The following is a 144179-nucleotide window of genomic DNA, read 5'->3' as shown; positions in this document are numbered from 1 at the left end:
GCAGTTTACTGTTAATTGTATCTTAATAAAGCTGTTTTTAATAGCTCAAGCCTAATTTTTAAAAATAGTGTGTATAGTCAATGATGCCCCAAATTTGAAAATAAGCCATACCATTAATTAATAAATATCTATGGCAGATACATGCAATAGAATATGTGCAGTTGCAGAAAGAGGAGGAGGAGGAGGAAAAGGAGGAGAAGAAGGAGAAGGAGGAGGAGAAGGAAGGATGTTTAAGTGTACTGAAGTGGAAAGTTCTCCAAGATGCTCTCATAAGGGAAAAAAATAATAATAAGTGCAGAGTACTCTCCTGGAGCCCTGCCCTTGAGGACTATTCAACCTCACTTGCATGAGTACAAAATGAGAAGTCTGGAGGCTCCAGAAAATTGTAGAACTGTATTCAAGTGTTTATTTAAAGATACCAGTTGTTTTGGATCCTGAGTCTTGTCCCCTGAAATTTAAATTAAAATTTAATTTTTGCATTTGTGTGTTCAAATGTGAGGTGGGGAGATGAGAATCTGTAATCACATTTGTTCATATGCATAAAGACATTCTGGAAGGACACAGAAAAATGAAAAACAGTGGAAGAGAAATGGGCAGATGGGGGAAGAAGAGCAAGCTTTTAAAAATCAATTAAAAATATACATCAAAATCTATCTTCATCTTTAAGAAAAGTTGAAAAATCTGCCTGAGGGCTGAGAGAAAAGAGAATTTCTGCTGATAACTAAGAAGGTGTATTTATTCAGAAATCTGGAACTAAGAGTATATGTCAAACCTAGCAGCTTTCTCAATCAACAACAAAAAAGCAAGTTAAAAAACTAAACTTCTTTCTTGGACCTCTTGCTGGATTTCACAACGTTTATTTCAGTTCTAGTTTTCCAAAGTATGCTGCGGAGTTTTTTGTCTTCTAATACCTTAATAATATATCTTAAAGCTAATAATAATGTTATAATGCAAATTAAAATTCTTTTTATTGCTATATTCCCAACAGATAATGATCAACTTTTAAGACATTTGTGAGACATTTATTTGTTCTTCTCTTTCTCTGCTTTTCTCCCTTTTCCCAGCCTCTGTTCTTTCTTTTTCTAGAAGAAACATTAAACAGTAAATGTCAAAAGTCACTGGCAGGCAAATACAGAAATAAAATCATTGTTAGTTTTTTCAAACAAGGATTATTTCATCCATGTGAAAATGAGCAGTTAACTGTGCTTCATTTTATTATGTGAAAAAAGAAAAGATATTGAAAGCATCACACACAAAGAAATAAAGGAAATATTAAATCTCACTTACAGTATAGTGAAATCTACACAATCAAGCTGAAAAACATTTTCCCCTAGATGGCTGCTCCCCTGTGAGCAGATGTTGCCTTCGAAGAATTTTAGACAACAGTGGATGAAAAACTTCTAAATATAATTTTTCAAAATATTGTGCTTGTATTTAAATATGTACACATCTTTATATACATTTGTATTCATATGTTTCCCAATACTCCAGGGGCATAGACCCATTTTTTTATGGGGGATTCAATTTTTTCTAAATTGCCTTGATCTTTCTAATAAGTTTCAAATAATCATGGCCTTTATTATATCCTAAAACTTAATGAATTTGGCAAGAAATAAATAGAACTTTGATTTCCTCTTTAGCGACTCATCAAAGTTATTATTTGTTATTTATTTGGTTTTTCTTATTCCTCTGGCTCAAAATCTATTTTATTGGAAAGCCATGCAATGATATAGAGAAAGTCAAGCCAGGATTATCTCCCAACAATCAGGAAGCAAAAGTAAAAGCCGAATTTGTCCGTTGTTTTTGCCTTAATGAGATTTTTGGGAAAAGAGCACTACTTTGTCTCAATTTCATTTGCAATGGAAAAATCAAACCTTGAACCTGGAAGAATCATCTCTTTATTAACATTTATGTTGTTATTTTCTCTGTAGGTCTAGTGGACATTGCCACATTTCAGCTAGATGCCCAAAAACAATTCTGAGTTTATTTTCTTAGATGAGTTTATTATTCATAAATATTCCTAATCCTAAGCTTTTATTTTGGACAGGCCGGAGTGCAGCTCAAGCAATCCTTTGCCTCAGCCTCCCTAGTAGCCGGGACTACAGGCCCATGCCACCACACCCCACTAATTTTTGTACTTTTTGCAAAGATGGGGTTTCACCACATTCCCCAGGCTGGTCTTGAACTCCTGTGCTCAGCAATCTGTCCACCTCAACCTCCCAAAATGCTGGGATTACAGGCGTGAGCCACCGCATTCAGCCTGCTCTCCCTTTTTAAGCAAATAAATTTCACTGGCTTCTTCTGATGTGAGAAATTGTACCAATTGCTTTTGTATATGCATTCTTCCTAAAACCTTCTAGTTTCTATAACTCAGTTCCAGGGCCAGCTTCCTGGGTGTGTGACCTATTAGTGGCACAGGGACCCCACTCCCACTCCAACTTTAAGATACTCTGTTGTTGCCATATTACATTTCTTTTTTTTTTTTTATTATACTTTGGGTTTTAGGGTACATGTGCACAATGTGCAGGTTTGTTACATATGTATCCATGTGCCATGTTGTTTTGCTGCACCCATTAACTCGTCATTTAGCATTAGGTATATCTCCTAATGCTGTCCCTTCCCCCTACCCCCACCCCACAACAGTCCCCGGAGTGTGATGTCCCCCTTCCTGTGTCCATGAGTTCTCATTGTTCAGTTCCCACCTATGAGTGAGAACATGCGGTGTTTGGTTTTTTGTCCTTGTGATAGTTTACTGAGAATGATGGTTTCCAGCTTCATCCATGTCCCTACAAAGGACATGAACTCATCATTTTTTATGGCTGCATAGTATTCCATGGTGTATATGTGCCACATTTTCTTAATCCAGTCTATCGTTGGACATTTGGGTTGGTTCCAACTCTTTGCTATTGTGAATAGTGCCTCAATAAACATACGTGTGCATGTGTCTTTATAGCAGCATGATTTATAGTCCTTTGGGTATATACCCAGTAATGGGATGGCTGGGTCAAATGGTATTTCTAGTTCTAGATCCCTGAGGAATCGCCACACTGACTTCCACGATGGTTGAACTTGTTTACAGTCCCACCAACAGTGTAAAAGTGTTCCGATTTCTCCACATCCTCTCCAGCACCTGTTGTTTCCTGACTTTTTAATGATCGCCATTCTAACTGGTGTGAGATGGTATCTCACTGTGGTTTTGATTTGCATTTCTCTGATGGCCAGTGATGATGAGCATTTTTTCATATGTTTTTTGGCTGCATAAATGTCTTCTTTTGAGAAGTGTCTGTTCATATCCTTCACCCACTTTTTGATGGGGTTGTTTGTTTTTTTCTTGTAAATTTGTTTAAGTTCATTGTAGATTCTGGATATTAGCCTTTTGTCAGATAAGTAGGTTGCAAAGATTTTCTCCCATTCTGTAGATTGTCTGTTCACTCTGACGGTAGTTTCTTTTGCTGTGCAGAAGCTCTTCAGTTTAATTAGATCCCATTTGCCAATTTTGGCTTTTGTTGCCATTGCTTTTGCTGTTTCAGACATGAAGTCCTTGCCCACGCCTATGTCCTGAATGGTATTGCCTAGATTTTCTTGTAGGATTTTAATGGTTTTAGGTCTAACATTTAAGTCTTTAATCCATCTTGAATTAATTTTTGGATAAGGTGTAAGGAAGGGATCCAGTTTCAGCTTTCTACATATGGCTAGCCAGTTTTCCCAGCACCATTTATTAAATAGGGAATCCTTTTCCCATTGCTTGTTTTTGTCAGGTTTGTCAAAGACCAGATAGTTGTAGATATGCAGCATTATTTCTGAGGGCTCTGTTCTGTTCCATTGATCTATGTCTCTGTTGTGGTACCAGTACCATGCTGTTTTGGTTACTGTAGCCTTGTAGTATAGTTTGAAGTCAGGTAGCGTGATACCTCCAGCTTTGTTCTTTTGGCTTAGGATTGACTTGGCAATGCGGGCTCTTTTTTGGTTCCATATGAACTTTAAAGTAGTTTTTTCCAATTCTGTGAAGAAAGTCATTGGTAGCTTGATGGGGATGGCATTGAATCTATAAATTACCTTGGGCAGTATGGCCATTTTCACGATATTGATTCTTCCACCCATGAGCATGGAATGTTCTTCCATTTGTTTGTATCCTCTTTGATTTCATTGAGCAGTGGTTTGTAGTTCTCCTTGAAGAGGTCCTTCACATCCCTTGTAAGTTGGATTCCTAGGTATTTTTTTCTCTTTGAAGCAATTGTGAATGGGAGTTCATTCATGACTTGGCTCTCTGTTTGTCTGTGATTGGTGTACAAGAATGCTTGTGATTTTTGTACATTGATTTTCTATCCTGAGACTTTGCTGAAGTTGCTAATCAGCTTAAGGAGATTATATTTCTTCATGATTATTGAATGAGGGAACATTTTCATTTTGTACTGAGTCCCCCAAATTATGTAGCAGGTCCTGTGCAATTCATGTAATCAATTACCAGAGCTTAAACGAAAGAGTATCATGAGCCCTATGTGGTATAATAATAGTAACAGAGAAGAACTTTATGGGTATTAACTTGTTTGAGCCTTGAAAAACATCACTACAAGATAAGTATTATCATTAGCTCCATTTTATAGATGGAGAAATTAAAACACCAAGAGGATAATAAAATTGCCCAAAATCACTGGTAATTTTGGGGCCAGAATTAGATCACAGACAATTTGACTCCAGAGACCATTATGCTAAAAACAGTGAATACTGTTTAAAGGGAACTTCAGAATCACCTGGCTTCCATAACACAGCTCTACCCCCAAGAACTTACAAAGCTAAACCTGTTTTGCATCTCTGTCTCTTCTGTTTGTCCCTAAGTTTTGGACTTGATTGAGTAACAGGTACACTGTGGATGTTTTAATTAGCAGAATTTATAGGATTAGTCATTTCTTTGATCCACAAAATATCTCACCTGCAGTATATCCGCAGACCAAAGGGTCATATTTTAATTCTTCTGGGAGCATCCACATTACCATCAGTGCATCTGGGAGGTGTAATGTTGATTTTTTAGTTCATGTATTTGCTAACCCAGGAAACACTCTTACTTTTTACTTCTTATTCAAGATGGGTTCACTTCCTTGGCTAAACTAAAAAAGCATTTTCCCCATAAAACTTGCTCCACCAGACTTCTAATTAGTTTGCCTTCTGTCAGGAATGGAGAAACCAGCTTCTGGACACTAGTATTTTTCAGGCAAGAAAGGTAGTAAAATCTGGCAGTCAGCATCCATGAATAAAAACAAAGAAAGCAGAAAGGAATTTCCATTTTGTAAGACATTGTAATAACTCAAGGCCAAATGTCTATGTGGTAAGTGATTTACTTAAAGTGTTTTTAAAGTTAAGAAGGTGTAGCATAAATACTCACTGGAGAGAATATAACTGAAGGTGCTGGATGGGATTGCCAATATATGTCCAGTAAAGGCTGGTGGCTACAAACTCTGTATCCTGCAGACCTGGCTTTAAATCCTGGCTCTACTACTTACTAGAAAGTGAAATATTAGACAAAGTTTTCTCCATATGTAAAACAAACACTTGCTACATGCCAAGTGTTGTGCTAGATTCTGGATACCTAGAAGTGCCTGCTGAGGGGAGAAAAAACTAGATGCCTGCCTTTAAGGTGCTTACAGTCTAGTGGGATACTACTATTCTACTTATAGACAACAAGTATAGAAGAGATACAGTGGATTCTAGCATCATTCTATATTTCCACCTCTCTGAGGAATTGTTATATCCCTTAACCAAGGACTAACAAAATGATCTGGTTCAATCTGGACTATCTCCTGTGGATCCCAAGATGACTGTACTGAAATATCCATTTCTGGCTTCTTAATCCTTTTTTCCAATGACAGACAGATCTGACTCTGTACTTAGGTGCTCATCAAGAAGAAAGTCTTTACTTCCTTCCAAAATCCTCCAGAGAGAGGTTCAGAAAAAAAAAAACTGTTGGGTACTATGCCTAGTACTAGGGTGACAAAGGAATCTGTACACCAAACCTCCAAGTCATAAGTTTACCTATATAACAAACCTGCACAAGTACCCCTGAACCTATAATAAAAGTTAAAAAATTAAGTAAATTTCATTTTATTAACTAAAAAAATGCATTTAAAAAATTATGTGGAGGCCAGGCATGGTAGTTCATGCCTGTAATCCCAGCACTTTGGGAGGCCAAGGTGGGCAGATCACTTGAGTTCAGGAGTTTGACACCAGCCTGGGCAACACGGCGAAACCCCATCGCTACAAAAAAAAAAAAAAAAAATTAGCCAGATGTGGTGGCATGTACCTGTAGTCCCAGCTACCTGGGAGGCTGAAGTGGGAGGATGGCTTGAGCCCAGGAGGCAGAGGCTGCAGTGAGCTAAGATCAAGGCACTGTACTCTAGCCTGGGCGACAGAGTGAGATCCTGTTTCAAAAAAAACAAAAAACAAAAAACAAAACAAAACAAAAAAACAAGTATGTGGTACTTGATAGAAAAGTAATAAATATAATCCCAGTTCCTTGAAATTCCACATTTCAGATTTTATAACTTGTGCTGTTTTCAATGTGTAATTTTGTCTAGTTACTATGCTATATGTACATGTATGCTAATTGAAGCTCTATATTACACTCAAAATAGATACTTAATCCTTGTAAAGCACACAAATACTTAGAATATATGCATGATAGAGCTTTTCTTTATTTTGACAAGTGTTACAAATCTTTTTAGAGAAACATTGTATTTTCCAAATATTTTTCATAAGATGCAATAATATACACTGCTTAAAATGCAATTCTTCAGTTTTATAAAATATCAGTGTTTTAATTCCATCTGCAGCCCATTTTTGTAAATGTGTCAATCTGCTCATCAGACAATATATGAATATGGTGTAGTAGAATCTCTTTTATATTTAATAATAAAATTCAATCCAGATTGGTTTAAGTAAAAATGTCCTCTAAAATATTGACAGCAGTGTCATGATGCTGCAACCCGCTGTGCCTCTACTCTGAGCATTATTGTGTCTGGGTTCCCTCTGGCTGCTTTCTCTCTTGGGTACAGCATTTCCAGAGTCCTACACAAATGTGGATGTACATTTAAATACCTTCATCGACAGGAGTCAGTCTCCACTGAGAGTCCAAGCTAAAAATGATGCTGCCTGTAAAAACACACAGCACTTCTGGTCAATGCCATGAAACACTCCCTTCCTATAACCACAATATCCCTTAGCAGTTGTGTGTTTCATATAGTATTGAATCACTTTATGCCCAATATCAGGTAGATGCATACTCCCCATGAACTGAAGATATACTATGAGTACATGAAGCCTCAGGAAGACATCTCCTCAAAGCATTGATTCATTCAGAGATGTGGGAGGAAAACACAGATTGGTCATATTTATCTTCTCTTGTATATGAATCTGGATTATCTAAATCTGACATCAAGAAAGTAGAAAAACCAGACTGGGCTCAGTGCCTTGCACCTGTAATCCCAGCACTTTGGAAGGCGATGGCAGGCAGATCGCTTGAGCCTAGGAGTTCAAAACCAGTCTGGACAACATGGCAAAACTCCATCTCTACAAAATATACAAAAAATAGCTGGGCATGGTGGTGTGCACCTGTAGCCCCAGCTATTTGAGAGGCTGAGGTGGGAGGATTGCTTGAGCCCAGAGGGTCGAGGCTGCAGTGAGCCGAGATGGCATCACTACACTGTAGCCTGGGCACCAGAGGGAGACTCTGTCTCAAAAAAAAAAAAAGAAAGAAAAGAAAAAGAAAAAGAAAGAAAGGAAGTAGAAAAACCACCTGATGCCGACTTGCTAGGCAGTGTCAGTTCTCTTCAATTCAACCCAGTTCCCCGCATTTATACACTTAGTATAACAGCTCCTCCACTGACCAGTAGGGCAAGTAGGAATTGCTTTTTGGTTTTTAAGATAAAGGAGGAGCTGTGAAAGTTTCATGCTTTAAAACTATGCTTTCAGCTACCCTCCCAGGCTACGCAATCATAATGTAGCAGGATTGCATGTTAATTCTTTCCTATGTTATTAGATAAAGTAGGCAAAGGACATGAACAGACACTTCTCAAAAGAAGACATTTATGCAGCCAACAGACACATGAAGAAATGCTCATCATCACTGGCCATCAGAGAAATGCAAATCAAAACCACAGTGAGATACCATCTCACACCAGTTAGAATGGCCATCATTAAAAAAGCAGGAAACAACAGGTGCTGGAGAGGATGTGGAGAAATAGGAACACTTTTACACTGTTGGTGGGACTGTAAACAAGTTCAACCATTGTGGAAGTCAGTGTGGCGATTCCTCAGGGATCTAGAACTAGAAATACCATTTGACCCAGCCATCCCATTACTGGGTATATACCCAAAGGACTATAAATCATGCTGCTATAAAGACACATGCACATGTATGTTTATTGCAGCACTATTCACAATAGCAAAGACTTGGAACCAACCCAAATGTCCAACAACGATAGACTGGATTAAGAAAATGTGGCACGTATACACCATGGAATACTATGCAGCCATAAAAAATGATGAGTTCGTGTCCTTTGTAGGGACATGGATGAAACTGGAAAACATCATTCTCAGTAAACTATCGCAAGGACAAAAAACCAAACACCGCATGTTCTCACTCATAGGTGGGAATTGAACAATGAGAACTCATGGACTCAGGAAGGGGAACATCACACTCCAGGGACTGTTGTGGGGTGGGGGGAGGGGGGACGGACAGCATTAGGAGATATACCTAATGCTAAGTGACGAGTTAATGGGTGCAGGAAATCAACACAGCACATGGATACATATGTAACAAACCTGCTCATTGTGCACATGTACCGTAAAAGCTAAAGTATAATAAAATAAATAAATAAATAAATAAATAAAAGAAGATATTTCCATGAAAATATGAGAAAAATACTGATCAGGTTATTGTTGCACACTTTAGAGATTATTTATTCTCACACCACCAAAGGGATTAAAAACTAGAATATTCACTCTACAAGAAACCCTAGAAATCATCTCATCTGGGATTCTTCAAACTGTACTTTGAGAAGCCCCCTCGGGGTCACTGCAAAGGTCAGGTAAGGGCAAGAGGGAACTTGGCCTCCCCCATCTCAACCCCTCTGCCAACCCCATTGTCTCTTTCCTGTGTCAACCAAATAGGATCTGCTTTGATCCTATTTTTTATTTGTCTAGGATTTTCAAGTAAGGCTTATTTAAGGAAAATATTGTAAGGGAGGAGAAAAAAGTGTTTGAAAATGTCTGATCTAGTCCAATTCTCTTATTTTTTATATGTTACCAAAGCCACATTATGCCCCAACTCAGTCCCATACAAAATTCCACCCACCTCGACCCAAAGCTACAGGGACCTCAATCCTAGCTACAGGGACCCAGTGGAAGCCCCGCTTTAGAGTGGCCGGACAACAACCTCTACTTTCATTTGTGTAGCTGTCACCAGGATTCTTTGACAAAGTAATATGGCTAATGGGCAAATTGAGTGAATTTAAGAAACCAATTGCATGTTGTTTGTTGTGTGCATGTGTTGGCATGTGTGTTTGGTTTTGTTGTTTTGTGTTTTAATCATAACATGTTACTATCATTCATAGCAAAGAGTTATTGGCATTAGAGACTCCTGCCTGAAGTGAGAAGGCATTACGCCCTCTGAAAACACCTTTTTGAGGAAAGGGGATGCCCACACCTTCATGAGACAGGAATATAAGTGGCCAAAACACCTCTCACGAGCCCCATTTTGATGTATAACAGTATTTCTCAAACTGTTCAGAGTCATTATTATTATTCTTAAAAAGATTTCCTGGGAAAACAAGTGGGTAACCCTGGATTATAAAAGAAACACTTAAATGTATCTTTACTGAAAAACTTCTCACAGCTTTTATTTGCTAATACTCATTGCAGCTTTCCAAGAAAGAAATATGGCTTGCATTGTTTCTCAAAGCTATCCTATGGAACCCTTTTTTAAGAAGCGTATCATGGAACTTGTGTGTCATGGAATACACTTTGGGAAACATTCTGGAATCATCCTGCAATGTAATATCAGCCAAGATTGAAAGCTCCCGGAGGAGAGAGACAGCACCTTTGGTACTTCTTCCTTTGCCCTAGACCCTGGCTGGCAGAAAATCTGCCTACAATTGGCTACTGAGTATTGGAGAGATGAGACTTTGTGGAAAATTAGCAATTCTCTGGCAGAAGTTAAGAACTAAGAGAAGATAAGGAGAGAAATGCTAGAGTATATAGCATTTACTCTGTATGACTTACACTACACTCAGAGCCTCCCAGGAGACAGAAAGAGCTTCAACTCACTCAGAGTCCTAGAGACTGGGGTTGAGAGCAGGCAGCAGCATGTGGTATGTTGGCTGCACACTGGGGCAGAGGTGGGCTCGACACTTGCATTCAACAACTAATGATGTTTAGAGTTCTTCCCTTGGGACATTTCAAGTCTCACATTGAGCCAATGAAGATAATTTTGAATATTTTCTTAGGGCTAAGAACATAAATTTTACTATAAAACTGGAAATTTTTCAATGCTATTTCCCCATAATGTGGGTATTTGGGTTTTTCTTTTTAAATATTTTTCCAGTAAAATTGCACACTGCTCGTCCACAGACATAAACAGCAGCCTAAGGGCAGATGGTGAAAACTATGGCTCTCCGAGCATGAGTTGTAAGAACATTTCTTCTTCAAATGTCACTGAATTTCTGAAGCCAAGTTAAGCACAGTGTGTGTGCCATATTTATTCCCAGGGAAGCTTTTATTCTTATTCCCACCAGCAAAGGTCATGAGTCATGTTTGGGTGTCTTGAGGCTTTATAAACTGTGGTAAATAGAGTCAAATTTTCTTTTTGCAATGTTATTGAGCAACAAACCCACTGCATTTGATACAACAAAATTAGAGTTGTTGACATGTGCCTAAAGGGCTTGTGACACCCCATATTTTAAGGCCCATGTTTTTCCAGGACAGATTTGTATGTCAACTTGAATGATATTTTTTAATGTTCTTGGTCTTGCTGGATTAAAATCCTATGCTCTGGCCAAATGCAATTCTCTAATTCAAACCTTTAACTAGATAAAAGAAAAGGTGCTAGTGATTATGCTCTGAAAAAAGAGCCCACAGGCCCTAATTAACCTCACAGGGATGGGTAAGAAGAAAACTTTCATTATCATCAGTTTGGTAGATTGTCTGAGTGAAAATGGCAGCAATTATTCCCCTCCTTGCATCCAAGCCCTTTGTAATGCAATGTTGCAGCTCCTATCATCAGGAGGCATGGTCTGTTACCCCAGTCCTTGGACCTGGGCTGGGCTTGTAACTTGTTTGGCCAATAGAATATGGAAGAAGCAACAATGTGTTAGGCCTTGTATGCTTGTCCTTTCTTTGACCCTTGTGAACAACCCAGGCTAGCTGCTGGAGAATGACAGAACAAGGGTTCCAGGGTCAGCCAGCCCCATTGTACCACTAAGGCCTGAGCTGGTACATGCAGGACATGTGGTACATGGTACAAGAGCCCCATGTGACAAAGTCTACCAAGATGAGCTTGTTGATCTGCACCTGACGGCCGACACATGTGCAGCCCAGCTGAGATCAGCCAAACCTGGCTCAAATTATCAGAATACCCAGTTGACTGGCCCCATTGACTTGTGAGTAGTAATATTTATTGTCTTAAACCACTAAAGTTTAGGGTGCCTTGATAGGCAGCAATAACTAACTAGTACAAACATAATCATCATAACCATCTTCATCATCAATAACTATCAATCATTTTCACATTTTCCCCATATATTCCCTCTCTCTTAAGTTTCTCCCTTTATTAATATGTTGCATTAGTGTGGTACATTTGTTAGAAGTGATGAGCTAATATTGATACATTATTATTAAATGAAGTCCATAGTTACAATAGGATTCACCATGTTGTATATTCTATGAGTTTTGACAAATGTATAATGACGTGTATTCATGTTATAGAATCATAAGAATAGTATCACTACCCTAAAAAATTCCCTGGTGCTCCACCTATTCATCCTTCTTTCCTGTCCCCATGAATCCCTGACAACCACTGACCTTTTTAGTACCTCCACAGCTTTGCCTTTTCCAGAACTTCATATAGTTGGAATAATATGGTATATAGCTTTTGCAGATTGGCTCATTTTAGCATGTTCTATGTGTCTAGCACTGTGCTACGTTTCCTAAATTATCTCCTTTAACCCAGTAGGATGCTACTACTATGCTCACTATATGGCATATAGCTACTTGAAAGGCTGAGACAGGAGAATTGCTTGAACCCAGGAGGCAGAGATTGCAGTGAGCTGAGATTACACCACTACACTCCAGCCTAGGAAAAACAGCGAGACGCCATCTTGAAAAAAATAAAAAATAAAAAGTCTCTTCTTTTTAAAAGCTTCTGGGGAGCAATTTTCTTAGCTTTGTTTGAGAACATACTCCAATATTCAAGAGTTCCATCAGTTTATCACTTCTTCTGCCATTTCTGGTATTCAGTGATCAGGTCCCTTGTACCTTTGTTGGCTTCCTAAGAAAGTGACCCATCAGCTTCTAGTTGCTGTTGGTTTTGAACATGAAAACACTAACTGGCTTCATTCCCAGTTTTTTGAGGAATGGCTTTCAACTGTGACTTCTTAGGTACACCTGAAGGAAGAAATGCTTTGAAAAATACCTCCCCTGCCTTGTAAGGACGATGGTCCAGTGAAAGGAATGACACTTTTATTCAACCAAACACTATGTGAAATTTGGACATGAAAACGTAGGCCTGGATCTAAGTTGGGAATAAGGATTGGAGAGAACTGAGTTAGAGAAATATAGAATCCCTGGAAGCAATCTGGGAGATAAGTGGAAATTAAGGAAAAAGGAAATGAAGAAGATAAATTAAAATTGGAAGAAGAGCTAGCAAAGTGGCAAGAAGCATAGGAATTATGCAGAGCCCATGGTGGTGGCAGAGCTAGTGAGACATCATGGTGGTGCTGGATGTCTTAAAACAACATTTAAATATAAGACTACAGTTAACTCGAACAACAGGAGAGTTAGGGATGCTCACCTCCTGCACAGTTGAAAATCCATATATAACTTTTAACTCCCCAAAAACTTAACTGCTAAAAGCCTACCATTGATCGGAAGCCTTACCAATAACATGAACAGTAAATTAACACATAATTTGTATGTTATGTGTACTACATGCTTATTCTTACAATAAAGTAAGCTAGAGAAAATAAAACATTATTAAGAAAATAATAAGGAAGAGAAAATACATTTACTATTCATTAAGTGGAAGAGGATCATCTAACTATCTTCTTTATCCTCCTCGTCTTCATGTTGAGTAGGCTAAGGAGGAGGAAGAGGAGAGGTTGGTCTTGCTGTCTAAGGAGTGGCAAAGGTGGAAGACTATCCATGTATAAGTGAACTCATGCAGTTCAAATCCACAGTGTTCAAGGGTCAGCTGTATTTAATATATAATTTTATGCTGATTCCCATGCAGTGTGGTGATACAAAGCTCCCTCCTAGTAACATGAAGAACGTTGGTAAAAGTCCTGCTACAGTCTACAGCCATGTACTTAACAATTGTTTGGAGGAGAAAAATCAAGAAGACCTCAAGTTTGGGGTAATATGGGAAAGAAAAATTGAAACAGCTTTAAGATGCAAAGTATAAAACAAAACTTCAGAAGACACAGGAACTCAGAGCCAGAGGTGACAGTGAATTTCAGAATTTTGGCTTGGCTGGGCATTGAACTTTCCTGGTCCTTATTTGGTGGCTTGGGCCATTCTTATCTAGATTATAAAGGTCCAGGGAACTCCAGATGAGATGTGAGTTCCACAGCCATTGTGTTTAATCCAGAATTTCCTATCAAAACCTCCCAGCTGGTTCCATTCACCCTGCTCCCAGATGAATACAAACCACAGGTATTTGACCCTATCAGAGGGAACTTGTGTCCAGACAGAATGAATGTGTGGGCTACAGTGTGTGTATTTTCCCAGCAGCCTCTGCAATTTAGAGAAGTTTGCAATTCAAGATTTGTAAAGTAGTGGAATGAAAAAAAAAAAATAGAATCCATCTAAGGTTTCTAGACGACGTATGAATAACACAAATTCTTTTTTTTTTTTTTTTTTTTTTTTTTGAGACGGAGTCTCGCTCTGTCGCCCAGGCTGGAGTGCAGTGGCGCAATCTCGGCTCACTGCAAGCTCCGCCTCCCGGGTTCACGCCATTCTCCTGCCTCAGCCTCTCCGAGTAGCTGGGACTACAGGCGCCTGCCACCACGCCCGGCTAATTTTTTGTATTTTTTAGTAGAGACGGGGTTTCACCGTGGTCTCGATCTCCTGACCTCGTGATCCACCCGCCTCGGCCTCCCAAAGTGCTGGGATTACAAGCGTGAGCCACCGCGCCCGGCCTGAATAACACAAATTCTTAACTGGCACTGAGCTGTTTACTTTCAAAAGCATGTCTTCCAAATAAGAGACTTTCTGTCATCTTGACCTGGTGGAAATTTCAATCCCAAGTTCTTGACACTAAAGACTATTTCACTACATATTTTAATCCGAATAATATCTACATTGATGAGTCTCCATAAACCATTTTCCAGGGCAAACCTATTTACTGGAAAAGCATGCGTAAACCCCATTGCAACCTATTGATTGCAAACCCAAACTTATGATCCTCCAAAAAGTCTCTGACTTCCTGAAATGGCTATGTAGCCAGGTTCCAGTTCACAAGAAGCCCAAAGATCTTATGCAACTTTTTAGGGTTCAAAAATTTGAGCTGTGTTCCCTTTAAGATGGACCGGAAATCTAGAATTGAAATGTTTCTAAATCAGCTTCCCCTGGGCTGTGTGCTCCAGAGGCTCGAGTTTCATTGGGATGACTTCTCGGGGCCTTCAGATCTTATTTCATATCAGGCTAAGTCTGGTCTTGATTAAAGTCACTGTGAGGAAAGCATATGGCAGGCACAGAGACGGAGGCTGGGTAACAAGCCCCTGCAGGTTCATGTTGAAAAAAAGGCAGAGCCCATAAACTGTCTGCTGTTCCTTCAGTTTGGGCTCCAAATGAAATCTGAGCTTGCACACTGCCTGTGCTTATATATTTGAGTTAATCGAGTTTTTAATCACTAAAAGTGAGTCCAGTCAGGCAAGGGATTTAGCAAACTAAGTATTAAAATAGCACATGACTGAGGCAAATTTTTTCTAAAGTTTCCCCAAACACAATTAGTGTGGGACTCTTTGCTGTCAGATGTTTTAATAGCAAAGGAGGGGTGAAGCTGTGACCATTCTCATTTTGTTAAGCTTTTGCATCTGCAGAGTGGGAAGGATAATGCCTTTAGCTTTTGAATTCCGTTAGGACCAGACAAAACACTTCTCCTAGGAAACACTTTCATTTGATGCAAGAACTAGCCACACAAAGAGGAAATGGAGCTTCTCTTCCTGTCATCAGTGCTCCAGGCCAGACCAGACCAGAAATTATTCTGGTTACTTCTACAGATATAGGAGGAGCCTTTGCAGAGAAGTCTCATTACAGGATGAATTGGTGCACGGATTTTTGTCTTAAATGGTCATGAATTCTTTATGTTGTAGGAGAAAAAAAGCTTTAGAGGTACAGTTTCCTTCACACACTTTTGCTTGTCTCTTATAATCATGTGAAATATTTCAAAGTAGAAAGAGTATTACAGCAGCGTACTCTGTTTTTTAGAGCTATCTGCTGCCCTTCCTGTTAAAACAATTTTACTTCTTTCTCTTATGCATAGCTCTTAATTAGTTCCTTTCAAAAACGTTAACACTTTCAAAAGAAACAGCAATGATGTGATTTCACCATAACTGGTATGAGAACCAGGTCTGCCCTGGTAACCTGTACACTCTTCATGATTTTCCTTGGCTAAGATAGTGTCCTGCCTTCACTGGCAGCTTCTCCCAGGTAAAGTCCCAGGATTCTTGGAAATGCCCATGATGGCCCATGCCCAGGAACTGAAGGCTGGAGGCCCAGGGAACTCAAAGAAATGAGCAGTGTCTACAAGGGAAAAAGGGATTGGGTTTGGGGAGGGTAGGTACACAGGGCGGTGAAATGCTCAGCAACTCCAGCAAGAAACAACTTGTCACTTTATAGCTGCTTCTTTGATGTTCTATAGAAATTTGGGTTCTCAGCCTGCTTATTTAACACATCTTCTGTATTGTTTCAAATTCAGTTCCCACAAATGTTCCATTTTGTTCATCCAGAAAGTGAGTCTCTGGGAAGTTAAGTGACTTGCATAAGTTCACAAAGGAAGTCATGGGCAGAGCAGAAGTTCTCACCTCAATATCCGGAATCCAAGGCTTGGGCACTAGTTCCACAGAACAAACAGCCTGACCATGCGGCTCAGCGGGTCAGGAGTTGGTTCTCCCTGAGTAATAGAGCTATGCAGGGCTCAGCAATTCTGGAGAATGGGGATGGGATAACCCAGTTATCTGCCATCCTTCTAATCTACCTGTATTTACTCCAGTATCTTTCCCTCTCCCCTGTGTCTCTCCACTTCAAATACGCCCCTCATACTGACTCATCTACAGCCTCCTTTCTTGCCCACACAAATCACTCTCTGCTTCCTTCCAGGGCCCAAAGAGAATTCTCACCTCTGGTAGGAAAGTCTGGTTGCAGTGAGAGATTTTTCCCAGTTAGGGCAAAATCCAAGTAGAGAGGAAAGGAGAAGAGAGAGAAGGTAAAGAACACAGATCAACACCCTATATCTGCAAGATGGCACCTTAACAGGGGTCAACCTCAGGAAGTCATTTCTGGTCTTCTTTCTACACCCTTTTACTCCTGACACAAGTCTCCCTACAGGCCCTACATCCCTCTACAGAAATAAGATCTCCAGGGTCCTTCTTCTGAAGTTTCTGGCCTGAGGGTTATTTTAGAGTTGGCATCAACTCAACTCAGACACTACTCTAAGAGGGGAAGATATTTTACTTCACGAGGCATGAGTGATTTTTTTCTTTTAAGACTCATGGTGTGAGTAGCTTCTCTCTTTGAACCCTCCCTCTCAAAAAAAAACAAAAAACAAACAAAAAAGAAAAAACAGGCTTTCTAGCTGGAATATTTTACATATTCAAAGTAAAACTGCCCACAGCCACATCTTGGGCCTTTATCAGCTTATCAGTATCTGTGGTAATGTGTGTGTGTGTGTGTGCGCGCGCTCACGTCTGTGTGTTCGTGCAGAATGGACTGAATCCTACACTCTTTAAACCAGTCCTGGAAGCTCTGTTGGTCTAAACCTGAGGGGAACCAGCCCAGTGAAAACGCAGTACCTTTGGCTCAGCCATACCTTGCAGACTTCATTACCTGGAGCCCTGAACTTTGCACAGAGCATCCACAATCTGCTGCCCTCAAAGCATGGCTAGAGAAATAATAAAGTAGATATCACACTCACTACTCTCAATAAAACCCACATAGAGTTGAAATATTTCTTTCAGCAGAGACTTTTTTTAAAAAAATAATTATTATTAACTCTGTAATTTTTTTGCCTTCATACAGAATTGTGCCTCTTTCAAGTACCCTAGGAATTTCACTCTGGTGAGTTCCTACAATTTCTTTGAGAGTTGCTTAGCAATATTATTCCGTCTTTTAGGGGAAAACTAAAACACTTACTTGAAATAACCCTAAGAGTTTCTGAAACTGAGTTTGGGCCATGTAAAATATTAATCATTTGAAAATCTTGGAAATCATAGAGGATCATGAAAGATACCATTATTTTCTCCTTTTTTCCATGTTTAAGAGCAAAGACCTACATCCAAAACATTTGTTAACAAACTGCCATAAGAACTCTAAAGTTGTCAAGATGATGGTATTGGGTTGCATAAGGGGATTTTTTTTAAGTACCAAAAAAAATTGTTCTAGCAGAAAAGTTGCTTCCTGAGCCTTAATGGGAACAAATGCATAAATTCTTTACTACATATACAGTTATTTAACTCTGTATTTTACTGTATTTAACACTGTATTTAAATATTTTCTTTTTTTTCACTTTTTTATTTTTATTTTTATTTTTTTCTCTTTTTATTGCCTTAATGGGATCAAATTCATAAATCCTTTATTACATATATAGTTATTTAACACTCCACATTTTCTATCACACTTTTTATTTTATCCCTGGCCACCCTCCAACAATTTATTATCCAAATTCATGGAGAGCAGTAAGACCAGTAATTAAGTTATAAATTTTATCTGGGGAGTTGCCATTTATTTCCCAATTTGAATCTTATTACTAACTGCTGGTATCCTCTCATTTCCTAAGCAACATTGCCATCTCGTGGCTAACTCCATACATTTCCCAGGGAAACGCCAGGCCTAGGTGAACTAGAGAGACCCTAATAGGATCAATGATGGGAACTGATTTATGTCCCTAGAATTTCCTCCAACTGTGGATCAAGTTTGGTTACAGATGGAGAGCTCATCCCAGGAAATTGTACAACTTTGGTTTCCAGTAATCAGTGTCATTTTATCTTACATTATCACCTTTGGCTATTTGATGAAGAAAAGTTTAATTCAGTCAAGGAAAACACAAAGAGGAAAATCTGTCATTGCCACCAAGGCATCTCTTAGATCTATTAGCCCCTGTATTTGAAATGCTGGCACACTTCAAGTGGAGTTACTTTTGGCCCTTTCCTGGAGATTTTCAGAACCTACTTGTCAACATTAAGATACTGTAATGATAAGAAATTATACCCAGATTTGAAAAGAAGAAAAATGCTTCAATTTTCATGAATGGAAATTGCAACAAGTTCAATTCAAGTATTATCTTTGGAACATTTGCCAAGTAAACAGAAAAAGCCAAATTTTTCTATTCAGTGTTTGGGAAAATTTTAGTTGAGGTAGGCCACCTGTGAGATCTAATATTTGAATGTCAGTTTCACTCCATTTTAGATTTTTCTCTAGAGACTCATATGAATAACTATAAAGATGTTCCCAAATCTGAATCATCCAAGTGACATCTAGCTCTATGTGGCAGATGACCATGACTAATCAAACGATGACCAATAGGGACTCATTATTCTAAGTCTATGACTGCAAATCTCAATTACACACAGTGAACACAGACTTGTAAGATGGAAGGAAATGACTTACAAGTTTAATAAGAAAACATATTCTGTCAGTTCAACAAAGAAGCTGTCCAAATATAAACCACAAAATAAGGAAATTTTTACCTCTAAGGAAGAAAGAATTACTATACTTTCTCATCCTTCTCCTTTTATTGAAAATTTAATTGCATAGCCCATAATTAGCCATTTACATATGAATTTTCAGTAAATTATCTATTTCTGGATTGTAGCAAATAACTAACATTCTCAGAGTCTTTTAAGTGGAGACATCATTTTCCGTTTAGAAATTTCCATCTATTGCATGTATGATGCTGCCCCATCATATATGCAGTAATTTATTTTTGCAATATTCTCCTTGTTGGGCATTAAGGATGGTCCAGACCAGTGTTTTTCAAACTTGGCTACTGATGTTGAAAATACAGATATCCCTGGAGATTTTGATCCAGGGAGCTTGAGGTGGGATCCAAGAGTTTACCTCTAATAATCAAGCCAAGTGATTTTCATCATCAAACAAACTTTGAAAATACTAGTCAACATTTCCATTGAAGTTACTCAAGATCTAAGTATATTCAAAGCTCAGACTTATTGGAAGTGTAATTCATCTTAAAACTTGTCACTTTTTAATAACTCATATATTTTTTAAATGTGAAACATAATTTGAAATGTTCATAAAATGCATTAATGAATTATGATATAAATGAATCTTCATATGAAATGTTATTGTGTCCTAATTTTGAATAATATGTATTTGTCTCTTTCATTGGTTCATAATTCCATTTAAGATTAGGTGCCTGTATTTTTTCGTAAATTTTTTGATGCCTAATATTTCTACATATTTATGAGGTACATATCACATTTTGTTACATGCATAGAATGTGTAACAATCAAGTCATGGTATTTAGGATCTCCATCACCTCGAGCATTTATCATTTTCTTGTGTTGGGAACATTGCAAACCCTCTCTTCTAGCTATTTTGAAATATATATTGTTATTAACTGTAGTCACTCTAATGTGCTACTGAACATTAGAACTTATTCAATCTGCATGTATGTTTGTACCCATTAACTCACCTCTATCTCCCCACAATCCCCCCAAAACACACACACCCACCTCAGCCACTAGTAACTATCATTCTACTTTCTACCTCCATGAGATCAACTACTTTTAGCTCCCCATGAGTGAGAACATGTGATATTTTTGTCTTTCTGTGCCTGGCTTATGGGTGCCCGTATTTAAGAGGCATAAATGGATTTGCATCAGGGAGATTAACTAGGAAAACTGAAACCACGAGAAAGAAAGAAATTATAAGAGAAGCAGGGAGAAAAAATAGAAGTGAAGATGAAAAGGTATAACAGGGTAAGGGACTTAAGGAAAAATAGAAACACAGGGAAAACAATACTGACATAAATATTAGGGCTCAAGTGAGTTTTATTTTATGATACAGTTGATAGAAGGGTGTAGAAAATAGATGAAAGGAAAAGACAGAATAGACGAAAGGAAAACATAGATATAAAGAAGAGATTTCTGTAAAAGGTTTTGGCCTTTTACTTAGTAGATAATTTGTTAGGTGAAAACTCTGTTTATCTGGTGATAAAACATAACTCCAAATGGTCAGCAACATCTTTAATTCGAAGGAAACAGGTCCCAAGGAAGCATTTTCTTTTCTTTTTTTTTTTTTAATTAAACTTTAGGGTTTTAGGGTACATGTGCACAATGTGCAGGTTTGTTACATATGTATCCATGTGCCATGTTGATTTCCTGCACCCATTAACTCGTCATTTAGCATTAGGTGTATCTCCTAATGCTGTCCCTCCCCCCTCCCCCCACCCCACAACAGTCCCCGGAGTGTGATGTTCCCCTTCCTGTGTCCATGAGTTCTCATTGTTCAATTCCCACCTATGAGTGAGAACATGCGGTGTTTGGTTTTTTGTCCTTGCGATAGTTTACTGAGAATGATGTTTTCCAGTTTCATCCATGTCCCTACAAAGGACACGAACTCATCATTTTTTATGGCTGCATAGTATTCCATGGTGTATATGTGCCACATTTTCTTAATCCAGTCTATCGTTGTTGGACATTTGGGTTGGTTCCAACTCTTTGCTATTGTGAATAGTGCTGCAATAAACATATGTGTGCATGTGTCTTTATAGCAGCATGATTTATAGTCCTTTGGGTATATACCCAGTAATGGGATGGCTGGGTCAAATGGTATTTCTAGTTCGAGATCCCTGAGGAATCGCCACACTAAGCATTTTCTAAAACAGATCTTCTGGCACAATACAGTGGCAAGAGCTTCATGAAGAAAGGGGTTCCTTGGTGAAATCAGTTTGGAGAATGCTGCATATTACATTCTTCTTCTTAAAGATTCTCATGCACAGTAGAGGATTAGGAGCAGACCTGTTAAACTCACTCTTACCTCAGTGTTTTCCAGGCCTGTCTGACCATAGGACTCATTTCACTCTAAATCTTACTAACATCCTATAGAGTTATTGACAAGAGGGTGGGTTCAATATCAGAAAACCTGGGTTTGAGCCTTCACTCCAATGTTTTACTAGCTATGTGACCTGGGGCAGATTACTTAATAATAACCTTAAGCCTCAGCTTCTCCCTGTGTGAAATGGTTTTAATAATGTAAAGTTTTGGCACAGTGTCGGGTACATGGTAAATGCTGGATTAAGTACCAGTTATTAGTATCTTTCAGAAAATATTTTGGGAAACCTATGAACATCCTAAGCTTTCTGCCAAATTATCAATAAAAAGTATTAAATTATGCCATCATTCTTAGAACATCTAGAAGAAAAATATTTTTCCAATCAAAGAAAATTAGGAAGTTTTTCTATTTTTCCTTCCCTGCCTCCTCCCCAAACTTTTTTTTCCAGTTAGGAAATTTCAAATCAAACTAAGAAAAAACATAAATTAGTCACATCACAACAAGTCAATGATTTGCAGCAAAGAGGTGTAACAAGCAACAGTCTATAGTATAGACATAAATAGATCTTGGATCAAAGATAACCATTTCTAAGGTGAAGCTGCCTTAGAAAACCACAACTCTCTCACAGGCCAGTAAGACTGTGTTCATGGCAAACACAACAGTGGAATAGGCGAAACCTGGTTTCCTGCCCTTGACTATCCAACTCAGAGAAAAAAAAAGCCTTCCTTACACAACCTGCCAACCCAGATCATGTACTAAGGGCCCTACGAGTCTGCATTGCTCCCTCTACCCATATGACTTTCAGGAAGAATCTAAAACCTCATTCATGCTATGGGGTTACTGCTCTGAATTATGTGCATTTGCATTCTAACATCCTCCAACTTCAGTAATTTCAGGAATTTGCTAATAAAGTGTGGGGTGGGGAGGCCTTCCTAGGGAGGGCTCCTACAAGCGCTTCTGTGGAAAGTAGATTCTCCAACCTCTGTGTCTTCTCTGGTTCTAAAGCCTTATTTCTAAGGGTGCATGCAAGGTCCTTTGGGCCCTGCTTGGCATTTTCAGCACTTTACCTAGGCAGCATCTGGATTTTCTCAGACCCATTTTCACTATATGTTACACCAGGCAGGGAAACCTTCTGTTTGAAGCCTGAATGAGATATTACACATTGCTAAGTCTGGGCTTCCAGGTGACAGTGCCAGGAAAGATTGATTCAACCCTCTATCAACATCATGGACTTACTATTATCTCCCAAACAAGATGTCATTAACAGCCACTGCCCCATCTTTCAGAAAGATCACAGATCTATCCCATAGGTACACACTGCCAAGGAGTGCTGAGAGCACTCTCTCCATAACTGAAAATCTTGCTCACCACTGTGTCCCCAGGGTCTAATGCAGTGCCTGGAACACTACTTAACAAAGCATCAGCAAGTGCTTCTTAAATGAATTAATGATGAACGAACAAATAACTTTTTTCCATTTCAACTTCAAACTTGTGACCCACAGAGCTGGGCCAATCCTAAGTCTATTATTCTAAAGACATGGTTCTGAAACCTGTTCCCTGGCCTAAGAAAACAGAAATAAATAGGAGGAAAATGTCATGATCAATCCTCAGCATCCCAGTCCCAGAAATCAATTGTTGAAGTGTCTGATTCATCAAATGACACTCAAGGTCTTCAGACAGTTGTCCAATTACTAAACAGTTTTGTAAGACATATTTTATCCCATATTTTAATACACTTATTTCCACTGTATCTCCAAAATTATGGCTTAAACTACATTGAAATAAACCTGTAACATAACCATTTATTACATTCATTTGTTGCTTACCCAGCAAAGAATAGAGATAGCTGCTTGGTGTTGATAGGCAGTTGTCAATGATACTACAGAAAGTACGATGTTCATGCTGACACCCAGTAGGCAGTTTTTTAAGAGTAAAATTGTCCCATTGCATTTCATTTTGAAATAAGAAAATTAGTTTCTATTTTATTTGTAAGGCCTCTGCCCACACTGTATTAAGTAAGGCCAATGCACTTCATTGCTTTGGTATTTCAGTGGCATATACTGAATGTCACTTACCTATAGGGCTCCTGGGCTCATGTTTCAGTGACCTCATGTGGTGTGTAACATTAGTTTCTTAAAAGCTCCATAGCATCTTGCCTTTAATTATATGTATGAAATTATTCAAAGCAATACTACTAAGAAATCTTCCACTCAACCCAAATGTTATAGAATGCTATTGGCAGCAATCCACCTCATGAAGGATTTGTGGGGTACTTAAAAGGAAATTAGAATGGCCTGCAAATTGCCTTTACTTAGGAATACAGCAGGTGGAGCACCCAGCTATGGTCATGGGAGGTGCAAGAATTGATCTTATGAGCCCATCCTTCTCCCCACACTCATTTTATTATTAATGATCCTAGGATTATAGGCTTAATAAATCTTTGTTAAAGAACTGAGTAATTCACCTGTGGCTGACATAATTGAGTTACACTCTATTTTGTACTTCACCATACTACTTTTCTACTATTACCTTTCAAAGTTTTTTGCTCCATAAATTCATGTATTTAAATCCTTCAACTGATATATAACATTTTCTCTTTTAATTTTGCTGTACTCTTATTTTATTTATTTCTTCCATCATATCTGCTCTCTATGACACAAAAATCACCAAGGAATGCAACTGGACATGACATAAAGCTCATAAAAACCAGAGCCTTGTCCACCACTATATCCCTAGAAGTGTATATTATGGGTAGCACAGAGGAGGTATTCAATAAGACTATGAATGAATAAATGAACAATCAATAAACAGGAAAACTGATACTGTATGTCATGAAGAAACAAAAAGAACAGGATAGAATCTTACTCTGAAATAAAAGTCAGTCTTGGAACAAGACTGAATAGTGTATCGGATGAACAGATTCCTTACATATAAAGTTGACACATCTTGATTGCTGTGGTAGGTGAAATAATGTAAGTGAAAGCTCCACAAAAATGGTAAAGCACTACTCAGACAGAGTGTCTTGAACATGACAATGAGCTGTGAATAAAATAAAGCTAGCAATTAAGGCTACAATATGGAATTGTGGCAATCTCATGGTCTTCCTCAGAGCAGGGTGCAGTAAGTATTTCTGAATGAATTTATGGTCCTGGTTTGGACCACAGACATTGATATGGTTTGGTTCTGTGTCCCCATCCAAATCTCATCTCAAATTGTAATCTCCATGTGTCGAGGGAGGGACCTGGTGGGAGGTGACTGGGTCATGGGCATAGTTCCCCCCATGCTATTCTTGTGATAGTGAGTTCTCACAAGATCTGATGGTTTAAAAGTGCTTGGCAGTTCCCTCCTTGCGCTGTCTCTGCTGCCACCTTATGAAGAAGGCACTTGGTTCTCCTTTACCTTCTGCCATGACTGTAAGTTTCCTGAGGGTTCTCAGCCATGCAGAACTATGAGTCAATTAAAAAACCTCTTTCGTTATAAACTACCCAGTCTCAAGTAGTTCTTTATAGTAGTGTGAAAATGGACTAATACAGAGATTATAGATGGGTAAAGGACATCATTGAACTTGGGACTGTGGAAGGAAAGCATTTTATTGCAAATAACTAATAGTTACAAAAGCACTTTTTAAATGTTATTATTAGATGTTAAGTCGAAAATTTAGAAACTAACATTTACCCAGGTTACAAAATAAGAACTTTTCATTTTTCAAAGTTTCTAAGGGTAAGGTCCATCCCCAGATAAAATGAGTATAGGCCAGTCTCCTTTGGCTTTGTGGATTCTTTCCAAAAATTTTCCAGACTATTTAGCTTTCCTTGTGTAGTTACAGCTCAAATTAGAAACTTAAGAAACAGCAAGTGGCCAGGCAGGGTAGAAAGCAAATAAACTGAGCTACCTGTGCCTTTTTCCAAATCAGTATATGTGCTTGGCTCCTGAAAAAAAAATTCTGATATGTAGGCATTCTTACTACTTAGTGAGATATTAATGAAGACCTTTCAACGTATAACACACAGTAACTGTTGCATGGTTTTAATAAACACTTGAATTTTCCAGGAATGCGACTGCTGTGTAAATCAGGGCAAGACTGTAAGGTTTTTTTGTTTAAAACATTGAGAGTTGCCCACCACTTCAGAAAGTCACATCCAATGATAACACCATGATTTTCTGTTGCCAGTACACACATTGATTTTCATTTGTAGCTGGTGGCTCTACATGCAGGTTCAGCCATCTAATGACTTAATTTTATCTTCTAGGGTGGTTATACCCAAGCTTTTTTATTGAAATAAATTTTATTTTATTAAAAGTTGCCTTTTTTTCTGCTTTATATTATAGTTAGGGTACTATGTTCACTGCTTAAAATTGTATGTGCACATAGGTGATTATATTAACTTTAATTTTCATTTCATATTCAGAATAAAATACTTGTTATAAAAGGGAACATTGAGTCTGCAGGGTTAAGAGGGGCACTAATTGTATCCAACCTCCTCACCCTATGATAAAACCGAGGCTCAGAGAAGTGAAATAACTTGCTCAATGCCACAAAGCAAGCTGATGACCAACATGACTAGCAGTTACCTAGGCAGACAGTGCTCCTTCCAGCACACTGCATTGCTTCAAAGTGATGACTATGTAAATATGCAAAGAGGGCAAAAAATTCAACTCATACTTCAGAATGAGGTGGTGACCATTAGACCCAAGGGGCAGGCACTGAAGAGGTCCCCCAAACCTCCAGCACAGGGGTAAGATGCTTTAGAGAAGCTGTTTGTTTTATTTTCACCTGAAAAGTATCAGGTGCTGGTTCTGGCACTGAGCTTATGCAAAACTGAGCTGAGGCCAATTCAGTGTCTCTCTCAAAGGTATATGGAGAAAGTAGATATTTGTGAGGCGTGTGATTAAGGCTGACTTAAGAGTGCAAAAAAGGCAGAAAGAAATTACTTATTGCAAGAAAGCAACATTCCATTCTTATCTTGAACGTGAAGTTTCAAAAATATTTGACAGTGAAGAAGTCAAGGGATATATACTCAATTTAAAATCAGTAAATGGTGCCCCTACTTTTGGGCCTTGAGTTTAAGGAGTTTTGGTCAGACAGAGTTCAATAGAAGGTCTGAATTTGCAAATAACTAGGTAGAACAGGTGAAGAGCATGTCCCAAGAAACTTTTATATATAAAACATGCATTAAAACAGTTTGAAATATTCCCAGGAGATATGCATGAGGTAATTAACATTTATCTCAAAGCTGGCTTCTAATCAAATCACTGCTCTACATTTATGGAACAAGGAAATTCTCTAAACTAAGTAGCTTTGACATTCATCACTCAACTAAACCAAACTGGGCACTCTCAAAATCAGAACAGAAAAGCAAGCCAACCAATAAATATGATTTGTTGGCTAATATATAAAGAAAATATATCTTAAATTATCTTCTACACTTAGCCTTAAGTCACTGCTACTAACATGAGCTCCCCAACCTGAGATGAGGGCTGTCTTCCAAACCTTAAAAGGAAATTAAAACACCTAATATTGGTTTTGAGCTAAAGCTGATACCAACAATTATATTTACGATCCATCTGCAAACTAAAATGATTCATCTTTTCTTTTAGCCTCAGCATGGTAAATGCCTTCCACTTCAGTTCACATAGTTCCCATAAAAGAGCCTAGTGTTTTGAGATGGAAATACTGAACCTTTGTAACGGACTTTACTTCGAATGAATATGATCCTAAATGCCTATACAATCATTTTTATGAAATTAATGGAATTAGTATCTATAAAATAAAATAGAATGCAATATATCTAAAGTTACAAATGCGCCAAGCCAAAACATTTAACTCTCTGTGTGGGGTGATACACAGAATTGCCTTTTGACATTATCTTAAGTGAGGTCTGAGGCAGACACAGAAGGCAGATGGAGGCACTGGAGAAGGCAGCTGTTTCCACGCACTGGGGCAAAGGAGCAGGTCTGGTGGTTTTAAAATCCTAGGGAGAAAAATAGTTCATTATTATAGTCACTTTCTTCGATTTCCTTTTGGAAGCACCTAAATGAAAGAGGCGGTTAATCTAGGTTTATGGCAATGAAGCCTCTTGGTTGGAAGCTCCTTCTACATGACCCATGGGACCTGCCAGGGTACCATCAGCCGGAGGCCCAGACATGAATGGTGTGAGGAGTAAGAAAAAGATGCTCTCTAGGAAGCAAAGCATTTATTTTGCTGCAAAATGCAAGGTACTAGAAGGAGTATTAAAAAGCAGAAAATTTGATCCATCTGAACTAATCCCACTTACTTGGCAATCCACATCTTATTGGAGAAGGACTCCGACTTCGAGACATCTGGAAAATATAAAGGAATAATGTGAATTACACAGTAGATGGAACTCAAAGGATGAATTCTTTTGACATATTTTTTTTTCCCTAAAACCAACCAAATAGCTTGCTCTGAGGCACTTTAGCACTATGATTTTTCGCCCTAAGGTTGACTATTGTGATTCTTTTTAGACTTCTGAAGTATTGGTTTAAATTATATTATTAGTTAAAAGCTGGGTTCAGTGGCCTAAGAGCAGCCATACTGAATTCAGTGCTTTCCAGAAAATAAAAATATTTATTAAAACTCACAAATTAAAGCTAAAATGATGAAATAATCTCTGGAAGATCCTTTATAAAAATTATAAGTCATAAACTCTGCTCTATTAAGAAGGGTCACCAGGCAACCAGAAAATCTTCATCTTTCAAATCTCACCTTTACTTTCACTAAGTAGAAGGTACTGCATTAGAACCACAAGTCTGTGACATAGCTGGTCAGGTGTAACTGGCTACAAGCATCATCCTTGCTCTGAGCTTTCAAACACTCTAGATAAGTAGTTGCTGATAAAGACAGAATCCATTCTGGATGAATCAAGACCCCACATAAACAAAAATAAACCCGACTAACCAAAAATATTTGTATTTTATTTTGCAGGTATACCCAGTTTTATTGTGGCAAGAGGATGATGGAAACAGACAGAAAGTTGGCTGCAGTCGTACCTTTGAGATTAGATTTTATTCTCATCTAAAGTTTAAATTAATGTGTTCTTTCTGAGCACAACATGAGAAAGAAAGAGAAGGTATAGGGGATTCTCACAGAGGACATTGCCCATGAATAAGCCTTTCAATGGGAGTCCGGAGTTACAATTTGCCATGGCTGTTGCACAGTAAGTGTCTAATAGTATTTTCTTCTGATATGCCATTTCCTTTTAGAATGAGGAATTGTGGTTCTCTCAGTATCATGCTCCCAATGTTTCCTTTTTATTTACCAGTCCACTAAGTGCACTATTGTTTTGCTTTTACTTACCATAAATACTTATTCATGAAAAAAGATAATGAAGCTATATGAAAATCTCTAAGAGCAAAAGGATTGTGTCAGATGCATGACTTTTCCATTTCCCTATCATTTTTTAGGTCATTTTCTTCACCTGAATATTCCTTCCCAATTTCCTAGCCCATTGAAATTCCACCCATTCTAAAACATCATATTAAATACTACCTCCCAGATGAATGCCTTCCTCATGACCAAATCTGGGAGGAATCTCTATCTCACCTGATGACTCTAGCCCTTTCTGCTTCTTTTATTGTATCATATTATGGATGTATTGGTTTGTTGACTATATCACATTCAGCTAATCTGTTTAAATCATAATAATCTTTCTCTTTCCTATATTTTATTTTTCTTTTTAAGTTTAGGAGTACATCTGCAGGTTTGTTATATTGGTAAAATCTTGTCATGGGGGATTTCTGGACAGATTTTCATCACCCAGGTATTAAGCCTAGTACCGATTAGTTATTTTTCCCAATCCTCTCCCTCCTCCCACCATCCACTCTCTGGTGGGCCCCAGTGTCTGCTGTTCCCTCTTTGTGTCCATGTGTTCTCATCATTTAGTTCCAACTTATAAGTGAGAAAGGTATTTGGTTTTCTGTTCCTGTGTTAGTTTGCTAAAGATAATGACCTTCAGCTCCATCCATGTTCCTGCAAAGGACATGATCTCGTGATCTTCCTATATTAAGATCTATTCCGAGAAGATAACTTGTTTTTGTCATTTTTGTGTCCCTCCCAAATCTAGCATCCATCAGATCCAGAAAGAATGTACGATAAGGAGCATGCAGGAGTCACAATAGATGCTCATTAAAGTCAGTAAGGGGGAGGAGATTCAAGATGGCCGAATAGGAACAGCACTGGTCTGCAGCCCCCAGCGAGATCAACGCAGAAGGCAAGTGATTTCTCCATTTCCAACTGAGGAACCCAGTTCATCTCATTGGGACTGGTTGGACAGAAGGTGTAGCCCATGGAGGGCGAGCTGAAGTATGGTGGGGCATCACCTCACCTGGGAAGTGCAAAAGGCCAGAGAATTTTCCCCCCTACCCAAGGGAAGCCGTGAGGGTCTGAGCCTGAGGAACTCTGGCACAGATATTGCGCTTGTCCCATGGTCTTTGCAACCTGCAAACCAGGAGATGCCCTCCAGTGACTACCTCACCAGGGCCCTGGGTTTCAAGCACAAAACTGGGCAGCCAATTGGGCAGACACCAAACTAGCAGCAGGGGCTTTTTTTTTTTTTCCATATCCCAGTGGCGCCTGGAACACCAGCAAAACAGAACTGTTCACTCCCCTGGAAAGGGGGCGATGAAGCCAGGGAGCCAAGAGTTCTGGCTCAGTGGGTCCCACCCCCACAGAGCCCAGGAAACTAAGATCCACTGGCTTGAAATTCTCACTGCCAGCACAGCAGCAATCTGAGATCTACCTGGGATGGTCAAGCTTGGTGGGGGAGGGGTGTCTGCCATTGCTGAGGCTTGAGTAGGTGGTTTTAGGGCCACAGTGTAAACAAAGCTGCTAAGAAGTTCAAACTGGGTGGAGCACACTGCAGCTCAGCAAGGCTGCTGTGGCCAGACTGGCAGATTGCTCCTCTTTGGACAGCGCATCTCTGTAAAAAAGGCAGCAGCCCCAGTCAGGGGCTTATAGCAGACTTAAACGTCCCAGCCTGATGGCTCTGAAGAGAGCAGCAAACCTCCCAGCACAGCATTTGAGCTCTGCTAAGGGTCAGTCTGCCTTCTCAAGTGGATCCCTGACTCCTGTGTATACTGACTGGGAGACACCTCCCAACTGGGGCCAACAGACACCTCATACAGGAGAGCTCTGGCTGGCATCTGGCAGGTGCCCCTCTGGGTCAAAGCTTCCAGAGGAAAGAACAGGCAGCAATCTTTGCTGCTCTGCAGCCTCCGCTGGTGATACCCAGGCAAACAGAGTTGGGAGTGGACTTCCAGCAAACTCCAGCAGGCTGACAGCAGAGGGGCCTGACTGCTAAAAGGAAAAGAAACAAACAGAAAGGATTAGCATGTCCACTCAAAGACCCCATCCAAAGGTCACCAACATCAAAGACCAAAGATAGATAATTCCACAAAGATGGGGAAAAACCAGCACAAAAACGCTGAAAATTCCAAAAACCAGAACACCTTTCCACCTCCAAAGGATCACAACTCATAGCCAGCAAGGGAACAAAACTGGATGGAGAATAAGTTTGATGAGCTCACAGAAGTAGGCTTCAGAACGTGGGTAATAACAACTCCAAGTAAAGGAGCATGTTCTAACCCAATGCAAGGAAGCTAAGAACCTTGAAAAAAGGTTAGTTGAATTGCTAACTAGAATAACCAATGTAGAGAAGAACATAAATGACCTGATGGGGCTGAACACAGCACAAGAACTTCATGAAGAATACACAAGTATCAATAGCCGAATCGATCAGGCAGAAGAAAGGATATCAGTGATTGAAGATTAACTTAATGAAATCAAGAGAGAAGACAAGATTAGAGAAAAAAAGAATAAAAAGGAACAAACAAAGCCTCCAAGAAATATGGGATTATGTTAAAAGACCAAATCTACATTTGACTGAAAATGTACTTGAAAGTGATGGGGAGAATGGAACCAAGTTGGAAAACACTCTTCAGGATATTATCCAGGAGATATTCCCCAACCTAGCAAGACAGGCCAACATCCAAATTCAGGAAATACAGAGAACTCCACAAAGATGCTCCTCAAGAAGAGCAATCCCAAGACACATAATCATCAGATTCACTAAGGTTGAAATGAAGGAAAAAATGCTAAGGGCAGCCGAAGAGAAAGGTTGGGTTAACCACAAAGGGAAGCCTATCATACTAACAGTGAATCTCTCTGCAGAAAACCTACAAGCCAGAAGAGAGTGAGGGCCAATATTCAACGTTCATTAAAGAAAAGAATTTTTAACACAGAATTTCATATCCAGCCAAACTAAGCTTCATCGGCAAAGGAGAAATAAAATTCTTTACAGACAAGCAAATGCTGAGGGATTTTGCCACCAACCAGACCTGCCTTACAAGAGCTCCTGAAAGAAGCACTAAACATGAAAAGGAAAAACCGGTACCAGCCACTGCAAAAACAAACCAAAATGTAAAGACCACCGACACTATGTAGGAACTGCATTAACTAATGGGCATAACAACCAGCTAGCATCATAATGACAGGATCAAATTCACACATAACAATATTAACCTTAAATGTAAACGGACTAAATGCCCCATTTAAAAGACACAGACTGGCAAATTGGATAAAGAGTCAAGACACATCAGTGTGCTGTATTCAGGAGACCCATCTCACTTGCAAAGACACACATAGGCTCAAAATAAAGGGATGGAGGAATATTTACCAAGCAAATGGAAAGCAAAAAAAAGCAGGAGTTGCAATCCTAATCTTTGATAAAACAGACTTTAAACCAACAAAGATCAAAAGAGGCAAAGAAGGGCATTACATAATGGTAAAGGGAACAATGCAGCAAGAACTAACCATCCTAAATATATATGCACCCAATACATAAAGATTCATAAAGCAAATTCTTAGAGACCTACGAAGAGACTTATACTCCCACACAATAATAGTGAGAGACTTTAACACTCCACTGTCAATATTAGACAGATCAATGAGACAGAAAATTAACAAGGATATTCAGGACTTGAACTCAGCTCTAGACCAAGTGGACCTAATAGACCTCGACAAAACTCTCCACCCCAAATCAACAGAATATACATTCTTCTCAGCACCAGATAGCACTTATTCTAAAATTGACCACATAATTGGAAATAAAACACTCTTCAGCAAATGCAAAAGTATGGAAATCATAACAAACAGTCTCTCAGATCACAGAGCAATCAAATTAGAACTCAGGTCTAAGAAACTCACTCAAAAGCACACAAATACACAGAAACTGAACAACCTGCTCCTGAATGACTACTGGGTAAATAACGAAATGAAGGCAGAAATAAAGATGCTCTTTGAAACCAATGAGAACGAAGACAACGTACCAGAATCTGTGGGACACATTTAAAGCAGTGTTTAGAGAGAAATTTATAGCATTAAATGCCCACAAGACAAAGCAGGAAAGATCTAAAATTGACACCCTAACATCAAAATTAAAAGAACTAGAGAAGCAACAGCAAACAAATTCAAAAGCTAGCAGAAGACATGAAATAACTGAGATCAGAGTAGAACTGAAGGAGATAGAGACATGAAAAACCCTTCAAAAAATCAATGAATCCCGGAGCTGGTGTTTTAAAAAAGATCAACAAAATAGACATACTGCTAGCCAGACTAATAAGGAATAAAAGACAGAAGAATCAAATAGACACAATAAAAAATAATAAGAGGGGTATCATCACTGATCCCACAGAAATACAAACTACCATCAGAGAATACTATAAACACCTCTTCACAAATAAACTAGAAAATCTAGAAGAAATACATAAATTACAGGACACATACATCCTCCCAAGTCTAAGCCAGAAAGAAGTCAAATCCCTGAATAGAATAATAACAAGTTCTGAAATTGAGGCAGTAATTAATAGCCTACCAACCAAAAAAAGTCCAGGACCAGTCGGATTCACAGCCGAATTCTACCAGAGGTACAAAGAGTTGCTGGTACCATTCGTTCTGAAACTATTCCAAACAATAGAAAAAGAGGGAATCCTCCCTAACTCATTTTAAGAGGCCAGCATCATCCTGATACCAAAACCTGGCAGAGACACAACAAAAAAAGAAAATTTCAGGCCAATATCCCTGATGAACATCGGTGCAAAAATCCTCAATAAAATACTGGCAAACTGAATCCAGCAGCACATCAAAAAGCTTATCCACCATGAACAAGTTGGCTTCATTCCTGGGATGCAAGGCTGGTTCAACATATGCAAATCAATAAACGTAATCCATCACATAAACAGAACCAATGACAAAAACCACATGATTATCTCAATAGATGCAGAAAAACTCAACAAATTCAACAAAATTCAACACCCCTTCATTATAAAAACTCTCAATAAGCTAGGTATCAATGGAACGTATCTCAAAATAATAAGAGCTATTTATGACAAACCCACAGCCAGTATCATACTTGCTGAATGATAAAAACTGGAAGCATTCCCTTTGAAAACCAGTACAAGACAAGGATGCCCTCTCTCACTACTCCTATTCAACATAGTATTGGAAGTTCTGGCCAGGGCAATCAGGCAAGAGAAAAAAATAAAGGGAATTCAAATAGGAAGAGAGGAAGTCAAATTGTCTATGTTTGCAGATGACATGATTGTATATTTAGAAAACCCCGTCGTCTCAGCCCAAAACCTCCTTAAGCTGATAAGCAACTTTAGCAAAGTCTCAGGATACAAAATCAACGTGCAAAAATCACAAGCACTCCTATACACCAATAACAGACAAACAGAGAGCCAAGTCATGAGTGAACTCACATTCACAATTGCCACTAAGAGAATAAAATACCGAGGAATACAACTTACAAGGGATGTGAAGGACCTCTTCAAGGAGAACTCCAAACCACTGCTCAAGGAAATCAGAGAAGACACAAACAAATGGAAATACATTCCATGCTCATAGACAGGAAGAGTTAATATTGTGAAAATGGCCATACTGTCCAAAGTAATTTATAGATTCAATGCTATCCCCATCAAGCTACCACTGACTTTCTTCACAGAATTGGAAAAAACCACTTTAAAATTCATATGGAACCAAAAAAGAGCCCTCCTAGCCAAGACAACCCTGGGCAAGAACAAAGCTAGAGGCATCATGCTACCTGACTTCAAACTATACTACAAGGCTAGAGTAACCAAAACAGCATGGTACTTGTACAAAAACAGATATATAGATCAATGGAACAGAACGGAGGCCTCAGAAATAAAACCACACAGCTACAAACCATCTGATCTTTGACAAACTTGACAAAAACAAGCAATGAGGAAAAGATTCCCTATTTAATAAATGGTGTTGTGAAAACTGGCTAGCCATATGCAGAAAACTGAAACTGGACCCCTTCCTTACACCTTTTACAAAAATCAACTCAAGATGGACCAAAGACTTAAGTGTAAGACCTAGGACCATAAAAATCCTAGAAGAAAACCTGGACAATACCATTCAGGACATAGGCATGGGCAAAGGCTTCATGTCTAAAACACCAAAAGCAATGGCAACAAAAGCCAAAATTGACAAATGGGATCTAATAAACTAAAGAGCTTTTGCACAGCAAAAGAAACTATCATTAGAGTGAACAGGCAACCTACAGAATGGGAGAAAATGTTTGCAGTCTCTCCATCTGACAAAGGGCTAATATCCAGAATCTACAAAGAACTTAAACAAATTTACAAGAAAAAAACAACAACCCCATCAAAAAGTGGACAAAGGATATGAACAGATGCTTCTCCAAAGAAGACATTTATGCAGCCAAAAAACACATAAAAAAATGCTCATCATCACTGGTAATTAGAGAAATGCACATCAAAACCACAATGAGATACCATCTCACACCAGTTAGAATGGTAATCATTAAAAAGTCAGGAAACAACACATCCTGGAGAGGTTGTGGAAAAATAGGAATGCTTTTACACTGTTGGTGGGAGTGTAAATTAGTTCAACCATTGTGGAAGAGAGTGTGGCGATTCCTCAAGGATCTAGAACTGGAAATACCATTTGACCCAGCAATGCCATTACTGGGCATATACCCAAATGATTATAAATCATTCTATGATAAAGACACATGCAGACATATGCTTATTGCGGCACTACTCACAAAAGCAAAGACTTGAAACCAAGCCAAATGCCCATCAATGATAGAATGGATTAAGAAAATGTGGCACATATACACCATGGAATACTATGCAGCCATAAAAAAGGATGAGTTTATGTCCTTTGCAGGGACATTGATGAAGCTGGAAACCATCATTCTCAGCAAACTATCACAAGATCAGAAAGTCATAAGTGGGAGTTGACCAATGAGAACACATGGATACAGGGAGGGGAACATCACACACTGGGGCCTGTCGGGGGGTGAGGGTCTAGGCGAAGGATAACATTAGGAGAAATACCTAATGTAGGCAATGGGTTGATGGGTGCATCAAACCACCAGGGCACGTGTATACCTATGTAACAAAAGTGCGTGTTCTACACATGTAACCCAGAACTTAAAGTATATATAAAAAAAGAAAAAAGTCAGTAAGGAAGCTGGGTCTCATCAACCGCCGGAGTTTTTGGTTTTGTTTTTGTTTTGCTGAGGAAGTTTTGCAACTTTGGGGCTACAGCTGCATGCTAGAGGCAATTTCAGAAAAGCGTGTAGGGTTGCCGGATGTGATTCTCCTTCTCTACCACTCTCTCTAAACAAGGTTGAACAAATATTTAATTATTATTTGGAGGAACAGCACATTGTTAGCCTATTTGGTGTCCACATGTGTTGGTCTAGCCCTGTATTCAAAAGGCACTGACTAAATATGTGTTGAATAAATGTATAGTGGTGAATCATAATTTTTTGACTGTTTTAGGGAGTTTTGTTTTGTTCAAGACAGGGTCTCACTCTCTCACCCAGGCTAGAGTGCAGTGTGGTACAATCACGGCTAACTGCAGCCTCGACCTCCCTGGGCTCAGGTGATCCTCCCAGCTCAGCCTCCTAAGTAGCTGGGACTACAGGCACATGCCACCATGCCTGGCTAATTTGGGGGGGAATTCTTTGTTATGCCCAGCTAATTTTGGGGAGGATTTTTGTTTTGTTTTGTAGGGACAATGTTTCCCCATGTTGCCATAGCTGGTCTCAAACTCCTGGGCTCAAGAAATCCTCCCACCTCAGCCTCTGAAAGTGCTAGAGTTACAGGTGTGAGCCACCCTACCCAGCCCATAATAATGTTTTTAGGGATGTTATCTTCATAGCTTTCATGATGTTTTTGCTGCTATTTTTTTCTTTAACAGAAGTATTAGCAATTTTTCCAAAAACTAATACACACAAAAAAACCTTATTTTTTCTAATTTGAAGTTGAGGACACATTAATACCTGCAATGTCCTTTATAAGGTATTGAAATCCAGACCATTTGAGCAATTTCTCTAAACTCACACACAGATTTCTAGAGGAACCAGGGACTTGTGCCAAGATCAGTTGACTATGGTATCCCATTCACTCTTCAGTCCACTATCTGATCTCTAATAGCCCATTTCATCCAAAGATAAAAATAAAACTATGAAATACATAAAATCTACTATTCTTTGAACTAAGAAAGAAAGATAAAACTACCTCTACCCCTTTCTAGAATAATAAAATATTTAGCCCACAGTAGTATAAAAATCAATTTGGAGCTAGCATTATTGCAACAGGTTCTCTTTCCACCTGTAGACTTATAATCACGTCTTCTGTACTGCTGAAGCAAAAAAAAAAAATGCCAACCATAGATGAATTTTGTGTAAAAATGATTAGATAGATATGTACCATGTTTAAACCAATTTGGCTACGGGGGCAAATGGGACTTAAACTCCTGCTTCGACATCGACTTAGAGATCGCACGGAATTCCACTTAAAAAAGAGAGAGAAGGAGAGAGACATAGTCAGGAGTTTGTTAAAACTGTCATGGCTCAAAACAACATGCATATCTCACAAAATAAGAATTTTACTTATACGATTACACTTGCCCATTACTGATCATCTGCACAAGCTACACTCCTTTCACCTCCTATAGCTGCCCAATATTTGGCAATAACTTCAGGTACTTTTTAAATAGAATCCCATTACAATGAACCTTGGAATATTCTGGTGTTTGATGCCAGTAGAATGTTTTTATGAGTAAGCTATTGGAAATTACATAGGAGTTTGTTAGTGCTGGAGAATGTAAGCTCCATGTGGGTAGAGATTTGTATCTGTTTTATTTATTGCTAAATCTCTAGCACATAAATACAGTGTTTGGGTCATAAATAACTATTGAATAAATAAATATCATTGGATGAATGAATGGAACACCACTACTGCCTATCTGTTTTGTAACTAAATGAATAAGAAGAAAGCTATATTCACTAAAGTGAGATTTTACTGGTAAAATCCTTGAAATTTCCCAATTCAACTCCTTTCTTTTCCAAGTTCTTTCTTTTAGGAAGAACTTCCTATTATTTTGTTTTAGGATTTAAGCTTGGACAAATGTTCGTGATATGCTTGATGGGAGAGAAGAAGGAAGTTAAAAGGCAGTTGCTATTTGATGTAAAACGTAAGAATAATGGGTATTTCTTCTCCCTCCTTCCCAAACTGCACAGCAGATAAGATCTTCTTAACAGAGTGTGACTGCTGTAGGAGCAAGAAGTATGTTTTATTGTAGAACATGTGTAGCTGTTGGATCAATAAAACCCAATTTCTATTTCTATGGACTCAACATTTTTTTTTTTTTGACAGGATCTCAGGCTGGGTATGGTGGCTCACGCCTGTAATCACAGCACTTCGGGAGGCTGAGGTGGGTGGATCATGAGGTAAGGAGTTTGAGACCAGCCTGACCAACATGGTGAAACCTCATCTCTACTAAAAATATGAAAATTAGCTGGGCGTGATGGCATGCACCTGTAATCCCAGCTACTTAGGAGGCTGAGGCAGGAGAATCGCTTGAACCCGGGAGGCAGAGGTTGCAGTGAGCCAAGATTGTGCCACTGCACTCCAGCCTGGGCGACAGAACGAGACTCCATCTCAAAAAAAAAAAAAAAAAAAAAAAGACAGGATCTCACTCTGTCACCCAGGCTGGAGTGCAGTGGCACAATCATGGCTCACACAGCCTCAACCTCTCCAGCTCAAGCAATCCTCCCTCCTCAGCCTCCCAAGTAGCTGGTACTACAGGTATGCACCACGATGCCCAGCTAATTTGTTTATTTTTTGTAGAGATGAGGTCTCGCTGTGTTGCCCAGGCTCATCTCAAACTCCTCAAACAATCCTCCTGTCTTGGCTTCCCAAAGTGCTAGGATTACAGGTGTGGGCCACCATGCCCAGCTAAGGGCTCAACATTTATGGAACAAAATATTTTAAGATAGTATTCACTGTAATGGGATTTTTAAGCTACAAAAACCCTTTTCTTAAGTTCTTTTAAAATAAAATATTCCCCTTCTCCACTGTATGTATGAAAGCTGCCATAAAGCACTTCCCCTATTCTTCAGTTCAAGGAGAACAGGAACAGAGATCAGCCAGCTGTGGGCATCATCCTGGACTAAGGGGCTTCACTTAACTCTTTCTAGGAAAGGCAGGGGTAAAAACTACATAACATAAACTATGCAGAATATCCAAGCACTACCAGTTCCATCACCCAATCCCCACCACAAACACGTACACACCCACATGCTCACATACAGTACCTAAGACTCCATTTTAAAGGCTGTTCAAGTATTTAACATTCTGTAGGTTCAAAACATTCTATAACCAATGGATATAGGAAGCAACCTTCCCAAACTGATTGGTTCCTCTCTCCCACCTCCTCTGCCCTCTTTGTCTCCATCCCTCCCCTCCATACACATCATACCAAGGAGAGAAAAACAGGGCACATTCACAGTTTCCCAAAATAGAGAATTGTCAGTAAAAATTTGGCAAATCGTTTCCTGAAAGTTAATTGATTTTAAGTGCTTAGGATTACGGAAATCCTCCTACAAGATAACTTCAAAGGGCTTTGTTTTTAAAATATCATAATAATTCTAAGATGGAGGAGGTAAATATGACTGATTCCATCTTCTAAATAAAGCAAGATGTAAAGAAATTATTGCCAGGAAATTATGCAGAATTATGGAAGAATCAAAGAAAAGAATCAGTTCTTTTCAAGATCATATCCGATCTCTCCTTTGTATGAAATCTTATCAACTCTTTATAAACTTCTTTTATAGAATCTCTGGGTTTATAAATGTTCTCGAACTTGTGAATCAAACACTTGGGATGAATTGTCACTATGCAAGGCCACCGTACAAAAGCCCCTCTCCTGGTGACAGCTTCTCCCTTCATAATGACACAGTCATTCTCCATGAGAGCAGGCCACACGTGATAGAGGACTAAGGGAGCAGTGAAATCCGAGTCGTAGCTGCGGCGGTATCTGTTTTCAATATACAAAACAAGAAAGAGAAGTTAAGCAATTATGGAGCATATCTAGGGGAAAACATCAGTGTGAATTTTCTTTTTGTATTATGCTCAGATCTGAGTAAATATAGATCAAATTCTGTTATTAAAGAATGTTTGTGGCCTCTTAGAATAGGAACTAATGACAACTGGGACCCAGCATGGATGTGCTGAGACCAAATCATGTCAAACTAATTATATTCCTTCTCTTCTCAGGATTACAAGAGTTGCAATTCAGGGGAATTCTAAAGACATAGACTAGCTATCTGAAGTCCCATCAGGCTTCCCATAGAATTTTTCATGCTGTCTTTGTGGACAAAATAAAAGAAATATAGGAGGATGATTAACTTAAGTAGGTGGATTGGAAACTAATTAAATGATCATATCCAAAAAGGGATAATTAATGGATCAACAGAAACCTGAAGGAAGATGCTGAGGGCTCTCTCTTAATCCCGTGGTAAGTTATCATGTTTATGAATGAGTTGTATGAAATATAGAAAACATGCTCAAAGATGCAGGTGGTTAGCAAAAAAAAAAAAAAAAAAAGATGACATTAATTAAAAACAGCTCAACAGGCTGGAACAATAAGCTGAATTTAATAAGATAAAATAAAATGTGAATACATATGAGGTCCTATAATTGAGTCTAAAAAGCATTTGCACAAATAGAGGAGATATATGGTTTAGTCACAGTACAAGTAAAAATACAGCAGGTTTCAGTTGTACTCAAACTGAATAAACACTGTTAGAAGGCTAAAAAAGAAAGAAAAACTGTAAGTTAGCTGAATTAATGGAGAATAAGAATAAAAAGGTTGTTAGTCCCTCTAGGCTGGTCAGTTCACTTTCTTTAAAAGGTGCACAGATCAAGACCCAGACAATGAATCTATTTGTCAGGAAGTCCCAAATCTACTTCATATGAAGAAATTCTGAAGCCCTGAGGCCAGAAGGAGGAGGATTTGAGTAATTGCTTTCAAATGTACAAAAGGCTGCCAGGGTGAAAAAGGGTTAGCCTTGTTCTGTGAAGTTCTAGAAGTAGAACTAAATCCAATCACGGTTAGAAAATCCAATTCCAGCTGCACAGATGTCCAGGCACACAGGCCAGAGAATGCCCTAGAAGCTGCACATTCCCTCTGGTTAAAGGCATGTCAGCAAGAGGCCCTACAGAAGTCTTTGACATGTGCAGATTCCATAAACTAAAACGGTGAATGGTTCTGAGTGGTACTCTCCATCCTCTAAAGGAGAAAGGAATAAAGGGAGACAAATGAAGATAATGTGCTCTGTAAGGGAACCAAAAAGACGCAACTGCATTGTAATGTCCTAGTATCAGCTGTTCCATGAATTGATCCATGTTGGAGAAACTAGAAGCAGGACAATGGCAAGAAAATATGACATGCTATAAGGCAATTGGAAAGTTCATTATTGTTGTGATTTGCGTAAGTGAAAGAAAGTGAATGATTCTGAGTGGTACTATCCGTCCTCCCTCATCAACAAGCTTTCAGGAATGCTGGGCATAACTTTACAACTTGAACAAAAACCCAGAGTGAATATTTCCTGGGCACCCACTTCATGCTGGGCAGCATCCTAAGTGCTTTGTCTGAATTATCTCAACTAACCTTCTATGACCCTAGGAAGTAGGCATTATTATTTCCCCCATTGGATAGAGAAGAAACTAAGAAATAGAAAAATTAAGTGGCATGCCTAACATTATAAGCTAATAGGTGTTGGAGCTGAAATTTGAACCTGAGCAGCTTGAAGCCAGAGCCTGTGTTCTTAACCAGTAGCTTGATTTCTTCCCAGATAATCTCCAGCTATATCCTGTGATCTCAAGAAATCACAATACAATGTTTTAAATTAGTTTAATGTATTTTAATTTATAAGGGGAATATTTATCCTGTAAAAGTTGGTAGCAATCTATTGGTCCTAGACAAAAGAGTCAAGAGCACTAATTTTCAAACATTAGTGTGCATAAGGAACACCTGGGTGCTTGTTAAATTGCAGATTCCTGAGCCCTGTCTTAGACCTACTGCATAAAATGTCAGGAAATGTAATCCAGGAATGTGTACTTTTAACAAGTACCTTGAGTAATTCTGATGCAGGTGATCCACACATCATACTTTGAGAAGCCTGACCTGAGTAATGCAATAAAAACCAATAGAAAGTAATGCACATTTGTATTTATAGAGCATCTTTAAAAAAGTATTCTAGAGGGCTCCAAGTCCTCATTAGTTCTCTCCCAAAGACCAATATGTTCAATGGAAAATAACTCTAGGAGTGGGTCCTGCCCTGGAGTACTGAGAAGTATATGGTAGGGCCTGAAAATCAGGTAGTGTCTGTTAATTTCCCCACCCAGAGTTCTTTTCCTTAAATTGTTTTCAGGAAACAGACAAGACAATGTATTCATGATGAATCCCTTAGCTTCTGCTCCTGTGTCTCTTACTTGCAATCATTAAAAACTTCTCCATCTGCCCCATATGCAATATCTAGGGGTGGTTCTAAGGCCTGCATTGCAAAGGCAATGCAACATATCTCCTGGATGAAGTCACTGAGAAGGCAAAAGTCAACGACAGGAGGGAATGAAATCTTGGGATTGACATTCATGGCTCGGATCACATCCTGAAAAACAAAAGATGGCATCACTTTGTTACCAGCCTGTGACAAAAACACTCTGACATCCTAAGAATATTAGGACTCATGGGAGGTGGGAAAAGAGAATGTGAGCCAAAACAAGTTAAAGCAGAAAAACAGTGCATGTGTTAAAAGGAGAAAGATGTCGCCACGCATTCACAGGGAAGAAGGAAAAAGTAGAAATGACACAGCAAAAGCCAAGAGAGTCCTAAAAAAGCAAGGAAAAAAACCTTCTGTGGCTTTTATTTATCATTTCCTTATTTTTCTATTCTGGGCAAGGGTATGATGTGCCAACACAGAACTCTGAATGGTTCATAATCCATAACAGTCATTACAATAGTTTGCTTTTATTGATTGTTAACTATGTGCCATGTCTTGTGCTAAGCAAATTGCCTACTTTCTTTCATTTAATGATCTCAATGACTCTATGGAGTAATGAACATTGTTACTCCCACTTAAGGATTAGAAAACTAAAGCATACAGAGATTAAGTAAATGTGTAAGATCACACAGCTAGTAAGTGTCAGAGTCAGGAAGCAAACCCATACTTACTTTTCCCAAAATCCTTGCTCTTAAGAACTATGATATTCCATCTCCTGATCATAACAGCCTATCTAAAGAAACTCAGACAATTTTTCCCCATAATATGTTAAAGGAAGAAACAGTCAATAATGGCAGGTGCTACCAAGTAAATTGAATGCTGTTCCTTTCTTCTTTTTCATTACATAGAATTAATACTAAATACTGGATGGATTTCTGAGTTATTAGTACTCAATATAAACAGCAGCAGCAGCAGCAAACCAGTCCTAATAAGAGACTCAACACTTACATTGACACTGCTTTGAGAATCATATAGATCAAGATGACAAATGACATAATCCGAGACAGCATTCTCAAAGTCATTCGACCCCACGTAAGATGGTGTCAATGATTTTCTCACACGGATCTTGAAGTGTCTGAATGCCATTTTTGCTACATGGAATGCCTCCTGCACATAAAAATGCAGCAAATTTATTTGGTGAAAAGAGGTGGGTGAAGAGATCCAAAACAAGGAATTAGAAAGAATCCGAGCTTCAACATCATATTGGTCTTCTGATAACTAAATACAGTTGATCAAAAACATTTTTAATCTGGAAGAAAATACATCTCTAATTTTGAAAAATACATAAACATATAATAATCCATGCTCACTAACATCAAGACAGTTGACTATTGTTCTAGAAATTCTGAGTGCAGGAAGCAGAACAGTGCAGAAATTGAAGGAAATAAATCCCCTGCTATGAGCCCATAGCAATATCACATTACTGGTCAAGAAATAAGAGAAAATTATCAGTCTAGTGTTTATGTTATAAAGACATATCCAGACTCAGACATGTGTCCTGGCATATGTTAATTCAACAAATATTTATTAAATGCTTATGGTGTGGTAAGCATTGGGAAAACTCAGTTATGCAAGGAAGATGTGGCCTGTACATTGACAGAGCTTTAACTAACTCAGTAAGTGGTTCTTAATTATATAAACCAGGGGATGGCAAACGTTTTTCAATCAGGAGTCACATAGCAAATATTGTATGCATGTTGAGCTACATACAGTTTCCGCCTTTTTTTTTTTTTTTACAACCCTTTAAAAATCTAAAAACATTCTTACATTCTTAGCTTTCAGACAGTAGTATTTCTCTTAGAAATATGAGCCAGGTCCAGATATGGTCCATAGATCATGGTTTGCTAACCCTGATTTAAATGAATAAATACAGGATAAAGTTCAGTATTTCTGATAATTCTGCTCTCATACCAATGTTTTGTTTTGTTTCTAAATATTTGACAATTCTCTTCATGAACTCTCAGTATCTTAGTATGGCACTAACCCATAGAACAAACATATTTGTTTTGGAAATTAAGGATACATATGTGCACTTTTAAAATTTGCCGTACTCAAATAGCTGATATGTAAGCAGTTTTAATAACTACTCTTAATTAAATAAACAGAAGCATTAACACAATCACAACCTTCTCATTTTTTTAAGAGCTAAAGTAAACCAAATGACAGCCATTAGCAATAATATATCCACTGTGTGTGCATATGCCCATATTAGACAAAAGGTACAGTGCAAATCTACTTTGTATAAACCCATTTGAGACAGTCCTGCGTTTATGGATACTTCTTAAACAAATGCCTGGTCAATATAACTAACTAAATAAATAATATTATATAACTATTCATCTATATAGATATATATATATAACTATTCAACTATATAGATGAATAGTTATCGATTGTGAAAATGATTCATCCCCCAAATATTTGTAATGAAAGGGAAGGAAGGAAGGAGAGAGAGAGAGGAAGGAAAAAATGGTGGAAGAAGGGAGAAAGGAAGGAAAGAAGGAGGAAGAGATGGAGAGAGGGAGGGAAAGAGAAAGGAAGGGAGGGAGGGAGGGAAGGAAGGAGACCAAGAGGCGGATTAAAACTGAATTGCCCACTGCACTCACCTGGAAAACACAAGACCGCAGAAAGAAAGAGGGAGGAGGGAGGGATGAGGAAGAAAAAAAAGAAGAAGGAAGGAAGGAAGGAAGGAAATAGGAAAGGAGGAAGAAAGGGAAGGAGGAAGAAAGAGAAGGAAGGAGACAGATGGGGAGACTGGAATCTCCCCCACTTCAGTGACCTCAGGATCCACCAGTCTTTGTAAGTTGTTCCATTCACGTTACCAAACTTGTCTCCCAGCTGCCCTAAGGAGCCGGGAGTCCCGCAGGCGTCACATACCACTGTGGCGATGTAGATGATTCGCTGAACGGTCTCAGCCTTTTCGATGCAGCGCCGCAGCAGGCACTGCGCGTCCAGGCGGGCCTGGGAATAGGAATCGCTGAACCGGGACAAGAGGGCAGCCTTGCGCGCCACATTGGACAGCTTGGAGCGGTTTGGGGACGGGCTCCTGACCTTGACAGCGGTGGAGGGGCTGGCAGATCTGCTGCGGCTGCAGCTACGGCTGCGAGGGGCAGGGCTGGGAGACCGGCTCCTGGAGGACCTGTTGGTGAGAGAGAATCAGTCAGGGAAATCCTTTGATTTGCTTCTTGAGTAAAGCAAAGATCACCTGGTGGCCAATGAATCCGACCATCCGGATGCAAAACTCCTTATCTGAGGAATTCAGAAGTAATTAGACTTCCCTATTATCTGACTCCAGCATCTGGTACCAGACTTCTTTCCCAAAAATTTATAAGCAACTAGAATCTCTATACATCTCCAGAATGCATGCGTTCTTAAAAATCGGTTCCATTTTGACCCATAAATGCTAAAAAAGAAGCATATAATTTTCTTTTGTAATCCCTAATACATCAAATTGGCCTATTAATGGAACTTCGCATCACAATATTATTTTACAAGTAGACGCATTTTACCAGACCCTCAAAAAGGGTATGTTCTGGTCTTTTTGTCTTTATCCCATATGTTCAGGTCTTTTTGGCTTTATCCCAAAATTCAAAATAACATAAAAATTTTCATGTATCCTTCCAAGAAACTTCCTCCCTCCTCGATTCTGGTGTCTTAGATGACCCTTTTGCCTATCACACTGTCCTCAGCCTGCTCCTGCTTCACCTACACTCTCCCCATCTGCTCCATCCCCTAATCAACCACCCCCATATCCAGATACTTTATCCCTCTCAGATACTTTCACAGGAGTTACATATGCCACTAGTACAGAGTCCTCGGAAAATCCCCAAATGTTTTGCCTCTCTGTGAGGTAGCTAATGGAGATTTAGGAGCAATCCAAGTTCATGTCCCTTTTCCAGTGTCTGATTTTTCACAAATTTAATCCAAGTCTGGGTTCATTTAGCCAGGATCCCTCTAAGTTCATTCAAGAATTTTGGGCTTTAACTATTGCCTTTGATTGAACCTAGCAAGACATATTTGTGGTATTAACTACTTGCTGTTCCCATGAAGAAAGGTTACGCATATGGTCAAGCTTGGGCAGATGAAGCTCATGTTCATAATCCTAACAATGATAAAGCCAGGGCAGAAGCTGTCCCTGACACAGAACCCAATTGGCAATACCAGGCCACTGATGCCGGCCCAAAGAGAGGCAGGGGCAGATGAGATGATATGATCTCTTGTTTGTTGGAAGAAATGAAAAAGGCAGTAATAAAACCTGTTAATTTTTCTAAATTACAAGAAATCACTCAGGAGCCATCTGAGAGCCCCATCCTTTTCTATGCTACACTGGTAGAGGATGTGCACAAGTTTTGACCCCTAAATCCCTAAGAACCTATCCATTCTGGCCATACATTTTATAAGTCAGACTTCCCCGGACATCAGACAAAAACTCCAAAAATTAGAGCAAGGCCCACAAACTCCCTTTCTTACTTTATTAAATGTAGGCTTTAAGATTTTCAATAATCAGGAGGAAATATCCAAAATAAAAACAGTTCCATTGGAGGAGGAAAAATGTCAGCACCACACTAATTGCATGGTGACAGCATTGGCACATTCTTTTTCATTAGCCAATAACCCCAAGGCTCATCCCCATAACACTAACAGAACAGGGGCCTATCATGGCTGCAGAAATCCAAGACACTAGAGTAGAAAATGTCCAAAACCTCCAGGTTACAAGCCACCCCCAGGACCCTGTTCTCATTGCAAACAAGAGCATCATTAGAAAAATGAGTGCCCCTCCCTCCCTTGTGACAGAGGGGCAATTCTTTCTCCTAAGCCATCACAGCCACAACCTCACCAACATACCTGATGAGGGGCTTCTGCAGAACAAGGACAAGGGGAAGGACATGCACCTCTAACTCTGTTCCTGGATTATAACCAAGCCTCTGAAAGTCATCCTCTAGATGACTGGTGGGGCCTTGAGTCCTTCCAGGCCCCTGTCTTTTCCTTTTCTATGGATGAGCCTTGGGTAAATCTAATTGCGGCTGAGCAAGTCTTCTTATCACACTTTCCTACCCCAACCATTTCTCTCCATGCTGGTAAAATGGGAAATATCTCCACCTTTGTGTAATCTTAGTACTCCTCCCACCATCCATACTTATAATATCATTGGAACTTCTTTAATTTGTAATGTGACTTTAGGATGTACACCCTGTTATAATGGTACTCCTGTGGGTAACATTAACCCATTTGAGGCCTTAGGCTCTTACAACAAAACTCTGAATCTATCTCATCACTGCCAATTTTTAAGCCTTTCAAACAAACCAGTATAGTAAGGCCTCCAGTATACACCACCCCTTGCACTCCTAATACCACTCATGTATGTTACTAGAATGATATAACCAACGTCGGAAATAACCATCATGCCACTTATATCCTATCCATTGCACATACACTTCCCTGGTTTTGAACACCACCGCCGCGCCCCCTACTCACCCAACCAGTTGGGACATTAACATGACTTTTCCTCTCATATGTTGCCTCTCAAAAACTGTCAAGAGGGCCCTTTCCTTTGTTTCCAACATTTTAATCAAACCAATCAACACCATATTACCTGGCTGCCCCTCCTGGGCTCTTATGGCTTTGCGGCACTGCTAAAAGTTATTTAAACTCCTTTCAAGCTTTGGCTTTATTCTATCTTCATAATTCTCTTCATTATGGTGTTTGTACTCCGGGTACAATAGTTCCCACCCAAATCACTGTCCTGAACATAACTTCCAATCTAGAATCCCATTCTAGAAGAAAAAGGACCCTAGGATTTATTGTGGCCAGACTTGTGGGAACTATCGCAATCACTATAGGAACTTACCACCTCCCTTGAAATACTGGCTTAGCAAATACTGGTGCAAGTCTATTGTTGCTAGAAAAGTCTTTAGGCTCACTAGCAGAAATGGTTTTTGAAATAGACGAGCTCTAGATTATCTCCTAGCTGAACAAGTTGCTGTCATCAGTAAAACCTGTTGATCTACATTAATGTGCCTGGAAAAGTGGAAACTCACGTCCAAGAAATTTTCAAACAAGCCAAATGGCTAAACACACTCTCCCAAAGTAACAAAAACTGGGCCAGAACCTTTACTGACTGGTTTCCAAAAATCCCTTGGCTCAATCATAGCTCACGGCAGCTTCAAACACCTGGTCTAAAAAGTTCCTCCTGCCTCAGCCTCCAGAGGATCTAGGACCACAGGCATACCCAGCTAATTTATTCATTTTTTTTAACTTTTTTTAGAGATGAGTTCTTGCCATGTTGCCCAGGCTTGTCTAGAACTCCTGGGCTCAAGCAGTCTTCCCCACCACAACCTCCTAAGTAGCTGGAATTCCCAGTTTTCACATACATAACTTTTGCCCTATTTTAGGGTGGAGGTGGGGATTGGAAGGTCAGATGAGCAAATACATGTGGAAGTACTGGGTATATTGTAAACTACTGTATCAGTAAAAAGTTATATTGTCCTCAAGTACGAAGTAAATTATCAGACTAGCTAGCCTGAAGTAAATGGGTCTCCATAAAGGGAGGTTTTACAGAAGAAACTACCTGGCAAAAGGTAATGCAAAACTGAGTACAACAGCCAGGGAGGTTGGGTTGGGTAGGGCAAGACTTATTTATGGTGTTTGCCAATTCCCGTGGTGTAAATACTACCACCATGTCAAACAGGCACAGAATAGGTTCTTGGAAGCCAATACAAGTTGGCACAAACAAAACACTGACAGAATGATTCCCCAAAATTAAAGACTGTGGTGACATTTAGAGAATGGGAATGGGGGCTCTCATAGCCTGGAGCAGAACACATTAGGGGCTTGAGGGGGGTTGTTAAAAAGAATAAGGGAAATGCAGAGACTCCAGAGAAACATCTACTTTGTCCTTACTTAACACTGTCTGGATGACCTGTTTTAAAATCTGTCCATAAGTAGAAAGGGATTTCACAAGAACTCTTCACCTACACGTGCCATCAAAGTCAGATATAAAAGGGAAATACCCTGCAGTGAAATGGACAGTATCCCTGGAGAGAGGACTCCCAGGCCTCAGAGAAAATGACCCTCATATTACAGAACATTTTTTCCATGAGGGTACCACCTCTTGCACCATAGGCCCGCACAAATCTGGTTTCAGGCCAAAGAACTTTCCTTATAGCTGGGCATGGTGGCTCATGCCTGTAATCCCAGCACTTTGGGAGGTGGAGGCAGGCAGATAACCTGAGGTCAAGAGTTCGAGACCAGCCTGGCCAACATGGTAAATCCCCATCTCTACTAAAAGTAAAAACAAAATTAACTGAGCATGGTGGTGTATGCCTGTAATCCCAGCTACTTGGGAGGCTGAGGCAGGAGAATCACTTGAACCCGTGAGGCAGAGGTTGCAGTAAGCCAAGATCATGCCATTGCACTCCAGCCTGGGCGACAGAGCAGGACTCTGTCTCAAAAAAAAAAGAACTTTCCTTCTACATATCTCTCAGCCCAAAGTTAATCAGTGTCCAAGTGCTGGCAACGCAGGAGGTATTTTCTCTCTCTGGAAGGGGTGCAGTTAAGAAAACAGTCCCTTTACAATTCAAAGCTTGGCAGATTGCTAAGGTTTTGGTTCAGGGTATCATTTTATCATTTTACTTATTTCCCCATCCCCGACCCCTTAACTCAGCAAAAAGAGCCTAAATGAGAAGATCTTTGAGAGTTTGTCTGACCTTCCTTGGAGTGCACATTTCTCAGCAGACAGAACAGCTATCTCCTCCTTCAGGTTTCGGAGCTGTTTCTTATAATCGGACATGGCTTCTGTGTCCCGCTGGTCGGCATTCCGCTTGAGTGAGTTCCACTGCTCAAAGTTCCGCTCCTCCGAGCTCTGAGGCTCTGACTGCCTGTTCTCTGAGCTCCTCTGATCTGTGTTTCTGTGGCGGGCATCCTCCTGAGCTTGAAGCGATTTAAGCCTGAACAGCAAAGAGAGAGGGCAGAGGACGGGAAGAGAGGAGAGGGGAGGGAGTGAAGGAAGGAAGGAAAGGTCATAAGCAGCAATTGGCATGCTTAACAACAGAGGCTACTCAGCCTGCCATTATTGCATTGGAAAACTCTCATGGAAATACACGTGAATGAACAAATTAGCAAGGAGCAGAACTGCCAGGGTCAGGGTGCCACTCCATGTCCGCAGCTTGCATGGGGAAAAGTTCCTAAAGAAAGGACACTCATGCAGATCCTCTAGCAAAAACACCGGACCCATAGTCATACTGTCCCATGTTGGACAGATCTTAACTGCATGCTCATTTGACCTCCGAAAGCTATTCAGGAAGCTGGTCTAAAATATAATCTCCTACCCTCATTAGTTCTTTGATTCTCTCAATAGTCTCAACTCTATTTTTAACATATTAATTGGAATATTTAATATTACTTAGAATCTTTGATTCTCTGAACAGTTGGAATATGAGAGAAAACTACAATGGAAATTGAATAACATCCACAAAACTAGCTAGAAGTGTGAACTTATGAAAATAATGTAGCAAACAAAAAAAATCTTTAGAAATAAAATTGGCATCCTTATCAAGATACAAAGAATCATGGCCACCATAAAACAAGAGCAAAAGCCGGGAGAAGAGAATATGCTGTGATGAAAATGACAAGGGTATAAGATGAAAAGGTAAGATTAAGAAGATAAGAAAGTTAATAAGATTAAGAAGGATGCAAAGAAGCTAAAGATATAATAGAATGAAAAGCTGCACCACAAGCAGTAAAGAACAGAATTGATGCTATAGGTAATTGATGAGTAATATGACTGATGGATTTGAGAAGGTATACCAAATAGGAAATTAGAGATTAAAATGATGAGGAAGGGGAAGACAGAAGCAGAAAATAGAACAGTGTTCCTAGCTAAGATTTCTGGGTGTTCCTGACGAAATCAGAACCATCGGAACTCGTGCGAAGATAATCAAAAGCGGTGTGTGTGTGTGTGTGTGTGTGTGTGTAAAACACATCCCCCACTTACTCTTTTGGGATGGGGAGATCAAAATTAAGATCCAGGAAGGTATAACCTTAAAAGATCAATGTTTATTTTCCCCTTCTAGAAGTTTATCTTTAAGGAATAATCTGACAGTTCAATTGAGATTTTTCCACAAAAATTATCTCAATATTATTTCCCATGTTGAAAATCAGTATACAAGTAAATATTCAATATGAGGGAAATCTCCAAATGATGGAACATAATGAACCTATTTAAAACCAACTTCTGCAGTATTTTTTCTTAGTGATAGAGAAAACAGTGTCAGGTGAAAAGTTAGGATCCAAAATTGTGTACTTACATATTTTATTCTGTAGTATCAACTCTATTTTTAATATATTAATTGGAAAGAATGTAAAATGGTAACAGTCACTGGCTCTGCAATTATGAAAGGGTTTTTATATGCCTTTATAGTATGTTGTACTTTGAAAGTTTTCTATAGTAGACAAGTAATATTTTTGTAGTAAATATATATATATAATTAATAAAAATATTTCTGCATTTTCTCTCTGATGGTGAACAGATTCTTTCATGTTGTAATGGAGCACCAAAAAAAGCTCAATTCAATGATTTAAGCTATAATAATCCTGTAATTTTTTTCTTACTGCTTTTTTAGCTGATTTATTTCCTCCTCTGCAGCCAAAAGGGATATGGCCGATCTGTTCTTGGTTTCTTCAAGATTCTTTTCAGTTTCAGCCAGACTGTAAGATAAATCAGTAACTGAAGATAGATTTTTCAAAATTGGCAGACTTTCTAAATCAAGGCGGAGGCTCACTTAGGAACTTCTGGTATATGACACAGTTCTACATAAACAAGATCAAGTTAAAAGACATCTGCATTCAATCAGGTAATATTGCAAATATTGTGGTGGACTTGTATGTTAAACATGCTACCAACTTTTGCTCAATGTCAAACACTAGGAAATTATAGAGCTACTACCCCCAAAAGACTATTAGCATTAGAATATAAAGGACAAAGAAACTTGTTCAATTTCTCCTTCTCACCCACCTAATTCATCTGCTCTAATTACATCAAAGCCCCAAGTTGGCTTTCTCTACAAAATCTCCATTTTTCTATAATATACCAACATTGATTTTTATTGCTTTGGACTGTGGGGCTGCAGACTTCTTCAATATTTAAAAAAATTTTGTGCCCACCTATAAAGTCCTCACAATCAATCTTGACAATCAAGTACTTCATGTCTTCCTGCCTCTGACTTCTACTACTTATTGAGCACAAATTCTCTGAGTTTTCACTGTATCTCTGTCATAGTTAGTTTCAAATCCTCTTCATGGTAGACAAATCATAATAAATCGTATTAGTTAGGTCTATCTAGTTTAAAAAATAAGTGGGGCTGGGTGCAATGGCTCATGTCTGTAATTCCAACGCTTTGGGAAGCCAAGGCAGGAGAATCTTTTGAGCTCAGGAGTTCAAGACAAGCCTGTGCAACATAGCGAGATCCTGTCTCTATAAAAAACAAATAAATAAAATTAGCCAGGTGTGGTGGTGTGTGCCTATAGTCCCAGCTAGTCAGGAGGCTGAGGTGGGAGAATCTCTTCAGACTAGGAGTTTGAAGCTGCAGTGAGTTATCACTGTGCCACTGCACTTCAGTCTGGGTGACAAAGTAAGAGCATGTCTCCAAAAAAAAAAAAAAAAAAGGAAGTGAGATAGATGATATTGAATGAAGACCAATGGTCCTCAATGAAGTTGCCCCAGAACAGTGAGACTTGAATTGACAAAGTCTTCTTGACTTCTCTGACCCTGCCAGGTATCATAGCACTTGTCCTGAGGCTAAGATAGTGCAATTGCCTTCCAAACTCACAGCAGCCTTTATCCTTCCCTCTAGGTGGAAGAACAGTGGAAGGCAAAACGCTGGGATTTTCAGTTAGAGAGTGAAGCAGCCTGAGAAATAATGTGCTAACAGCATCCCTGTCAATCCTACAGATCCTAACCAGACACCGAAAATTCCATCCCCCACCTGCTTCCTCCTCTAATAAATGCCCACTTGGCAAGGGCCTTCCACATAGTATCCCCAATTCTCTCAAGCAAAGTTTGTTTCCCCTTCTCAGCGCTCCATTCACATTTACCTCATTGCATTCACACTATAAACTATTAGAGGGCAATAATTTTATTTTGTTCATCTCTATCCCCAGTACCTAAACAGTTCCTATCACATGGTATATTTTTTAAATGAGAAATGAATGAATGAAATGTCTAAAGATGAAAAGAAAGCACAAAATAGTATTAACTGCATAATATGGCTATTGGAGATTGAAAGGAAACTAATATATTTAATTCAAATATAAAGATGTAACAAGTTCTTAAAAGTAAATATGTGAAAATGAACATTTTTATCAAGAGAAAATGAACTGTAGAAAATGGATCAAGAAAAGGAGGAAGATGCAAGCAGGAATGAAGAACTTGGGTATTTTTCTCCTAACACATACAAGCGGATGCACATACAAGCAAACATACATGCTAATTTCACGTGCTTGGATGACATACAGAGAGAAGAAAAGTATATTCATATGCTAACAATTGTTTTAATCAGGCTGACATTCTATTTAAATGTTTTGTTGCATATCTATTCATTCATTGAGCAGATTATTGAGGACTTACTATGAGCCAGGCATGATGCTCAGTACTGGGGATACAACAGTGTCAATTCAGCAATGCAAGACAGTAACCCTTTGGATCTTCCAGGCTAGTTGGGGAGATAGATCATAAATATGCAAGCAAGTTTATTTATTTATTTTTTTAAGTTCCCAGTTGTGACTTCACTCTCTAACTTTTCTCATAAGTGCTATTATGAGAAAAGCAGATCACTGTGAAAGAGAATTAAAGGAGAGAAGAAAGACCTTTCAACGTATGGTGGTCACAGAAGGACTCTGAGAAAGGCACATTTAAGCTGAGACTTGGAGGATAATAAAGAGGCAGGCATGCAAAGAGCCAGTGGAAGACTGGAAAGTTCTTTCAGACAATGGAAGAGCACAGGCAAAAGCCTCAAGGCGAGAAAGTAGACAGTAGACTGGGTCAGGGGAAAGTGACAGGAGATAACACTGGAGCAGAAATACAGCCAGATCAGGAAGGGTGCTATGAGAGCCCTGGTGAGAAATTTAGAATTTTTTTCTAAGTATAAAGGGAAGAGAATAGTTAAACAAACTTATAAGAAAAAAACAAACAACCCCATCAAAAAATGGGCAAAGAACATGAACAGACACTTCTCAAGAGAAGACATTTATGCGACCAACAAACATATAAAAACAAGCTCAACATCACTGATTACTAGAGAAATGCAAATAAAAACCACAATGAGATATCATCTCATGCCAGTCAGAATGGCAATTATTAAAAAGTCAAGAAACAACAGATGCTGGTGAGGCTGCAGAGAAATAGGAAATTTTTCACACTGTTAGTGGAAATATAAATTAGTTCAACCATTGTGAAAGACAGTGTGGTGATTCCTCAAGGATCTAGAACCAAAATACCATTTGACCCAGCAATCCCATTACTGGGTATATACCCAAAGGAATATAAATAATTCTATTATAGATACATGCACATGTATGTTTATTGTAGCACTATTCACAATAGCAAAGACATGGAATCAGCCCAAATGCCCATCAATGATGGACTGAATAAAGAAAATGTGGTACATATGCACCATGGAATGCTATGCAGCCAAAAAAGGAATAAGATTATTTCCTTTGCATGGAAATGGATGAAGCTAGAAGCCATTATCTTCAGCAAACTAACGCAGGAACAGAAAACCAAACACCACATGTTCTCACTCATAAGTGGGAGCTGAACAATGGGAACACAGGGACACAGGGAGGGGAACAATACACACTGGGCCCTGTTGGGGGTTGGGGGAAGGGAGAGCATCAGGATAAATAGCTAATGCATGTGGGGCTTAATACCTAGGTCATGAGTTAATCTGTGCAGCAAACCACCATGGTACACATTTACCTATATAACAAACCTGCACATCCTGCACATGTATCCTGGAATTAAAATAAAATATAATATTTTAAAAAGGAGGAGACTAACAGCTTTTAATCAGAAGGATGATTTGATATGGCCAGGAACCGTGGTTCACGCCTGTAATCCCAGCACTTTGGGAGGCTGAGGTGGGCGGATCATGAGGTCAGCAGATCGAGACCATCCTGGATAACACGGTGAAACACCGTCTCTACTAAAATTACAAAAAATTAGCCGGGCATGGTGGCGGGTGCCTGTAGTCCCAGCTATTCAGGAGGCTGAGGCAGGAGAATGGCATGAACCCGGGAGGCAGAGCTTGCAGTGAGCCGAGATCGCGCCACTGCACCTCAGCCTGGGTGACAGAGCAAGACTCTGTCTCAAAACAAAAACAAAAACAAAAAAGAAGGATGACTTGATACAATAAAAAATATACATATTTGCTAAGTGGAAAATGGACGGTGGTTGACCAAGAATAGAAGTGGGGAAGCCAGTTAGAAGGAAGGCAATTGGTTCAGGAAAGAGATAACAGAGGATTGAACCAGGGCAGGGGTGGCGGAATAGAAAGAAAGGAGCTAGTGTGAAAGTTTAGGCGATAGATTCAATTGGACATTCTGATAGATTTGATATAGGAGAGGAGGAAAAGCAAGATTCATAACCAGAATCCAGGGATAAAATCTAGAAGTCTTCCCTTGCTTGGGGGTTCATCAAATCTGTGCAGTCTTGTGGCCATTTGCCCATAATTATCGGAATTTGCATTTTGGAACTAAGTCAGAACCAAACCAGTCTCTACAAGGTTAGACATAGGGAACCTCCTTGGGTGGCCCATTCATTCCATAGTGGGCAGCACCCTGGCTTAAGAGACAAGTAGGCAAAGCAAGGGAGGGAAGAGAGAGCTGGCTATCATAGAATGGGGAGAACAAATTCTTTTAGTGATACCTTAAATTTAAAAACAGAATAAGAACCACAGGTGGGTTAAAACTAAACAAAGTGGATAAAAGACACCCTATTCAACAAACGGTGTTGGGAAAACTGGCAAACCACATGTAGAAGAATGAAACTGGATCCTCACCTCTCACCTTATGCAAAAATCAACTCAAGATGGATCAAAGATTTATATCTAAGAGCTGAAACCACAAACAGTCTAGAAGATAACACTGGAAACTCTTTTAGACATTGGTTTAGGCAAAGAATTCATGCCTAAGAACCCAAAAGCAAATGCAACAAAAACCAAAATAAATAAAATGGGACCTAATTAAACTAAGAAGCTTCTGCACAGCAGAAGAAACAATGAAACAAAAACAAACTTCTGCTCAGCAGAGTAAACAGACAACCCACAGAATGGGAGAAAATATACACAAACTATGCATTTGACAAAGAACTAATATCCAGAATCTACAAAGAACACAAAAAAAATCAGCAAGAAAAAAAACAATCCCATTAAAAAGTGGGCAAAGGACATGAATAGACAATTCTCAAAAGAAGATATACAAACAGCCAATATACATATAAAAAATGCTCAGCATCAGTAATTATCAGGGAAATGCAATTTAAAATCACAATGCAATACTATCTTACTCCTGCAAGAATTGTCATAATTAAAATATCAAAAAACAATAGATGTTGGAGTAAATGTGGAGAAAAGGGAATACTTTGATGCAGCTGGTAGGAATGTAAACTAGTACAATCACTATTGAAAACAATGTGGATTCCTTAACTAAAAGCAGAACTACAATTTGATCCAGCAATCCCACTACTGCATACCTACCCAAAGAAAAAGAAGCCATCTTATGAAAAAGACACATGCACGTGTATGTTTATAGCAGTACAATTTGCAATTGCAGAGATATGGAAACAACCTAAGTGCCCATCAACCAACGAGTGGATAAAGAAAATGTGGTATATATACACCATGGAATACTACTCAGCCATACAATGAAATGAAATAATGGCCTTTGCAGCAACTTGGATGGAGCTGGAGGCCATTATTCTAAGTGAAGTAACTCAGGAATGGAAAACCAAATATCATATGGTTCTCACTTATAAGTGGAAGTTAAGCTATGAGGATGCAAAGGCATAAGAATGATATAATGGACTTTGGGGACTTGGAGTGAAAGGAAGGAGGAGGGTGAGGGATAAAAGACTACACATTGGCTATAGTGTATACCGCTCAGGTGACAGTGCACCAAAATCTCAGAAATCACCACCAAAGAATTTATCCATGTAACCAAATACCACTTGTTCTCCAAAATCTATTGAAATAACATAAAAATAAAAACTAAGAAATCCAGGGAAAAGCAGCAAGCATCTTCATGTATGCAACTTCCAAATGGTTGGTGGGGAGAATATATATATATATAGAAAGAGAAGGAACACATACGTGATAGAGCATGTAGGGCAAAAGGCATATGAAAGGGCATATGGAAATGTTTAGGGCTATTCTAGCAGATTTGCTGTGTTTGAAATTATTTTAAATGAAAAGTTTTTTTAAAGCATGCATTAAGTTTCTTGATCTATGGTACCCCTTATAGGTAACAACAGTGTCACTAAAACAAGAAAGAGAAGTGGGAAACCCTGGCCCCTACTGGTGCTGACAGCCATCAAGAACCAGTAAAGTTTTGATGCCCTGCCTCACAACTAGAGGAAAACGGAGGGTCATCTGCAGCCATTGCTAGCTAATGACCCAGGAGACCTACCCAGACAAGACATGCACAACTCAGGACCCATCAGCACGAGACACTAGTGCCTACACGAAATTAAGGCCAGCAAGAACCCAGAGGGCAGAATAAGACCAAAAACTCCTCATGTCCATCACCAGGAGAGTATGCAAGCATCCCTTCCCTAGAAAGGATGAGGGGAAGTGAGACCCCATGAGAGGGCAAAAACAGTTCTTAATGCATGTTTGCACTTGGAATGAGATGAATGTTTACAGAAAATGGACTACGATAAACCAAAAATGACTGCGTGACCTTGAAGTGGCTTATTGAAGAATCCTTCAAAATGAGCTCACATTGGTTGAAATAAATTATATATTTTATGCATTTTGCATATTACATTTATAAATTTTGACTGCTTCAGGTATATAACTGCTCATTGATTATGACTCCAGTTGGAAATACGAATGGGTATGTGTGGAGGTGCAGGCACAAAGAAAAATGTCTGGAGTAAAATATACCAAAATGTTAATGGGGACAAGAAAACAAGTGATTTTCATCAATTTTTATTTGTTGTATGCATTTTGAGAAAGAAATTTGTATTACTTTTAGAATCAGGCAAAACCAAATCAATAGAGATTTTTTCCTTAGAAAAATGGAAATGTCATCAGAGAACAAGGCAGAGCACCACACATTATTCCATCCCAAGCCTTAACTAGTTATTAATTTTTTAAAAAAAAAGACTTCCTTTCTGTCCCATTTATGTCACCAATGAAGCAATGTTGTGGTAGGAGAAATTCCCATTGATGGATTTTTGTTAGGTATGTCCAACACAGTTTCATACATATTTGTCTACCTGCCTCAAGTACAAACCCAAAGTCTACATACAATTTTCTTTGCAGTGATTCCCTAAGCTTGCTACCCTGGCTCTGCCCACAACATGCATCTGATATGTGCTGTTGCCTGGAATTGCTTAACTTTTAAAAAATACATTCTTATAACTAATAGTTATTGCAAAATCTTGAATTCTTCCTTTCTTAAAAGACTCTGACTCTCTCGGATTCAGAGAGGCGCACATACATCCCTAAATGAGTATAATGGACAGATCGATGCAGCCTGCTTCATTTGACTTTTGCTGCCTTTCTCTTAATTTTCCTCTTTGCCTGATCGTTCACTCTCTTTTATTCTTTCCCTTTTGCATCTTTTTTAAAATTTTTCTCCCAAAAGGTAGATTTTTGTCTAACAATCTTTACCTGTTTGTCAATATGGGCTGATGATGTGCCTATGAAGAAGGAATTCCAGAGAAGGAACCAGGGGACCATGTATCATAATATATCCTGTCCCCAAATCCACAGACACTGACCAATGACTCTAAACTGTCTCTGTCTCTCTCTCTCTCTCTCTCCCTCTCTCTGTCATACACACACGCACACAGACACACACACAATCATATTACTCATTTGCAAATGCCCACATTTTATATGAGCCATTATTCTCCTTTCAAATTTAAAACTTAATTAAATTGAAAACAATTCTTTTTGGAAAAAGGTAACTTGCATTCCTCTTACTCGTCTTGAACCTGGTTGAGTTGACTCCTGGTTGAGTTCAAATTAGGGTCTAACTGTTGCACATCCCGATCCCGAGGACTGGGATCTTTACGTCTCTCCCTATCAAATGTGTCCTGGAAAGATACACCAAAAAAAAAAAAAAAAAAAAAAGTCTGAATACATTAAATGACATTGATGAATTTTAAAAAAACAGCCCAACTCCAAAGAGCACATTATGCACGGCTCCATGCACATGAAGCTCTAGTGCAGGCAAAATTAATCTAGAGTGATAAAAATCAGAAGATGGTTGCCCTGGGGAAGGTGCAAGAAATGCTCTAGAGTGATGGAGATGTCTGATATTCCAGTAGAGATGGGAATTTACACAGGTATATGCATTTGTTGAAATGGCAATCTATGGATTTCACTGAATATAAATCATACCTCAATTTCCAAAAAGAGTTTGAAACATCATTCTACATCTTTATACCTAGAATAACACCCACACAGAGGATAAAAACCTGAGAAGCGTCCATAAATTCTCAGGGAAAAAAATTACTTAATGATAACTGATGTCTATAAAGTACTTAACATGTGTCAGGCCCTGTGCAACTTGTTTAGTGTGCTTATCACATTTAATTCTCACAAATGACCCTATTAGATCAGCAAAACCATTGTCTCCATTCAGCAAATAAGAAAATTGAGACATAAATGTTTAGATACCTACCCAGCGCTATAAAAGAGGGACTGGTTTTCTGCTCAGTGATCTCCAAGCAGGGATCCTTCAGCCACTATCTTATAAGGCTCTTGCTCAGAACAGACTAAACGCTTTCTGTTATTATTATTTTTTTATTTTTTTTTTAACTTTAGGTTCTGGGATACACGTGCAGAATGTGCAGGTTTTTTACGTAGGTATACGTGTGCCATGGTGGTTTGCTGCACCTATCAACCTGTCACCTAGGTTTTAAGCCCCACATGCATTAGTTATCTGTCCTAATGCTCTCTCTCCCCTCACCCCTGCAATCCCCCGACAGGCCCTGCTGTGTTGTTCCCCTCCCTGTGTCCATGTATTCTCATTGTTCAGCTCCCACTTATGAGTGAGAACATGTGATGTTTGGTTTTCTCAGAACAGACTAAATGCTTTCTAAATACTTCTGTTTTAGAAAGGATTATAGGTAAATCCATATAAATGTTTAAAAGTAAAGTAACTAATGTTTTGGTTGCCCAGATGTAATGATGCGGATGCCTTAAGCAAGGTATGTGCTGTCTTTCTAGTCTGATCTCCACCTGTTCAAAAACTAACACCATCCCATGGAAACCACCAGTATCCATCACAAAGTGTGACACTCTGTCAGTTTACCAGAATTAAGTCCTCTTCTTCTCTTGGAGGTTTCTGATTCGTTTTATCTCACTGTTCAGAAAGTCAAGGGTTATCCTTCAGCATCCCTACCTGCAGAGAGGGGACCTTGCTGTCAACAGATTTTCCCAGGGAAGCAGCAGTAAAGGAAGCCTCCAGCCAAGGCAAAAGGCGTGACTTGATTGTTTCCACACCATCATTACGTCCTCCTAAAATGTTAAATGACGAGTTAATGGGTGCGGCACACCAACATGGCACACGTATACATATGTAACTTACCTGCATGTTGTGCACATGTACCCTAAAACTTAAAGTATAATTTAAAAAAAAAAAGAGAATACACACATCAGGTCAGTGAGAGAAACTCAACCACACCAACAGTCAAAGAACACAAAAAAAGCACCAAGAAAAGAGAGAAAGGCAAGCAGAACTGGATGGGAAATTACAGGCCATTCTCACCTTCTTGGGCTGCTGTTGTGAGGATCCCAAAGAGTTGTCCCTGTACCTTGGCAACTTGCTCAATGAGTTCAAGGCAATGGTTTAGATTTTGATCACACGTGTTTGTCTGCAAGGGCAAAACAGTAGATAACCAGGGTAATTACTTCACTCTGGGACCCACTGCAGGAAGACCACGGCCTCACTTGACCCAAGAGCTGTCTGGCTCTGGTATGCTCTTGTGGCAGGACTGCTGTGTGGTCACAAAAACCTATCTCCCTTTCCTCCTGGACACACAACTAGACCATATTTCACAGTTTCCCTAGCAGTTTGTGTGGCCATGTGACTGAATTCTGGTTAACTGGATGGGAAGTGATATATGCCTGGGCCTGGCCCAGAAGAGAACCTCTTGAAAGATTTTTTTCTTGTCCTCTCTGCCAACTGAATGCAGAAGAGCCGAGAGGATGCTGAGGGCATAAGGGATGATGGAGCCACAAGATTTGCAAGGCTGCTGACTGAATGCTTGCACTGAATTTTCACATGGTTGAGAAAGTGGGTTTGTGTGTGTTAAGCCACTGAGATTTGGAGATTGTTTTTTATAGCAATAATCCTACTCAGTAAAACCCTACAAAAATACATTTAAAAAGTAAATAGACCTGTTATAAGACAATACAAATGACTGCCAAATTTACCTGCTTTATTGGTTCCTGTCCTCTACATAAATTCAATTTGCATATATTATATATGCATAGAGAACATTACTTCTTAACAGCAAGAAGGTATTGCTGGGTTGAGGATATAAGGGACTTGGCACTTGCAGACTCGTGGGGCAGACAGATGAATAGCCAGTTACCCTGCCGCGGAATAATAAGTCTTACCTACACAGATGAGTGCAAGCTCTACCCAAGAGTCCATTGTCTTGGAAAGTCTGGGAAGGCTTCCAAGAGGAAGTGAAATCTAGTCCAAGATGAAATTAGCCAGACTTGGAAAAGGAGGTGGTTCCAGTGGTTGTGAAACATACTAAGCAATGAGAACAGAACACAAGGAGGCCAAGAAGTGAAGCTTTTAGGTATTATTCTGCTTTCCTCATTCCTTTGAAAAATTCTACCATTTCAACATAAGCCAAACCTCTAACTGACTCCAACACTAGAAGAAGGAATACAACTACAAGCAACAAACATCATGTGGTTGTAAAAATGCATCAATTTATGTGTCACCTCAGGGCTCAGTAAGGCATTGGTCCTCGGGGCCTCCTGGACACAACAAATCCCAGAACAGAAAACAGGGTACAAGGCAGATAGAAACTAGGAGTAAGAGAAAAGTTGAGATAATCTCTAGGCAAAAGTTTACAAGTCAAATGCACATTTGCATCAACCAAAGAAATGGTTCAGACAGGCAGGAAGCTCCTTGAGGACAGAGACTGGACCTGTCCTATTGGTTGTTGTATTCCCACTCCTGCATTCTACAGTGCCCCTGTATTCAGACTCATTGTGTGTTGGATGGATGCATGTAAATGAGATGATTCACTCACTTTGTATTCATTATATCTCTCCTATATGCCAGGCTCTATTAGTGCTTTGCATATATAAACTCAGCTAATTCTCTCACTAGTACAATAGGAGCTAGAAGAACTATTATCATTCACATTTCAGATGAGAAAGCTGAGGCACAGAGAGGTTAAGTAACTGGTTCTTGGCTACCCAGCTAGTAAATTATCAGAGCTGAGATTGGACCCCAGCAGCCCAGCTTCCAGAGCCCATGCTCTTAACTACTAAACTATACTGACTTTTAGATCATGATTATTGCTGGGAGTAGACGGAAGACTGGATGATGCAACCAAGAGTGAATGGGGAGAGCATCCAGGGAAGGCTTCTCTGTGGAGGGGACCCTTGAGTATTCCTGGGTTAGAAGATTCAGGGAAGCACAGCACTAGGGAAAGAGCATGCCAGGCAGTGGGAACAGCAAGGATAAAGGTTCTGTGACAGGAACAAGTTTAGCAACCTTGAATATGTCAATGTGGCAGAGGCACAGAAGGTCATTTAGAGGTTGGCGGGGGCAAGTTGACCTGGAGAGCCTTTCACACCTGGCATGGAGTTTGGATGGGATGGACTTGTAACTGAGAGGGTAGCTGGTTTAATTTCCATGCTTGGTAAATGTTACCTGGTGACTAATTCTGTTGTAGCATTGATTTCTCCTGTAGCCATTTTTTCTCCATCTCATCCATCTAATCTCTCCTCCCAAAAAGATCGTGAGTTCTTTTTAAAAACGATCTTGCTTTGCTCATGTTTGTATCTATTGCCACTAGTATCCTAGCAAATTGAAGGGTCTAAACAACAGTTGATGAATGAATGATTTAACAGTGTAATGTTGACATGATAGGGCATTTAAAACCCATAGCCTGAACAACTATCTCCATTTCTTCCTCATTAATTCAGCAGCTCCTTGCCCTGGCCATTTTATACCTGCACTTATTACACTGAACTCCAATTACCTGCTTACAAGCCTTTTGCCCTCTGGCTAGATCATTCCATGTGCTAAGTGGACAGAGAATGAGCTTGGGAGTCAAGCAAACATGAGTATCTCAGCTCTGCTGCTTGCCACAGTTCTATGTGACCCTGCACAAGTTACTTAACTTCTCTGAGCCCATTCCTCTCCCATGCAATGGGGATAATAATGCCTTGTAGAGCATTAGAATTAAATCAAAATAATACATGCCCAGCACCTCAGACACAGAAGATGTTCATCAATTGGCACCTATGAGGTAGCATGCAGTATTGAAAAGAGCCAGTGGCTTAGGAATAAGGCAGATCTTTGTTCAAATCTGGTTCTCAACTTATCAGCTGCATTCCCTTAGAAAAGACATTTAAATATGAGGCTCTGTTTCCTCCTGTTTAGGCAGTAGCTGATCTCATGAGCAGAGTCTAGCGTAAAAGAGATACACAATAATTAGAAGCATTACTGTAGTATCATTACTATCTGTTCCTATGCCTTGACCAGTGCCTGGTACATACTGGGTACCCAGAGGAATGGTGGTCATATGAGTTTTTAAATACATCTTAAATAACTAGGAGAGAATATCCTATGTCACACAGTTCCCCTTCCCAAGACATGTTACAACATGCTGCAACTTCTGAACACAAAGCATTGCACAAGATAATCAAGTTGCAATAGGGTCACATTATTCTAGTAAACACATACCCACATACCCACACAAGACAAACAGAGCAAAGATATGGACTAATTATACTGTCTCCAAAGCACAGACTCTCCAGGTTTATTCATTCACAAATCATTGAGTTTCTATTATATGTAAGGCCCTGGAAACAAAGCTCAGGAAACATAGCTATATTAAAAAAAAAAAAAGTTGCCTGAAGTCAGTGAACTAATTAGATGGGGAAATGAGATGGAGAACAAGAGGCACATAGGGGATAAATCATTAACTTAGAGTTTATATTAAGTGCTCTGTGTGGATAGCAAGCTATAGGAGCAGCAAAATAACCTCTGGTGAGGTGTGAAGGGTAAGAGGGAAGGGCATTTCCAGAGGAGGAACAGAAGGTACCAAGGCATATTAGAGGAAAGTGAGTACAGTGTTCAGAGACCAAGTTTGAAAGACTTGACTTGCCACATTAAGGGTCTTGGGCTTTATTCCATCATCAAAATGTTTAAGGGTGCAACAGAGGAAGGTGGGTATGACATGCTCATATTTGCTTTGCATGTTACAAAAATCTGTCTGGCAAAAGCAGACCAGTTAGAGTTTGGGTCACAGGGTGAGTCTGGTGGGGAGGGAGATGGGTATAACCATCTAGCTGAGAGATGCTGGAGGCTGTAGACATACCAAGGGTCTCCCAAAGGTCCTTCTCAGCCCCAAATTACACGTGTGCCAGTAAAGGTCCCACTGATTTCAGCATTACCTAAGAAGGTCAGAGAGTTTAGAAACGAGTAAGAGGTATGACAGGGATAATCTTGAGTTTGGGTTTGAACAAGTGAGGGGACCTGCAGGACCTTCAGATGGAATGTCCAGTAGTAGTACCTAATAATTACTGATCACCTACTCTATGCCAGCCAGGCCCTGTGCTAAGAGCTTTATGCACATGGCTCCATTTAATCCTCAGAACAATCCTACAAATGGGATGCCATCATCATCCAAAATTCACCACTGAGGAAAAACAAATTAAGTAATTTGAAGAGACAATTGTGGGGACCCATTCCTGCAGCCTCCAGCACTGGAGCTGAGCTCTCAACCACAATGCTTTCCCCAAAGCAGATGGAAAGTAAGTCTGGAGCTTAGAAGAGAGACAGGACTCGAAGTTGTGGCTTTGCGAGGCTTCAGCAAATGGGAGAGTGGAGAAGCCACATGCACAGATGAGATTACCAGGGAGAGGAAAGAGTGAGGAGAGGGCTGAGGGCAGAACAAGGGGCAATTTTGCTGTGTCAGAAGTGGTCTGAGTAAGAAGAGCCACTGGATAAAAAACAAAACAAGAGTAATCAGAAATGAGAGGACACCCAGGAAGCAAGATGAAGAAGAATAAGGAGGCCAAAGAAGGAGATGGTTTCAAGAAGCAGAAGGGCATGGTTTATTCATGCATTTATACTCTCAAGAAATTTTATGGAGACGCCACTATGCAGTAGATGCTAGGGACACAATGTCTCCTGGCCTGGAGGAATTTATAGTCTAAGACAAACACGAAAATAAATGCAAAAACACATGCTACTTACTATAATAAAAATTGGTCCAGATTTCAGAGGTAAAACTCAAAAGAGAAGCTGGTAAGGGCCATGCAGTTTCAGGAAAGCCTTTGCTTGAGGAGCTTTGTGGGCTCCCACTCCTAGAAATTGATTTAATTGCTCTCGTATGGGGCCTGGTCATTGGAAACATAAAAGCTTTTTAGATAATTCCTATATGCAATGAAGATTGATAACCACAGCATTAGTGGGTAACAAAATCAACTTAGTGAGTCTTAAACAGCAAATAATACTAAAAAGAAAATAGAAAAACATACCACAATGAGTAAAGTTAAGAATTATTAGTGAAACTTGAGTTTTTAAATATAAGGGTTTATGTGTGCTATATTGTGAAGTAAAATGCATTGAGTCCTGTAGGTAAGTTTTAAAAACAATGTTCTAGGGGACAATACCTTGCCTGTGTTGAGAATCACTAGTATTGGCAATGAGAGCCATAAAAATGATGCCTCAAACAGCTGTATCAAAGTTGGATTGGAAGTGGGCATGAATGAAGGCAGGGAAATGAATAAGAACTTTCCATGTTGTAAGTGTAGAACTGAAATAAGTAAACTTCAAACACATTCTAATGGCTTTGTGCAGATAGGAAAGCAAGGGTTAATAAAAAAGAATAAAATATTCAGGAATATAACCACCAACATTATTAACATAAAGATATGTTCTTTTAAAGCTACTAACCCCTGTGACACAGATATGGGCTAAGAGCCTCCTTTTGTTACCATGATTGCTGCAAAAATACTGCTAGTTCTGTTACAGGCAAAATTTTCTGGACTGCATGAAGCTACTGTTAAAATAGAGATCTTAAGACTAATATAACAGACTCTTTACAGCAATAAGATAAAGACCTAAGGTCATGCCAGGCAAGGATTAAGTCACATACCCCTACACATAAAGAATCAACCATGTTCTGATTGTCAAAAGGTTTTTTCTTTTTATCTAGTAGCTAAGCAAGCACTGGCCTCGAGATAAACAATGTTAAAACAATTGCAACTCACTGACCACCAGACTCTGACTAACTGATCCCCTCCTATGTTCCACAGTCCATAACTGCAACTTCGACTGGATAAGAGACTGATTTCAGTAACTTTCTCTTGATAAGAGACCATGGACCATAGGCTGGTTCTGGCGGGTCCACAGAGGCTGTACACTAAGTTCCTTCATGTCCCTGCCTCCACCTTTGATGTATAGGGCCTAATTGTAATACATTTAAATGTTAAGCTTCTACCCCAAAATGAATATAGGATGAACATAACATGAATGTTTGCTTACTATGCTTGTGAGCGTTCCCCCTTCATGAATATTACCCGTTGAATATGTATACATGTGGCCAACCCGTTCATCATTAATTCCTGTCTTACCTTTCCTACTTCCAAGTGCCTGCCTCTGGTTTCAGCAGGGGCCTGCTTCCCAGCCTGCAGGTTGTTACCGTTTCTAAGAAATAAAGCTCTCCTAAGAAAGTAAGGATGTTACTATCTCACTCAAATATTAACAGGTGAAAAGTTTTCCGGGCAGAGAAAACAGTGAGTGCAAAATGCCCTGAAGCAGAAGCATGTCCGCATCTCTAGAACTGTGCTGTCTGAGACAGTAGCCATGAGCTGCATGTGGCTATCTGAATTTAAATTGGACTTAAGTCAAATTAAAAATTCTGTTCTTCAGTGTGCACTTGCCACATTTCAAGTGCCCAATAGTCACCTTATTGGACAATGCAGATATAGAATCTGTCCATCATCACAGAAAGTTCTATTGGACAGCATTGCTCTAGGACGAGCAAGAAAGCTGGTACTGCTGGAGTGGGCTGAGCAAGGGAGAGAGTAACAGATAAGGTTAAAGAGCTTAAAGGGGCAAAATTGTGTAGGACTTTGAAGATCATTGTAGGAGCTTTGGCTTCTTCTGACTGAAATAGGAAATTTGGAGTGTCTTGCAAAAAGAGTAACTTGATCTGACTTGACATTTAGAAGAGTCTCTTTGGGTTGTTATTTTTGTAATAATCCAGGTGAAAGATTATCAAGGATGGAGAAGGGTGGTAGCAGTGGGGGTGGTGAAAAGTGTTTAGATTCTGTATGAACTTTGAAGTTAGAACCAACAGATTATGATGGTGAAAATGGAGTGGAGCATATAATGATGAAGACTACTTAGAAAAATGAGACCTGTGGTTGGGGCATGGGAGAGGCTAAATTCCATTTTGGACAGATTTGACTTTGAGCATTTTGAGCATTTCAATAGCATTCACTATTGAAAGATGTCCAACGGGCAGTTGGAGAAGTGAGAGCTCAGATGGGAACACATCCTATAGAAATAAGATTCAATAGCATAGTTGTAAGAGATGAAGCAGGAGTGGAGGGGGAAGAATACAGGTGTCAACATTCCAATGTGATAAAGATGCCTGCAAACTCAAGAGAAATGATGGAACCTGGGGAGTGGCCACAAGGTATGAAAAACACTGGTGGCTGTGAGTGCAGCCTCTACTGTAGAGAGATGAAGGGAATAGCTGGATGGAAATGGTTTTAATGAGAGCAGAGAATGGGATGTTATCAAGACAGGAAAATGTAATAAACTAAGGCACTTCTCATCACTTACAGGGAGTTTCTAAAATAATTGTTTATTAGTTCCAGACAAATACTAGCGTTGTTTGTAATAAACATTGTGACAAACAACATGTTTTTTAAAATTCAGAGTTTAGTTAGGCCACTGGGCAAAAAAAGGGGTAAATACTGTATGCATGTTAGAATTTCTTATTCTCAACCTCCTGAAACTAAGTAGTAGGTACTTTTAAAATTAGTTGGGGGGAACGCAAGTCTTTTATGATAAAGAGGTCATTTTAACTTTCCAGAATTCTTAATGGAGAAGGAATGGTCAGCGCTGGTTCTTTAAAAGGGAGCAAAGAGATTGAACAGGAAGCACTAGAAAGGAAGGCTAAGGAGAAAGCTGTAGCTGCTCTTTGAGCTCCCCTCCACTTCACGAGCACTGGTTAAAGGGTGAATGCGGAAGCCTAAGGACCTCATAACAGGCAGGATCTCAGAAACAAGCTAATCTAGGCTCAAAAAATTAAAATCTGAACAGGAAATTTACATATCATCTAGACCAATCTCTGCTATTTCACAGATGAGGTACTAAGACCCAGAGAAGGAACATAATTTGACATTGAATTTGACATTCAATTTGTCATTCAGCTAGTTCCATGCAGAGCCAAATGTAGAAACGGGGCGGGGGGGGGGGGGGTGCTAATTTCCGGCCCACAGTTCTTTTGCCTGACTGCTCCACTTATTATGTAAGAGGGGAAATCCCTATTTAAGACGGACCGACCGAATGTAAAGCAAATTCAACACTCACAGTTCTATTTGGGGGAAGGGGGGAATTATGGGGAGCCAGGGTGCGAGTAGGGATTAATGAGATTTGAAAAGTGCTCATGGGTTTGGTGACAGAATACTGGCTTCTCACAAATGCCTGGAAAAAGGCCTGAATCCGCCCTGGTGTTGGAACTGTGCCTCAATTGCCGGGCCCACAAGCACGCAAGTGAAACCCGCAACGTTAACAAGTGTCCGTTTCGCTGATTTCTGGGTAAATAACTCCTGGGTGTGTGTTTATACAAATCCATTCTGATACAAACCCTGGGCAGGAGAGGGTTGTAGTAAAAAATAATTCGGGATTGGGGAAGCGGGCAGTGTGGATTGCGCTGGCAAGGGGGATGGGACAAAGAGTTGCCGGCATGCCCAGACCAGCCGCGGACCGCAGGGCTTCCCTATTGCTAGGTCGCCGGCGTCCTTAGTTACCACTGATTGGAAGCACTCTCCAGTCTCCGCAGTCGAGTGCTGCGCTCCGCAGGCCGCGCCACTCGCGCGCCGCCACCCGAAGCTCGGAGACAAGGGCACGTACACACGTCCTTCCTTCCCCAGAGATCCCGGTCGAAAGCTGAAATCCTGGTTAGGAATCACAACCGCGGAGGCTTTGCAAAGTGGCCACCAACTCCAGCCCTAAGAAATCCCCGACGAGGGCTGTGCTGGAACCTAAGGGAGGGCGAGCCCCGGGGGTTTTTCACCCAGACTCACGTTGTACTCCTTCAGCCAGAAGTCTAGTTTTTCCTGCAACGTTCGTAAAGCTTCGTTTGAGACCAGTCTTTTCAGGTTTTCCGCCATCGCTCACTATTCCGTTCGGCCCCGCGCTGCGTGATGGAGACTTGGGGGGACCAGGCGGTGGCCTCCGCAGGACCGTGGGGTGATATGGCGGGAAGGGTGTTCTCTTCTGGGCGGCTCAGAGGGCAGCAGGTGTTTCCATCCTCCCCCTCGGGTCGGACCTGGCCGGGTTCGGGAAGCCGGGGGGTAGGTGCCCTGGGCCGCAGCCGCCGCGCCTCATCCGCCGCCCCGCGAGGTCTCCTGGCTCCCCAGCAGCCGCCTGAGCCCGGCCATAAATACTCTGGCGATTATTAAACAAACCTTGACGTGGAGTGGTTGGCTGCCAGGGACGCGCGCGGCCCGCGTCGTGGCAACGCCCGCGCCGCCCCGCCCTGGGTGACAGCCGCGCGCCCCAGGGGTGGACTGAGACGCGCCGCCGCGCGGGCTGGAGGGCAGCAGGGCGTCTAGAGCATTCCTCCCGGTTCGGGGTTCTGGGTGCCCACTCGTGTCCAGAAAAGCAGAAGTTAAGTCTCTATAGAAGTTTGGGGCTAGGCTCTCAGGAGATCACCTCTTTGGCCCCTTTATTCTTTCGCCTTTCATTCCTTTAATTCTTCATTTGTAGCGCCTTGGGTTTACCTGTATGAAACTTGTAAGTAAAACTTCAGTACTTCCTACTTCTAGCTTTTGCTTTGTTCCTTGACCCACTGGGTGGGTACGCAAGTCAATAGAGTTTAGCTCCAGGATGTTCACAAATTAAAGTTAATCCCTCAGGTTTGGATAAGATTTGGCAGTATATATTTAAGTATTTTTTTTTAAGACTCATTGAGCACTCTAAAGCTTCATTTAATTCTGAATTCTCTAATTGGGACTTTCTTGATCTAGTTTGGCACTATTTCAAAAGTGTGTATTCTGCTACAGAAATAGGTTCAACTACTTAGGAAACCATTTCGACCATCTTTAAGCGCTTTCGAAGCAAGCTCTTTTACATAGCATCAAAAAATGTGCTGATTGTAAATCATTCCTATCCATTCATTAAAACAGCGGTAGGGAGCAGAGCCTCAGCTGGTTAGCTAGCTAGTTTAACTTAGTTTCATCTCTGTAGGTACTTGAAAACCTGTGAACACTGCATATATTCAAGTATTGTAAAATCAAGAATTTTCACCACCTCTCATTTTTTATTTCTCTTGATTACAGTGGCTTTACTATCTGCTAATGAAAATGAAAGGCTCAGTTTTGGAGCCTGTGTTCCTACTATTTTCTGTAGACCACAAAATAAAGACTATAGGGGTATAACATGTTATTTGATTGGAGTAGAATAATAATTTCTAATGTTAAAAATACTCACTCAACAAAACAACTAAATATTCATTAAACAACTTCATATATATGTGTGTATATATATATATAAAATGAATTGAGAAAAACTTCAAATTTCTCAATTTGGACCTAATAATTACATATTTCTACAGGCATTTGGAATCTTCGAACAGTCCCATTTACTTATTAATAAAAAAGCATATTGGAACATTTATGTCAGATAAATTAGAGGTAAAGGATTTTTCCTTGCTCTGAGCACCTTAATTAGCCTGTAATCCTTGGTTTCATCATCTGTAAAAGGAAAATAATTCTCTCATAGGATTATTATGAAACTTAGTAAGATAATTCAAGTATTTAGTACAATGCTTGGCATATGCAGTAGCAATTGCTCTAGTAATTGCTGTTTATTAAATATAAACTAATACTGACCTACATTTGCTATTATTAGGAATGTAGATTAGTTTTAGTTTATATTTAATAAAGAAAACTAGTTGTAAACAATCTAAACCTCCAACAATAGGGTAGTGGTTGAGCAAATAATTCAATGAAATGTTGCACAATAAAAATCTTGTTGTTGTAGAATATATACTATCTAGAAATTTTCACTATAACGAAAAAGGCAGAACATTAAATTGTATATACTGTGTTAAATTACACAATGTGAACCCAAGGTATAACGGTGGGTTATTTTAATTGCTCTTTTATATTTTTTTGATTTTTTCAAGTTTCTACCATGAACATGAATTGTTTCTATGAAAACTTATTCAGAAAAAAGTTACCCGAAACAGTTACTAATATGGTTTGGCTGAGTCTTTGCCAAAATCTCATCTTGGATTCCTACATGTTGTGGGAGGGGTCCAGTGAGAGGTAATTGAATCATGGAGTCAGGTCTTTCCCGTACTATTCTCGTGATAGTGAGTAAGTCTCACAGGATCTGGTGGTTTTGAAAAAGGGAATTTTCCCTGCACAAGCTCGCTGCCACTGCCACCCGTATAAGATGTGACTTGCTCCTCCTTGCCTCCCACCATGATTGTGAGGCCTCCCCAGCCATGTGGAACTGTAAGTACATTAAACCTTTTTCTTTTGTAAATTGCCCAGTCTCAGCAGCTTGTAAACCAACTAATACAGTAAATTCTTACGGGGATTGGGGCGCCACTGAAAATATATCCAAAAATGTGGAAGCATTTTCGGAACTGAGTAACTTTTTGGAACTGAGTAACAGGCAGAAGTTGGAACAGTTTGGAGGACTCCGAAGAAGACAGGAAAATGTAGGAAAGTTTCGAACTCCCTAGAGTCTTGTCAAATGGCTTTGACCAAAATGCTGATAATGATATAGACAATGAAATCCAGGCTGAGGTGGATGGAAATGAGGAACTTGTTGGGAACTAGAGCAAAGGTGACTCTTTTTACGTTTTAGCAAAGAGACTGGCAGCATTTTGCCCCTGACCTAGAGATTTGTGGAACTTTGAACTTGAGAGAGATGATTTAGATTATCTGGCAGAAGAAATTTCTAAGTAGCAAAGCATTCAAGAGGTGACTTGGGTGCTGTTAAAGGCATTCCATTTTGAAAGGGAAGCAGAACATAAAAGTTCAGAAAATTTGCAGCCTGACAATGCAATAGAAAAGAAAATCCCATTTTCAGAGGAGAAATTCAAGAGGGCTACAGAAATTTGCATAAGTAACAAGGAGCCAAATGTTAATCCCCAAGACAATGGGGAAAATATCTCCAGGGCATGTCTCCAGGGCAGGTCTCCAGGGCAGCCTAAGGACTTGATGCCCTGTGTCCCAGCCACTCCAGCCATGGCTGAAAGGGGCCAATGTAGAGCTCTCGCCATGGCTTCAGAGAGTGCAAGCCTCAAGCCTTGGGAGCTTTCATGTGGTATTGAGCCTGCAAGTACACAGAAGTCAAGAGTTGAGGTTTGGGAACCTCTGCCTAGATTTCAGAAGATGTATGGAAACACCTAGATGCCCAGGCAAAAGTTTGCTGCAGGTGTGTGCCATCATGGAGAACCTCTGCTAGGGCAGTGCAGAAGGTTAATGTGAGGTGTGAACCCCCACAAGGAGTCCCTACTGGGGTGCTGCCTAGTGGAGCTGTGAGAAGCCTCTGTCCTCCAGACCCTAGAATGGTATATCCACAGAAAGCTTGTACTGTGTGCCTGCAAAAGCCACAGGCACTCAACACTGGCTTGTAAAGGCAGCCCAGAGGGAGGCTGTACCCTGCAAAGCCACAGGGGCAGAGCTGCCCAAGACCATGGGAACCCACCTCTTGCATCAGCATGACCTGGATGTGAGACCTGGGCTCAAAGGAGATCATTTTGGAGCTTTCAGATTTGACTGGCCAGGTGTGGTAACACATGCCTGTAATCCCAGCACTTTGGGAGGCCGAGGCGGGTGGGTCACCTGAGGTCAGGAGTTCGAAACCAGCCTGGCCAACATGTAAAACCCTGTCTCTACTTGAGCGTGGTGGTGGGTGCCTGTAATCCCAGCTACTCGGGAGGCTGAGGCAGGAGAATCACTTGAACCTGGGAGATGGAGGTTGCAGTGAGCTGAGATCACACCACTGCATTCCAGCCTGGGTGACAGAGCAAGACTCTGTCACACACACACACAAAAAAAAAGTTAAAAAAATAAAAAAATTTGACTATCCCCTGGATTTCAGACTTGCATGGGGCCTGTAGCCCCTTTGTTTTGGCCAATTTCTCCCATTTGGAATGGCTGTATTTACCCAATGCCTGTACCCCCATTGTATCTAGGAAGTAACTAACTTGCTTTTGATTTTATTTTTTATTTTTTATTTTTATTATACTTTAAGTTCTAGGGTACATGTGCACAACGTGTAACTTGCTTTTGATTTTAAAGGCTCATAGGTGGAAGGGACTTGCCTTCTCTAGGATGAGACTTTGGACTTTGGACTGTGGACTTTTGAGTTAATGCTGAAATGAGTTAAGACTTTGGGGGACCGTTGGGAAGGCATGATTGCTTTTGAAATGTGAGAACATGAGATTTGGGAGGTGTCAGGGGCAGAATGATATGGTTTGGCTGTGTTCCCACCTAAATCTCATCTTGAATTTCCACGTGTTGTGGGAGGGACCTGGTGGGAGGTAATTGAACCATGGAGGCAGGTCTTTCTCATGCTGTTCTCCTGATAGTGAGTAAGTCTCCCAAGATCTGGTGGTTTTTAAAAAAGGAGAGTTTTCCTGCATAAGCTCTCTCTGCCTGCTGCCATCCATGTAAGATGTGACTTGCTTCTCCTTGCCTTCTGCCAGGATTGTGAGGCATCCCCAGCCATGTGGAACTGTAAGTCTATTAAACCTCTTTCTTTTTTAAATGCCTAGTCTTGGGTATGTCTTTATCAACAGCATGAAAATGGACTAATACAGTTACCTCCAAATTTTACAACCCTCAGAAAGAAAAATGTTGACTAAAATACCAATATTTAAGCAGCTCCCTCAAAACAGAACACACTTTGACTAAATGTCCTTATTGCTCATTTAATAATTAGACTTACAGTGTCTTAGGATAGAGTGGATCTTCGAAATCACCTTAGCATATGCTACGTGATATTTATCTCTGCATATGCCCCAGCGCCACAATTAGGTTCAAGACCTTTAAGGCCTGCAGTCATTTCATGTACATCTTGGCTTCCCTAGAATTCAAGAGATGTGTATAGCAGGAACTTGTATTTATGATAAGAAGCATTGGTCTTCCTTCTGAAGATCAAAATAAAGGAAATGTTTCACATGTTTATTCGTTATTTACCCTCCCTACCCTAGTACTTCCAAAAAAGTATCTGAGATGGCTTATAGTAAGACATTTGAAAATACTGTCAGATTAGTAATATTTTTTAGAGGAAAAAGCAAATATGCCTAAAATGTATGCCCATGTACTAAGAGCCTCATTTTATATTTCTTTCTGGGCTTAGTGGAAGCCAAAGCAGAAAGGAAAATGAGTTTTATGATAATGATTGATGTTTGAAGTACACATACTAGCTCTTTCAATGAAAACACATTTTATTGGTACCAATCTAAAATGTGCTTGCTCATTTCCAAAGAGTATTGGACAACCTAGATGAAAGATTTCTTAATACAGCTTTTAAAAAATTTGTAGAAAAAATCTTGATATTATTGTTTTGTGAAACCACCTTTGATCAACGCTGAAGGAGTAGTGCTAGAACAGCTCATCAAAGAGCAGGCCAAGTAATTGACACCCCATTTTTAGTTTTCAGGTGATGTTATTTGATACAAGCTTAGAACTTGCATACCTGTTGGAATAAGTGGACGTCTTCGTAAGTGCCCTTAATGATGGTCCCCTCTGCAGAGCTTTTGATGGGTGCTAAATAGCAATCAATTTAAGAGAGAGCAAAAGCCTGGAGTGCAAATAGTTTATATTGCTGATTAAAGAGTCCATGTGTTTTAAATTATAAGCATGTAGTCAATATGGCTGAGATTCTATTTTAAAAGTTGACAAGCCTTGGCCGGGAGTGGTGGCTCACGCCTATAATCTCAGCACTTTGGGAGGGCAAGACAGGCAGATTACTTGAGGCCAGGAGTTTGAAACCAGCCTGGCCAACATGGCAAAACCCTGTCTCTACTAAAAATGTAAAAATTAGGTGGTGCACATCTGTAGTCCCAGCTACTCGGGAGGCTGAGGCATGAGAATCACTTGAACCCAGGAGGCGGAGGTTGCAGTAAGCCAAGATGGCGCCACTGCACTCTGTCTTGGGTGACAGAGCGAGGAGACACTGTCTCAAATCAGTAAATAAATAGAAGTTGGTAAGCCTCGTTTTTTTCACATATGACAGAAAATACCAGATAAGTAATGATTCTCTTTGGGGAATATTCTGATGCTCAAATTTTGTCCTAATTTGATTATTTTAGGACATTACCAATTAAGCAATTTTGGGAGAAGTTGAAAGAACAGCAAATGCAAAACATGAACACTGTTGCTTTATCTCACACTCTGCCAATTAGTGAATTCTTATGACTTTATATAAATCTTTAATCACTCGGAGACTTTTTTTTCATCTATAAAATGACTAATATGGAATAGATGAGCTCCCAGATCCCCTGCAGTTCTGACAGTCTTTAATACTGTTTTACCACACTGATTAGGTTCAAGATTGAGCAAATCTTGATCTTTGTTTCAATTTTTGGTTCACAGTTTACTTTAGGTCAAGCATTGATTTTGAGCGCATTAGCCAATCACCAAAAGTTGGGCACCCTTTTTAAGTAAAATTTATTCTGCCAGCTTGCTAGAATAACTACTATTTCTAACCTCCAGTCAAGGAAGTTCTCTATAGTTGCACTTTTAACAAATTTAAACCCAGCTTAAAATGATAAACTTTTCCTAATTACCTCAACCCCTCAGAGCTCATCACTTTCTTCTTTATGCTTTCGCTAACTTTTGGACATGTTAATATTCTTGCAATTATCATGCTATATTATATTTATTTGCTTCCAATCTAAGCTTTTGAGCATCATGAAGAAAAGGAGAGAGGCTTATTTAGCTTCATATCCTCATCACAGCAACTGGCACATAAGAAAGAAGAAACGAGTTGGGGGCCAGGAGGAGGAAGGGAGGAAGGAAAAGGAAACAGATTGGAAAGGAAAGGATGTGATTGGCTACTTTGTATCTGATGTCATAATCCACTGAAATAGAAGGCAATTTTAACAGCCAATTGGTTGTTCTTATGGTGTCATAATTCTACTACCTAACCAGGAGTGATTTGTTCTAGAAAGGGTAATGTGTCAAGAATCTAGATGGAATAGGGTTGTTGTTCGTTTTTGAGATGGGGTTTCACTCTTGTCACCCAGGCTGGGGTGCAATGGCATCATCTTGGCTCACCTCAACCTCCACCTCTCGGGTTCAAGTGATTCTCCTGCCTCAGCCTCCCGAGTAGCTGGGATTACAGGCATGCACCACCACGCCCGGCTAATTTTATATTTTTAGTAGAAATGGGGTTTCTCCATGTTGGTCAGGCTGGTCTCAAACTCATGACCTCAGGTGATACACCCACCTCAGCCTCCCAAAGTGCTGGGATTACAGGCGTGAGCCACTGTGCCCGGCCTTGGAATAGATTTTAATTTTTTCTACCCTGGATTTTTGCCTGTATCAGTCAGCTTGAAAGATTTTTAATTGGGTATTTTAAGAAGCCAACAAAAGATGAGCTGAATCCACTGCCTGAAGTGAGAGCTGAAGTGAGAGCTATGTATATTTAGTTCACAGTACACCAAACGTAAATATATGCAATAAATTACAGGGGATTATATTACACAGTAGGATTTTCATCTTAATTTCAAGTCTTCCTCACTAAGGACAGTTGCTAACCCTTAGCCAGGGGGCTGATAAGAACAACCTGTGTTTGGCTTGGATGCTCTTTTAAGCACTCCTCATCCTTTCCTGGCTGAGCCACAGTATTCTTGTCCTTCTGCTATCTGTGTTTGGATCTTGTGTCTTTGGATCAGGGCCTGTATTACTATTTGAAGAAAATCTTTTAGTCTTTGCTGATCCACTTGCATAAAGTTGCCTTTAAATGCAATGTTTATCCAAGGTATTGCTTAGGCCCTTTGTGCTCAGAGGCACTTTGTTCTTGTAGGTAGCAAAACACTTCTTTGTCCGCTTAAGTGTTTTCTAACCTGAGTGTTCTGTGTTCTCCTTTCAGGAGTTCCGTTTTGTCCTTTTCTCTGCCACATTAAGGGAAAATATTTTCTAAAAAACACCCATTGGAGAACAAATGAATTTATTGGGAACTGAGCGGGAGGCAGGTTCCCCCACTGACAGAAGCAAGAATGCTGTTTCCTGTGTCAAACCAAGGGGCACTACCCACTCAGAGCAGCAGTTCAGAAATTTTTTGTACAATTATTTCATGTGCACTATTGATTAAACTATAAAAACAAGAGGAAATTTTAAATATATCACAAGTGTATCACCTTAGCACCTAAATAAACTATAGAACATTTGCAACAAATACAGATTAGAAGGAGAAAAAACCCAGGGTAGATGTAGTGTGATTTTGGAGAGCGGCAAAATATTTTTCCTATCGCAACCCAGGTTTCCATCATAGGTTTTTCAGAAAAGAAGGCGTCCTCACCCTCCATCTTTTCAGCTCTGCTAGCTAAATGCAATGGCAAGGTCATGGTTCTGTGAAAATCCCCAGAGGAATAAGCTCAGGACATACCAAGCTATTGCAGAGACACAGTGGGTACGGTCTACCTTGCAAGATGTCCTTAAGCACATCAGGAGAGGGATATGGGATAGCACAAGATAGTCCCTAGGATGTGTGATGTTGAAATAGATCCTTTTCGGCACTTTTAATAAACATTTACTGGATTTCTAGTGTGACACAACCATCTGCCTTAAGCATGGGCAGGATTAAGCTCAGTCTCTGTTCCCTAGAATCTCATAATCTATTCAAGAGAGAGAAAAGCAACCATAGTTCAATGTGATCAGTTAGAGTAGATAAACGTTCTGCGGAAACAATGACTCCTCCTTTGCCTCCTTTCCCATCTTCTGAAAAAGGATCAGGGAAAGTCATAGAAAGGTGATGTTTAGACCCTGTTTTGGAAGGATGCAAAGACGTTCACCAGGAAGAGAAGAGCAACTTGAAACAGGAAGAATCATAGCAAAGAGGCATGAAATTGAATGGAGGGGCAGAAAATGACAAATAGTAGTCCAGTGTGACTACAGAGTAGTCAGGGAATCAGTGACAAGACTGCAAAGATAGTCCTGGTTTCAACTATGATGGGTCTTATATATTAGGCTAAAGGAATTGATCTTTATTTCATAGGCAGTGGGGAGGCAGCAAAGGGCTGTAAACTGAAAAACCGTACGATTGGGTCTCTTTTATATCACATTGGAGGTCACAGAGGTTAAGTATGGAAGGGGCAGAACTGGACCCTTGAAGCACTTAGAAGACACAGAGATGAGGGTTAGTCTAGTGGCCTTCTCTGGGGTATGGTATAATGAGCATTAGATACCAATGTCAGAGATACTTAGATGCTAGTAATATTTTTTACTCAATAGAAAAAATTAATATTCATCAGAGTTATTAAGTATGTATTATATATACTTGGTTCTTAATGTGTTCAGGACTTACAGCAATGTGGAAAATAATAACACATTACCTCTGCTTTGTAAGGAACTCAGTCTAATCAGAAGCAAACTGTATATGCATGAAAAGTAAAGTAACAAGATACTGCACTAAGTATCAAATGGGTGTTACAGCAAATTAGTGCAATAATAGTTAAAAGGAAAGAGCAATAAGGACTGGCTGTGATTGTCAGGAGGAGGTAGGACTGAGGTTGATTCTGAAAAATGGGAAGAATCTGGAGAGGCATGAAATCACAGATAAGTAAAACAGATGGACAAATAAATAACTTTCAGTGTAGTGTGATGTGACAACAGCAGCATGCTTGGGGATCACAGAGAGGTGCACACAAATCAGAAATGTATGATTGGGAGAAGGTTTAAGAAAGGCTTTTCAAAAAGATATCCCTTGAGATCTCAGTTTTAGTGGACAAGTAGAGAAGCTAGATTAAAAGGAGAAAGAGCCACATATGCAAAGGAACAGAGCCATTAAGAACTTGATGAGTTCGGGCAAGTAGATGGGGGCTGCAAATATTGCGCATGGATAAAGGGATAGATTACTTTGTCTCTGATTCGCTGACTCCTCTGTAGTCACGCTGGATGTGTTTGTGGGACAGGCAGGAAACAAGGCTAAAAAGGGACAGAAGGACCAAAAGGTTCTAACCTTTTGGTGAAGGACCTTACGTACTAATATAAGGAACTTAAATTTTATCATGAAAGGTATTGGAGTATGGTAAGCTTGAGGGTGAGGAGTGACATGATCAGATTTGTATTTTATTAAGATCATTCTAGAAATAGTATAGAACTACTTTGAGATGTCTGACTAGATGGTGATATCATTCACTAAGGGAACATAGGAGGACCAGATTGGGAAGAAAGGTTTTGAGTTCAAATTTTTCATGTGTTGAACTTGAAGTGTGTATTTGTAACACACAAACTTGGTGGCTTTAAACAACAGAAATTTGTTGTCTTACAGTTCCATAGGTTAGAAGTAAGAAATCAGAGCCTTCTGGAGGCTCTAAGGGTATATCTGCTCCATCCCTCTTTCTTAGCTTCTGGTAGCGGTTGGCAATTATTGGTATTCCTTGCCTAGTAGAGTGATCACTCCAATCTCTGCTTCTATGTTCATATCATCTTTGTGTATGTTGCCATCCTGTCCTCTTATAAGGATAAGGGCTCATCCTAAATTGAGATTGATCTCAAGATCCTTAATAACATCTGTCTTAGTCCATTTGGGCTGCTATAACAGAATATGGACTAGGTGGCTTATAAACAACAGAGCTTTATTTCTCACAGTTTTGGAGGTTGGGACGTCCAAGATCAACATGCTTAGAGATTGTGTCTGCTGAAGGCCTATTTCCTGATTCATAGATGTCACTGTGTCCTCACATGGTGGAAGGAACAAACCAATTCTCTTGGATCTATTTTATAAAGGCACTAATCCTGTTCAAGAGAACTAATTATGAATCGTGACAGCTAATCACCTATCACTTCCTTCTATGATGTGAATGTGTCCCCAAAAATTCACGTTTGGAAATTTAATCTCCAATGCAACAGCATTGGGAGGTGTTGCCTTTTGAGAGCTGTTTAGGTCATGGGGGCTTGGCATTCCTCCCCTCAGGATGACAAGGTGTTCAAGGTAACATCCTGGAAACAGAGACCAGATCCTCATCAGACAACTGAACCTGCTTGGACTTCTCAGCCTCCAGGACTGTGAGAAAATAAATATTTGTGCTTTATAAATTACTCACTCTCAGATGGTCTGTTATAGAAGCACAAAATGGACTAAGTCAGCTTCTAAAGGCCCTACCTCCTAATATCATCACACTGGGGGCTAAGATTTCCACATGTGAAATATTCAGAGGAGACACAAACATTCATTCTATAACAATCTGCAAAGAATCTGTTACAAAGTAACACCACATTCACAGATACTGGAGGTTAGGACTTGGATATGCCTTTTTGCAGGGCACTATTCAAACCACTGCAAAGTGAACAAAGGTATAAGTGCCTTCATAATCTGACTCATACTCCAGCCCTGGGGACCTCTGTTTTGTGCTTCCAAATGCTAATATCATGCAACAGTCAAAAGAAAGAGCAAAATTAAAGGCTGTGATGTATGGCAGAAAGAGCAAAGACTAGTCAGATGGACCTAGATTCAATACTGGCTCTTTAGGAGTTGAAAAGATGGTCAGCCATTTAACCTCTACAAGCCTTGATTTCTTCATTTGTAAAAGAGGTATTGCCAGGCACAGAGTTGACTTTAAATGTCATTATTTCAGGGGAAAAAAAGCTGACGATAGTACATTTGAAAATAACCCACGTTAAAGTGTGGTCATGTGAGTGAATTCGATCTCTTTAAAAGAGAATAGAAATTGGCATTAAGAATAGTGGGATGTCCTGTCAGAGATGGACATCAGCGATGAGGAAAGAATCCAAGAGAAGGTGATATTCAGACAGCCAAAGGTGCATTTGGTTTCAGGAAAATTGGCTACCAGGTATCTCACCACCTAAGTGGGAGGGAGGTTGGCAAAATCAAGTCAGGGCTTAGAAATTGGGATACTGGGCAGATTTCTAAGATATCTATTAAGTTTAATTACTGTGCTAGACATTGGAGATTAAACGATGAGTAAGACACCTACCTTCCAGATAGAACACACCATCTTTTGAATGAAATCAGCAGGTAGACAAGATAAAAATATAATGCAATCTGAAGTGCTAGAAAAGACTAGGCACAGAGTTAAGGAACAGATCTGTGGGAGCCTCTGAAGCCTTTAGAGAAAATATGACGTTTGAATAGATTCTTGAAGGATGAATAAGAGTGTGCGTGCGAAGGAAGAACTTTCCCAGCAGAGAGAAAAATGCAAAGCTTAGGAATTAAGAACTAGAAGATAGGAACTCAGAATCAGTTAAAGGCCCAGTTGTGCAAACTGATCAATGAGACCACAGGGAGAATATTAACACAGAGCCTTACTGCTGACTCCTGCATCATTGGGCTTTAACTTAGAATTTTCCTGCCTAAAATGCATGTTTGTCCCACAGACTCAGAGAGAAGTGAGTCTAGAGATATGAGTCAAGTGGTTCCAGCACTTGGGAAAAAAGAAATGCAGAGAGACTGATGACCAGCTTGATACTGACTCCTACTGAATTGGACAGTACTAGGGCCCAAAGGTGCTTATTAGAAGTGATTCAGCTACATGAGGAACAGTTGCTATTGACTTCACTGCATTTTTTTTTCAGCTAAAATAATTATCGGATTATATCTACAACAGGGAACAATGAATGTCTACTCAAGTAACTCGTACATTTGAGTGGCTTCCCGGTGTTCAGTAAATGTCCGTTCAATTAGGTTCCCAAGGATATACATGGTAACACTATCTCCAACACCAAATGAAAAATCCATCCCCGGTATCGCAGGATAAAAACATCAGACTTCATAGGCCTCCAAAGTCAAGCAGCCCGAAGGATTCAACGTCCTCCTTGAGGACTCTCAGTCTTCAAGAATCCAGCCACCTAAGTTACCACTTGTTCACTTCTGCCCACGCAGTCACCACGCCAGTCCGTGTCCACTTGTGGTCTCGATATCGGCCCCTCCCACCTTAGCCAAGGAGACCTTGGTCCGAGACACAAAGAGAGCGTCACAGCTCGGGATGGCACCGACCTTTCAGCGATGGGGAACAAAGGGGGAGGGGAGAAGCGTCCTCGGTTTTTGAGGGTGTCCTTTCTGAGGAATCTGCAGGCGGCCCGAGGTGGCGCGGAATCCCCATAGGCCCCTTCTGGCCTCTGTGCAATACAACGAGCCCCAGGCCACGGTCCTAGGTGCAGGGGCCACGGCAGAGCCTGAGCGCGCAGGGCTGGGATACGGGTCGTCAGAGATGCGGGCTGGGGAGGGGAGGGTGTGAGCAGCGGGTCCCCCTAGTCCCCGCCAGGGCGCAAGCGCAGGCGCGCGGGGTGCGGTCGCGGAGGGGCGGGCACGGCCGGGCTGGGAGCGCGGCGGCGGCGGGCGCGGGAAGATGGCGGCGGCGGCGGCGGCGGCGGCTGCTGAGCAGGTCTGTGAGCACCGCCGCGGCCGCGGGCTGGAAGAGCGGGGGAGGCCGGGTCCTGCCGGCTAGACCCTCGGGAGCGCTGGCCGGGGGTGCGGGGCGCGCGGGCCGTAGGGTCTGGGTTCGGCGGGGCCGATCGGGGCGGGGCGGGAGGAGCTGTCCCACGCCGAGGATGCTGGCACAAGCTGGGGACCAGGAGCCAGGGGCGGCCTCGGCCTGGGCCCGGCCTGGCCTGGCTGACCCTCGGAGGGGGTGAGGAGGGGTCTCCGTCCAGAGAGCCTGGGAGGCGGTCGAGCCAGCCTGGAAGCCTGCGCTGGGACGTGCCAGGGACGTACCCCGTTCAGCCGCCAGCAGAGATTTGGATAAAAATAACCACAGCCCCAGGGAGAAGGCTCCCCTTACACTTGCCAAGAAACGGGTCAGCTGTTGCCTGTTGCCCGGGTGTCAGCTTGTCATCTTTTTTTTTGTTTCTACCATCTCCAATATGCAGACATCCCAGATTTCCCCTCCCGCTTTGGTTTTTGAAGATTTAGTCACCAGTCTAAAACTATCTCCTGTTCACTTTTAAAAATGATTTATCCAAGATTTCCTGACCTGCATTGTAAACTTGTAACTTAGAGTGGTTTAAAAGGTTACTCATCCCCCCAAAATCTAGTTATACGTATGCATACATGTACATGCATATGTGTGTGTGTATTAATATATACATACACGTAATCGCCAGGGTGATTTATTATAATACAAATAATTGTCAGTAACTTTCCCCCTTACCTAACTTACTTTTCCTTTGAACAATTATAGTAGTTTATCTTGAAAAAGTCTCATTCTAAAACATTGTTGAAAAAAATGAGTCAAGTTTTGACCTTTGGAACGATTTTCTTAGATAATTAACCTTTTAGAGACCTATTAGATACATGTCACTGGAGGGCTCATTCTGAAGATAAAATACGTAAAATCTGCCTTCAAGGAGCTTAAAGTCATACAGCCAAATACATGCAGAAAAATCAGCTAAAGACAATAGGCAGGCTGCAGATTTGTAACAGTAAAATAAAACGTAGAGAAATGAGTGAAACTGAAAGGAGACAAAACTTCTTGGAGTTGTTGGGATTTAAATTGTGCCTTGGCTTTCCTCATTTCCCGCCTAAGTTATCAGCTTCTGTTTCAGATGATTCTTTTTCCATCTGGTTCTGTTTTTGCTTTACACATAAGTGGGGCAGTCTGATCCATTACTCAGTCTCCAAATTTACGCATTACGTCTCCAGCCCTGAACTTAACTGAATTTTCCATAGGCATCTCAAACTCAAAAATGTTCAAAACTGGACTCTGTCGTACTTGCTATTAAAAAGGCTACAACCATCCATTCACTTGTTTAACCTAGCCAGAAACTTAGGACCAAGGCCAGTTTAAGGGAGCTGAGAAGGACCTGCACTTGGTTTAATGTTCTGGTGTCCTGGGCTTGAGATTTAAACAGTGAGCCCCACATTTTCGTTTCCGCCTGGGCCCCACAAATTATATAGCCAGTCCTATTTGGGAATCATCTTCGACCCCTTTGTGCCACACTCATATCCAAACAATCACGAGATCCTGACAGTTCTACCTCTTAACACCTTTCCCCAGACTTCAGCTTCAAAGTCAAACCTCAGTCAGTACCTCATTGGGACTCTTAGAGAAACCTGCTGTTGATATCTTCATCTCTAGGCTCTTCAGTTCCAGTTCATCTCTTTTTGGAGTGATTTTGCTACAATGCAAATCTGATTATATAGGAAACCTATTTTAACTCTTCAGTAGTTCCCCTTTGCCTTCAGGATAAAGTCCATTGTTCTTGTCATGGTATTTATGTTGCTTACTGGCCCCTAAGCACATCTCTCACTGTATTTCTTGCTTCATCCCTACACCTATCCTTCTCACCATCCACATAAAGTGACCAAAATTAGTTCTCCCAGAGATGGTTGCCTCTCAAAGTCTCCATGCTTCTTCCTCTGCCTAGAATGACTTTGTCAGCTCTTTTGCCTGGTTAACTCCTGTCCATCCTTCAAGAGTTAACTCAACCTTCAGCTTTTCTTAGAAACTTTCCCTGATGCCCTTGCATGCTAGGTGGAGATGCGTTCCTCTTCTGTACCCTTTCCGTATTGTATGCATTGCTCCACTACAGCACTTGCCATGCTGCGTGAACTGTTAGTGACCTTGTCTGTTTACCTGACTGGCCTGTAATTAAGCTCCTTAAGGGTGGACACTATGTTCATCCTGGTAGCTTGGAGCACCTGGCTTACAGTAACTATTCATTAAATGTTAAATGCATCAAGATGAAGACAGTAATGTGCATGGTTTGGCAGAGAAGAGTAAAGACTACATCTCAGGAGGGATGAATTTTGTCCTTTCTCTCTTTTATGTAGACCTATATTTAAACTTTGACTAACACTTTTAAGTTGCCCATCTGTTAGGGCTGTCAGAAGCCTGAGGTTCTTTTTTGGAACCTGACTACAAATTCAGTTAAGTCTTTTCTTAAAGTATCTTCTTAATCTCTCCTTTTTCATACCACTTTAGTTTGGGTCCTCTTACCTCAATCCTCCATTACTACAACATCCCCAGCAGCCTACTTACTGGTACTGCTCTTTCTTCTCTCTCCTACAAATGCCCACACATTTAACATTCTGAATTTGTGCTCAAAAACCTCCAGTGACTCCCAGTTAAATAGAACATAAAGACTAGAATTTGTACCCTGCTGTCCAAGAACCTTCACAACCTGGCCCTACTTTTCCAACTTTCTCTTCCCAGCCTTGCCATATCTGACCCATCTACTTCTCCCCATTTCCCTAACAACTCCAGGTCATCCTATCTCTCCTCCCTTTGAACTCTGCAGCGTGTATTGCCTAGACTATTGATTTTGGCATCTGAACTTACAGAGTGCTTTATTGCATTGTTAACTATTTTATGTTAACATGTACACAAATCATATCTGTTGATACATAGAGGATAAGGACCCTTTCCTATAGTTCTTTTGTATTCCTATCTATGGAATTAGTGTTTAAGCATAAAGTGCTTAATACATGTGTATTCAACAACTGAATTTTCTCAGAGCTCTAAGAAATAAGTAGGACAGTATCCATTTCTGCCCATTTCTTTTGTGCTCTTGATATTCAAGATTATTACCCAAAATGTCATTCAACCATAGTCTAGGTCAGAGGTTCTCAAATCATTTTGGTCTCAGGTTCTCTTTACACTCTTAAAAAAGAGAGGATTCCAAAGAGCTTTGATTTATGTGGATTATATTCATTGATATTTACTATAGGAGAAGTTAAAACGGAGAAATTTTTAAAGTACAGGGCTATACAAGCATACATTCCATTGAGTGATGATGCCATCACGTTGGTCATGTAGCTTTTACATTCATGGGCCTAGGAGAGTAAAAACAGCAAACAGTATCTCAGTGTTATTTCAAAAATACAGCCCCCCAAAGGGTTTGTGGAACCCTCCCAGGACTCCCCACCCTGCATTTGAAAACTACTGATCTAGGGTAATGTGAGCTCTAGTCAGTGAAATAATAAGTAACAAACTGTGTCAGCCTTTCCAGTCTTATTTTCATATAAATGAAAATATATACCGTTGTCCCTCAATATCTGTGGGGGATTGGTCTCAGGACCCCCAAAGGATAGCCAAATCCATTGATGCTCAAGTCCCTTACATGAAGTGGTGTAGTTTTTGCATGTAACCTCTGCACATCCTCCTGTATACTTTAAATCCATCTGCAGATTACTTACAACACTGAACACAATGTAAACACTATGTAAACAGTTGTTTCACTGTATTGTTTAGGGAATAATGACAAGAAAAAGGTCTGTAATGTTCAGTTCAGTACAAATGCAACCATTCACTTTTTTTTTTTTTTTTTTTTTTTTGAGGCGGAGTCTCGCTCTGTCGCCCAGGCTGGAGTGCAGTGGCGCGATCTTGGCTCACTGCAACCTCCGCCCCTCCAGTTTAAGCAATTCTCTGCCTCAGCCTCCGGAGTAGCTGGGATTACAGGTGCGTGCCACCATGCCCAGCTAATTTTTTTGTGTTTTTAGTAGAGACGGGGTTTCACCATCTTGGCCAGGCTGGTCTTGAACTCCTGACCTCGTGATCCACCCATGTCAGCCTCCCAAAGTCCTGGGATTACAGGCGTGAGCCACCACGCCTGGCCCCAAATATTTTTGATCACAAGCTGTATGCTTTGACAGTGGGACTGTTGAAAGCAGAGAGGAAAAATATCAGATAGTGACCTTGAAGTTTCTTCTATAATCTCCTTCTAAGCATAGTTATGCCCTTACTTAGAACTGCAACTCAATGTGACTTGCAGTTTATTCATGGAAAATGTGACAGTAACCAATTCAGCTTGCTATAGGTATGAATTTGCACCTAATAGATAAAGGCACCAAAACGAGAGGGTATAGCTGTTCTATTATGTTGTATTTAATTTTTAGCAAAGTTCCAATGGTCCTGTAAAGAAGTCCATGCGTGAGAAGGCTGTTGAGAGAAGGAATGTCAATAAAGAGCACAACAGTAACTTTAAAGCTGGATACATTCCGATTGATGAAGATCGTCTCCACAAAACAGGGTTGAGAGGAAGAAAGGGCAATTTAGCCATCTGTGTGATTATCCTCTTGTTTATCCTGGCTGTCATCAATTTAATTGTGAGTATATTGTAAGAATACTCATTTTAATTGCCATGGGGAATTTTTTATCTGCTTTATAGTGAAATCATAGACTTTATTTTCTCCTTTTCTATACATGTCTTGTCTCTTATTGAATTTTAATGAATACTTTATAAAAAATCTAGTGTGCTAATATTTTCATATATTAATTTCATTTACAAAAAAAATGTGCATGGGTTTATCCCTTTAATGGACTCAATTTTTAGCAAGGGTAGAATTGTGAGGCTCCCAGCTAGCTCAATCGGTAGACCATGAGACTTTTAAGAAGGATAGGATCAACTCAATAGAAGAGAACTTTGCCAAGATGATTTTATTGCTTTCACATCTCCTTAAAAATATAATCCTTTCTGTTTTCATTTAACTTTTCATATATTTAATGTTGCCTCCTCAGCTGGATTTTAAAATTTTAAACCCTTTGATGGCAGTAAAAGATTATATTTTATAGTCCTAAGTCCCTGTTGTCAAAGGATATAAGAATCTGGTAGGCTGATTCACACTAAAGTACTGAGGACCTGATAGGATGCCTTTTCCAAAGATATTTGCTTTTTTAATGAAGAAATCCTTTGAATCTGAAGTTGTGACTGTCTGGGGGTTAAATTTGAAACTCTCTGGCATGTGCATGTACAGATATTTTCAGAGGGAATGATTACTGGTATACTTAAGACTGATCATGAACATAGTCTGCAGCAGTTTTAAAGTGATTCTTTTTGTGTTATTTTCTACTTCTAATGCATGCAAGGCAGTCTTTTTGTATTTATGTATGTCCAAAGCACTTCTAATTCTTCACTCAAATCAGAAAGACCTCTTCCTACATATTTCATATTAGATATATAAATTTTTAGTAGGAGCACAAATTCTGAATGGATTTTATTTTATAAATGTATTTTATCGGAGACTTCTGGTCAAGATGGCAGCATAAAGACATTTTTATCTTCTTCTCTAAAGAGCTCATTCCAAAGTAACAATGTCAAGAAACAGAAATATCTTTGAAGAAAGTGGGAAGCAACTGAAATCCTAAACCATAATAAATGAAGACACAAAGTAGGAGGAACAATGGCAGATAACTTATCAGAGAGGAGAATCTTCTTGTTGGGGAGGGGATGTTGGTGGAAGTACCTTGTAGAACCCTAAAAAGCCTTGGGAATTAGAAGTTCCGGGACCTTGAAAAGCAGAAGTGAGGCAAGAACTGAAAACAGAGAAGTCATTTGAAAATCTGTATAAGAAGCAGTGAGATCCCTAGGCCTCCTCTCCCTTCCATCCAGCAGTTAGACAGCTACCCCTCCTAATGTCATACAAAACTAGTGTGTCTCTGGACACACTGGACCAGAGAGGATTCTATCTGCCTGAGGATACTGGAGGGTAGGGGTTGGGTTTCCATACTGAAACAGGAAAGTCTCGGTCCTGAGACTCCCTTTCCCATGCTCTCTTTTCCTCATCCTCCACCTCCAGCTCCCTGGCAGCCAGGCAAGAGACAGAAGAGCCTTCTCTGGGATTCCTGATGCATGTAGAAGAAAGATCTGAAGATACTGTCATTTGGCAAGTCCCGGTGAAAAAGCCATCTAATTTCCCTCTTGTGACACCTGTCAGTCACAAGCCCTACCCCTCAAAGAATTTTCTATGAATTCATCACTAAGTATGAATACTGAGCCAGGAATCAATAGGCTTTTGAGGAAAGTGCCAAGAATTGAAAAATGATAGAGACGAAAACACCTAAATCGTGGAAAAAATAGAAACTCATGGAATAGAGAAAATGCCAGAAAAACTACCAAAAAAAACCCCTGAATTCAGTATTTTCAGAGCAATAAGAACATACTGCATCAATGAAACAAGAATAACATGCCATTTGAAAGGCGCAAGCCAGGCACAGTGGCTCATGCCTGATAAAGTGAGACCCTGTCTCTACCAAAAAAAAAAAAAAGTTAAAAGGAACAATTAAGAACTCATAGATATGTGCATGCGCGCGCGCACACACACACACACACACACACACACACGTGAATGGGTGGGTGGGTAGATGGATAGGTAGATAGATAGAAACATAGATAGATAGATAGACAGATAGAAGATATTAGAAGATAAAAAAAACTTTTCCAGAAATTTCAACAAAATTAATCAACTCAGGAGCTCTAACATGCTATTAATAGGAGTTTCAGAAAGAGCACAGAAAACACTGGGGGGGAAATGATCAAATACATAAATCAAGAAAATTTCCTAGAACAGATTGAAAACTACCATACTCGGTCCAGCGTAATGCGTAAAAAGACACAACAGGGCCATTATTATGAAATTTAAGAAAACCAGTAATAAAGAAAAGATTCTAATATCTTCCAGAGGGGGCAAAAAAACAGGTTGTGTATAAAGAATACAAAATCAGAATGGAATAGGACCTCCCAAAAGCAGCACTGGGACCTGGAAGGCAATAAAGCAATGGCTTTCAAAATTCAGAAAGAAAATAATTTTCCATCTAGAATCGTATACTTAGCCAGTCTAGCAATCAAATGTGAAGCATTATAAAGACATATTTTTGCCATGCACGCTTTCCAAAACATTTTACTTCTCATACATTGTTTAGAAGCCACTGGAGGATGTGCTCTACCAAAAGAAAGATGAGGATACAGGAAACTGGATGTCTATCACAACAGAAAGAGAAAAGGAAGTTCAGCATGAAAGTAAGGGAAAGTTTATGATTACAGCTGTGCAGGGGGCCCATACAGACCAGTCCAGCCCACACAGACCAAACCAGAAAGATAGAGGTTACAGAAAGATTTCCCGAGAGAGAAAAATAGAACTAATACATTATCTGAGAGGCTCATACCTACAGAAAATTGTATTGAGAGATTTTACAGAAATATTGGAGGATTTGAGATTAGATTTTTAAAGAAACTAAGGAAAACAAAGTATTAAACTCTGAGAGACAAGGTACAGGAAAGAAACTGCCATTATAGGACATATTTGGTTTGGTGATGAACAATATTTACATGGTTGTAATACTGAAAATAATGACCTTGGATTAATTAAAACTTGAGATTAGAGCTGGAAAAGAAAAGAGATATAAATGAGCTAAATTTCTCGTCTGCTAAAATAGAAAATAGATAAAACCTAAATTATGATAAATGAAGAAATAACATGTTTAGAAGAAATATTTGTTAGATATTTTAGAAATATGTTTAGAAGAAATACATATATTTAGAAATAAATATATGCTATTTGCATGTAATACCTTAATAAAAATAAAATTCGTTTTGTTTATAAGTGGAAAATTAATTGATATATTTACCTCACTGATTAAACATTTTAGGAGGTCTTTAACATTTTGATGATAATATTTTCTATTTGTTTTCCAATTACATTAAATGTATGCGGCCTACCAACAGTGGACTTGTGTTCTTTTTCAGATAACACTTGTTATTTGGGCCGTGATTCGCATTGGACCAAATGGCTGTGATAGTATGGAGTTTCATGAAAGTGGCCTGCTTCGATTTAAGCAAGTATCTGACATGGGAGTGATCCATCCTCTTTATAAAAGCACAGTAGGAGGAAGGCAAAATGAAAATTTGGTCATCACTGGCAACAACCAGCCTGTAAGTTGTCACATTAACTGAAAGAAATGCGAACAGGAGAGGGGCATTAGAGAAAAATACTTTGCAAAAACCTAGAGTTGATTATTGGAAAGAGATATTTTCCCTTAGAAAAATTAGTATATTTATAATATATCTATAAATGTATGAATATAGCAAATACAGTTTAAAACATCCATAAATATTAATATTTAATAATACTATTGCTTTTATAATCTGTTAAAATTAGATGATTTCTTAACATTTGAGATTTTGTTCAATGGTAGCATTTTCTATGACAGATGTAATTAGTATGCGAATACATAGGTTACTCTTTTCTCCTCCATATGAGGAAGCCATTAAGAAAGCACTTTCCCAGGTGAGAATACTCTGTAGTTTTGGGGGCTCTGGAAGAGAATATGCCAATCTAGTCAGTGGCATCCCATGCCAAGAGTTGAAAACATAGTTTTCAACTGAATAAAACCTCAAGGAGGTATTCTTACCACCACCTGCCTATCTTAGGCCTTGGGCCATGTTCCTCCATGACTCATGCATTTTTGCAGAGCTAATAAGCAAATAAATGTATAAGCCTTCATTCTAAAGGACTCTTCTTCGAAGTGGATGGAGGGAGGACAGAGAGACAGAGTTAAAAGTATTTGAAGTTAGTCTATTATTGTGGTTTTTAAATTTCTGTAATTTTTGTAATTTTTAAAATTATATTGTTCAGGAATTTTGTTTGCAGTCTTCTTTAAAAATATATTCACAATAAACTGTTTTTTTTTTTTTTTTGAAGATTGTTTTTCAGCAAGGGACAACAAAGCTCAGTGTAGAAAACAACAAAACTTCTATTACAAGTGACATCGGCATGCAGTTTTTTGACCCGAGGACTCAAAATATCTTATTCAGCACAGACTATGAAACTCATGAGTTTCATTTGCCAAGTGGAGTGAAAAGTTTGAATGTTCAAAAAGCATCTACTGAAAGGGTATGATTTATTGGCTTTGCTTTACTAATGGGAGAGAGTTATTCTCCAGAGTTATAAAGTGGGAGGAGAGTTTATACTGTTTTAAAGTAGTATAAAAGAATATATTCCAGAACACTGGAAAGGATTAATTCTAGATTTGTCATTAACTAGCTTGTGTGATCATTATCAAGTCATCTTTATCTCAATTTCCACGTCTCTAAAACATTAATAGAAACATTTGACCTTCATATCTCATGACTGAAACTCCTATTTCTCTATCTCTGATAACAATTCTCACATTAATTTAGAAACTCTTTTTAGTACTTGTTTTTAAAATTTTCAGATTACCAGCAATGCTACTAGTGATTTAAATATAAAAGTTGATGGGCGTGCTATTGTGCGTGGAAATGAAGGAGTATTCATTATGGGCAAAACCATTGAATTTCACATGGGTGGTAATATGGAGTTAAAGGCGGTGAGTATTCTTTTAAGAGAATTATTAGGTTCTTGGATACATAAATCCATATGTGGAATAGTATACAATTATTGAAAATGATATAATTGTCTATTTTTTGGCATGGAAAGATGTTCAAAGTGGATTGTGAAGTAAAAGAAAGTCACAAAACAATTTGTGAAATACAATTATTTTTATTTTTCAGAACATGTGTATGTTTATGAAAACCTGGCAGCGTATGCCAGAATGTCAACAATATTTAGCTATGGATAGCAAGATAACAGACTATTTGTTTCATTTTTATTTCCACTACCTGTATTTTCTGTTTCTTTCTCTTTTTCTTTTTTTTGTATAATGATCACTTGTATTGTTTTAGAAGGCAAAAACAAAAAAAAACCTTCTAAAAGAGAATTCTGGAAGATCAAAGTAAATATTCATGCCTTGGAGTTGTTGTTTTTAATTAAAGATTTTTCACATCCCTCCCTGAGTTTCATATCCAGTGATGTGAAAAAAAACAATTAGCAAATTTATAAAATTATTTCATTTAGATATTTTTATTAAAAATGTATTTTTAATCTATTATTAATTGTAAAGGAAAAAGGTTTTTGTCTTTATCGTGGCTGTTGAAAGTGAATTTTCTTTGTGCTTAACAGATTATATCTGAACTTTAACAGGTATGGTATTTCATGTGCCATAAGTCCAAAAACTTTTTAATAGCTCACAATTCTGGTCAAAGTATACTTATTCAAAATGCCTTTGGGTACCTACAATATGCTATTTAATTAAAGCGAATTAAATTTGTCTTACCAAGTATTACATGACAAAAAAACGTAAGGACTTGTCATTCTTTCTTATTAAAAAAAATTTCAATTTCATAGTTCTTGGGAAAAATACTTTTTAAAAGTAGTTGTTTTACTTTTATAAGCAGTTTTTCCCCCTAGAACACATAATCCCATCTCTAAATAATAAAGATGGACATAAAATGTAATTCTTGCCAGAAACTCAGTTGCCTACTGCGTTAATTTGTATGTATATTGTGGTGTAAGAAGCCACTCTTCTAAGAACACTGTTGGAGAATAGCCACAGTACAACTGCTGTTCTCAGCAGTAGAAAGTCACAGAAGCAAGAGATTCGTTTAGAGACCATTAGCAACTTACCAAACCTTTTATTTTTTTCTACCTGCCACTTCTTGTCCCATTCTACCTTGTAGTTAATATGAAAAATATTTAAATACTTTGAAATATACATATACACATATCAGTTTCTCCACTGTTAAAGGAAAATAACCTAGTGTTAAAAACATAATTAGCTTTATAACTTCGTTAATATCAGTGGTTAGTTCTAAAGTGTATAAGTCAATCATTAGAAATAATTTTATCAATTAAACTGCTTTTTTGAAAAAGCTTTTAAAGAAACAAGTTAGGCCAGGCGCCATGGCTTACGCCTGTAATCCCAACACTTTAGGAAGCCAAGGCGGGTGGATCACGAGGTCAGGAATTCGAGACCAGCCTGGCCAACATGGCGAAACCCCGTCTCTACTAAAAATACAAAAATTACCTGGGCCTGGTGGCGGGCGCCTGTAATCCCAGCTACCCGGGAGGCTGAGGCAGGAATCGCTTGAAACCAGGAGGCAGAGATTGCAGTGAGCCCAGATCGCGCCACTGCACTCCGGCCTGGGAGACAGAGCAAAACTCCGTCTCAAAAAAAAAAAAAAAAACACAACAAAAAAAAACAATTTAAAGAAAGTAAAATTAAATGACCACAAGATGGCAGCATTGGAACAAATTGGAAAACTAGTCACTTAAAAATTGCTGTCTATTCCATGTACTACCACTGCATAATCAGTTAGCTATCTCCATTATTTATAACCAATTTTCTCTCTTTGCTTTAAATACCCTCTATAAGCTGATGCCTCCCAAATTTGGAATTGTGCTTTAACCTCTCCTCTGAACTAAGAGTCACATGTCTAGCTGCCTACTTACATTATCCATTTTGATATCTGATAGGCATCTCAAATGTAACAGTTGAAAAGTTAGATTCTCCATCCCCACAAGCATGCATTTCTTTCAGTATTCCTGTACCATTAAATGACACCCATCAGTTCATAGCAAAGCCTTCTGGCTCTACCTTCAGAAGGTACAGAGTCTGGCTGTTTCTCGCCACCTCCGCCATCACCACCCTGGTGTAAACTGCCATCATTTCCTGCCTGGATGGTTGGAACAGCCTCCTGGCTGATCTTCTTACTTCCAAATATTCACTCCCATAGTCTGTTTTCTACCCAACAGCCAGAGTGGCCATTTTAAAAAGATCAAGTCATTTCCATATTCAGAATCCTCCACATGCTTCCCGTATAATTTGGAATAAAATCTAAAGTCTATTCCCTGCCTACATGTCTGATCCTCAGTTATTTCTTTGACTCATCTCATACCAGTTGTTCCCCTCGACCTCCGTGCTTCTTCCACACTGGCCGCATAGCTGTCCCTGGAATCCAGGCACATCTTCACCTCGGGGCCTTTGCAGACACTGTTACCTCTGCTTGGAGTACCCTTCCCCAGTTACCTAGACAGCTTCCTCCCTCACTTCCTCTAGTTTGTGTTGGAACGTGACCTTATCAAACCACAGGTGGTCCTTCCTGGGCACCCTGTGTAAAACTCAGTCCCCACCTGCTCACTCTCTCTCTACTTATCCTGCTTTATTTCTCCTCATAGCATTTATCCCACCTGATGTCTTATGTGTTTTACTGTTCATTATTTTTAGTGTCTCCCCCTACCCCATTAAAACATCAACTCAATAAAAACTTGGGCTTTGCCTGTTTTACTTACTGTTGTATTCCCCAGCACCCAGAATAGTGTCTGGCATATAGCAGGCACTCAGTAATTATTTGTTGAGTGAATGAAAAGAAGAAAGGAGGAAAGGGAGAAAGCAAGAGAGGCCTAAGAGTCCCTAAAAAGAAGGATTTTAAGGAACTACAATAACAGAATGTTTCTGGAACAGTGGGGGTGACGAACCTCCAGACTAGAGTGCCTGGTCGTCAAATTATATGGTTTGAATCTTCATTTGCAGTGTTGCAAAAACATTGGAAATTAAAATTAATTCCCTCTAGGAGGAAAAGCCTTTTTTTTTTTTTTTTTTTTGAGACAGTGTCTCGCTCAGTCGCCCAGGCTGGAGTGCAGTGGCGCTATCTCGTCTCACTGCAAGCTCCGCCTCCCGGGTTCACGCCATTCTCCTGCCTCAGCCTCCCGAGTAGCTGGGACTACAGGCGCCCGCCAGCTAAGTTTTTGTATTTTTAGTGGAGACGAGGTTTCACTGTGTTAGCCAGGATGGTCTTGATCTCCTGACCTCGTGATCCACCACTTCGGCCTCCCAAAGTGCTGGGTTTACAGGTATGAGCCACCACGCCCGGCCAGGAAAAGTCTTTTTGTACCCATGATCACAAACTTATCAATCAGTACCTTTGTTATAGTTCTCTTAGGACTTACAAATGAAAATGATCTGAAACTTTATCAACATCAATTTTATTATGCACTTAGGAATTCTGATGTAATTTTAACTAATAATAGAGAAATTATGTTGCAGATTTATTTACATACGTTATGGATATATGAAGCGAAGAAGTCACTCGTTGAATCCTGGTATTTTGTTTTTTATTATTGCTGTTGCTGTTTTGTTTGTGACTTTACTCTTTCTTACTGCTTGCTTTTCTTGTTGATATTTCAGTAAGTTTTGTTTGCTGACTTTGTTCTGTACCCACTCATGGAGGTAAATAAATCATATTACTATTCTCCTAATAGGAAAACAGTATCATCCTAAATGGATCTGTGATGGTCAGCACCACCCGCCTACCCAGTTCCTCCAGTGGAGACCAGTTGGGTAATGGTGACTGGGTACGCTACAAGCTCTGCATGTGTGCTGATGGGATGCTCTTCAAGGTGCAAGTAACCAGCCAGAACATGGGCTGCCAAATCTCAGACAACCCCTGTGGAAACACTCATTAAAAGAACCCCGGAGGTCAACATGTTTATATCTTGACTTGACTTTTTTATGCATGCAAATCATTGTTTTTACAGAGTTTGTGATAACTCATAATTATTTTAATGGCAGAGCACTGCCGTATCTGTTTTATGGTCTACATAGTTAAAATCTTCTCAGAGAGCCTAAATTCTAATACGTTTTATTAATTTACACTAATCTTCATATTTACTGTTCCCTAAAATAATTATGAGAAGCAAATAAAATCAAAATTCATGTTTAAAGAAGTGTTTTTAAAATTCCACTATCCCTTTTCTAAAGGTTAAAGGGCTGAAGCAGCTGTTTAGACTCACTGTAAATAAACTTTGGTAACTCTAATGGGGATAGACCCACTTAAGATATTTAAAAGGTACGGCATCAGTGTTTCATGCTCTGCCTTTTGGCTTCTAAAAGGAAAGATGCAGATTTCTAGTGCATTAAGCCTGAGCCATATTCTCACATGCTAGTGAAGTCATTAAAGAACTTTACATATGTGAGATAGAAACAATGGTTCCTTAGTTTTGCACTAGGAAGAAAACATTTTGTAAAAGAATGTTTATTTGAAATAATGATAACTATCAATTGTTCACAATGTGGTAGAAATGAAAACACCATCTCAGGTTTAACTTTTAAATAATAATGATAACTACCTTTATTGAGCATCTTCTACATCCTAGGCATTGTCCTAGGCATTGCATGTTTATATCCCCAATTCTCACCACAACCCTGCAAGTAGGTGGTATTATCCAAGTTTTACCCATTAAGAAACTGAAGATCAGAGAAGTTAAGAAACTTGCCCAACATCACATAGTAAGTAGCAGAGCTGGGAATGGAATTCAGGCATGATTCAAACCTGGATGTAATTGATTCCAAATGCCATGTCATTTTCACTATCTGCACTGACTTTTTAATTATTTAAAACTCTAAAAGGTGAACAAAGGTAAACTTAAACTTACCTAAGAAGATGAGAATCAAACAAAACAGATATGCTTACTCTAGTTAAAAAGAAAATAAATCTCATGTCAGACCCAGAAAGGACCAATCACTGTCCGATTGTAAGCTATGTTGGGCCAATTCCAAAATATTATACAATGGAGAGGTCAAATTTACCTACTTGTGAGTTACCTCAGTTTCCCAACAGTGGACCTTGGCACACTGGAGTAACAATACGTAACAGAGTTGCCAAGATATTTATACCCTCAGCACTCGGGGCAACACAGTGGAAAGTGGGGAGGCCATAGACCCAAACAAGTTCTTTGGGCCAGGCATGGCCTGGTAAGTACTCTATGCCTTGAAAATAAGTCCAGAAGCACTGGACTAAAGAGTGCTAATGCAGGAAATAATACACATAATTTTTAGGTAAGGATAATAATTTATCTCTGCTCCTAATATTACTATCCCATTGTAATTATTTATAACCCTCAAGCCAGTTGATTTTTAATATATTTGATTGGAAAATAACTCTGATATTATTAAGACTCACACAGAATCAGGGACAGGGCCCCCAAAGGAATTTGCTGTAAAATAGGCAGTAGAGATGTGGCATGGGCCCAACCCTGCATTCAAGTGTAACAGCATTCTGTCAGGGTCTCTTTGAATTGTGCACATAAGAAAACCAATACCAAAAACAATTTGTATTCAATATTGTCACATTTCTCTCTGGTAGAAAAATCAAATACCTTAGAGATTATGAAATCATTAAATTATGCTGAAATTGGATTGACTTACTACGTAACACTGAGTGCCGTTTTTAAATGAAAAGAATGAGATTTATAACCTCTTGAGTGTTATTGCAGTGATATTTGAACTCATTTGAATATTCAATATTATTTAATACCTGAATTATATTCAGAAAAAAAATGCCAAAATTTTTTTCAGATGACCCTTAAATTAAATTGCATATTCATTACTTGTCTGCTCTATTTAGATTTATTTTAAAAGTTTATTTAAGTAAATATTTTTATAAAAACCAGAAAACACTATATTACAAAATATTATTTATTAAATGTAGTTCATGAAATAATCTATTTTTACTCTTTTTTGGGAAATACTTGTGTTTTTGATACATCTCCATGAAGTGCTTTTGACATGAGAGGCTATTTTGATGTTTTTATACAACTGATGGTTAACAGCCATAGCATTCTATGATACTTCACAGGTAGTCTTGGCTTTTTCCCTGAAACGTAGACTTGGAAAATCTATTAGAAAGCAGAACGGGGCAAACTCTCCATTTTACTTATGGCTTTTTTAATTTTAAATTTTTAATTTTTTATTTATTTGTTTGAGACGGAGTCTCGTTCTGTCATCAGGCTGGAATGCAGTGGCACAATCTCGGCTCTCAGCTCGCTGCAACCTCTGCCTCCCGGGTTCAAGTGATTCTCCTGCCTCAGCCTCCCAAGTACCTGGGACTACAGGCATGTGCCACAACGCCCGGCTAATTTTTGTATTTTTAGTAGAGATGGGGTTTCAGCATGTTGGCCAGGATAGTCTCGATCTCTTGACCTCGTGATCCGCCTGCCTTGGCCTCCCAAAATGCTGGGATTACAGGTGTGTGCCACCGCGCCTGGCCGGCTTATTTTTATTCACAGTAAACCTTCAACAACTCATTCTCTCCACCAGATGGCATTTTTCTGTAAATGAAATGCTGACTTCGCCTCTTCCTGCTGTACGCTCATCCCTGCACTGAGCACAGATATGACAAGCAGTAGCCATGGGGGAGGTGGGTGACAAAGATGGGATCCCGGGAGGGAGCGCAGGTACATGCTAGTTTCAATTACCACAGTATTCTAGAGGCTGGCTGCAGTGACAAGGGGGGCAAATGAAATCAATGCAAGATTTCTTAGAGAATAACGGGCAAACGGAAAAATGTAAAACAACACAAAACAGGGACTGCTGGTAATATTTTAAAATATACTTATTTGTCTTCTTTTTGCATTATGAAAAAAATAAATTTTGTGTGATAATTTTGATGATGAAAGGTGGAAGTTCTACCTAGATTTGAATGAGTGTTTTTTTTTAAGGGAGTGAGAATGTCATGGTGCTAAACTTGACAAATAAGAGATCATTGAAATGCTGAAAATTTTAGCAGTCTTCTTAAAAGTGTTGAGGGGGCAAAAATCACCAATTACGCTATACAAAAATAAGCCTATAAATGTGTTTCACATTGCTAACTTGAGTTTCAGTTGATTCAGTTTGTAATAACTAGTAATGAGCTTCTGTTTACAATAAAAATTCTGTAAATTGCTTGCTGTTAATTTTTTATTGGTTATATATTAACTGTTTTCTACTTAGTCATGCAAAAGTGATGAATTTAAATATGGCTTGAGAATGGGACACTGTCAGTATTTATGTAATCTCTCTGGACTCCTAGAACTCAAAGTTAGAAAGTTGTACATTCCCAGTTTTGAATGCCCTCCTCTCTGTGCATTGCAGAAGGCCTCTCTCCAGTGGTGCTTCCCTGGTGTCCTAGGGGAAAGTGCACACTGTCACCATGGCAGGAGGCCAAAGCCGGAGATGAAAGGGTAAGGGCTGGCCACTGGGCAGCCTTGATGGCAGGATGGGTGGAGCCTCAAAGGTTCAGGTCTTAAATCCTTACCTGGCTTGATCCAGATAATCTACCCATTTGAAAACCACTTAGGATACGAAGGTATGTCTTAGAAGCAATATTACTTTCCAGGTCTTGTCCTTACCCGAAATAGCCTTTGTTGCTTTTTTCCTTCAGTTTTGCCACCCTCTCTTTCTTTTATGTATAAATGAACTCTTCGTTTCCTTTCTTTAATACTTTGTTTTTTTCTGCTGCCTTCTTCCTGTCTTTCACTTGCTGACACACAGATGTACACAACCAGCATTTCTAACTGCTTCCTCATACTTCAGCTTAACTATGTCCATTTTGAAATTTACATTTTGCCTAATTGTTTCCAGTTTCCCAAGCAACTTTTTCTGGAGTTCTCAGTGGTTCCTTAGCTAATACATATAAATTTATAAATAGTATAATTTTTTAACAAATTAATACCTTTCGCTTTAAGATATAAGATTGTCCTTGTCTAGCTGTTTTGAACTCAAACCTAACATGTATAAATCTCTTCAGCTTAAAAAGAACCAGGGCAATTTTAATTCATGTCCGCTTAACAAAACGTATTTTTCAACCATGTCTTTCTCTTCAGCACTACAAAGTAATGTACCTGTGAATGGTGACTATATTTTTTTGTTGCTGATTTTGTTACATTAGCTTGGTGCACCATTGTATATATAATGATCTCAGCTTTGAATGTAGAAAAAATATCTTTCTTCCTGGGCAAATCAATTCAATTTCTAGTATTGCGTAAGAAGCACACTGTAAAAATAAATCACTCCTCCATGCTGTAGGGCACCTTTGCTGTTCATGGCCATGTGTACCTGAATTTAAATACCCTTGAAAATATGGGAGGATTGACCTTGTATGAAACAAAAGTTTTAAAGTTACATTGTAAATTTCATTCACTTCACTCCATGCGTTCATTTACACATAACAACCCAGTGACAGACTGCAGACTATTAAAAATGTAAAACATTGGATAGATAGATAGATAATCTTCCTTTTTTTGGGAGTTCAGAACAGATACAAAGCAAAACAATAGCAATGCTGAGTGTTACTAATGTGTATCAATTCCTTCAGTGTTTACTGAAAGATTTCTGTAAAAATAAAAACAAATATGGAGGCTAAAGCAGGAAAAATGACCAGGCCATAGGATGTGAGATGAGTTTGGAAGGATACACAAGACTGTGGCTGGCTGGGTGCATTGGCTCACACCTGTAATCCCAGCACTTTGGGAGGCTAAGGTGGGCAGATCACCTGAGGTCAGGAGTTCGAGACCAGCCTGACCAACATGGAGAAACCTCATCTTTACTAAAAATACAAGTTAGTCAGGTGTGGTGGCACATGCCTGTAATCCCAGCTACTCGGGAGGCTGAGGCAGGAGAATTACTTGAACCCGGGAGGCGGAGATTGTGGTGAGCTGACATGGCGCTCTTGTACTCCAGCCTGGGCAACAAGAGCGAAACTCCATCTTAAGACTGTGGCTAAGAGGAAAAGGCATTGAACTTGGAAGTGGGAATGAACTGAAAGTGAATTTCAGTATGTGATATGCATAGATCATTCTTTGCACAAGCCACATCCTGTAGTGGCTCCACATGAACTTATCAAGTTAGGTCATAAGTTTACCTAGATAATACAGTCTTTGAATACCAACCTGAGGGATTTGGACTATAGGCAATAAGGAGCCCTTTGATGATTTCAAATGAAGGAATAATATAGGAAATACTTTATCGTAGGAAAATAATCCTTTGGAGTCACCTAGGACAAAAAAGGAAAGTCAAGAGGCAGAAGCAAGAAAATCAATTAAGCCATTTTAGTATTTCAGACTGCAGTGATGAAAACTAAACTGAGTGCCATTAGAACAGAAAGGAAGGGACAATTTCTTGGAAACTCATATACTCAATAATGTGATTATTTGTACACACAGTGGTTTCGTTTTTGTTTTTGTTTTTGAGACGGAGTCTTGCTCTTTCACCCAAGCTACAGTGCAGTGGCGCGATCTTGGCTCACTGCAAGCTCTGCCCCCCAGGTCACGCCATTCTCCTGCCTCAACCTCCCGAGCAGCTGAGACTATAGGCGCCTGCCACCACGCCCGGCTAATTTTTTGTATTTTTAGTAGAGACAGGGTTTCACCGTGTTAGCCAGGATGGTCTTGATCTCCTGACCTTGTGATCCGCCCTCCTCGGCCTCCCAAAGTGCTGGGATTACAGGCTTGAGCCACCGCGCCAGGCCTCACACAGTGGTTTTTAAGTGGAATTTAGTTTAAAACAAATCACAAAAATTACCCATTTTAAAAATTATTTTCAGCCATTGTAATTTGTACACACTTCTTTTTTAAAAACTTTCAATTTCTTCTCAAAAATTTTTGGTACAAAAGATACTCAATGTTTCTGTATTGTATTACATCTTCATGGTTCAGAGCCAGAAAATGTATTTGATAACATATTATGTTGTGTATATCTAAATGATTTCATAATGATTTGAAAAGTCACAAAAGCCACACAGCAAAACTTGTATTTCTTCTAGTCATGAAAAATAAGAGCCTCTTTTGTGAGTTGAACTTTTTACTCACAGAGTTATGGAGGGTCACGGTTTAGTGTAACTGGTTGTCATTTATGTAATAAACCACATGGTTGATTACGATGTTGTAGATAAGCATAATAGACTTTGCTCTGTATTAATGGCCTGCAAAGAAACAGGGAAGTCTTTAATCTTGGCAAGGTTTCATTCATCCCAAAGCACACTGCAGAGTGAAAAATACTGGAAAAGCAGATGCAGAGGTGAGGCCTAAGTGAATATGTATTTTCTGAAAAATCAGGGGAGTCCTTTCTTTAAAATGTGACATAAATGTAATTTTATACTATGGCTATTTTATTTTGGTAGCTACATTTTCATGCCCCGGTAAGAAATCAAACATTCGCTTAAACTGGCAACCAAGACAAGATAACTTTCCTAAATCTTAAACTGAAAATTAAATTTTCTGCTTATTGCTGTTAGTTTTTATATATTATTGTGAATAAGTCAATTCATTTTCCTTTTTCCAGGCATTATGAAAAACCTCTATTTCAGAGTCATTACCATAGTTATAGGTCTTTATTGTACTGGAATAATGACAAACGCATCAAGAAAAAGCAATATTTTATTCAATTCTGAATGCCAATGGAATGCATATGTTCTGACAAATTGTTCTTTTACCGGAAAGCATGATATACCTGTGGACATATCACAGACAGCAGCCACTGTGGATGTAAGTTTCAATTTCTTTAGAGTTCTCTTACAGTCTCACACGAAAAAAGAAGAGTGGAAAATAAAACATCTGGACCTCAGTAACAATCTCATATCGAAAATAACCTTAAGCCCTTTTGCATATTTACATGCTTTGGAAGTGTTAAACCTCAGCAACAATGCCATCCAGTCCCTCTCATTGGATCTACTCAGTCCTAAGTCCTCATGGGTGAAACGCCACAGAAGCAGCTTCAGAAATAGGTTTCCATTGTTGAAGGTGCTCATTCTTCAAAGAAATAAACTCAGTGACACTCCCAAGGGTGAGTACAATTTTAACTAGACAGAGAAACAATGCTTACGTGGAGTTGTTTCATGTTCATAAGAATTCCACATTTGTTTTCAGCTTCAAGGAGACAGCTGAAAGTAAAGCAATTTGATCAGAGCACATATAATAATGTTTCTTAGTGGCATTGGAAGTTATAGTGTGCGGAATTTACAGCTAATGAAATTTAGTCTCCCATTAGTACATCTGACATTAATGTTATGTGCAGTTATCGAGACACTAGGAAGTATTTAAGTGCTAAATAATAATGAGTGATTCTAAGTTACCTACTTTGATTATCATGTATTTGTTAATATAGAAAAGCACTGAGCAATAACTAGTTCAAATACATTTAATATGTAATGCAATTCAAATTAAATGTTGCCATATTCATAATATTTTTCTTCTTTGAGTATATTTTGCCTCAGTCTATCTAGTTGTCCTCCAAACGTACAGCAGAAGTATCCTAATATTATATATTGGTATGTAAACCTTCTGATTATCAAGTCAAAATCAGAATTCCTTATCCTAGTTTCTAACAGGGTACTCCAAGTAGCCTCCAACTATCATAAATTCTCATCTGACATTCAATAGTCTACATGTTGGAGTTCCTTAATGGATACACCAATGTTTTCTTTAGAAAATACATCAAGTTCGTAAAGCAAAACTTCCTTTGCCCTTTTTATATTCCAGAGTGCTAGACAATTAATTTCCTTTCCTTGTTTGTTTTCAGGCTTGTTCACTCTTTGCTAAGCACCTACTTTATATAAGACATTATGCAAAAAAAAGTATAAGGTTATTGTTCTCTTTCTCCATTCCAAGTTGTGCATATTTGGTTTTTCTTATTATCCAATTCTGACATTTCATGTTTTTATTTTCATGCTCTTTCTCTAGCTTTGTTTTAAGCATCATTTTGGCAATAATAGCCTAGCAGGTATAGGAATTATTACAGTCACCATGTCAGCAGAATTGTTTGAGAAGGGTGGGAGTCTTATCTCTCTGACCTTCTCCATAAAAATAGTGTGTCATATTTTCAGTGTAAATGAATTGTATTTTATTTTATTTTTATTGTATTGTTTTTATTACAAGAATACCTGTTACTTATAGAACATTTAACAACTGAAGAAAAATTTAAAGGGAAAAATTAAAGTCATTCATGTTATATATATTCTTCAAGTTTATTATTTATGCCTATTTGTGCCTTTTTCTTTCAAAATTGGATCATACTGTCCATATTTCTAATTTGTATTTTCATATCATAGAATATTTTAATGTCTTTATATAATTAAGCAATATCACAAATATTTCAAATAGTTGGTTTTTATATATGCATATATCATAATTGGTTTAATCAAGCACTAGGTTATTTCCGGGTTTTGTTTTTTGATGGACATCATTATACCTACATATATCCATGTAATATAACAAAATTTTTTAACTGGTATGGTAGATGTGAATCTCAATCCACAAACTCAAGTGTACTAGAGATATAACCTTCTATTGTCTGTAGTAACATAATTTCCGATTCTGAGCCCCCATTAGGAGGAGTCGTAGGGATATTTAACATCAGTCTTTCATCAGCTTTCCTCTGCCTTTGCGTGGATTTGTACCCAGCTTGAGAATCGTATACTCTAACAAGGCATCGAGGTGTGAGCATTCCCTACCCCTGCTACCCAGAGAATGTTTCTTTTCAGTCTCTTCAGTTTGGAGAAAATTTCTTCTCCCTTTTTTTTTCTTCAAAACCCTCTGTCTGGAAATCACTTTCTTCTAAAGGTTTAGGGTTTTGGAAAACAAAAGCCAGAAAGACTTGTAGACTCAGCTACTTTCTGCCTTGCCATGTGCCTTCCCTGGGACAATGAACGTGGAGCCTACTTTCTGTGTGAATGGAGAGAAAGAGCAAGAGGAAAATATAGGGAGGTAAGAGATTAACATGTCAAAATATTACCCCACCATAAGAGTAAATAGGGAAGTGCTGAGTTTCTCTCCTTAAGGCAGATGAATTCCCCTGAGCTAACTGGGGGTTAGGACTAATACAGTTCCACTTAAAGAGCAAATATCCCTATAAATGCAGATACAGATCCATCTTGTTTTTTTGAGTTAAACTTTTGCCTCCCAAAAGATCAAGAAAAATGTTCAACTTGAAGAGCAGGGGGAAAAAAGAAGTGAAGTGAGCCAATTCTATATCTGAAATTCTATTAAAATTCTAGCAAATGAAGCCATAGAGAGATGAATGAAAAGAGATAGACGTTGGAAGTTCAGTGTAAGGCATGAATCTGATTGGATATAATTCAGAGTCCTTTTATCCATAGTATTTTGTGATTTAAATTATTTTCCCATAATCATCATATTAGTTTTCACTAGGTTGAGTCTCCTGTAACAACTTTTCCTATTTTATGATTCTGTGACTATGGCTGGGTTGCTCTGACTTTGAAATCCCATTTTGAGGGGAACTGCTGGTAAGAGAGAGATGCTGCCTCAGCCTCTCGGGTAGCTGGGTTTACAGGCATGTGCCACCACGCCTGGCTAATTTTGTATTTTTAGTAGAGACGGGGCTCCTCCATGTTGGTCAGGCTGGTCTCGAACTCCTGACCTCAGGTGATCCGCAGGCCTCAGCCTCCCAAAGTGCTTGGATTAGAGCATGAGCCACCATGTCCGGCCTCAAGTTATTTTTTAAAATGTTCAAAAACTATTGCAGTAGTAGCCCACTATAATTCATGAGCAGACAATTATTTGTGTCTGACTATATAGGCACTTGCATTCATCTAAAATAATAATAAATTAGAGAGATCTCAGCAACAATCAAGCAACCTTTGTAACTGTGTACCACATATTTTAAAATGGGAACTGTTTCTAGAACCAATGAAAAATTGCTTTCACTCAGGAAAGCCCATTTTTGTAAGGGTGAGATATCACACGAACTAACCCTGTCTTCAGAGTCAGTTGTGGTGTCACCAATAAGCTTCATGTTGGGAAAATGCCCGAAAGAGGTGCTGGCCAATGCAATTTATAAAACAGAAGCCAGCCATGAATTTAATTTTAATGATGCTTCTACCTTCCTCCCATATTTTTGGAATACAGCATTAATAATTGAAAGACTAGTTTAAAAACATGAAAATAATGGGATCAGTCTCTGGTTCATCTGTCCTACCTTCAGCAAGCAGTATTTTTGGAGTGCTCACAGAGTAAGTGGAAATGCAGCGGGAACAACATCTTGTTGGGATTCCAGTTAGGTTAATAGACCAAATGTAGCAGCCTTACATTAACCAATTAAGTTCTAGAACCTAAGAGATAAATGTGTTAGAAATAAGATGAAATAATACCTAACATTTGAAACTGGGGGAATTAAAAAAAATACACAGTGTGTTATAAAAAATTAAAGTATATTGTGTTCCTTTATTCATAGAAAATTAAAGATTTCATCCTGATTGCTACTGGATTATGGAATTATCAATAAGCAATGTACTCAAAACTAATTCTGGTTCTAAAGAAACAAAAAGTATATAAGACACTAAACTAAGAAGGCAAGGCCTTTGGCTCACCTACATAATTTGACCACAATAAGATCTGACCTAATGAATCAAATATCTTACCCAGGACCATTCTAGACTCTATTCCAATGCTTATTGCTCTTTGGACTAAAAGCCATAATCCCTGAATATTGTTTTATGTTATCAGGTTATCACACTTGGGAGAGCACTTAAGAAGTTCATAGTACAGAGGGAGTATTTACAAAGTGTAATGTCTGAGTATCCTTTCTGTGGCCTTTTTTTCTGAGACACAGATCATTTTCTGGAAATAATAAAACTGCCTCTGGCCACTTAAATGCAAAGGCTAATAAAATCCCTGCCTACTGTGGCCTTTGTAATCTTTAGAAAGCAGTTGAATAAATAATTCCCTTTCCACAAAGTACCTCTGTATTTTCATCCCAGCATTCAACTCTCCTCTCTTGAAATATAAAATGTACCATCCCCTGATGTCCAAGCCCCAGCCATGAATGCACCATACAGCCTCTTTTCACTCATTTGACTACCCTCTGAACATTGGCTCACCGAGCAAAAATATTAAAAGAACACATTTTCCCATTGAGAAGTGCAGTCAAGTACCATGCAAGAGTTTTCTTAAATTTCCCAACTCCATCCTGAGAGACCCTAAACAAACCAGGTTATCTGTAAGGCCCAAACCAGTTCCCTTAAAAAAATAAAATCTTAATTATCTAAAATTGAAAGTAAAGGAAAAGTTTTCATCCAGGAGGTGTAAACTGAACTTCCTGGACTTTATTCTCATCTCCAGAAGAAGTTTACCTTCCTCTTGGAAAATCTCGGCTTGATACTATGAGGGGAGTTAAATAAGAGGATTCTCTAATAACTGCATTAAAATCAAAATCACCCTCTCCCCACATGCTTGGGTATGTTCAGGTCCCATTCTTTTTATTTACTCCTTTTTTCGTTTTTCTTTTTTTAGACGGAGTCTCACTCTTGTCACCCAGACTGGAGTGCAGTGGCATGATCTCAGCTCACTACAACCTCCACTTCCTGAGTTCAAGAGATTCTCCCGCCTTAGCCTTCCATGTAGCTGGGATTACAGGCGCCTGCCACCACACCCAGCTAATTTTTTTGTATTTTTAGTAAAGATGGGGTTTCACCATGTTGGCCAGACTGGTTTTGAACTCCTGACCTCAAGTGATCCGCCTGCCTCAGCCTCCCAAAGTGCTGGGATTATAGGCATCAGCCACTGTTCTCAGCCTATTTACTCTTATAATTCTTTTACACATCTTATATTACACTATTTAGTTGTTTATTGACCTTAAACAAGTCACTTAACCTAAAAAAGCCTCCTGGTCCTTATCTTTAACTGGGAATAATTATATGTGTAGGGTAGGTGTGAGGTTTAGAGACAGTGTGTATCAAGACTATACACATAGAGTGATGATACATGTAAAACATCTCTCATAGTGCCTGGCACACAGCAGGCGTTCAAAAGTATTAGTTCCCCTTTACTGCTACTTGATCGTCCTGAGTCTTTAATTCTATATTTCCCGCCCTGGTCTTTGCTATAATGGTAACTTCCTTGATTTCAGGCACAATAGATAATTAAAGGGGATTCTCATTCTCCGTCTTCAGATGTTTAGAGTATTCACCAACAGTCTTGGTGCCTCTGTTCATATTTATATAGGTCTGCGTAATGTTGGAAGCCTCTGCTCTTCCTTTTTCAGAGCACTTTCTGATCTGTCCTCTGACTCTCTGAACCACACTGACTCATGAAACCATCACCACTATCAAGATAATTAAAACAAAAAAAGAAACAAAAAGTATATAAGACACTAAACTAAGAAGGCAAGGCCTTTGGCTCACCTACATAATTTGACCACAATAAGATCTGACCTAATGAATCAAATATCTTACCCAGGACCATTCTAGACTCTATTCCAATTCTTATTGCTCTTTGGACTAAAAGCCATAATCCCTGAATATCATTTTATGTTATCAGGTTATCACACTTGGGAGAGCACTTAAGAAGTTCATAGTACAGAGGGAGTGTTTACTAAGTGTAACGTCTGTCACCCCAAAAGCTTCCTCATCCCCCTTTGTAATTTGTCTTTTCCACCCATCCCTTCTCCCCAACCCAGGTAACCACTGATCTCCTTTCTGTTTCATTATGGATTCACTTGCATTTCTATAATTTTATATAAAAGGAATCACACAATATTTACTTTTATTTTTGGTCTAACTTCTTTTTTCAGCATAATTATTTTGAGACCTATCCATATCTTTGTATATATTAAAAGTTCATTCCTACTAAAAACAGAATTACAATTCAACCTAGCAAGCCCATTAGTGGGTGTATATGCAAAGGAAAAATAAATCATTCTACAAAAAAGACACATGCACTCGTATGTTCATCACAGCACCAATCACAATGACAATTACATGGAATCAACCTAGGTGCCCATCAACGTGGATTGAATAAAGAAAATGTGGTACATATACATCATTGTCTCCCACACAGCTCTAAAAAAGAATGAAATCATGTCCTTTGCAGCAACATGGATGTAGCTGCAGGCCATTATCCTAAGCAAAGTAATGAAGGAACAGAAAGCCAAGTACCATATATTCTCACTTATAAGTGGGAACTAAATCTTGGGTTCAAACAGATGTAAAGATGGGCACAATAGACACTGGGGACCACTAGAAGGAGGAGGAGTGTGGGAGGAGGGAGACTAAAGCTGAAAAACTACCTATTGGGTACTATGCTTACTACCTAGGTGATGGGATCATTTGTACTGCAAACCCTCAACATCAGGCAATATACCTATGTAACAAACCTGCACATGTATGCTCAAATAAAAGTTAACATTATTTTAAAAAATAAGACAAAAAGAAAAAATTTTGTGAACTGTGGGGAAAAGATTCATTCCTTTTCACAGCTGTGTAGAATTCCGTCATCTGGATTCATTTATCTGTTGATGGACACTTAGGTTGTCTTTTTGGCTATTGAAAATAAAGCTGCTAGATCTTTCATAAATGCTCTATGCCAGGTTGATGAATTCTATTCCCAGTTTGCTCAGGACCTTTTCTGGATCCACTGAGATGATCATATGGGTTTTTGTTTTAGTCTGTTAATTTGGAGAATTGTGTAGATTTTCTAATATTAAATCAACTTTGCATTCCTGGGATGAATTCCATTTTGTCATGATTTATTATCTCTTTTATATATTTTGGATTCAATTTGCTAAAATTTTAAGAAATTTTACAACTATGTTCATGAGGAATATTGGGTTATTATTTTCTTTTGCTATATTGTTGATGTCTAGTTTTGGTATTAGAGTAATGCGGGCCTCATAAAATAAATTGGGAGATATTTATTCCTCTTCCATCTTCTGGAAGTGTTTGTTTAGAATTGGCTTTGTTTCTTCCATAAATGTTTCATAGAATTCCCCAGTGAAGCTATCTGAGCAGTAGTTTTTTCATGGGAAGATATTTAATTACAAGTTTACTCTCCTTAATAAATGCAGGGGTATACACATTATCTATTGCTTTTTGAGTGAGTATTGGTAGTTTATTAGCATAAAGCTGTTCACAATGTTTCATTATCCTTTTAGTATCTGTAGACTGTAGTAATGCCACCTCTCTTATTATTGATACTGATAATTTATATCTTCTCTTTTCTGATCAGCCTGGCTAGAAATCTTTTTAAATCAATTTTATTGTTGTTAAAGAACCAGCGTTTGGTTTTATTGATTTTGCTCTATTATTTTTACATTTTCTACTTTATTTCTTCTCTGGTCTTTATGATTTCCTTTCTTCTGCTTACTTACAATTCATTCATTCTTGCAAGTTTCTTAAGGGGGAAGCTGAAGTCAATGACTTGAGATATTTCTTCTTTAATAAACATTTAGTGCAACTTAATAATAAATTAGTAATTTCCCTCTAAAAATGGCTTTAGCTACATCCCACAAATTTTGATATGTGATGTTTTCATTTTTAGTTGAGTCAAAATACTTTATTTCTATTTTGATTTTTCTTTGTCCCATGGGTTATTTAGAAGTGTGTTATGAATATCCAATAATCTATGGATATCCTAGAATTCTAGCTTTGGGGTTTCCAATATGTATCTTAAGATCACAGTCTATTTTTATTTGGTATTATACTACTTACCTGTAACATAAGAACCTTACAATGGTGTTCTCCCATTTTTTTCCCCTCTTCTGTCCTTTGTGCAAGTATTGTCCTACATTTTACCCCTATATATGTTATAATTTCCACAATATGTTTTTACTATCTTTGCTTCACAATGTTGCTTTTAAAGAGATTTAAATATAAGAAAATTATTTAAATTAACCTACATACATTTCTGGAACTCTTTGTTCCTTACTTATATCCAGACTTCTATCTGGTTTCATTTTTTCTTCTAAAGGACTTCCTTGAACATTTTTTCTACTCTGGGTCTACTCCTGATGAATGCTTTCAAATCTTTATTGAGAAGGTCCTTATTTGCCTTTGGTTTTCAAATATATTTTTACTCAATAAGGAATTCTAGGCTGACCTTTTTAAAGATTTTCAATTTGTTTAAATGTTGCTCCATTATTTTGAATTTGCATTGTTTCCAATAAGAAATCTGCTCTCATCCATATCTTTATTCTTTTTATAGTGTTCCTGACATACACTCAATTTAAATTTTTGACAATCAAATGTATTAATATTTTCCTTTATAATTTATTTTTTTAATCTTAAAAAAACAGCTTTCCCCGTGTGCAACTACACCAATCTTTTATTTATATGTGCCTTAACTCCATGGATGGCAAAATTGTCAGAGAAGATTTTTCAGGCATATTATACTTATAATCCAACTGGAATTTACTTTGTTGTGTAGAGATTAGAATAATGTCTACAGCAGATCTCTGGAATTTACCTAGGTCAAATTATTTAATCAGGAGCTCTTTTTCTGAAAACTTGATCTCAGAGCATCTCATCCCCACCGGTCAGGGCCAACTAGGTATCATGACTTGGATTTTCTGCAGACCAGAGTTGGGAAGCCATCTTTGATTCTAGCCTATCAAACAGCTTCTGTCCTCATCTTCATCCTAGCATCAGCCCATTCACAAGATAGTGTCAGTACTTAAAAAACTTAATCCAGCATAATTCACACACAGTCACCTGAGGCTAGTAGAACTCCTGCCAGATCTCACTAAACAACTTTGATTCTATAAATTAAAAAAAAAAATTGGCAGTCAAGAGCTCTAACCCTACTCTAATATAGTTGGTTGTTATTCCTCAAGGGCTCGTCCCTATTATCTTGAAAGTTACACATGGGTCCCAGTCTGTTCCACAAGGCCCTCATTCAGACCAGCAGGCCACCAGGCCATGTTATTTTAATGACACTAGCAGAAACCAAGAAAGCAAGCCCTGCCACATAAGCATGTTTCAGATCTTCGCTCACACCACCTCTGCTGCCATTCCTTTGGCCAAAGCAAATTACATGGCCAAACTCAACTCAGTGGGATGGGGAAGTGTATTCTGCCCACAAGATAGTGAATATTTGATGAACAATCATCCAAACTAATGGACCTGGCTTCCACTGGACTCCAAAAGCTTGAAGATCATAGTAATCAAAGACATATCTCAATTCCAGCTATGAGAAACAATTTTTAAGGAATGTAACAAGCATGGAGGCCTTAAGTGATTTTCGTTGGCTCACATTAAAAGTCAGAAACAGGGCTGGGAGCAATGGTTCACACCTGTAATCCCAACACTTTGAGAGGCCAAGGTGGGAGGATTGCTTGAGGCTAGAAGTTTGAGACCAGCCTGGGCAACATTGTGAGATTCTATCTCTACAAAAAATTAAAAGAAAAAAAATAGCCAGACATAGTGGCACACACCTGTAGTCCAAGCTACTGTGAAGGCTGAGGCAAGAGAATTGCTTGAGCCTAGGAGTTTGAGGTTACAGTGAGCTATGATTGTGCCATTGCATTTCAGCCTGGTGACAGAGCAAGATCCTGTCTCAAAACAAAACAAAACAAAAAGTCACAAAGGTGGAATAAACCTCAGCCTCTTAAGTTCCTCTCCAGCACTCTAGTACTCCATGACACAAGCAGATTAACTAAGCAACCCCCAATACATCTGGCAATTTCATTATGTACTCCATAGCCCAGACCACCCTTTTGTGGTTTTGAGGGAGGGTGGTTTTTATTTGTTTTTAGTTAATAAAAGATGGGCATGGTTAAAGCGTAATGGTTAAGAGATCTAGGTTTTGATTCCAGCTCCACCTACCATGGTGTTGGGCAAGTTCTTAACTTCACTGAACCTAGTTGTTTTTCATTTGTAAAATGTTGATAACTCCTCAGGCTTTCTGAAGATTAAAAAGAGATGTTTGTGAAATGCTTAGAGCATAAAGAGTACACAATTAGGAGCTTAAAAATAATTTCTTCTGTCACTTTAAAGCTAGGCATGATCACTCCCTCCACTTAGCTCCTAGGGCACTTACTCAATTCAATTAAGCACTGAGATATTTTAGGAATCATGAGTTCACATACTTATATAGGCCAGGCAGGTATCATGAAAATGTTAAGAAAGCTGTAGCTTCTTTCATATTGGTGTCTTATTTTGCATTTTTTCTGACAGACCCATATTAAAAGATGTAGGAATATCTTTCTATGCACAAAGAAACATTTTCTCCAGAGGTTATATTCAAAATATTTAACAACTGGCCTTCAGCCTGGGCTCCACAGTTGGATGCCTCCTGGCTGTAGTGCTGGAGCCAGGTGCTGCTGGACCGGGGGAAGGGAGAAGATAGACTAAAGTAAGTGCTCAGGGCAGCAGGGCAGTGCACAGGGACTTGGGCAATGGTCATTTCCAAACCAATATGGAAATATTTTTTACCAGAATAAGCTGACTATAAGCCTTAGTTCTCTCCCATTTAAAAAAAAAAAAAAGTCTTCTTGGCCTATCCTTTGTTTTTCTGTTTTTTTGTTTTTGTTTGTTTATTTGTTTGAGACAGAGTCTCACTCTGTTGCCCCAGCTGGAGTATAGTGGCATGGATCTCCGCTCACTGCAACCTCTGCCTCCCGGGCTCAAGCACCACCACACTGGCTAATTTTTGTATTTTTAGTAGAGACAGGGTTTCACCACGTTGCCCAGCTGGTCTTGAACTCCTGACCACAAGTGATTCACCTGCCTCAGCCTCCGAAGTGCTGGGATTACAGGCATCGGCTACTGCGCCCAGCCTGTTTTCTTGTTTTTGATAGAGACATGAGTACAAAGAAATGATAATCTTCTATTAGCTCATGCCCCCATCGACAGCAGGCAGCCTTCATTCAGCTCCAGCCAAATGTCATCTTGTGCCAATTAGAACTTCCAGTTTTCTTAAGAGAAGCCAGAAATGCAAATTTTTATTGAATTTTTAATGTCAGTACAATGATTTTTAAATCACTATGCAGGCCAAACATGGTGGCCTCTGGCCTATTGAATATATACTATATTCTACCAAGCACTGCAAAAATTCAAAGATGTGAATTCTGCCCTGAAGGGACTTGATCATCTGATAGACATGCAAACAAACAAATAAAAATTAATTTTATGGTTGGATGGTCCATGTGATGAACTACTGTGTATAACTAGTAACTTTACCTTGAGTTTATGTCTTATCATTGGACCAGATTAAACTCTTTAAAGAGTAAAGATTCTATGCTGTCCATACCTGTCCTCAGCACCGACTGCCTTGCCCATAATGTTTTGATTGATTCATCGTCCTGATGATCTCTTGCTTAGCGTGTATACAATTAAATGAACATATGACAACCTTGATGGTGCAGCCATTTCAATTAAGTCATCTCCCTGTATAATCAATCTTACAATAAGTACCTTGCAGACAGTAGGCAAGGAAAAAAGGCTCCTGTAATTGAACCAACCTGATCTTGTTATGTTGATTAAAGACACAGGCTACATGCAAGAACAGAAGCAGAAGGAAATGTAAAAATGCAGGCACTTCCTTCTGAGACCCATATGGGAAATGAAATTTGAGAGACAGCTATGACTGGCACCTCCTTCTCAACCTTTATTCATTTTCAGTGCCAAATGGACCTCCTGGTTACTCTCTGAAATCAAGTGAAATACAAAGGCAGAGACCAAAATTCAATTTGATTATTTTGCTGGAAAACAAAATCTAGCTACAACTTACTACCTTTGGAAAACACAAGAATGCCTAGGAAATAGTCATAATGTCAACAATAAGTAGCTATAAGAAAGGACATGGCTACAAAATAGAATAAGACAGCCAGGTGTGGTGGCTTATGCCTGTAATCCCAGCACTTTGGGAGACCAAGGCGGTGGATCACTTGAGGTCAGGAGTTCGAGACCAACATGACCAACATGGTGAAACCCCATCTCTACTAAAAATACAAAAAAAAAGAACTTAGCCTGGCATGGTGGCAGGCACCTGTAATCCCAGCCACTTGGGAGGCTGAGGCAGGAGAATCACTCAAACCCGGGAGGTGGAAGTTGCAATGAGTGGGGATTGTGCCACTGCACTCCAGCCTGGGTGACAGAGCGAGTCTCTGTCTTAGGAAAAAAAAAAAAAAAGCATAGAATAAGAAAAATCTTAAAACTGGAAGAATTCATCCCTGTAGATAAAGCATCAAAACAATTTTTTTCCTCTATTATTTAGCAAGATTATTTAGTTTTACTCTATAGTTCAATCAAATAAATATTTATCATGTCTTTCAATCAAGGTTATATTTTTAACTGATTGTCTTATTTTAAAAGTAGTACATGGTCATTGAAAGAAAGAATTCAAAAGTGTTCAAAACAACGTTTCTTTTCTTATCCCTCTTCACTTCCCTCAACCATCCTAGTCCTAACTGTAACTACTAGTAGTTTAGTTTATCTCCTGCCAGACCTTTTCCTGCTCACTCAAAATCTATGTATATGTCTGCATATGGCTCTTTTTCCCAAGGACATTGGACTTATACTCTATACTATTCTGCACGTAACTTTTTTCTTCCAGTTCAGTTTATATGTTGATCTATCTCATTCTCCTTTGAGACCACATATTATTTCATAGTATTAATATACCATACTTTGTTTAACAATACCTCAATTGAGAACTCTTAATGTTGTCTCCAATTTTTCACCATTACAAACAGTGCTGCAGTAAATTTCACCAGTTTAGATTTTAACTTACTTTTTCATTTTAACAGGACTGTGGAAACTGAAGTCATTGCAGAGTTTGTATCTGTCATTCAATGGGATATTGCAAATAGGGTGGTCTGATTTTCACACCTGCCTGCAACTGGAGAATCTCTATTTAAAGAGCAACAAGATATTCAAAATTCACCCACAAGCCTTCAAGGACCTCAAAAAATTACAGGTTCTAAAATCATTTTTATAATATTTGAATAAGGAAGACACGGGCAATTACATTAGAAGCATATTTCTATTGAAGAGTTTCTTCATGTCAAGTAGTACTGGCTATTAATCAAAAACTGTTAGTCTATTTTAAGATCCCTTAAAAGAGCTGAAGTCTCTTTCTTTCCTTAAAAATCAAGGGCCACAATAAGGAACCTGAATTTTACTCCAACATAAAACTCAACAGCAAGGATCGACAGATTATTTTTCTAAATCAAATTATATCCAACTCCAAGATTCCACTTACCAGTTGGCAAGGAATTAAATCTTAGTTATTAGTGAGGCTGTCTCCCTAAGCTACAAGATTGGTCAAAGGTCCCAGGGGTCTTATGCAATATGGAACGCTTGGGGAGGCCCCGCTAAACCACTCTGGCTGATGCTAAGATGTCAACTACCCTGGACTAGATGGGCCTCTGAAACCCAGTGACCCTGTTGCTTCCATTTCAAAATTGGACACAAAACAATAAAAATGATAATGACATTTCCATACTTGTATAGCACGTGTGCCACATGCAGTTCTAAACGTCCAACCCATATTGGGGAGATTTATGTCACATTTTGGCCCCATAGTTCCTGTCTCTGGCACATTGCAGTTAATCTCCCAAGGTGCCAATTATGCTACTGTAAGGGTAAGAAACTCCTGAAGCCCTGTTCCAGGTCTGGCAGCTTCAGCCCCTTCTCCTCCAAGCACTTTTCTCCACACCCTTCCCTTTGGAAGAATGTTGTAAAATCTCCTCTCAGTGGTCTTTTAGCAATACCGGAGTGGCCTGCAGTGTAGCACTACGAGATGGTTTGGAAGAATCTTTAGTCCCCCATCTCCATAACCTCCACCAAAGCTCCCATTCTTTATATAGGCCAGCATCATTCAATAGAAACATAGAATGTGAGCTGCACATGTAATTTTAAATGTTCCAGTAGCTACTGTGAAAAAGTTAAAATAAGCAAGTGAATTTCATCTTAGTGGTAAGTGTTATTTACCCAATATTATCTTTTACACGTCATCAATATAGAAATTATTAATGAGATATTTTATATCCCCTTTTCATAGTAAGTCTTCAAAACCTGGTGGATATTTTGCACTTACCACACATCCCAATTTGGACCACCCCTGTTTTAATTGCTCAGTAGCCACATGTAAGCTCTTTGAGGACATACATGATATCTGTTTTGTTTCCCAGTGCTTAGCATATGCCTGGTACCTGATACATATGTTTAAATACTTGTTAAATGAACAAAGCAATGAATAAGTCGCTGATGGACATGGATAGGTATATTAGTCATCTATTGGTGTGGCTATCATATTAAGCAATGTCAACATAGAAAACTGAGGTTTTCCCAGTGTTCTGCAAAGTGCTATTCAAGCATAGCTGCAAGATAAGCCTCCAACTCCCCACTTCCAACCAGAATGGCTCCTGGAGTGCCTCTTCTGCAGAAGGGAGACTAGTGAAGCAGTGATGGGGCGTGTGGCCTTGAGCCAGCTGCCTGTGCTTAAACCTAGCCTCGGCCACTTTCCAGCCACACTGTCTTAGGCAAGTTACCAAATCTCTCGGTGTCTCACTTTTCTCTTCTGAAAAATGAAGATAATTTAGTTCCTCTCAGAGTCTAGTGAGAATTAAGTGTTTTAATACATATACAGTGCTTAGAGCAGTGCTTAGAATACAGTAAGTACTTTATAAATGTAGTCTGTGTATAGAAATTTTAAAGTGGCCACTGTCCCCTGCTCTTTTAACATAGAAATCTGATTCTGCCACTTCTTGGTTAAAACACTTCTAGGATTTCACTGCAAGGACCTGACCCCTGTCTGCCTCTCCAGCCTCCTTTCAAGCCTCTTCCCTGGCTCCCTGCACTCCTGCCTCCGTTTTCACCTCAAGTCCTCCCCACTTGCTCGTCCTTTGCCTGGAGCCATCTTCTGTTAATCCTGTCAGTTCTGGTAAAATATTATTTCCTCAAGGAGGCCTTCCCTGGGCCTCCAGATTAAATTAATTCCCCTTTATAAACACTTATAACATGCTATATGTTTCCTCTCATTGCACTTATCCAAACTGAAATTACTTAGTTTTACGTATGATTAGTTGTTAATGCCTGTGTCCTCAAACCCTTCTACCCTATGGTAAGCTCTTTGAGGACATACATCATATCTGTTTTCTTTTCCAGTGCTTCGCATATGCCTGGTACTTAACACATATTTTAAAATACTTATCGAATAAACAAAGGAATGAATACATGGGTGATGGACATAGATAGGAGTGTTAGTTACCTATTGCTGCATAATACATTACTACAAACTTACCAGCTTAAAACCACACACATCGATTATCTCACAATTTCTATGAGACAGGAATCCAGGAATGGCTTACCTGGGGCCTCCACTTAGGGGTCTCTCAAGAGGCTGCAATCAAAGTGTTGGCAAAGGCTGGAGTCTAACCTAAAAGCCCAGCTAGAAAAGGATTCACTTCCAATTTCACGTGGCTGTCGGCAGGATTCAGTTCCTTGTGGGCTGCTGGAGTAAGGGCTCAGTTTCTTGCTGGCTGTTGGCCAAAGACAGCCTTCAGTTCTGTGCCATGTGGGCCTCTCCATAGGGCTGTTCACAATGTGGCAGCTTGCTTCAGAGCCATCGAGGAAGAAAGTCTGCTAGCAAGAACATTATAATTCTTTTTAATGTCATCATGGAAGTGGCATTCCATTGTTTTCCATAGTCTGTTGGTTAGAAACAAATCACTGGTCCTGCCTGCACCCAAGGGAAGGAGAGTACTCAAGGGCCTGATCACCAAGGAGGTGGGATCACTGGAGACCATCCTAGAGTCTGTCTGCTACAGTAGTCATGAGGACAGATGAAAAGGTCCACTTAACTTGGTAGTTAATTGGTAGTATATTGTATACTCCTTGTATATGTAATTTGCCCTTCATCTGTTGTATTTCCTGTGCATTTTTATTGTGCTCTGTGGGTCTTGTGCAGCTCACAGGTGATAGATGTCACAGGGAGACTAAAAATCAACCTCGAGAATGTTTTATATACAGCTGTAATTCTCAATGCACTGTAACTGCCCCAGAATCATACCATTTCTTCTCCTCTAATATTCCTTCTGCATGTTTGGCAGTATCTCTAAAAACTGGTTTTGAAACATGATGAACATATTTGGTACCAAAAAAGCTGAATATCAAAATGGATGTTGTTTTCTTCTGGGCAATGAATTTGATACTTGCACTATTCTATGTGATTTCCCATGTGGAAATCTTTTCAGAAGCCAGATAGATTTTTCAAAGCATACATTTATCACCATGCTTTGATGGGATGAAATAAGTTTCACTGACATTTCAAATTAGCATTTCTTTTCCTAATCTTATCCCATTCTTCTTAAATGCAGTGATTTGTGAAGCAATATTACATATGCTTCTCCCAACCTTTCCATAATGTATACCCCTTTCAAATGCTGGTAGATGGGCATTTCTTTAGCCAAATTGGACCATTCTGTTTTACTCCTCTCTCAGAAGTTGTTCCTCCTGAGTCATTTTATTAATTTTCTATCCTCCCTCCAGTTTTGCTTTTGGTTCCATGATTTGTAATATAATAAGACGCTAGGACAAAAAATAAATGTAGATATGCACTAAAAAGAAAATAATTACCTGAAAAACATCAGAATATTTCAATCTGTTGTCAAGTGATACATAAGAAAGCTACTGATCCTCACCAAGACCAGGCTAAAGCTAAGTATTTTTTCTTTCCAACCCCACAGTCTCCTACCTCCAATTTTTGGCAACCTTCCTTTGAGAGTCAACACTGCTTGGCTATTCATTAATGGAAAATTCATGCTTACTACCCAAATTCACAAAGAATTGTGATTCTGTATGTAATGGTCTTGTTTGTAGCAATGTTTGATTATTTGCATGAATAAGCCCTTCTTTAGGAATTTACATAACCCGAAATGTAAATGCTGATTTTTCCCGGGTGTCTATAAAACAATTGGCCTTGATAACATTCAGCCTTTCTAGCTTATATTCATCATCCTCTTTTTTGAAAGCAAGGACTGTATTTTCATTTTTATGATTTTCTCTTCTCCTAATAACCATGTGCCCCTCCCCAAACCTCATGAGCCACCCTGGTTCCTCTGCCCCAGGCCTCCTCAACCCAGCCCTTCCTTCACTGTAGTGCAGCAGGGGCTCAGGCTCCAAGAGGGTATGTTCTGCAGTGGAAGGCACACAGCTGTGAAGCCAGATCAGATCTCAGCTCTACCATTTCATTCATTCCTTCCTTCCTTTCTATTGTTTACACAGCACCTGCTATGTACTAGGTACTAGGGTCTATGTGGGATATACTGTGTGGCTTAACCCAGCTTCTTCTTCTGTAGAATAGGTGAAAATGAGGAAATTGTTGAGATCAGAGATTATGTATGTGAAGCACCCAGTAGCATGTCTGGGACCCAGCAGGGCTCTACAAATGGCAGCTAAAGCTCCTCCTAACTGTGCTTTCCCTGCTATGTCATGCTCCTGTCGTGTCCGACATTTACAGATCCTGCTCTCTGTTTCTAGAGCCACTGGATCCTTCTTGTTCCCCTTTCCCCTTCCTTCCTGATCAGACTAGAAAAATTAGTCATACTGCATGTACTGAATAGCCATGGATGCAGAGAAATGTACTACTACTCTTGAGATAATATTTGATTTAAAAGACCTCTCTTTGAGGTCAGGCACATGCCTGTAATTCCAGCATTTTGGGATGCAAAGGCCTGGGGAGGATTACTTGAGCCCAGGAATTTGAGTCCAATTAAGCAACGTAGTGAGATTTCATCTCTACCAGAAAAAATAAATAAATAACATTTCTGGTCAACCACAGTTCTGTGTTCTGTGTCTTCATCATCCAGTATTTGCTGCTGCTTTCAAGATTGCAGTAGTTCTAGAAATTCTTGACCTGGTATCCAATTCTAGACCTTGATAACATGAGTGTCTAGGTTTGATTTAACAGTACAAATTGCACTCAGGAAAGAAGGAAGAGAAAATGATTAGGCATCAAATATAGGCATGATACTTAAAGATTTCACATACAGTTAATGCTTCCAGCAACCTTGGGAGCAAGGCTTATAGAAAGTCAACAATTTGCAAGACTCATAAACTTTTTAGGGGTAGAACAGAGAGTCAAAACCCACTGTTCCCTGACTTGTAAATCAGTGTTAAATCCATATTGCCTCCATAGAGACATAAACAGTATTTTTCTGTAACTCATTTATTTTACCTGTAAATGTCTTTTTCCACAGACCATCCTAAACTTGTTTCTTCTCAAACAGGTCATAGACCTTAGCAACAATGCTCTGACTACCATCCTACCAATGATGATCATAGCTCTAGAATTTCCCCATCTAGTGGTTGACTTGGCTGATAATAACTGGCCGTGTGATGATAGTGTGGCAGTCTTTCAAAATTTTATTTCTGAATCTTGGAGGAAAAAGTGGAATGTCATTTGCAACAGGTCTATAGGTAAGTCAGTCATGTCTCTCTGAAAAGGCTCCATTTATGCTGAAAAATGCACATAGACATTTTAGTCTCATTTGAAATACTGACAGTCCCCATGAAAGCAAAAGTGCTGATCCTTGGCGTTAGTCAGTCTTGGGTTGTGCCGTAGACAAATCACTGGTGTCAAATAACTGTTTTCCTCAGTTCGTCAATTATTTTCTTCATGTGGTCAAAGAAACACAGTTCCACTCACCCAGCATCAATTGGATTTGGTCAAAAGGAGGAATTCCACTAGAAGAGAGTTTTGTTCTGACACACCAAACTTTATTCTCAAGAACCATAGACAGGCTGCTGGCATTAGACAAGAATTAAAAATTGAATAAAATTTAACATCACAGTTTTATCCAAATTCCTAACAAATAATCTATTAAAGAAAGAACTTTTTTTTTTTTTTTTTGACAGAGCGAGACGGAGTCTCGCTCTGTCGCCCAGGCTGGAGTGCAGTGGCGCAATCTCGGCTCACTGCAGGCTCCGCCTCCCGGGTTCACGCCATTCTCCTGCCTCAGCCTCTCCGAGTAGCTGGGACTAGAGGCGCCCGCCACCACGCCCGGCTAATTTTTTGTATTTTTAGTAGAGACGGGGTTTCACCGTGGTCTCGATCTCCTGACCTCGTGATCCACCCACCTCGGCCTCCCAAAGTGCTGGGATTACAAGCGTGAGCCACCGCGCCCGGCTAAGAAAGAACTTTTAAAATTAAAAACATCATTATTTTAAATGTTTGCTGACACTCTAAAAGTGTGATGCTCTACATACACAAAACACACACACACATATCACAAAAGCATATTTTCCTTTAATTTGTTCCTTGCCCCTCTCCCAAAGTGCTGGAATATGTTACTGGGGCTGAACATTCTGGGAAGCTTTTTTTCACTATTAACTACCTTGGCTAAATCTCAACCTCATATCTAGAAAAAGAAAAAGTCCATGAAAAAAAATGAGTCATAGATTCTGTTCTATTCAGGACTGCCATTCAAGTAGGAACACGGCCATGCCTACCAGGTTTAGAGGAAATTCATGAAGATCAGAGAGAAGTCTTAATGTCATCAGCTACATTTGTTTCACTCCACAACTGGCATTCTGAGGGTAGAGAGAAAAATGTCAGGAACCAGTAAAAAAACGGAATATTTTTCCTGTTTAACAGCACACAGAGTCAGTAAGATTATGGAGAAAGGAGAAGCCATGTACATTTGGCTGTCCCTCTAGTCTGGCTTCTTCCTCCCACAGGCAGCAGTGAGGCAGGAAGCCTAAGACACATACAACCTCCAGGACCTCTGAGCAACAGACCTCAGCCCGATAGCCACGTGTAAATGTGTACAGCCATAAACATGCTGTTGGCATTAAACAAAAACGAATGAATGAATAAAATTTTTAAACTGCTTCTCATCATGTAATGTACACTTTAACATATAGCTAGATAAGGACTGAAGAGGACTCACAGAAGCTTCTGAAACCACTAGAATCTGGAGCTGGGGCAGCGGCTCACACCTATAGTCCCAGCTGTTCAGGAGGCTGAGGGAGGAGAATCGCTTGATGCCAAAAGTTTGAGACCAGCCTTGGCAACACAGTGACAAACCTTGTCTCTGTAAATAGGAAAATAAAAAAAAAAGCAGCCCAGGCGTGGTGGCACACACCTGTAGTCCCAGCTACTCTAGAGGCTGAAGTGGGAGGATCACTTGAGCCCAGGAGTCTGAGGCTTCAGTGAGTTATGATTGTGCCACTGCACTCCAGGCTGGGTGTGCCTGGAATTCAAAATTCAAAAAAATTGAATTGTTTTCAATTCTGTAAAAAAGAAAAAAGAAAAACCCCTGGAATCTTATTTCAATGTTCACTCAATGTGTATTTTTTTAATCCCACTTGCAGGGAGTGAGGAGGCCAACGGGGGTACTCCCCAGAGCAGGGTTTCCAGGGAAAGCCGCCTTCCTCCCATTCATCTGCATCGCATGAAAAGCCTCACAAGGACTAAAGCAGAGAGGACCCAGGGAGGGAGGCACGCGGGCATTTCCACTATGGGGAAGAAGGCAAAGGTCGGCTCTGGTCTCAGGGAGAAGCAGAGACGGCTGCCAAGGAGTGTTAGAAGCACCCACGATGTGCAGGCTGCCGGCAGAAAGGAGGACGCTCCCCAGGACCTGGCTCTGGCAGTATGCCTGTCAGTGTTCATCACATTCCTTGTCGCCTTCAGCCTGGGGGCTTTCACAAGGCCTTATGTTGACAGACTGTGGCAAAAAAAGTGCCAGAACAAAAGCCCTGGCCCTGACAACGCGTATTCAAACAAGGGCTTCTACGATGACATCGAAGCTGCGGGGCACACACCACACCCAGAGACACATCTGCGCCAAGCATTTCCTCATCTAAGCCTCTACGAGAACCAGACCCCTTTCTGGGTGACACAGTCACACCCACACGCCACCATAATTCCTGATAGAACTCTGCGAAGGAGCAGAAAGGATCCTGGCAGTCCGCAGAACTCAGGACAGTGCGGGGACAACACCGGGGCAGGAAGTGGAAATGATGGTGCAGTCTATTCCATTCTCCAGAGACATCCACATGCCGGTAACCGTGAACTAATGTCAGCAGCGCAGGACCACATCCATAGGAATGATGTTCTCGGAGAATGGACTTATGAAACTGTGGCCCAGGAAGAGCCTCTCGGTGCACATTCAGTGGGCGTCTCTTCTGTAGCTGGCACGTTTCACGCTGTCTCTGGCTCAAGCCGTTATGATTCCAATGAATTAGACCCGTCCCTCTCCGGAGAAATGACAGCTTCCCTCTGTAAAATGCTAACACATGCAGAAGCACAGAGGACTGGAGACAGTAAGGAAAGAGGGGGCACTGAACAGTCACTTTGGGACTCGCAGATGGAATTTTCTAAGGAAAGGCAAGTGAGTTCGTCCATTGATTTGTTGAGCACACAGCAGCCAAGACTCTCCGGGGCAAGGGCTGAGGAAGCGCTTTCAGCCCACTACAGCGAGGTTCCATACGGTGACCCAAGAGACACAGGCCCATCAGTCTTTCCTCCAAGATGGGACGGTGGCCTGGATGTCACTCCTGCTAACGAGGAATCAGTGCAGAAATCCACTCCTTCTGACACTTGCTGTGAGTTGGAGAGTGACTGTGACTCTGATGAGGGGTCTCTGTTCACTCTGAGCTCCATAAGTTCAGAGGGTGCAAGGAGCAAGACTGAAGAGGCAGCGCCTGACGAGGAGTCCCTGCAGGACGAGAGCCCAGGGGCAAGCAAGGACAAAGTGGCGGCTGTAAACAGTCTTGAGGACAATGTCACCTTCCAAACAATTCCAGGGAAATGCAAGAATCAGGAAGATCCCTTTGAAAAACCTCTCATTTCTGCTCCAGACTCTGGCGTGTACAAGACTCATCTGGAAAATGCCTCTGACACTGATAGATCTGAGGGCCCGTCACCCTGGCCCAGGTCACCAGGGAATAGTCCCTTAGGGGATGAGTTTCCGGGCATGTTCACTTACGATTATGACACAGCTCTTCAATCCAAGGCAGCAGAATGGCATTGCTCACTTAGAGACTTAGAATTTTCAAATGTGGACGTTTTACAACAAACACCACCATGTTCTGCTGAAGTTCCGTCAGATCCTGATAAGGCTGCCTTCCATGAAAGAGACTCAGACATTTTAAAATAAGAATCTTTCATTAAGGAAATATTCACAGCTCTAAACATATTCCTTTAAAGATCATGGCAGGGGAAAACTAAAACCTTCACAACAAGATCCTGAAGGAGACAACATGAATTCCAACCAGGTGGACACTGATGCAAATGAGGGTTTTGTAGGCCCACTTGAGGACGATGATTCTAGAAGGGTTATAAGCTAAACACACTTGTTAACATCCTGTGGGGATAAACCTGCTCTTTAGTGTGAAAGAGACAGAGGGGAATATTTTGAGATCATTCCAAGAACCATGCACCATTATTACAAGAGCTCCCAAACAAAACCATTTCACTGAGAACACAGCAGCACTTCATCGATAGGTTGGGGTAAATATTCAGAAGAGAATCTGTTGCAGTTAGACAAAATGATTCTAACTTTCCTTCTTAAATACAGACCTGGAGGAATCTGATGGGATTTGGCTCTCTGAAAAGAACAGCTTTAGGATGACAAAGACAAGGATGTTCAACTTGATCATCAAAGAGAATTCAAATGACATTTTTTTCATACATATGGAAACACTTAAGTGGAAATGCTGGATAGATTTTAATGAATTCTGAACACACACTAGCACAACTTTTTGGAGGCTGATCGTGAAACTGCCAAATTGGAAAAATCCTGAGTAATTATAAATGTTTTTAAGTAAGTTATGTTAAAAGAGAAGAGTGACAACTTTTTAGAACAAAGTGTAAATTAAAAATCAATTTTCAAGAAGAGAATTGATGATTTCCATAAAGAAAAAGATTCTCTGGCATATCCTTGCCTAGTCCTTCCTTGGCGTGACTCACTACACTCTAGCCATCATGAGCTGTGTCCTTCTGTTCATGCTCTGCTTCACAACATTTTCTCGTCTTCCTTCCTGACATCCCCCCTCTGCTTGCCCTCTTAAAGACAGCACTCCTCAAGGGTTTTGGTTTGTTCCTAGTCTTTCTTTATGATTCCTTTCTCCTTGAACCCCACTGCCTCAGCAACTGGCTCTACACAGATACGCCAGATCTGCATGGCAAGCCCTACCTCCCTCCCAAGCTCCAGACTCGCATTCTCAACCCTAGTTGCCCAAATTCATATAGGTCATCTGAGCACCTAAAATTCATTGTTGTTTTTTTACAAAATAATAATAGACTCAAAGTTTCCCTATATTGCCCAGACTAGTCTTGAACTCTGGGGCTCAAGCAGTCCTCCTGCTACAGCCTGTCAAAGTGCAGGGATTACAGGCATGAACCACTGTGCCTGGCCAAATTCATCATTTTCTTTCACAAATATAATCTCTCATATTCCCTTTCTTGGTCAGCAGTATCATAACATCCACCCAGTAAACCCAGTTAAAATTTCTGACTTATCTGTCTCCTTTTCATTTTCTATATCTGAGCAGCCTCTAAGCTCTGTGCAGTGGAAGTTCCTGAATGTCTGTACAGGTGGACGTTTAGGCCTGGCAATATGGCTAGCCAATTTGTGTTAAACCATTGTTTGCATAGAAAGCACACTGTTTTTATTTACAGTATATATTTATTTAGGGTGGACTAAGGTTGAATGTTTGGGGGTTCTGTGGAAGGGCCTTAAGAGCCCCCTAGTCCACCTGTTGGCATCATCACTAGTCCAACCGGATCTAACTCCTCAATAACTCTTAACTTTGTTACATCTGCTCTGAATCCCCAAATAAAGCACATCCCTTGTCTATTGCCTAGATTATTGTGACTTTTAGCACTTCTCCTTGACCCTCATTCACCCCCAAATCATCTTATACCCAACTCATCATGCTCCTGCTCAAAAACTTTTGATGACTCCCACTGCCTGTATAAAAACCAAATGCCATAATCTAGACACACCCCACCTTTCCAATTTCATCTCATCACATTGTCACTCGACTGCACATTCTACATTCTGGTTTATGTCATGTAACATCAATCATTTATTTATTTCAGCAAGCCCTTTAGGCTTTTTCTGGGGCCCTTATCAATTTCTCCCCAATTGCTATTTTGAACTTTCACTGTCCTTGAATTTTCACTGAGAATATTTAGGAAGAAGCTCCTCACTCACCTACTCCATAGCTGTAAACATTCTTATGTGCGCACCTACCCTCATTCCTGTTCTCTTGTGACCCAAGGTCATTGGTCCATTCATGTTTCTCTTGCATGCTCTTCCAACCTCCCCCTATCTAATGGATTCTTCCCACAGGATAAGTCTGCTCAAGTCCCTAAAAGAAAATGCCACCCTGCAGCTCCCTCAAAATGCCATCTTCTTCTCTCATAGCTAGGTGCCTCAAAGTGATGGTCAACAACTTGCCATGGCCTCTTCAGCACACTGCAGCCTGACTTCAGCCCACCTTTCTTTTAACCTGTGCCAGTAAAGGTCACCAACAACCTCCAATTGCCACGTACAATGGACCCTTCAGTCTTCACCAAGGAAAACCTCTACAGCATTACCCAAAGCTTAGCTTAAGGAAGAAGTGCAGGCTCCTATCTTTGACCACTGTTGACCACTCCCACCTTGAAACTCATTTTCAGTGGCTTTTGTGATAAATCTCTGTAAAGATGAGGTCTCCGGAGTACACAGATGGCAAGAAATAGGGATGACTGAAGAGAGTTTAATGAAGTAATCATTCGCAAAGATCTAGGATTAAGGGAAAGTAGTAAGGGAAGGTGACGGACCTATAGGCTAGCAACAGGGGACAGCCTTGACACCCTTAGGCCTGTAGAGATAAGGCAAGTTGCAATTGTGAGGTTGCCCAGAAGGATCCCTGGTCTTTGGCAGACTATGGCCACTAATAATCCATTTACAGCAGAAAGAAGACAGAAGGTGATCACCCCAGCCTTTCTCTTCTCACTGTCCAATCTCCTGGCAGTGCCCCCAAGTGGCTGAACTCTTGAAGCCAGAGGACAAGAGAGGCAGTTGATGTGGTCCACAGCAATCAGCCTTCCAGGCCACAGAGCAGGATGGAGAAGGATAATGGATTTGGAGGGGCAAACAGAATATCCAGTGCACACTTCCTCCTAATTTTTCTGGCTTTCTGTGATTCTTTCTCAGCCTCCTTTTCCGACCCCTCTTCCTATACTCACCTCGTAAATATGTGTGTCTCTCAGGGCTTGGTCTTTGGCCCTCTGGTCTTTTCACTCAGTTCACTTTCTCCATGTAAGCTATCAATCATCATGGCTTCAACCACTAGCTAAGTGCTGATATTTCCCCTTTCTATAACTCTTAGCTTTGAAATCTTTCTGGAGCTTTACAATCACATCCAGTTGCCTATTAGCTATCTCCATGGGCACCTCAAGCTAAGTGTATACAAAATGAAACCCATCAGCTCTCCCTAACCCTACCCACTCACAGAATCTGATCCTCTGTGTTCTCATCTCACTAGCTACCTGGCTGCTCCATCCAGAAATTTAAGAATCATTCTTTTGATGTCACTCTCCTCCTTTCCCTTATCTAACTCATTAGTCACGAACTACAGCCAATTCTAGCTCCTAGGTACCTTCCAAACATATCCCATCTTGTCTGTCCACATTGCCACAGCTTTTGCCTTGACAAGCTTTTACCTTGACACTCTGAGATCTATCTTAACAGTGCTTTCTGTATTTTCTGTATTAGTCATCATTCTCCAGAGAAACAGAATCAACAGGATACATACAGATAGATAAAAACTTATTATGAAGAATTGGCTCATGTAATTATGGAGGCTGAGAGATTCCACAATCTGTTGTCTATAAGATGAAGGCCCAGGAAAGCCAGTGGTAGAGTTCCAGTTACACCCAAAGACTTGAGAACCAGGAGAGCCAGTGTTGTGAGTTGCAGTCTGAGTCCAAATGTCTGAGAACCGGTGATTCCAAAATGGCCGAATAGGAAGAGCTCCAGTCTACAGCTCCCAGCGTGAGTGACTCAAAAGACGGGTGATTTCTGCATTTCCAACTGAGGTACCAGGTTCATCTCACTGGGACTTGTCAGACAGTGGGTGCAGGACAGTGGGTGCAGTGCACCAAGCATGAGCCGAAGCAGGGAGAGGCATCGCCTCACCAGGGAAGTGCAAGAGGTCAGGGAATTCCCTTTCATAGCCAACCAAAGCTGTGACAGACAGCACCTGGAAAATTGGATCACTCCCACCCTAATACTGTGCTTTTCCAATGGTCTTAGGAAACAGCACACCAGGAGATTATATCCCATGCCTGGCTCAGAGGGCCCATGCCCATGGAGCCTCTCTCATTGCTAGCACAGCAGTCTGAGGTTGAACTGCAAGGCGGCAGTTGTGATTCTTTCTCAGGCTCCTTTTCCAATCCCTCATCCTATACTCACCTCGTAAATATGCGTGTTTCTCAGAGGCTGGGGAAGGGGAGCCCACCATTGCTGAGGCTTGAGTAGGAAAACAAAGCAGCCAGGAAGCTCAAACTCAGTGGAGCCCACCTCAGCTCAAGGAGGCCTGCCTGCATCTGTAGACTCCACCTGTGGGGCAGGGCATAGCCAAATAAAAGGCAGCAGAAACCTCTGCAGACTTAAATGTCCCTGTCTGACAGCTTAGAAGAGAGTAGTGGTTCTCCCAGCATGGAGTTTGAGATCTGAGTACGGACAGAATGCCTCCTCAAGTGGGTTGCTGACCCCCGAGTAGCCTATCTGGGGGGCACCCACCAGTAGGGGCAGACTGACACCTCACACGGCCAGGTACCCCTCTCAGATGAAACCTCCAGAGGAATGATCAGACAGCAACATTTGCTGTTCAGAAATAGTCATTGTTCTGCAGCCTCCGCTGCTGATACCCAGGCAAACAGGGTCTAGAGTGGACCTCTGACAAACTCCAACAGACCTGCAGCTGAGGGTCCTGACTGTTAAAAGGATAACTAACAAACAGAAAGGACATCCACACCAAAACCCCATCTGTACATCACCATAATCAAAGACCAAAGGTAGATAAAACCACAAAGATGGGAAGAAAACAGAACAGGAAAACTGAAAATTCTAAAAATCAGAGCGCCTCTCCTCCTCCAAAGGAGCGCAGCTCCTCACCAGCAACGGAACAAAGCTGGACAGAGAATGACTTTGATGAGTTGAGAGAAGAAGGCTTCAGACGATCAAACTTCTCTGAACTAAAGGAGGAAGTTCGAACCCATCAAAAAGAAGTTAAAAACCTTGAAAAAATATTAGACGAATGGCTAACTAGAATAACCAATGCAGAGAAGTCCTTATATGACCTGATGGAGCTGAAAACCATGGCATGAGAACTATGTGATGAATGCAGAAGCTTCAATAGCTGATTCGATCAACTGGAAGAAAAGGTATCAGGGATTGAAGATCAAATGAATGAAATGAAGCAAGAAGAGAAGTTTAGATTAAAAAGAATAAAAAGAAATGAACAAAGCCTCCAAGAAATATAGGACTATGAGAAAAGACCAAATCTATGTCTGACTGGTGTCCCTGAAAGTGACCGGGAGAATGGAACCAAGTTGGAAAACACTCTGCAGGATATTATCCAGGAGAACTTCCCCAACCTAGGCAGGCTAACATTCAAATTCAGGAAATACAGAGAACACCACAAAGATACTCCTCGAGAAGAGCAACTCCAAGACACATAATTATCAGATTCACTAAAGTTGAAATGAAGGAAAAAATGTTAAGGGCAGCAAGAGAGAAAAGTGGGGTTACCCACAAAGGGAAGGGCATCAGACTAACAGCTGATCTCTCGGCAGAAACTCTACAAGCCCGAAAAGAGGGGGGGCCAATATTCAACATTCTTAAAGAAAAGAATTTTCAAGCCAGAATTTCATATCCAGTGAAACTAAGCTTTGTAAGTGAAGGACAAATAAAATCCTTTAAAGACAAGCTTTAAGTCTGAGAGATTTTTTTCACCACCAGGCCTGCCCTACAAGAGCTCCTGAAGGAAGCACTAAACATGGAAAGGAACAACTGTGACCAGCCACTGCAAAAACATGACAAATTGTAAAGACCATTGATGCTAGGAAGAAACGGTAACAACTAATGAGCAAAATAACCAGCTAACATCATAATGACAGGATCAAAATCACATACAACAATATTAATCTTAATGTAAATGAGCTAAATGCTCCAATTAAAAGACACAGACTGGCAAATTGGAGAAAGAGTCAAGACCCATCAGTGTGCTGTATTCAGCAAACCATCTCATGTGTAGAGCACACATAGGTTGAAAATAAAGGAATGAAGGAAGATCTACCAAGCAAATCGAAAACAAAAAAGGCAGGAGTTACAATCCTAGTCTTTGGCAAAACAGACTTTAAACCAACAAAGATCAAAAGAGACAAAGAAGGCCATTACATAATGGTAAAGGGATCAATTCAACAAGAAGAGCTAACTATCCTAAATATATATACACCCAATACAGGAGCACCCAGATTCATAAAGCAAGTCCTTAGGAACCTACAAAGAGACTTAGATGCCCACACAATAACAATGGGAGACTTTAACACCCCACTGTCAACATTAGACAGATCAACGAGACAGAAAGTTAACAAGGATACACAGGAATTGTATTCAGCTCTGCACCAAGCCGTACTAATAGACATCTACAGAACTCTCCACCCCAAATTGACAGAATATGCATTCTTCTCAGCACCACACCACACCTATTCCAAAACTGACCACATAGTTGGAAGCACTCCTCAGCAAATGTAAAAGAACAGAAATTATAACAAACTGTCTCTCAGACCACAGTGCAACCAAACTAGAACTCAGGATCAAGAAACTCACTCAAAACCACTCAACTACATGGAAACTGAACAACCTGCTCCTGAATGACTACTGGGTACATAACGAAATGAAGGCAGAAATAAAGATGTTCTTTGAAACCAATGAGAACAAAGACACAACATACCGGAATCTCTGGGACATATTCAAAGCAGTGTGTAGAGGGAAATTTATAGCACTGAATGCCCACAAGAGAAAGCAGGAAAGATCTAAAATTGACAACTTGACATCGCAATTAAAAGAACTAGAAAAGCAAGAGCAAACACACTCAAAAGCTAGCAGAAGGCAAGAAATAACTAAGATCAGAACAGAACTGAAGGAGATAGAGACACAAAAAAACCTTCAAAAAATTAATGAATCCAGGAGCTGGTTTTTTGAAACGATCAACAAAATTGATAGACCACTAGCAAGACTAATAAAGAAGAAAAGAGAGAAGAACCAAATAGACGCAATAAAAAATGATAAAGGAGATATCAACACTAATCCCACAAAAATACAAACTACCATCAGAGAATGCTATAAACACTTCTAGGCAAATAAACTAGAAAATCTAGAAGAAATGGATAAATTCCTTGACATATACACACTGCCAACACTCAACTAGAAAGAAGTTGAATCTCTTAATAGACCAATAACAGGCTCTGAAATTGAGGCAATAATTAATAGCCTACCAACCAAAAAAAGTCCAGGACCAGATAGATTCACAGCCAAATTCTACCAGAGGTACAAGGAGGAGCTGGTACGATTCCTTCTGAAACTATTCCAATCAATAGAAATAGAGGGAATCCTCCATAACTCATTTTATGAGGCCAGCATCATCCTGATACCAAAGCCTGGCAGAGGCACAACATAAAAGAGAATTTTAGACCAATACCCCTGATGAATATCAATGCAAAAATCCTCAATAAAATACTGGCAAACTGAATCCAGCAGCATATCAAAAAGTTTATCCACCATGATCAAGTGGGCTTCATCCCTGGGATGCAAGGCTGGTTCAACATATGCAAATCAATAAACGTAATCCAGCATATAAACAGAACCAAAGACAAAAACCACATAATTATCCCATTAGATGAAGAAAAGTCCTTTGACAAAATTCAACAGCCTTTCATGCTAAAACCTCTGAATAAATTAGGCATTGATGGGATGTATCTCAAAATAATAGGAGCTATTTATGACAAACCCACAGCCAATATCATACTGAATGGGCAAAAACTGGAGGCATTCCCTTTGAAAACTGGCACAAGACAAGGATGCCCTCTCTCACCACTCTTATTCAACATAGTGTTGGAAGTTCTGGCCAGGGCAATCAGGCAGGAGAAAGAAATAAATGGTATTCAATTAGGAAAAGAGGAAGTCAAATTGTCCCTGTTTGCAGATGACATGATTGTATATCTAGAAAACCCCATCGTCTCAGCCCAAAATCTCCTTAAGCTGATAAGCAACTTCAGCAAAGTCTCAGGATACAAAATCAATGTGCAAAAATCACAAGCATTCTTATACACCAATAACAGACAAACAGAGAGCCAAATCATGAGTGAACTCCCATTCACAATTGCTTCAAAGAGAATAAAATACCTAGGAATCCAACTTACAAGGGATGTGAAGGACCTCTTCAAGGGGAACTGCTCAATGAAATAAAAGAGGACACAGACAAAAGGAAGAACATTCCATGCTCATGGATAGGAAGAATCAATACTGTGAAAATGGCCATACTGCCCAAGGTAACTTATAGATTCAATGCCATCCCCATCAAGATACCAATGACTTTCTTCACAGATTTGGAAAACACTACTTTAAAGTTCATATGGAAGCAAAAAAGAGCCCACATTGCCAAGTCAATCCTAAGCCAAAAGAACAAAACTGGAGGCATAACACTACCTGACTTCAAACTATATCACAAGGCTACAGTAATCAAAACACCATGGTACTGGTACCAAAACAGAGATATAGACCAATGGAACAGAACAGAGCCCTCAGAAATAATGCCACACATCTACAACTATCTGATCTTTGACAAACCTGACAAAAACAAGAAATGGGGAAAGGATTCCCTATTTAACAAATGCTGGGAAAACTGGCTAGCCATATGTAGAAAGCTGAAACTGGATCCCTTCCTTACACCTTATACAAAAATTAACTCAAGATGGATTAAAGACTTAAATGTTAGACCTAAAACCATAAAAACCCTAGAAGAAAACCTAGGCAATACCATTCAGGACATAGGCGTGGGCAAGGACTTCATGTCCAAAACACCAAAAGCAATGGCAACAAAAGCCAAAATTGACAGTTGGGATCTAATTAAACTAAAGAGCTTCTGCACAGCAAAAGAAACTACCATCAGAGTGAACAGGCAACCTACAGAATGGGAGAAAATGTTTGCAATCTACTCACCTGACAAAGGGCTAATATCCAGAATCTACAAAGAACTCAAACAAATTTACAAGAAAAAAACAAACAAACCCATCAACAAGTGGGTGAAGGATATGAACAGACACTTCTCAAAAGAAGACATTTATGCAGCCAACAGACACATGAATAAATGTTCATCATCGCTGGCCATCAGAGAAATGCAAATCAAAACCGCAATGAGATACCATCTTACACCAGTTAGAATGGTGATCATTAAAAAGTCAGGAAACAACAGGTGCTAGAGAGGATGTGGAGAAATAGGAACACTTTTACACGGTTGGTGGGAATGTAAACTAGTTCAACCATTGTGGAAGACAGTGTGGTGATTCCTCAGGGTTCTAGAACTAGAAATACCATTTGACCCAGCCATCCCATTACTGGGTATATACCCAAAGGACTATAAATCATGCTGCTATAAAGACACATGCACAGGTATGTTTATTGCGGCACTACTCACAATAGCAAAGACTTGGAACCATCCCAAATATCCAACAATAATAGACTGGATTAAGAAAATGTGGCACATATACACCATGGAATACTATGCAGCCATAAAAAATGATGAGTTCATGTCTTTTGTATGGACACGAATGAAGCTGGAAACCATCATTCTCAGCAAACTATCACAAGGACAAAAAACCAAACACCGAATGTTCTCATTCATAGGTGGGAATTGAACAAAGAGAACACTTGGACACAGGAAGGGGAACATCACACCCCGGGGCCTGTTGTGGGGTGGGGGGAGCGGGGAGGGATAGCATTAGGAGACATACCTAATGTAAATAACGAGTTAATGGGTGCAGCACACCAACATGGCACATGTATACATATGTAACAAACCTGCATGTTGTGCACATGTACCCTAGAACTTAAAGTATAGTTATATATATATATATATAAAAAATAAAAAAATAAAAAATAAAAATCTGTGTACCACACTGGGTACCTATATACAAAACAAACAAACAAACAAACAACAACAAAAAATAAACCAAATGTGTGAGAACCAGGAGTGCTGATGTCTAAGAGCAGGAGGAGATAATGTCTCAGCTCAAGAAGACAGAGCGAAGCCCTCTTTTCTCCACCTTTTTGTTCTATTCAGGCCCTCAATGGATTGCGTGCTGCCCACCCACATAGGTGAGAGCAATCTTTATTTGGCTGCTGACTCAAATGCTAATCTCTTCCAGAAACACCTTCACAGACACACTCAGAAACTATGTTTTACCAGCCATCTGGTCATCCCTCACCCATCAAGTAGGCACCTAAAATTGACCATCACACCTCCTGCCCTACATCCCTTTACTATTCCCCGCACTGCAGCCAGGGGGTGGTTTCTAAAATGCAAATATGATTATGTGGCTTCCCTGAGTAGAGTCCATCCATTGGCTATAGGTTTTTCTGTTTCCCTAAAGCTCTACATGTAACTGAAACACAGGGTCAGTCACTCACCACCTGCAGCATCCAATTAACAAGATTGAGTCTGGTATAAAGAAAGTGACATTATTCCACAGCGTAGCTTAGGGGAAGAAGTACAGGCTCCTGCCTTTAAGGATATCACTTTACTTTTGAGGCAGAAAGCAGAGGCTTTTAAGCGGGGAATTGGCATGAATGGCATGCAGGAGAGGGAGCAAGCAGATGTAGGGTCTGCATGACTCGCTTTGGTGCCGTATCTACCGAGCTGGCACCATCGTGGGCAGAGCTAGGTTGTAAGGTGGCCACTGTCTTGAGATCCACTCCAGGTGAGAGAGAGCTCTGTTGCGGGGCGCTTCAGGTTGTAAACTGACTGTTGTCTCTTGAGGCCATCTCCTGGTGGGAAAATTCCCTCTCTGGCACATAGTTATTAGGTTGGTGCAAAAGTAATTGTGGTTTTTGCCATTACTTTTGCCAAATTACTTTGGCACCAACCTAATAGATAAGCTTGCTCTGTAGGAAGTGTCTGGTGAAGGGAAGGTAAAGGTTGTAATTTCATTTCTAAAGAGCTAAGAAGTGAGGAACAAGGGAAAAGGGGGAAAGAGAAAAGAAGGAAAAAAATAAAACATAGCCCATTCTTTTTCTCTTAGAAAAGAGGGGATACTTGGTTATACACATGCCTGTCCCTCTCCCCACCCTTGCCCATGTTGCTCCTGCCCAAAGTGCTTTTTCACAAACAACTCCTCCTTTAGCGGACACGCTCCCACTTAGGTCTCCACTGTGTTGTCACCTCCTCAGGGAAGACGTCTCAGATGCCACACTAAGTTAGATTTCCCTATTACAATTTCTGTCATTACACAGCATTGGCCTCCCTATAGGAGAGCTTATCACAAGTAAAATTAAATAATTAGTCATATCATTAGGTTTAATGTCTGTCTGCCCCTTTAATACTGTAAGTGCCACACAAACAAAAAAATTATGTCTGTCTCCCGAAGACTTGGCACTGAGTAGGTTCTTAATACATGCATTCATTAAATAAATGAAAGAGCAAACTTTAGTACAGTGTACAAGGACATCTAGCATCTGTCCCTGCTTACCACCCAGCTTGTATTTCATGGTGCTTTGCCCCATTCCTAACATCCAAAGTTCATGCCAGTGCACCAAGTGTAACTGCTTGCAGTTACAAACTCACCAGACTATATCATTCCACCATGTCTTGGCCTGTATTGCTGCCTGCTTTCTGGGTGGTACCTCTGGCCTCCCCACCAAGTCTCATCTCATCTGCCTGGCAAGCATCTACTCTTCTTTGAATAAGCTGTTTATGGATTATTTCCTCTGTGGGCTTTTCTCACCTTATTCCACCCAAGTAGAATCTATCACTTCCTTCTTCCCTGGGGTCTCCACTGTACCGTTTTGCGTACTATAGAAGAAACAGGTCTTCACATGACTTTACTGAGATCCGCTAGAGGCTCTTCTATTGGCCAACTTCCAACTCAGGTGAAATTCAGTTTTGCCAAGAGTTCATTCCCAATGTGGAGTCCATAAAGTCATCTCACAGCTGGTAAGTATTTCATAAAGTGAAAAATTACTTCCTATTCCATCAACACAGAGAAAAAAGGAATATACAGCATTGACTATTTTTGTTTGTTTTGTTTAGACTTCCAAAAGAAGCTTCTGGTAGCGTGGCATAAATGTCACAGTTTATATTGTAGGTGTTGCAGATTTCTCAGTAAGCCTCTTGTTTCTTGCAAAAACAAATTTTAAAAATCTTTGTCAATATGCCTGCCATAAGCTTGGCTAAAATTGCTTGATGTGAGTGATATTTGAAGCCTTCCACTTTCAGATTTTTAAAATATCTCACCCTTGGACTCTGCTCTCAAGTTGCCTCAAAATTTAAACTATCTAAGTTCTATAGAGTCCCTTTACCCCAGTTCTTCCCTCTGTTTTAGTTTTACTTGTTTTGATTATGTCTCTAGTTATTACACAAATGACTTTTAAAACATATTCCATTTTTTAATTTTTTCACTAAAACATATTCCCCCCTTGCATTTCTTTATCAGAGTAACTCAAATACGTGTTTATGAGCCTAAAAATTCCACATCAACATATTTTAGTCCAAGAAATACCTTTTGAAAATCTCTGGTATAATTTACCTTTACATGTTCCTAAAACCATTATGTAAGTCTTTGTCCTTTGGGCACAAACCCAAAATATGAAACATTAAAATCTTATTCTCCTTGAAGAACAGCAAATGCCATACATGAATTGTCTTTTCAATGTTTCTCCCTAAAAACCCTTCCGGTTCCATAAAGTCATTTTGGGATCAGATGGACAAAAATTTTCCCTATCCCTCTACAGTGGTCCAGGGTGTGAGGCCTGAGATTCTCTCTTTCTTCCTGGGAAGTCTTTGTCCAGTTCTTTTTGGCGACCATGCACAGCAAGGGGAAAAAATCAAGGGAGTAACCAAGAGTAACCAGGAATAGCTGCTAGAATCACAAAACAGCAAATAAATGCCAGCAAGCAGATTCCCATGTATTTCAGTCTGTTTAAAAGACAAAATCCACTCCACTCAAGGATACACGTTTTATTTGAGTAACTTCAGATCCAAGGGAGATAAATGTAGGAAGGGGAGAAGGGGTTCTTACGTCTTATGAGTGAAAAGGTTTGATGAATTTCATTAGTACTTTACACTAGATTAATATGCCATCAAATAAATGTAAGTGGCAGGCCACAGGCTAAAGAAAGCAAGTGCTTTCATGAGCCTGTCCACTCAAGAGTAAGGGGGAGAGTCCCATCTTTCTGCTGCCTGATAATCTCATGTTCATGACAGCTTGAGGACAAGCCCTCTGTCTGTCTGAATCTAGTTTCTGCAAAAAATCTTAGCCAGTTTAATGTTTTTCAAATTCCTACCTTAATGTTTTACTACTACCTGTAAATTCTAGGTGATATGGGCAATGGAAGTGTTGGTGAATTTTAAGACTTTGCAGATTGTCTTAATGATTCAGCATATGATGAATGTACCTCAATTGTCATGATGAACAAGGACGTCCCATATCTGGGAATAAAATCTTTTCAGTCTTTGGCTGACATGTATTTTGTCCACCTGTGTGTGTGTGTGTATGTGTGTGTTTGTGTGTGTATGTGTGTATCTACAACACTGAACTATTCATACAATTAAAAGTGAATAACATTTTTGCTCATTTGAAGAAATGCTATCCAAGTATATCATGTGTTATTTTAAAAGAAAGCTCTCATTTTTCTTTAAATACTGTTGACCCTGGCTTTTCATGACCCAAAATATTTTAATTAACTATATTTATTTTATTTTATATACTTAAATTATCAGAACTTGGCCAATAGGATCCTCCTTTAAGCTGGTTTCGATATCTTTCTCCAGGATTTCTAAAGCATCATTTCTTTGTGGCAAGAAATGTTCCAAACCAGTCTAGGATATTACCCCAAGAATGGAATCAGCTTCTCTCCAAGGACTGGTGCTTTATATTAATGGAGAATAAATAGTTCAGACTTTTCTGCTATCATGTAAAATTTACATTACTGAAAAGCCTCACATTCTGCAAAATCAACACTAAAAGCCACAGGGCTTATGGGGTACATGAAGTGGGGAAAACCACTCAACATGTAGTCAACTTTGTAACCAGAACACTAAGAAAAACAATCCTTGGTAGCTTGGATGCTCCAGACAGGCAGCTGGGCATGACTAGAGGCTACAACTGTAGAGACTAAAAATTCACCTAAACCAGTGAGAGGAAACACTGGCCACAGGTTTATGAGAGCAGAGCTGGGGGTGCTGGAACAATGTACCCCGAAGGAACTTGAAGCCAGAAGCTCCCAGGGCACAGGCACCAAGCAAGAGTGGCACAAGGCTGGGACACCTCTGGGGGCCTCCCCGGAAAGCCTGGTGCTGGCAGTCATTTTTTGTTTTCTTAAAATGCAGCTAAAAGAATCCTGGTCCCAGAACAGCAGCTGAGATGTGGTATTTTCCCTTTCCTGCTGAAAATATTCCTGCTCTTTTGGCTCCCCTTGCCTAGGAGAAACCTGATCTGATCAAACGTGACTTCTCGGTTACATAGACATCAGTCTCTCTTCACATATGAACTAATCAGATTCTAGAAACACACTTTGTGAAATAATGAATTACTTCTGTCTTTGACCATACAAGGTACATTGAGAGGTGGAGGTTATTCTTTCACCTCCAATCTTAGCTGACCTGTGACTGCTTTTTTTCCCTTTTATTATTAATTTTAATTGGCATAATAATTATACATACTTATGGGGTACAGGGTGATATTTCAATACATGTATACAATGTGCAATGATCAAATCAGGGTAATTAACATATCTGTCATCTCAAACATTTTTTGTTGTTGTTTTGTGAATTTTCAAAATCCGCTCTTCTAGCTATTTGAAAATATACTATAAATTGTTGTTGCTGTCTGGACTCAGACCCAGTTGGTGGTGAAATGATTAAAGCCAACAAGAAAGTCAAAATTATCAATAAATATGTGACTCACTATGTGCCTCCCTCCAGAAAATGGTGAAGAAAATTATAATTTACCAGCATGCCAACGACACTTGCTCCTTCCGTGGCAAAATCGAGATAAAGAGACAAGCTATGGGGACCTGGCACTGTGGCTTCTGCATGGAAATGGTAGCTGGTGGTGCCCGGACCTATAACACCACTTCCACCATGACAGTAAAGTTGCCATCAGAAGACTGAAGGAATTTGAAGACCAGTAGAAGCTCCACCATTTGAGACACCACTAGTTTATGATAAATGGGTTAATTTATGTAATAAAATAAATAAATAAATAAAATTATTAATTATAGTCCCCCTGTAGTGCTATAGAACATTAGAGATTCTTCCTCCATTAACCAACCTTTAGCTATTCCCTCACTATCCTCCACCCTTCCCAGCTTCTAGGAACCACCATTCTACTCTCTACTTCAATGAATCAAATATTTTAGCTTCCACATATGAGTAAGACCATGTGGTATTTATCTTTTTTTGTGTGCCCGAATTATTTCACTTAACACAATGTCCTCAAAGCTCATCCATGTCGCCATGAATGACATTTTTGTTCTTTTTTCTGGCTAAATAGCATTCCACTGTGTATATATACAACAATTTCTTTTCAATTCTTTTTTTTTACAGTGCAGTGGCATGATCATAGCTCACTACAGCCTCAAACTCCTAGGCTCAAGCCATCCTCCAGCCTTAGCCTCCCAAGTAGCTGGGACTACAAGTACATCATGCCACCAGGCCTGGCTAATTTTTAAAATTTTTTTTGAAGAGATGGGGTCTCACTTTTTTGCCCAGGCTGATTTTGGATTCCTGGCCTCCAGTGATTCTCCTGCCTCAGTCTCCCAAAGTGCTGGGATTATAGCATAAGTCACCACACCCAGTCCCCATAACTTCTTTATCCATCTGTTGATGGACATGTAGGTTGATTCCATATCTTGGCTATTGTGAACGGTGCTTTAATAAACATGGGAGTACAGCTATGTGTTCAACATACTGATTTCCTTTCCTTTGGATATATACCCAGTAGTGGGATTGCTGGATCATATTGTAGTTCTATTTATTTTTTTATTTGTTTTTTTTTTTTTAAAGAATGGGTTGTCACTATGTTGCCATATGACTCAAGGGTGGAATGCAGTGGCTATATACAGATGTGATCATTGCACACTGCCAACTTGAAGATCTCAAACTATTTTCCCATCTTGGCCTCCAGAGTAACTGAGACTATGGGCACACACCACTGCACTCAGCTTAATTTTAGTTTTGTGAGGAACCTCTACAACTGCTGTACATAATGGCTGTACTGATTTATATTCCCATCAACAGTGCATAAGAGTTTCCCTTTCTCCACATCCTTGCTATTATTTGTTATTTTTGTGTTTTTGATAACAGCTGTTGTTACTGGGGTGAGATGATATCTCATTGTGGCTTTGATTTGCATTTCCCTGATGATTAGTGATGTTGAGTATTTTTTATATATCTGTTAGCCATTTGTATGTCTTCTTTCTAAGGATGTCTATTCAGCTCATTTGCCCACTTTTAATCATGTCATTTATTTTTTTGCTCTTGAGATGTTTGAGTTCCTTGTGTATTCTAAATATGAATCCCTTGTTGGATGAATAGTTTGCACGCATTTCCTCCCATTCTGCAAGTTGTCTATTCACTCTGTTGATTGTTTCCTTTGCTATGCAGAAGGTTTTTAGTTTGTTATAATCTCATTTGTCTATTTTTGCTTTTGTTGCCTGTGTTTTTGAGATATTCTCCATGAAATCTTTGCCTAGACCAATGTCCTGAAGCATTTCTCCTATGTTTTCTTCTAGTTATTTAATTCTTCTAGTCATTCTTCTAGTGATTTAAGTCTTCTAGTCATTTAATTCTTAATCCATTTTGGGTTAATTTTCATATATGGTGAGAGAGAGGGGGCTAGCTTCATTTTTCTGCATATAAATATCCAGTTTTCCCAGCATCATTTATTGAAGAGATTTTCCTTTCTCCAGCGAATGTTCTTGGCCCTTCTAAAATCAGTTGGTTGTACATATGTAGGCTTATTTCTTGGTTTTCTGTTCTGTTCTACTGGCTTATGTGACTTCTTTTATGACAGTATTATGATGTTTTGATTACTATAGCTTTGTAGTATATTTTGAAGTCAGCTAGTGTGATACTTCCAGCTTTATTCTTTTTGTCCAGGATTTCTTTGGCTATTCAAGGTCTTTTTGTGGTTTCATATTAATTTTTAAATTTTTTTTTTATTTCTGTGAGGAATGACCTGTGACTGCTCTAACCAGTAGAGTTCAGAGAAAGTGACACTTTAGGACTTCTGAGATTGTCGTAAGAAGCTTTGCAGCTTCCACTCAGGTGTCTTGAAATGCTCATTCTGGATGAAGCCAGTCACCATGTAAGAAGTCTAATCGCCCTAAGACCACCACACACAAGGAAGCCCAATCTAGCCACGTGGAGAAGCCACATGAAGAGAGAAATTACTAACTTGCTCCAATTGTCCCATACATTCCAGCCTGTATGCCAAACATTTTATTTAAAAAAAATGACTTCATTAGCCAGGCATGGT

General features: G+C 39.7%; 3 protein-coding genes and 1 long non-coding RNA gene across 17 annotated transcripts; 2 read left to right on the top strand and 2 right to left on the bottom strand.

Annotated features, from left to right (window-relative positions):
- Positions 1 to 27285: 27285 nt before the first annotated feature.
- SPATA18 (spermatogenesis associated 18) lies at positions 27286 to 70665 on the bottom strand. 9 transcript variants are annotated; one of them, XR_009211821.1, is made up of 13 exons: positions 70178 to 70522; positions 61416 to 61521; positions 61050 to 61165; positions 59624 to 59736; positions 52029 to 52124; positions 50126 to 50365; positions 45297 to 45558; positions 43368 to 43526; positions 42352 to 42527; positions 39719 to 39892; positions 37282 to 37365; positions 27771 to 27816; positions 27286 to 27467 (listed from the first exon to the last, which is right to left on the bottom strand). XR_009211821.1 is itself a non-coding variant. In XM_032150932.2 (13 exons), exons 1-13 carry the CDS (start codon positions 70262 to 70264, stop codon positions 27460 to 27462), a joined length of 1617 nt encoding a protein of 538 aa, XP_032006823.1. In that variant the 5' UTR covers positions 70265 to 70665; the 3' UTR covers positions 27286 to 27459. The 9 variants fall into 9 exon arrangements, 8 of the variants coding, with proteins under 8 accessions (XP_032006823.1, XP_032006831.1, XP_058290083.1 ...); XM_032150932.2 differs by having other exon boundaries at positions 39769 to 39892; positions 70178 to 70665; XM_032150940.2 differs by lacking the exon at positions 52029 to 52124 and having other exon boundaries at positions 39769 to 39892; positions 70178 to 70665.
- SGCB (sarcoglycan beta) lies at positions 69682 to 97366 on the top strand. Of its 6 annotated transcripts, none has more exons than XM_058434134.1 (6): positions 69682 to 69689; positions 88143 to 88352; positions 91769 to 91954; positions 92724 to 92915; positions 93238 to 93369; positions 97140 to 97366. In XM_058434134.1, exons 2-6 carry the CDS (start codon positions 88173 to 88175, stop codon positions 97341 to 97343), a joined length of 894 nt encoding a protein of 297 aa, XP_058290117.1. In that variant the 5' UTR covers positions 69682 to 69689; positions 88143 to 88172; the 3' UTR covers positions 97344 to 97366. The 6 variants fall into 6 exon arrangements, with proteins under 6 accessions (XP_058290117.1, XP_058290114.1, XP_058290109.1 ...); XM_058434131.1 differs by lacking the exon at positions 69682 to 69689 and adding an exon at positions 70711 to 70889; XM_058434126.1 differs by lacking the exon at positions 69682 to 69689 and adding an exon at positions 72569 to 72616.
- On the bottom strand, positions 75138 to 77011 carry LOC131382389 (uncharacterized). The gene is made up of 3 exons (XR_009211831.1): positions 76912 to 77011; positions 75819 to 75923; positions 75138 to 75267 (listed from the first exon to the last, which is right to left on the bottom strand). It is a non-coding gene; the product is annotated as an uncharacterized LOC131382389 (long non-coding RNA).
- Positions 97367 to 97497: 131 nt separating the features above from the next.
- LRRC66 (leucine rich repeat containing 66) lies at positions 97498 to 127612 on the top strand. Its single transcript, XM_032150913.2, has 5 exons — positions 97498 to 101002; positions 103975 to 104475; positions 117169 to 117338; positions 122653 to 122842; positions 124739 to 127612. Exons 2-5 carry the CDS (start codon positions 103980 to 103982, stop codon positions 126523 to 126525), a joined length of 2643 nt encoding a protein of 880 aa, XP_032006804.1. The 5' UTR covers positions 97498 to 101002; positions 103975 to 103979; the 3' UTR covers positions 126526 to 127612.
- Positions 127613 to 144179: the final 16567 nt, after the last annotated feature.

This window comes from Hylobates moloch, unplaced genomic scaffold, assembly GCF_009828535.3.
Source record: "Hylobates moloch isolate HMO894 unplaced genomic scaffold, HMol_V3 SCAFFOLD_2, whole genome shotgun sequence".
NCBI lineage: Eukaryota > Metazoa > Chordata > Mammalia > Primates > Hylobatidae > Hylobates > Hylobates moloch.
The sequence above is the reverse complement of the archived record's forward strand: the minus strand, read 5'-3'. Positions and strand labels throughout refer to the sequence as shown.

Bases quoted from the DNA above. Each gene is read 5' to 3' on its own strand.
- SPATA18 (XM_032150932.2), bottom strand. From the start codon at position 70,264: ATGGCGGAAAACCTGAAAAGACTGGTCTCAAACGAAGCTTTACGAACG. The intron at 61,166-61,415 runs GTGAGAATGGCC...TTAACATTTTAG, and splicing joins CACAACAGCAGCCCAAGAAG to GAGGACGTAATGATGGTGTG. The intron at 59,737-61,049 runs GTAGGGATGCTG...GTATCTTTCCAG, and splicing joins GCAAGGTCCCCTCTCTGCAG to GACACATTTGATAGGGAGAG.
- SGCB (XM_032150921.2), top strand. From the start codon at position 83,656: ATGGCGGCGGCGGCGGCGGCGGCGGCTGCTGAGCAG. The intron at 88,353-91,768 runs GTGAGTATATTG...GTTCTTTTTCAG, and splicing joins TGGCTGTCATCAATTTAATT to ATAACACTTGTTATTTGGGC. The intron at 93,370-97,139 runs GTGAGTATTCTT...TTCTCCTAATAG, and splicing joins GTAATATGGAGTTAAAGGCG to GAAAACAGTATCATCCTAAA.
- LRRC66 (XM_032150913.2), top strand. From the start codon at position 103,980: ATGAAAAACCTCTATTTCAGAGTCATTACCATAGTTATAGGTCTTTAT. The intron at 104,476-117,168 runs GTGAGTACAATT...TCATTTTAACAG, and splicing joins ACTCAGTGACACTCCCAAGG to GACTGTGGAAACTGAAGTCA. The intron at 117,339-122,652 runs GTTCTAAAATCA...CTTCTCAAACAG, and splicing joins AGGACCTCAAAAAATTACAG to GTCATAGACCTTAGCAACAA.